Genomic DNA, 144179 nt, shown 5'->3' on the forward strand with positions numbered 1-144179 from the left:
CCTCCTTGGTTTTGCTGACTTTGAGTGAGAGGTTGTTGCATAGTAGCACCATTCAACCAGATTTTCAATCTCCCTACGGTATGCCGATATGTCACCACCTTTGATTCAGCCAACAACAGTGATTTTGTCAGCAAACTTAAATGTGACACTGGAGCTGTATGTACTTAGTCACACATTAAGCGGTATAAAGTGAGTAAAGCAGAGAGCTCAGCTTGCAGCCTTATAGCTGATGGTGATTGTGGAGGAGATGTTGTTGCCAATTCGTACTTACTCCTCATGATTCTTAATAATTTCACCTCCTTACCTAATCACTTTGTTAAAGTGAAATAGACGCCTGCAGCCTCAACAATCTCAAAAAAAAAGAATGCATGGCCTACAATTTGAAATACCCGTGTCAATGGATGTTAAAACCAAGAACGAATCAGAGCACAGAAGTACAGTACATAGTAAGAGTGTATTTCACCGACCCATTCCAAGGCAAAAATGATGGCAACCATCTCAGATGTGAGTACCTGCACCTTGTTTGATAATGTCACCTGAAACTTTGGAACATAAACCTCAACGTGTGTGTGTGTATATACACACATACATACATAGGTAAGAAGCCATGATATAGGCCTTCCATATATTGCTGAACTACCTGCACCACTGAAATACAATCATTCTTCATCTCGATTTTTTTCCCCTTGAAGGCTTACATCGACCCGAGGTAAAGGGAAAAGCCACGGCGGAGCGACAGAATGGTACCGCGGGATATGGCGGCGACCAGGCGGCGAGGCCTCACGCCGCAGTCGTCGCTGCGAACCCTCCCCCGACACGTGATGTGGGCGGCGGGAGCGCGAAGGTGGAGGAGCGCGTTTACCAGAGTTAGGCTGTGAAGCTGCTATCGCTTCAGCACGAACCGCCACCATGTCCTACAACTATGTTGTGACAGCGCAGAAACCGACTGCGGTGAATGCCTGCATTACCGGTAAATATTCTCACCGTGAAAGGAAACTTGGGCTTCTGTTTTACTCATTTACTCTGCCCGGCGAAGAAACGGGGCGGGGGGGTAAGAAATGGTGGGTTTGGGCTGGTAGGATCAGGCCTTTAATAGGGCCTAGCCACAACATCTAATACACTTCAGAAAGAGCCGCCGCGGCAACCTACGAAGCAATCAGGAGATGCACAACTCACCGATAATTGTTTCATTACTTGATATTTACGGAATTAATGTTTAATTGCAAATAAAGTTAATTTGTCACTGCGTTCTAAGGTGATAGGCAAACCAGTTTATAGGGACACAAGAGGCTGCAGATGCTAGAAATGTTGAGTAAGACGCACACACAAACAAAATGCTGGAGGTTTTCAGCATGTCATGCAGCATCTAAGGAAAGAAATAAGCTGTCGACGTTTCAAGCCGAGACCCTTCATCAGGATTGTAAAGAAAGAGCAGTGTTTGGCTTGTACATTTCTCTCCGTAGATGCTGCCTGTCCAGCATTTTGTATATGCTAAGCCAGTTTATGTATTGTTTTATTTGAAATAATGTTTGTTTCCAACTATTTATTTGAAAAAAATCATGGAGTGGGGGACAGCTGTAATTAAAAAGAATCTCGAAGTGAAAATGAAAAAAAGTGGTCAGTTTCCTTGTTCGAAAGGAAATTTAATTAACTAATAAATGGCTGTATTAGTTATGAGATAAATTTCAAAATATATCACAAATATGATGTGTAGAGTTGTAATAATTAACAACAGCAAACAATAATGGTCCAGGAGAATTCAAAACTAACGTTATTGATCTTTAATTAAAAAGTGTAAATGATTAGATATGGTAAATTTGTAGTTACAGTGGCCAGTTTTGTTTTGGTATGGAGAATGGGATAAATGGAATGACCTATACAATAGGAAGATGAAGCAAAAGGAAGTTGAAATGCAACAAGTAAAGCAAGTGGTCCCTGATGAGTATAAGTGGAGGCTGGAGCGTTATCTGAATTTGTTGAACCCAACGGTGAATTTAGAAGGATAATATTTTTGTGGTTATGTGAAGTTAGAAAAAGTGCAAAATTGAACTAATACGGTCGGATGTCCAGTCAACTGTACTAAAGCGATTTCTTGGTTGAGAAGTATTTTTGTCAAGTAATTTATTCAGTCTGTAATAACTATCCTAAACTCCCTGTCACTTTGATATCCTAGCCTCTTCCCTGGCTTTCAACACTTTCACTGTGGATGCCATGGTAGCGTATCCTATTACAACTTGGGGCTTTGGAGTTCAATTCCGACATCATCTGTAAGAAGTCTGTATGCCCTCCCTGTGGAATGTATGGGTTTCCTCCTGGTCCTCAGCTTCTTCCCATGGTACAAAGGCCTATCAGTTAGTAGGTTAATTAGTTATTGTTAACATCCCATGATTAGTTAACGATTAAACTAGGGATTGCTGGGTGATGCGGCTTGAAGTGCTGGAATGGCCTATTCCAGGTTGTATCTCTAAATAAAATAAAGTGAAACTCCATGTAAATCTTGAGAAGCAGCATCTGCTCTTGTGATAAGATGCTCTGGCTCTACACTGAATTCAGAAATTCTGTTATTTTGCTCATATCTGAGCTGTTCTTTTTCAACTTGATCCATTCTATTTTTGTTTTGAACCATCTCCCCTTTTGTTATTTAACCTCTTTTTCTAAATACAGGTTTCCCCCGCTATCCAAAGGTAGAACGTTCCTATGAAACGGTTCGTAAGCCGGAATGTCGTAAAGTGAATAAGCAATTACTATTTATTAATATGGAAAAAAATTTTGTGCATTCCCAGACCCAAAAAATAACCTACAAACTCATGTAACACGTAAAACCAAAAATAACAGTAACATATAGTAAAAGCAGGAATGATATGATAAATACACAGCCTATATAAAGTAGAAATACTCTTCTGCAGCACCGTCTAGCGCAGCGAAAATCTTACGGAAGCGCTCTCGGCAAAAATGGTGCAAGCGCTGTCAGCAGGAACACTCTCTCCAGTAACCTTTAAGCTATGAAGCTGCCAAAACTTACCAAATAATACATAAAAATATACAGCCTATATAAAGTAGAAATAATGTATGTACAGTGTAGTTTCACTTACCAGAATCGGGAAGACTCCAATAAATTGCAGTTTTGTCACAGTTAAACACTTGTTTATACGAATAATCACCTGACGCAATCGGCAATCGCCTCTGATCTGGGCCGACATTTACGTGCCGGGTGGCACCTAATTAATTAGCTTGTTTATTTCGGCTTTTTTCTTAAAGATGTGCTGGGTGTGTTCTGACTACTGCTGCACTACTGCGTCCTCCGCGGCAATGTGTCGGTCGGTGGCCTGGAGGTTGGGGACCACTGCTTAAACTATGAAGCTGCCCTCGCCTCAGAAGCCGATCAAACCACCCATGAATACCTTTAAATTCCACTTTCATCACTATCATCCAGTGCTTTCTGTTTCAGCTTATTAAAAAGACTGACTGATTTCTCCTTAAGTATAAGAAAACTTAACGGAACACCACGCTTTGTACACCCATCAATCCACTCAAGCAATAGACTTTCCATTTTATCCATTATTGGATGCCGACTAAGAGACCACTTTGCTACGAGCAGAACCAACGGTAACATTGGCAACTTTCAAAATTCTTTCTCTCTGCGTATAAATAGTGCGAATGGTGGACGCAGGCAAGTTCAACGTGCGGACAATGTCCTTACTTCGTTCACCATGATCGAAATGCTTAATTATGTCTAGTTTTACGCTGTGTAACACCCTTACGAGCTCTTTTAGGCTTTCCCGATACCTTAGAACTTATCTTGCTAACGGATGCACAAAATAAATCGAGATAAAGCACGTCGGCTAGAATGCAGTTCCGGGGAGGAGCTTGGCTGTTCGGGTGTGTGCTGCCTTTTATCGCACGCTGCCTTTTTTTGTAACAGTGAAAACACCTGTTAGCGAAAAGTGAACGTTTGGAAAATGGGGGTCACCTGTATTCTCCTTCACTCACAACATGCTGGAGGAACTCAGCAGGTCGGGCAGCATCCGTGGAAAAGATCTGTCGACGTTTCGGGCCGGAACCCTTCGTCAGGACACGTCATCAGGAGTCCTGACGAAGGGTTCCAGCCCGAAACGTTGACCGATCTTTTCCACGGATGCTGCCCGACCTGCTGAGATCCTCCAGCGTGTTGTGAGTGTTGCTTTGACCCCAGCATCTGCAGATTATTTTGTGTTTGTATTCTCCTTCACCCTTTAATTTATGTTTCTCTAATATTTTAAGTTCTGACAATTGACCATCATTTGAGTTAAGTCCATTTGTTTTTCTGTGTTTCTAACCTGATGAATAGTTTTAGCATTAAGCTTTTACTTTAGATTCCCAGCATCTTTTGTATTTTGCTTTCATAACAACATATCACGTGTTGATCATAAAAGCAGACACAATTTGGCATCTAGAAAGTTAAAGCATATATCCAAAATCTTGGTCAAAATGGTAGATTTTGAAGAATACCTTAAAATAATAGAGAATTCTAAAGCTTAGGCATTGTTAACTAAAGGCAAAATTCTCCAATAATAAAATTTTAAGTGATTAAGGTCAAAATTGAGTGAGAATAGGCATCAAAGGATTGTCATTTGAGAGATATAGGGAAGGTGTTGAAATTGATGTTTTGCATTGATGTAACTAGGAGCTACTGTATTGCACTAGTGCAAATAAAATTAGGAGCTGGATGTAAGATTTTTAAATAACACCAAGTTTATAAAGGGTATAATATAGATTCTGTCCACAGCTAGGAGTGGATTGGAACAGTCAAGTTTGGGTGGAGCAATACCACTAGTCTCAGCAATGAAGCTACATTATTATACAGCTTTGGGGGAAGGGTAGGTGACAGGGAAAATTAGTGGGGGGGGCATGGTATTGATTGATCTGAGCTGCCTTAGGTTTAATGAGCTGAATGTCTGCCTTTGGTGTTGTAAGGAAGTGTGGAACCTTGAGATACAGCACTCACAAACACAATAAAATCTACAGAAGCTGGAAATCCAAAGCAACCCATCACAAAATGCTGGATGAACTCAGCAGGCCAGGCAGCATCTTTGGAAAAGAGTGGAAAAAAAACGACTGTTTACTCTTTTCCAAAGATGCTGCCTTGCCTACTGGGTACAGTAGTGATGTATGGAAATTCATCATTCATCAAATATGACACTAAGTTCCCAAAAACTGTACATTAGTCTCTAATACTGGAGTTCGGGGGGTGGGGGGCGCAGTTGAATCAGTGACAATGGATTGGAGTTTGTGGCAGGAACTGATATTGGAGGGAATTTGAACCAATGTGGGTAATTTCACTCACAATAACTAAACAAATTCCATAACCTGCAGAGTCACATTCAAGGACTCTACAACTCATGTTCTCAGTACTATTTTTTATTTTCACATTTTATCTTTTGTACTTGAGTTGTTTGCCAGTTTTTCTGTATAACTTTTATAAATTCTGTTGTGTCTGTTTCTTCTTTCCCTGTAAATGTCTGCAGGAAAATGAATGTCGAGGTAGTATTGTATATGGTAATGTACATACTTTAATAATTAACTTTGAACTTGATCTTGGTAAATACTCTTTGGTACTTTGGCAGGGTTGGAAGTCTGTTTGGAAATATTCAAACATGGAGATTTTGGAAGGATGGGCAGAATCCTTGGAGATAACAGTGCAGGAACTTTAGTAAGTAAAGTGAGGTTAGAAATGGGCTGCATGTTTTTAAGAAGTTGTTCTGAAAAGAGGATGCAATGACAGCTGATTTGAAAGATTAAGGGAACCTTCTGCAAAGTGTTAACAGAATTAACCAACGTGAAAGGTTGTGAGGGAAATTGGTATTTTCTCTAGTTTAAATAAATTGAGGAAGCAAGAAGTGGATCTCGTGGACAAAAGTTCAGTGAGGGAAGATGAGAGAGTGTTAAAGAAGTGGAATTATTTACCCTTGAAGGTTAAGATGCAGAGGATTTTAAAACAGTACTAAAGCCAGGAATTATTTTTGCATTGCATGATAAAGCCAACACCTAGCTCTCATCCATGTGATGAGATGGATCATATGGATGAGAACTGGGGAATAGGAAGATTTGAGCAGGGCAAAGATGCGAGAATGTTTGAGCAGTTAGTTGCAGGAATATTGTGAATAGAAAGTTAAAAGTAATTTAGTTGCAGACTAAAAATCTTCAACGAAGTGTTTTTAATTGCAACAAGAGCAATTTTTGTCACTTCTGAATATGCTCACTGTAGGTTTGTTCCATGGATAATAGTGCCTAGTCAATTTCCATTTAGTCCACAGAATAAATGTCGGTAGCCTCCTAGAATGCTATGTTTTGAGATATTCGGGGAAGGGTCATTGGAAGTGTCAAAGAGCAGAGAAGTTGAACCCTGGACTCTTAAGATTTTGCTTTGAGAATTGTCTTTTTATTTATTCCTCCATTGGTTATTTTCATTTCTGTAGGACACTTGGAAATATTTATTCCATTGTAGGTACTCTATATTTATGGGTGGGCAGTATCATAGTATTGATTTAGATTTCCATCATAGTTTGCCTCTAATACTTCGAGTTTTTTATTAAAAATATATTCAGTAAATTTATTTGGGTACTCCCTGGTTATTTATTTCCAGATAGATGAAATAACAATAAACTTTTTGAAGATTATTGAGAAATTTTCACATTTCCCCTGTACTTTATCATAGAGCCATAGAACACTACAGCACAGACCCATCTAGTCTGTGCTGAATTGTTATTCTGCCTAGTCCCATTGAACTGCACCTGGACCATACCCCCTACACCCCTCCCATCCATGTACTTATACAAACTTCTTTCAAATGTTGAGATCAAACCCGCATTCACCACTTCCTCTGGCATCTTGTTCCACACTTTCACCACTCACTGAGTGAAGAAATTCCCCTCATATTCCCCTTAAAACAATTCACTTTTCACCCTTAATCCATGACTTCTAGTTCTAGTCTTACCCAATTTCAGTTGCAGCAATTTACCCTATCTATCCCACTCATAATTTTATATACATCTATGAAATTTTCCCTCATTTTTCTTTGCTCCAGGGAATAAACTCCTAACCTATTCAACCTTTCCCTATAAATCAGGTCCTCAAGTCTTGGCAACATCCTTGTAAATTTTCTCAGTAACCCATTTCTTCAAATTAGGATTCTTTGGAAAAAAAAGAATCTTTAGATGTAGATACATCTTCAAATAATTAATTTTAGCTTGGAAGGGTTAAAAACAAACATATGGTGACTGCTTGGTCAGATTTCGTAGATCTCCCTGTTGAACAGCACTGTGGTTATTCCCTTCACTAAATAAATTTCAGCAGTTCAAGGAGACCAGTTGTCATGACGATTCACAGGGTCCAAACCTATATTGAAATAAAAGATAAAAGTATGTATTTTTTTTGCTGTAGGTCATTTCACCTCAGCCGATGATTTGAATCTGTTGATTGCCAAGAACACAAGGTTGGAGATTTATGTGGTGACTCCAGAAGGTTTGCGCCCTGTTAAAGAAGTAGGCATGTATGGCAAGATAGCTGTAATGGAACTCTTCCGACCAAAGGTATGCTGTGCAGTGATGCATTAGGTATGAACAGTAATTTGCTGATATGTGTAAGATGTATTTCTTTCTATTTTGAAACTGCTGCTTACCCTTTGGTATCTTGCTTATAAGAATTTATTTGAATATTTTGATGTGCTTAGAGTCATAGAATTATACAGCATGGAAATAGGCCGTTTGTCCCAGCTAGTCCACACCAACCCAAGTGCCTTCCTGATTAAGTCTCATTTGCCTATGTTTGGTCCACATCCTTTTAAACCTTTCATACTCCCTCATCATACCTTGTGAATGAGTGGTGTACAATTGTGCTATTGGCTTTTGTAAGTGACTTGGAATAAAGGCACCAAAAGTATATTTGTTAACTTTGACAATGCAAAGGTGAGTTGGAAAACAAGTTGTGAAGAAGATACAAGGCGTTTACAAAGGAAAGTAGATTTTACTAACGTTTAGTAAGTGGACAAAGAACTGGCAGAAATTGTCCATTTTGTCTGAAAAATAAAAGAAGCATATCACCCAAAGGGTGATACCGTAGACAGGGGTAGCGAACCTTTTTAAGAGCATTGTTCCCCAATTGGCAATAATCTTCTAAAAAAATTCTTTCACTTGCCATGGTAATTTTGAGCAGAGATTATCATTGATTAATGAATGGATAGCAATAATAATGGATTTTTTTTAAGGAAAATGGATGAGTTCTGTTGCCTATTTATGTTTATTCATTGCTTTACTATTAATATAATGGAGACACTGAAATAAATGAAGAATTTTAGAAAACCTGTTTAAACTTTTAAACTTCTAATCTTCTAAAAAAAATTGAAAAGTAACATCATTTCTAAACATGTGATTCTGCAGATGTTGGAAATCCAGAGCAACACACATAAAATGCTGAAGGAACTCAGCAGATCAATTAGCTATTTTAGGAAGCCAGATGAATGGGGATGAAGTAAGAAGCTAGGAGGTGATAGGTAGAAAAGGTAAAGGGCTGCAGACCCCCACCCACCCACCCACCTTGCTTCTCCTATCATTTCCAGCTTGCGCTCTTTCCCCTCCTCCACCTTCTTATTCTCGTATCTTCCCCCCCTTTCTTTACAGTGCTAATGAAGGATCTTGGTCTGAAACATTGACTATTTATTCCTTTCCAAAAATGCTGACTGATCTGTTGAGTTTCTTCATTATTGTGTGTGTGTTGCTCATTATTTCTATATAGTATAGTGATTGTAACCTTTTACTATCCAAATACTAACGTGTCCATCAGGTCTTCGAGGATTTCAAAATGTATCATCCAAAGTCGTACATTCTTGCAACCATCTAACTGGTGCTCAGTTGGCATGAGACTTTTTGTGTGAAAATATCTCATTGCTTTCTGGCTGTAAAAAATCATTCCATTCTTCATTTGGCACACATAATTAAGATGTATCTTCTTATTATGGGTGGGATTTAAATAATTAAGATGTGGCATTGCATGCTGAGTGCTAGTAAGATGTTAGTATCTGTTATCTTGGGCATATGTACCATAGGTTCACCACTCTTGTTAGGGTGTCATTGTTGTATTTATAGCAACTAATCGCGAAAGCTAATTTATGAATAAACATTTATGGCTTGGGGAAATTGAATACAAAAGATTGGAAACAGTGTTTTGATTGCATAGGTAATTATTGAGATCTTGTTTTGTGTACTAATATAGGTCTCTTTATTTAGAAAATGATATTAATGCATTGGAAGCAGATCTCAGCATATTTCAAAGACTATTATCTGTGAAGGTGAATGAATAGGCTAGGCTTGTGTCTGCTGGAGTTTAGAAGACTGAGATAGTACTTGAGTGAAATATAAGGTCCTTCTTGATTCTTTTTCTGTTGGACAATCTAGATCTTACAGATACTGCTCAAATAAGTGCACATTCTCGAATGCAATGATGCACATTTTCTTTTACCACATATCTTTGGAACTGTCTTCCACACAATGAGCGAAAGCAAAGATTTCAAACATTTTCAATGTAGAAATTGATTAGTAAGGGGCAAAAGGTTACAGTGGTGGAACGCAGAGTTGGGATTGCAGTCAGAGTAGCCGTGGCCTTACTAAATGTTGGGACGATCTCGAGGGGCCTGTGCCTTATCATAATTCATGTTTGTTTAATAAAAAATGTTGGTAAGCATTACTACCACAACATGGCCCAAAACTGATGGTGAAATACATTTTTTTTAGCTGGAGACAGTGAATAGTGATCAGGAGTGGGAATGCTGGCTGATTTTATTTTTCCTCTCTCTCCCCCATCTCTACCGGTTTTTAGTGATAATGTTGCTTGTAATGTGTCATTTATATCCCTATTGAAGATTACAAACTTGACAAGCAGAGAATGAATCTTGGGATCTTAGATTTGCTAATGGGTACAACCCCCAAATGCTTACAAACATAAGGCACTTGCATTTATGAGTTTTAAAGTGTATAGTTTCCTCTTGTTTATATTTCATAGTGATAGTAATGGAATCTGGGCAGATTTTCTGCTCCCTTAAGTGAAGAATGTCCATATTGTTCATACATTAGTGAAGAGAATATATAATAGGTAGACAATTTTCTTTCTGCCTTGAAACAGGGAGAAGGTAAGGATCTGCTTTTCATCCTGACTGCAAAATACAATGCCTGCATTCTGGAATATAAACAGAATGGAGAAAACATTGATATCATCACAAGGGCCCATGGAAATGTACAGGTAAATTGAATTTTCTGTTCAACAGTCAATTAACATCATGCAGATGTTTCTGTAAAAAGAAGAGCATATATGACGTTTGTAATTGATGACCTTTTAAACTGAATTTTCTGAATCACTGGTGCCAGAAGTTTTAATAATCCACTTTAGCAGCCATTGCACAATTTAACATCTGGTTTTCAGTCTATAAATGATATAAACATACCTTTTGTGTTGTTTTCAGGATCGTATTGGCCGCCCTTCTGAGACAGGAATAATAGGTATTGTGGACCCTGAGTGTCGCATGATAGGTCTCAGACTATATGATGGGCTCTTCAAGGTAATCCCTTTAGACAGAGACAACAAAGAATTGAAGGCATTTAATATCCGTCTGGAAGAGCTCCATGTAATTGATGTGAAGTTTCTGTATGGCTGTCAGGTCCCAACCATTTGCTTTGTCTATCAGGTAAGAAATCAGAATTTGATGTGATGTAGAGATTTGCTAAGTTAGATAGGAACCTGAACACAAAAGGAATGCTGGCATATCTGAGTAAATTTTTGTTATAATGATATGAGAAAGTTGTGAAAACAAAAGCTTGCATGACATATAATTTGGCAATAAATATTCTTTCTTTGTGCCCATTAGTAATGGATTGGCTTTTGTGGTCATCTGCAAAGTAGCTGTTGCTAAAGAAAACTGTCCACAGATCTGGTGTGGGCTTCTCCTTTTAAAAAATCAGTTTTTATTGAGTGTTTTGAGGATCCCTGTCGATCTGTAATCAAGCTTGGTGAGCAGCCTACTACTTCTCATGGAGAGCAAATCAGAAAATATGAAGCATAATTTTCAATCAGCATGTTAAATATTTTATCTAACCTGAAATGAAGAATAGACTGTAGGAGATTAATGCAAATGAGAGAAAAGTAAAAATAGTGTAACTGTCATAATTTCCACATATTTGTTGTTATTACAATCTAAGTGGTTACAGCTAGCTTGTAAGGGCCAAAGAGATTAGTGCACTATTAAAATCCTATTTATCCCTGAAAGTCGAACATTAACATTTTATTGTAATAATAGTTTGTAAATATTCTTGTCTGATCACTGATTTCTGCAAATTTACTAATCTCAGTAATCTGAGAAGCAGGGAGTCATTGAGAGCAACTTCTGGTTTTCCATGGTTAATTGTGAAAGTGAGTACTTCTGTAGTAGCTCTAAATATCCACTGTGAAATTTACAGTTTTCTTATAACTGCAGTTGCAAACTTTACGACAATAAGGGAATCCTCAGCTTGGCCCCAGCACAGACTGCTCCTTAATTTAACTAGTTGACGGATGTCCACTGATGGCTAGATGGGGAAATAATGTCTTGTAGGTCCTGTAAGAGGTGCTGCCCTTGAATTGAGGTGAAGAATATAATTCCCACAGAATATAGTACTTTGCATTCATTCAGTTTGACCTGTATTTAAGGTTTAAAGAAGAAATTCGATGCCAGTATCAGGTGCATTTTATGGCTTCTTCATTTTTTGGTTCAGTATCCCACTGTGTTTCATAAAAGATGAACAATATTCTCATCCATTTGATCCAAATGGTACCCCAGTATTTCATTATGTAACCCCTGAGGTTGCTCCTTGCCAATGTTGTTAAAAATTGTGATGTATAAGAACGAGAATGACCTTGTTCTCAGGCTTTGGAACATAATTATTGGGGACATGCCAACTTGTTGCTGCATTGTAAGCTTCCACTTTAAGTTGTTCTCTTTTTTAGGATCCTCAGGGCCGCCATGTAAAGACATATGAAGTATCTTTGAGAGAAAAGGAATTTAACAAGGGACCCTGGAAGCAGGAAAATGTGGAAGCTGAAGCATCAATGGTCATTGCAGGTGGATATCTCTATTTTTTTAAACAAATCAGTGATGCCTTTAACCACTGCTATCTAGGAGATTTTGAAATAATAATTACTGTGGTTATTTGGTAGTGTGGTGAATCAATTGGGGACAACTGCAAAAAAGGGGTACTTGTCATTTCTCATAGTGTTCTCAGCAAATTGTACAGACAGCCTAGTCAATCACAAATGATATAACAAAGTTGATTTTCAGTTTCAACTAAATTTAATGTTCCTTTGCTTTTTCATAATTGTCACTAATTGTGACCCTATTGAGTGGTACTCCTGGTTGATTTTTTTTCTTGATCAGCTGGTTAGATCAGCTATTTTAGCCAGGCTAAGATGGAGAAATGCAAATGATTGGAATGAAATATAAAATCCTTCTGAATTATAGGCTTATTAAGTTGTAAAGTGTTTTCACCTTCAAAGCTGTTGGCAGCGTTTATAAACAAAAGTAGCTCTTGTTAACACTCTGCCCTTTGATTTGGGTTCATGTTTTACTCTAGAGCAGGGGTTCCCAACCTTGGGTCCATGGACCCCTTTTGTTCAATGGTATTGGGCTATGGCATAAAAAAGGGTTGGGAACTCCAGCTCTAGAGAATCAAGCTCACAAATCAAGGTCAATACCTTAGTTCATGACTGAAGAATCTGCTGTCTATTGAAAGTGATAAGAAACTAAGGCATAGGCTGCTTCCTGAGGTAGATGCAAAAGGTACCCTGGCACTATTTGAGTTCTGCCCAGAGCTCTGACTAGTATTTATCAAGTCTTCAAGGTCATGAATGCTTTTTTTTTGTGAAAGCTAACTGCAATTTGGCTGTTGTGATTCTTGCAATGGAACTGCATTTAAAATGTATCAAGTACAGAAGAAATCCTGAAAGGGATGTGAAAAATATAATATAAATGTATCTTTCTTTCTTTTTTCCAATTTCTTCATTTCAAAGCCAAAGGCTGTTTAATTTTCTTTAAAAGCTGATTATCCTTCATTACTGGGATCCCTCAGAGGTTAAGCTAAACCTGACTATTTTTAACAGAAGTAAAGTGCAAAGTATAGTTGCATAGAGTTATAATCGGCATAGATGTGATTTTTGTTCAGTTCCAGAGCCATTTGGAGGAGCACTGATCATAGGTCAGGAATCCATCACATACCACAATGGAGACAAATATCTGGCAATTGCACCTCCAGCTATCAAGGTAGGAAGTTATAGAAATTTACATGAAGCAGTGAAAGACCCTTGAAAATGTGTTTGGAGTCTTTGATTTCTTAAGCATGGCTTAATTTATCTTATGCACTCTTTTTCCAGTTTTCATTAGAGTTGTACATTTGCTATTTCTTACATTTAAGAAAAACTCAGTGGGCCGGCTGGTGGCGCAATGACATCAGCACCAGACTCTGGAATGGAGGTTCCCGAGTTTGAAACCAGTCGGGTCTGCTCCTGAGTATGCTTTCCATCCGTGCCGGGTTGAGGGTCGAGATCGCAACTTGACCTCGTAAAATAAAGGGAAAAATGCTGCGAAATGTCTTTGTGGGGAGTGGCGCGCCACACAGTCTCTCTCGTTCCGCGCCTTGTAAAGGCATGAAAAAGACATTGTCCCACCAACATCACACACGCATGGACGCACGCACGGATGTACATGCATGCACGCACATGGCAAAAAAAATAACAGAAGTCAGTAGAAAAGAAGATAGTTTTCTGGCTGACTTCATTTTAGCAAAGTTATTTGGCATCAATATTTATTGTTACTTGCATAACATATGTTATTTGGAGATTTGATCATCGTCTCTATTTTTAATTCCTCCATGGCCATGTCTTGAAGAAAGGTGGTATGATTTTCAGTGTTGAACTAAAATGGAACATGATTCGGTGATGGCAGACTTGTCACTTGTTTATTAGCCCACTTCAATCCTGAACAAGTCAACATAGCTTTTATAGTAGTGCATGGTTTATGTTGTGGGGGTATTTTTAACACTAGACCTTTGAGTTTTGAATTGCTAGTTTATTCATAGGTGCAGTTGACTTTGTTAGAACATTATAGTTTCAAGGCTTTCTGAATAGATTTGATTATACCACCTATCTTGACTTTCCATTCACTATTAAATTTTCATTGTTTGACATCCCTTATTTGACATTCTGCCCAAGTGAATGTACGTAGAAGAACCTGTGGTACTAGTGAAAGTAACTATTTGATAATTTATCTGAGTTTCTGATTTTTTTGCTGAGCACACGTTAGCTGTAAAACCAACAAAATAATACGGACATGGTCATTGATTGTAAAGTACTTTGAGGTCGTGGAATGTTTCCAAGAAATTAAAGTTCTATTTTGTTGAAAAGCAGGAGAGTTTTGAGAACAAATGCTGGGTTTGGGGGTAAAATTAAAATAACTGATATCAAAAACATTTCAGAAATCTGATTTTGAGGGACTTCACGTAGCTATTTATGTCACATCCAGTTGTGATAAAGGCACCATGTGTCTTGAGTATTACCGGGGATTAGGAGTATGTATGTAATATGCTCATATGTAATGCTTTGCTAATCTACAGTTGTTTCTTACTTTACCTGAAAAAGAACAATCCACAACACATAGAAGTTTTTATAAATTATGATGTAAGTTTTATGTTTGATGTTAGTTTAATATTTTGACTTTGGATAAGGAACTTGACACTTAAATACTTTATACTTTATTGTCGCCAAACAATTGATACTAGAATGTATAATCATCACAGCGATATTTGATTCTGCGCTTCACGCAGAATGTAAATGTAATAAATTGTAATTGTTGATATGTTTTTCATGTTGTTAAATTATGCAAAACATACCTCTTAAATTCTGCAGGTTGTGTCAGAGAGGATTTTGAACTTCAAGCAACTAGGGTGAAGTACTTGGGTTGCAAATTTCTGTTCAGTGGGACTGTTGAGAACAATTTAAAGTTTTGGGATGAGCAGAAGAAGGGTTGTGCAAGAAAAACCTACAGACCCTGGAAATCAAAAATAAAATCAATCTTAATTTAGATAAATCATTACATTATCAAGACAATAACGTAGCTGTCACTATTTCCCTTTAGTTAAAAGCCAGTTGAATTATAACTGGAAATGAATAGCTGCTAATAAATCTGGTTTCTTAGAAGAAAGTCATGACTTTTGAATGCAAATATATTTAATTATCTTTTTTTCTCTTTCTTGCCAGCAAAGCACAATTGTTTGCCACAATCGTGTGGATCCCAATGGTTCACGATATCTGTTGGGAGATATGGAGGGACGTTTGTTTATGCTGTTATTGGAGAGGGAGGAACAAATGGATGGGAACATCACTGTCAAAGATCTTCGAGTTGAACTCCTGGGAGAGGTTAGCAATGTGGAGCTGCCTTTTTAATGAATATCTGATTTTATCAAATTCTAATTGCTAGTCATAGTCATAGTCATACTTTATTGATCCCGGGGGAAATTGGTTTTCGTTACGGTTGCACCATAAATAATAAATAGTAATAGAACCATAAATAGTTAAATAGTAATATTTAAATTATGCCAGTAAATTATGAAATAAGTCCAGGACCAGCCTATCGGCTCGGGGTGTCTGACCCTCCAAGGGAGGAGTTGTAAAGTTTGATTGCCACAGGCAGGAATGATTTCCTATGACGCTCTGTGCTGCGTCTCGGAGGAATGAGTCTCTGGCTGAATGTACTCCTGTGCCCACCCAGTACATTATGTAGTGGATGGGAGACATTGACCAAGATGGCATGCAACTTAGACAGCATCCTCTTTTCAGACACCACCGTGAGAGAGTCCAGTTCCATCCCCACAACATCACTGGCCTTACGAATGAGTTTGTTGATTCTGTTGGTGTCTGCTACCCTCAGCCTGCTGCCCCAGCACACAACAGCAAACATGATAGCACTGGCCACTACAGACTCGTAGAACATCCTCAGCATCGTCCGGCAGATGTTAAAGGACCTCAGTCTCCTCAGGAAATATAGATGACTCAGTCCCTTCTTGTAGACAGCCTCAATGTTCTTAGACCAGTCCAGTTTATTGTCAGTTCGTATCCCCAGGTATTTGTAATCCTCCACCATGTCCACGCTGACCCCCTGGATGGAAACAGGGGTCACCGGTACCTTAGCTCTCCTCAGGTCTACCACCAGCTCCTTAGTCTTTTTCACATTAAGCTGCAGATAATTCTGCTCACACCATGTGACAAAGTTTCCTACCGTAGCCCTGTACTCAACCTTATCTCCCTTGCTGATGCATCCAACTATGGTAGAGTCATCCGAAAACTTCTGAAGATGACAAGACTCTGTGCAGTAGTTGAAGTCCAAGGTGTGAATGGTGAAGAGAAAGGGAGACAAGACAGTCCCCTGTGGAGCCCCAGTGCTGCTGATCACTCTGTCGGGGACACAGTGTTGCAAGCACACGTACTGTGGTCTACCAGTCAGGTAATCAAGAATCCATGATACCAGGGAAGCATCCACCTGCATCGCACTCAGCTTCTCCCCCAGCAGAGCAGGGCGGATTGTGTTGAACGCACTGAAGAAGTCAAAAAGCATGACACTCACAGTGCTCGCTGGCTTGTCCAGATGGGCATAGACACGGTTCAGCAGGTAGACAATGGCATCCTCAACTCCTAGTTGGGGCTGGTAGGTGAACTGGAAGGGATCTAAGTGTGGCCTGACCATAGGCCAGAGCAGCTCCAGAACAAGTCTCTCCAGGGTCTTCATGATGTGGGAGGTCAATGCCACCGGTCTGTAGTCATTGAGGCCGCTGGGGCACCGCGTCTTCGGCACAGGGACGAGGCAGGACGTCTTCCACAGTACAGGAACCCTCTGGAGCTTCAGGCTCATGTTGACTACGTGGTGAAGTACTCCACATAGCTGAGGGGCACAGGCTTTGAGCACCCTGGTACTGACACCATCCGGTCCTGCAGCCTTGCTTGGGTTGAGACGTTTCAGCTGTCTTCTCACCTGTTCAGTCGTGAAGCCCACCATGGTGGTTTTGTGTGGCGGAGGGTATAGTCATGAGAGCAGGGTGGGGGACTGTGAGTAGGGTTAGGAGGGGAGAGTGGAGTATGTGTTGGTTGGGGGCTGACAACAGATGGCTCGTGTGGGGGATGGGCAGGGGTCACAATGTCAAATCTGTTAAAGAACAGGTTAAGTTCGTTGACTAGTTTGCCGAAACCCAGTGATGGTCCTCATCCCTCTCCAGACCTCTCTCATGTTGTTCTGCTGGAGTTTCCACTCAAGCTTCCTCCTGTACCTGTCTTTAGCCTCCCTGATCCTGGCTTTCAGGTCCCTCTGTATTGCCCTCAGCTCCTCCCTATTTCCATCTCTAAACGCCCTCTTTTTAGCGTTCAGGATGTCCTTAATGTCCTTTGTCACCCATGGCTTGTTATTTGAATAACAAGGGACAGTTCTTGTCTTAACATTGCAGTCTACACAGAAGTTAATGTAATCAGTGATGCACTCTATGAGCCCATCAATATCCTCTCCATGTGGCTCACAGAGTGCCTGCCAGTCTGTCACCTCAAAACAACCCTGGATCGCCTCATAAGCCTCCGACCATTTCCTCACTGTCCTCGAGGTTGCAGGTTTACTCTTCACCAGAGGCACGTAGCAGGGTTTTAGATGCACCAGGTTGTGATCTAACCTTCCCAGTGGGGGGAGGGGAGAGGAGCTGTATGCATCCTTAACGTTAGATTACTTTGCTGGGGGCAGTATTAGCTATTTAGCATATTTGTGTGAGATTGTTCCATTAACAAAGAAAACTATTTCATAATAAATGGGTTAACATTTGTGTTAAGTGTGTTATTTTGGCCCCATTCTTTTAGAATGAATAATTTCAAGTTACTCCACGTTGTACTCTGGCATACCATCTTCTTCCACTTGTTTTACCTATCCATGTTATTTTGGAGATTATTTGGCTCTGTTTTACCGTTTTTCTATCTAGCCATGCCTCATCCAGTAGTTTGATAGGTTGCAGTCTCACCTTTCATCAAGATCACTTATATCAGGGATAGCTGAGAGCTTAGTACTGTTCATTTGGCTCCCCTGTAGCACTTTGGAGAGCTGATAAAAATGTAGCTCTGTGTCATGGTTTGGGTCAGGTTGAGCTTTCATCCACTCGTCAAAACTAATTTCTATCCTAAGTCTGATAGGAAATTGGTATTTTGGTAATGGTATGTGTTTTGTTATAATGTATCTTTGAGGCTACGTAGCAGTAAATCCACCATAACAGCAGTGCGTGAATGTAGAACGTTTTGTGCTGTAGCATTTGTTGTCACAGTGACCAAGTCACTGGAGAAGTAGTAGATAGATATACCACCTATCTTGTGATCAGTGTAATAGTAGAAGCCCATAACAGGCAGGCATTCTCTTGGAGACACTCTCAGTAGAATCCCCCAGAGTCAGATACATCATTCTGTTATACTATTAAGATCAATGATAATGGTAGATGAAACTGGTCCAAAGACACCAATTACTTCAATATTTTATTGTACAAATGGTACCATTGAAGCACACATTAACAGTGGGAACATATTGTAACTGACAAGACACCGCTAAATGTTTAAACACCTTTGCTGGAACAAAGTAAATCACATGGATGGTCTAAAAGTTACTGAGCACTGAAAACCCAGATAATGTTGTGAGGGCAGACTCTCTGGGTGCGTAAGTACTTCAGTTGTTGATGGGTAAATGTCCCTATAACAGTGTTTGAAGTGCTAAATGATAAAATAACTTAGCTGGTGCCTGATGTCTGACTTGATGTAGGTCAGCTCACATAGCCCCATTCTGTGTTATTTGACTGATGACACTGAGTTTGCAGATGACACTAAAATAGGTGGTGTTTAGCAATGAAGATGGTTATCAAGAATTACAGCAAGATCTAGTCTTCGGCATTAGTAATTTGGGATTTTGGTCACCCTCCTATAAGAAAGATACCATGAAGCTGGACAGAGTACAGTGAAGATTTATGAGGAAGCTGCCAGGTGTCGAGGAACTGAGTTGTAGAGAGATTTTGAATAGGCTAGGACTTTATTCATTGGGGCACAGGAGAGTGAAAGGTGCTATTATAGAACTGCATGAGTGACATAAAAAGGTTGAACATAGTCAGTTTTTTCCCCAGGGTTGTGGAACCAGGAATTAGAGACCATAGATTTAAGGTGAGACAGGAAAGATTTAATAGGAGCCTAAGGGGCAACTACTTGAAAATGGAATGAGTTGCGAGACACGGATAAGAAAGGTTTAGAGAGATGTGGGCCAATAGGCAAATGGGATTAGCTTGCATCAGCAACTTGGCCAGCATGGACCAGTTTGTTCGAAGGGCCTGTTTCCATACAGCATGATTTTATGGTGCATCTGAGTACATCTTACATCCTGTCAGTTTACAAACCATATATCTTCCTCTGAGCCAGTGGCCTGCGTTCTGTATTATTTGTTTATCTTACCTGTCCTTTCAATTTAAAGACTCATTAATGCTTGTAGTGTACATTTCAACTTTTTTTTTTGGAAGCTGGAATCTTGTTTGTAGTAATGCTGCTGCCCTATTCCGTAGTCCCTGAAAAATGCCCCATTTTTGACAATTCCGGAACAGAATTTAGGTACCGTATAATGTGAAAATGTTACTAATGTTCTAAATCCCTCTTGTCCTCCACAGACATCGATTGCAGAATGTTTGACATACTTGGATAATGGAGTTGTGTTTGTTGGGTCTCGTCTTGGAGACTCACAACTTGTAAAGGTGAGAACTTTAATCATTATGGCATAGTTAGACTGCCTTAATTGCGAGTATTTTAAACAAATGACACCTTTAACTTGCTTTGTTCCATTGAACCATTTACTGTGGACAATTTCCCATCCCTTGTCCCTCACATGTTATCTCCTTGCCTGCCCATCGCCTCCCTCTGGTGCTCCCCCCACCCCCCACCATTCTTCTTTCTTCCATGGCCTTCTGACTCTATTTCACCAATCAACTTCCTAGCTTATCCCTTTGCCTCCAAGTTTCACCTATCGCCTGGTGTTTCTCTCTCCCCTCCTCCACCTTTCAAATCTACTCCTTAGTTTTTTTTCTCTAGTCCTGCTGAAGGGTTTCATCCGGAAACGTTGTCTGTACTTTTTTCCATACATGCTGCCTGGCCTGCTGAGTTCCTCCAGCATTTTGTGTGTGTTGCTTGGATTTCCAGCATCTGCGGATTCTCTCTTGTTTGTACAGTAGCATTTAGTAGTTTTCTTATTGCATTGAGTTGTGGTCGAGAATCCAAATGGTTTAAGTGACACTATTTCACTTTACAAATGTAACATTGGAAGAATCAAGGTTGAAGTTACCTCCTACTCTCTTGAGATTGATATGGGATGGGGAAGGGAAAATTTTCATAACCGGTAACATGATTATTTGAAGTAAACAATACATAATACAGTTTGTGAATCTATGTTGTAAATGGAGTGTAATACATACAGGTTCTTCTTTTATAATGTTCTTTTCCACTCATTTGTATTTTTATTTCTGTCCTCTTTTGGACCTCTATGCTGGAAATATTAGCACCTGACGTCTGCTGCTAGATATGTTTGCTACTGACTTATGATTGGCCATCTGATAGCACTTTCCTTCTTGTGAATACTCTTTTGGCCTTCTGGTACTTGCTCATTGGAGAGCTGAGACTGTAGGAAAAATGTTAGGATAGAATTATCTATATTGTAACATGTTTCTCATTTTATTTCCGGATGAGAAGATTCAGTGCATTGCATGTTTAAGTGTTTTAGTTAATTTAGAGAAAATGCATAGACTCAGGTTGTGTGAGATGCATCAGAAAATAAAACTGTTTTGTTAGATTATTCATTCTTTTGCTTCACTCTTATCTGAATTCTTGAATACCAACTACTTGGGTAACTACTTAAGGAGAATAATATTAATAAACATTCATTTTTAAATCTTCTGCTTTTGTTTTAGCTAAATGTGGATAGCAATGAACAGGGGTCCTATGTTGCTGGGATGGAAACCTTTACCAACTTGGGTCCTATTGTGGACATGTGTGTAGTAGATCTGGAAAGACAAGGTCAAGGCCAGGTATGTTGAAGGGCTTCTTCCTTCATTTCTTTAATGTTATCCATGGTCTGTAAATATCAGTCTTACGCTATGACGAAGAGATAGCTGATTTTTCTGTTGCTTGTCACTACTTCCAGTAATCCTGTTTCAAACAACACTTGATGGCATTCAGAAACAATGTGTATTAATGTCAAGAGTCTTTCATATAATTATGTCCATTCGTACAGTGATTTTGCAAGCTTGAAGCTCAGGAAGATCTACTCCATGCTCTTGACATTTTGCAGCATTACTGTCACGAAGATCTCATCTTCAGCATCTTGGTGGTTACCATTTACCAGAACTCAGCTGGAGCAACAACATAAATACTGTGGTCACAAAACAAGTTGTGAGCTGAGTATTCTGTCATGTTTGACATAATTTGGAGTATCTGAAGCCTTTGCAAGGCACAAGGTAGAATGGAGTGGGATGCATTTTGTATGCCTATTTGAGCATGGCTCCAACAGTATCTAAGAAGCCCAGGTACAACATTCAGCACCCTAAGTATTCATTCCCTCCACTACTTCTACTACTACACAGTAGCTGTTATGTATAAAACCTAAAATGTTTTTGTTTTGAAACTTGCTGTTTGAAGATTTATTCATTGGTTAAGAGGGTGGCAAAATTTCATCCAGCAAGAATACACCTGAAGTAAACTTTTACTGCTGCCTTTTAAAGCAGATGCACTGTCACAAGGGTTTTGCAGTTTTGAGTTTGTTAATGATTATATCATCTTTCTTTGTTAATGCAGCTGGTTACTTGTTCGGGAGCATTTAAAGAAGGGTCATTAAGAATAATTCGAAATGGAATCGGGATTCATGAACATGCTAGCATTGATCTTCCTGGTATTAAGGGTATGTAGTTCAAAAATTAAAAAGAAAATCTCATAATAAATAAATGTTAGGCAGATTTACTGAGGCTGGGCACCAATTTTTAAATTCTTTATCAATGCTACAATTTTCTGCAGGTGCACGTAATTTGTGAAGTTATTTTAAATCAGTTTTATTCGTTTTGGTACTCTTAGCTTTGCACAAAACAATGCCACAACATAGAGAACATTTGTCCTCAGCCACTGGCAGGTGGTTTTGTTTAACTCTGACCAATTGGTGGTAAGGTTCAAATGGAAATGAACTTCTTAGAGATTTGGTGATGGATAACCTCGAAGTTGCATGTCTTTGTCATAGTTTGTATAAAGCTGTAAGACTCTCACAGTCTTGCACAGAGGAAATCTATTGAAATGACAGAAGACACTGGAACTGTGCAATAGCTAAAGTGAGTAAGCTGAAAGGTTGGGGTGAAAATTAAGGAAAATGAATTTATGCTCTGCATAATTTTGCACCAATATATTTGTGCAATTCATGATGTTGGAATAACATGTATTGCTGCATTATTGAAGGTTTTACCCTTCAGATCAGATACCTGGTCAGTTCTGCCTATAGTATAAAAATTGATCGATGTGTCCTCCCTCTCACCCATTTGTAGGATTTTGGTGTGTTTGTAATGGTACTTAGTTTGCCTTGAATGTTTGTGAGCTGCTTTAAAATGTGAATGAGATATCATAATTATGTCTGTTCTTGTCCTTTCTCAGGTCTGTGGCCATTGCGTTCTGATTCCACTCGTGATACAGATGATATGTTGGTACTCTCATTTGTTGGACAGACGCGGTAAGAAGTTGCTTACTTTGGACATTGAATGCTGCTTTCAGTATTTTTAGTGTTTATCGAGTAACTGAATTTCTGACAATAGTTGAAAAACTGATCTGTATTTTCTGCTCAAGAAATTAAATATTTCAGTGCCATATTAGGTTTGAGCACTTTAACATTTTGTGGTTTCCATTCAGTCAATTATACTTATTCTATTTTCCAAGGCACATCTTCAAGATGGTACACTATTTTTTCCGTATTTTTCAAGTGATATCTACCTGAGATTAGCTTACTGTTCAGGAATCATGAATCAAAGTTTAATGCTGTCTTTTGGTCCATCTGATATGAAACTACAACACATAGTACACATTTTTTGTACGCCTTTGACAATGGATTTGGTATTGATGTCCCCTAACAGTCTTTTCAGTGCAAACTGGTGTCGAACAATTCATTGACTCAGACTTTTCTCGGTATTACTTGCTGCAGTACCTCCCCACACCTTCAGCACATTTCTTGCTGGAATGGACCTTATCAACAGGATGTGGAAAACTATTCAACCTACAGTATGTCATCTCTACTCAAAAAAAACCAAGGTCACATTAACCTTTGTCATTCAAATAGAGTACATGCTCAATATCTGCATTTGTAGTTTCGAAGCTAGGCTCTGACTTACTGTAGATTCATTCACTTCAGTGTGTGTAAGAATGAACCTTGCACAAAACAAAAAAACTTGTACCAACCTGTCCCCATTGATGATGAATGTTCGCAAGAAGCCTTTAGAAAATATAATTCTCTTCCCATATATTGAGGGGCCCTTTCAGTGTTGATGTTGAAATTTATTCTTGCCTTCAGTGTGCCAGTGGAGTCTTTGGCTGTCTGAGAAAAAGTGTGTTTGAAGATCAAATGTTCAAACTTAGAACAAATGTCATGATTGGAGCATAATAAAGCCTATTGTAATTGGCAGAAGGACCACGCCATCTCCCAATCTGCCCGTCAGACATCTCAACCCACAAAGGTGAAGTGTAAGCAAGTCATGAGGAACCACCTGAGAGGAAGAACTGATTAACTATAGAAGTTCTAAGGATCTGGTTTGATTACCACAGGTTGTAGAATTTATCACACACTCATTTGAAGAAGGGGAATTGACACCATTGTGCCATATTCATTGAGTCTATTGAGTACACTCTCCAGTGTATCTTGTGTCCAGGGCAGTAACCTTCCTTAATACTGCTCTCCTCTTCACCTCCTCCAGCAGGCCTGCCTGCTCCAGCTGTTCCAGCTCCGGGATCCTGTCCTCCAGTCGCCACTGCATCTGCTCTGCTACCGCAGCGTGGTAACGGCTTCCTCATCTGGTCAGCATGGAAACAGGCTCTTCTGTAAACCCATTTGCCTATATCCCTCTGAACCTTTCTTATCCGTGTCTTTCTGTCCAAATGTCTTTTAAAATGTTATAATTGTACCTCTCTCTATCATCCCCTCTGGCAGCTTGTTCTTTATGTGAAAAACTGGCCCCTTGGATCTTTAAATCTTTCTCCCTCTTTCCTTAAAGCTATTCCTCCTACTATTTGACTCCTCTACCTTGGAAAATGGCTGTGACTATCTATCCGGTCTATGCCCCTATAAACCCTTAAATGGTCATTCAACCTCCTTTGCTTCAAGGAAAATAGACTTGTCCTATCCAATCTCTCAATTAACACAATCTATTCAACACAAACTCACCTGTCCAGGCAACATTTCTGTGAATCTTTTCTGCACCTTCTAGTGCTTAATTGCATCTTTCCTATAGCGTGGTGACTAGACTGTACTCTTAAGTATAGCCCAATCATCAATTTGTGTAACTGTTAATTGATGTCACACACCTATACTCAGTACCTTGGTTGATGAAAGTGAGTGTAATGTACAACAAGTGTTGCCATCTTATGGGAGCCATGTACTTATATTCCAAGCTTTTGCTGTATAATGTTTCCAGGGCCATGTCATTCACTATGTTTGCCCTTGTCTGGTTTAATTTCCAAAAATACATCATTTAACAGTTGTCTGAGTTAAGTTCTATTAGCCATTCCCTTGCCCACTTTCTCAGTTGATCTAGATCCTGTTGTAACCTTAGACTTCCTTCTTCACTGTCCACTATATCATGGATTTAATGTACACATCAAGATATTCTTAATTGACTATAGCTCAGCATTCATTACTATCATTTCCTCAAAATTAAACAATAAGCTTCAAGATCTAGGCTTCAATCAATACCTCTTGCGTTTTAATCAGTTCCTGCTTGTGCAATTGAATCCTCAGTTTCCTCACTTGCAGACCCCAGTCAGTTCGGAATGGCAACAACATCTTCTCAATGTCCATCAGCGCAATTGCGTCACAAAGCTACGCTCTTAGCCCCCGCTCTTTTTGCTTTACACTTGATTCTGAGACTAACCACAGCTCAGATGCCATATTTAAATTTGCTGACAACACCACTGTCGTTGGCGGAATCAAAGGTGGTGACAAATCAGCATATAAGAGGGATGTTGAAAATCTGGTTGAGTGGTGCTATAACAACAACCACCTCTTACTCAAAGTCAGCAAGATGAAGGAACTGCTTATCGACTTCAGGAGGAGAAAATTGGAGGTCCATGAGCCAGTTCTTATCAGGGGATCAGAGGTGGAGTGGATCAGCAATTTAAAATTCCTCTGTGTTATCATTTCAGAGGATCTGTCCTGGGTCCAGTGTCATTACGAAGAAAGCATGGCAGCGCCTCTACTTTCTTAGAAGTTTGTGAAGATTTGGCAAATCAACTAAAAATTTGACAAACTTCGTATAGCCTTGTGGTGGAGAATATATTGACTGGTTGTATCACAACCTAGTATGGAAACACTGATGCCCTTGAATGGAAAAGCCAACAAAAATGTAGTGGATACAGTCCAGTCCTTTAGGGGTAAAGTCCTCCCCACCGTTGAGCACATCTCGACAAAGTGTTGTCGCAGGAAAGCAGCATCCATTATCAGGGATCCTCACCACCCAGGACATGCTCTCTTGCTGCTGCCATCAGGAAGAAGGTACAGGAGCCTCAGGACCCACATCAGCAGGATCAAGAACAGTTATTACCTCTCAGTCATCAGGCTCTTGAAACAAAGGGGATAACTTTACTCAATGTTTCTTGCCCCATGACTGAACTGTTCCTACAATGTATGGACTCACTTTCAAGGACTCTTCATCTCATGTTCTTGATACTTATTGTTTGTTTGTTTATTTATTGTTGTATTTGCACAGTTTATTGTCTTTTGCATAATGATTGTTTGTTTGCCCTGTTGGGGGCAGTCTTTCTGTTGGGTTTCTTGTAATTAATTGTGAATGCCTGCAAGAAAAATAATCTCAGGATTGTATATGGTGCCATATATGTACTTTGATAATAAACTTACTTTGAACTTTGAATGTTAATTTTGATGTGATCTGCAAACTTGCTCATTATTTCATCTACATATGTTTAATATATATTACCAATATTAAAGGACACAGCACTGATTCCTAAAGCACACCACAGGTAAGCGGGTTTCCAATCTGAAACAAAGCTAATTTTGTATCCATTTTACTATTTCATCCTGGATCCAGATATTCTAATCTTCTGGAGCAGCCGACCATTGGGGAATGTCTGTGGCCCTGACCTTGTCATCTCTCTTGGTCATCACCTCAGAAATAATCATCAAATCTGCAAAACATGATCTCAAATGAACAAAACCATGCTGACTATCCCTAATCAGTCTTTACATTTCCAAATGCAAATAGATCTGGTCCCTTATAATTTCCCCTAATAACTGATGTAAGGTTCATCTCTAGTTTCTGGAATCCTTAAATAAAGGTGCAATATTGGCCATTCTCCAGCCCACAGCAAGAAAATACAAATATCTCTGCCAGAGCCCTAGCAATCTCCTCCCTGGCTCTGTACCTGTATCTCCTCCTGGGATTCATCTGGTGATATCCTGCCGGAATTTTCCATCTTTGTGCTTCAAGACTGCCAATATCACATTAATAATGTTGATATGTTTCAGGATGTCTTTTTCAGTCATTAAATCATAAACAGAAAAGGGTTATTAGCAAGCAATGTTTACTTAAAGCAAAATCTATTTACCCAGCAACACTTAACTAGTGATCTAATCAGATAAAATGTTAAAGAAAAGAATGGTAATTTAAAAAAATGAAATGGGTGAGGATAGTTCCATAATGTTTTATACTGATTACTTTCACTGACAGAATTAATATCTCCTTTCTGGCAGCCTCTAAGAGACCTATTTGTTTTTTTTTATTATTTAGAGATACAGCATAATAACAGGCCCAATGAGCCCGTGCCACTCAATTATACCCATGTGACCAATTACCTACTATCCCGTATGTCTTTGAGAAAACACATGAGTTTATGGGGAGAACATACAAGCTGCTTACAGGTAGCAGCAGGAATTGAACCTGGGTCACTGGCACTGTAAATCGTTGCTCTAACCACTCTTTTCAGACCTTGGAAATGATTTTTTAGTTTAAAATTGAATTTCATTGTTTTCTGGTGATAAGTCAAGTTGCCCTTTTTTACATATAAAACAAGACTGAAATTCGAATTAAATGTTGAGATTGAAACTAAAATTAAAATGCCATAAATATCATGGCTTAGCAGTTTGAGTTTGGAGGATAGATATTAAAACTGATTATACCAAATGCAAAGTTTGATTGGTACATGGAGGCAAACGACTGGAAAATATGAATACGAGGAAATCTGCAGATGCTGGAATTTCAAGCAACACACATGTGTGTTGGAAAATATGATCTCATCTCCTTTTCCTCCAGCTCTTAGAATGGTTACGAACAATAATTTTCTTGTGAAAGTGCAAATAAGATCAGAATGTATAGATAAGTGGAAGTACAGAGCTAGGCAGTGAGTAACTTAAATAATCTCCAACATGACGTTTCATTTTCCTCCTGATACCTTGCATTCTTGTGAAAATGTTTTGGTGATGGTGCAGGGGTGGGATTGGGGTAGTCTGTCTTGTACGCTTAGAATGACCTCCTTTATCAATAAATTGCTGACTAATTTGAAATAGTAATAAACTACAAGAGAATAGCGGCTGACATATTACACAGAAAGGTGGCAGGTGAAATTTAGGTGCATTTTGGTAGAAACAGCAAGCTGGGAAAATGGTTAAATGGCAATCCAAGAGTGCAGGTGTATTATATGTGTATAAATTGTTGAAATTATCAGGCATTTTGAAAGGGCAGTTAGAAAAGCATAGTATACCGAAGCAGAGTTTTATATTTAAAACAAAGATGTCAAGCCTTTAGAAAACATTTTAAGGGCATAAATAGAGTGTTATAGCTCATACTTATCACCACAAGATAGGAAGGACATGAAAGTCCTCAAAAGAATGTTTCAGCAATTTACTAGAAAGGTTCTAGATGAGGTGGAGATTTCTAGCTATAGGCTTTGACCTGAAAAGCCGGTGTTGTCTGTGAAGCAAAGAAAGCTAAGGTGTTTTAATAGAGAGATATGTGATTTGTGTAATATAGAGTGATGAGATCTATACAAAGACATGGACAGAAAATGTGCTGGGAAACTAAAGTTAGGGAGTTATGCAGAAAAACATTTCCAGAGTGATAATGATCTAGAACATGTTGCTTGTGAAAATGGGCAGTCAGTTGTCTCCATTGAAAATTGGATTAAAATTTACATGACTGCACATGGTTAGAAAGAGTGGGAAGAATGGACCGAAAAGGATACAGCTTAGACTAAGTGTTGAATAGTATGAGGTGCCAAAACAGATGTAAAGTATTTGAACAGGGGTCTCCACTTAAATGGCCTTCAGCTTACCCAGGTCCATGGACAGAAACAGTATCAAAAGGAATATCACCCTTCCTGAGGGAGGTGGGAAGAAATTTAATTAAAATCTGCAAAGTGTGTAGTTCTACTTACTTGTTTTGTTATTGCAGTGTGCTGATGCTTAATGGGGAGGAGGTGGAGGAGACTGAAATGCCTGGCTTTGTTGATGACCAACAGACATTTTACTGTGGGAATGTAGCCCATCAGCAACTCATTCAGGTGAGAGCAATTCCAATTATAATATTTTTAAGAGCAAATATATTTATCTTAATTTATTAAAATCTGGGCCCCGCTTAATGTTGGTATGTAGTTTGTGTTGCTTCAAAGAAATAACAACATCATTACAGAATTTCTTATATTTGTATGGTACATGGTAAACAAATACATTCAAACATTGAAATTAAATCTCATGAACTTGTGGAAGTCCAATTTGTGATCCTAAAGGTTTTCTGAACCCAGAATATATTGTATAACGACTACTGCTTGATGTATATTCTTTATATTAATTTATTTGCTGTTAATCTTGTGGTATTAGGTTCATTAAACAATTGATATGTGATACATTTTGTTAACACAAATGCTCTGACCACTAAAAAGCAGGACCAATCTATACCCAAAATAGCTCTTTCCCAATGAGTAGCACAGTGTGAACATGTGACCAAAATTAACTGTTAAAATTTCCTCTTCCTCATCTGATTTCTCCTCTTTTTCTATTAGATTAATTAATTCTCCTGTGCTGAAGAGGGAAAATATTTGTTTAACATCTTGGCCATTTCTGTGTTTCTTTGTCTGTAAGGAATCTACAATTCCTTTGCTACTCTGTTACTCTCTTCATACTCTTAGGAGTTCCTTCCAATCCTCTTTTGTATTTACTCTTATCTTCATGAATTTGTTTGGTGATCCCTTGCCAGATTCCTAAAACTCTGTTCATGCTCATAATTCCTATTTTTGGGAAAAGACGATTAAACCTGAAGTATATAGTGATGTGGCCAATGTTTCCCATATAGATATCTGGTAAAATGTTAATGTCATCAGTAAAAATTAAGTATGTTATTGCTATTACTGCTGGATCCCTAATTTAAATGATATTTGAATCAGCAATTTATTATACAGATCTATTTGCTAACCTGTACTGTATACTATACAGTTCAATATTTTGTCTTTGAACGATTAGGAAGTTAAAATCCCATATTATGCAAACATCACACTTCTTGAATTTTATTGTTTACATCTTTTTTGTCCTTCTAAATATTGTTATTATAACAGGGTTAGTTTGCTTTAGAATAAATAATCGCCTTGTGTACAATCCAAGTGTCCGTTGTAACATACAGTGTAATGTGTTTTAAGTGCTGATATGTGCTATGCTCTGCAGATAACATCTGGTTCAGTGCGATTGGTCAGCCAAGAGCCTAAGTCTCTGGTTAGTGAATGGAAAGAACCAAATGGAAAGAATATCAGTGTTGCATCCTGTAATAACAGCCAGGTAGTAGTGGCAGTGGGTCGTGTATTGTATTACCTGGAAATCCATCCTAAAGAGCTCAAACAAATCAGGTAATGAGTCTTTTAGATTCATGATCATTGACGTTTTTCTTCTTCACTCAAGCAGTGTGCAATTTCTCTGCCATTTAGTTCAGAAGCTTATTTTGGTCCAAGTCCATGTTAAACAATTTGCTGTACGTATTTCCAGATCTCAGGGTGTCCTATACTGTTTTATTGAATGGACTCAGGTAGGAAAATGTGACGCCTGATTTTTTTTCAGTCAGATTCCAAGAATGCTGAGACAACTAGTGACTACCAAATTTGATTTGAGTTCAGTTGAAGGAAAAATCTTTTAACAGGTCTTTTGGAAACTTCCTTTCTCTTCAAAGTGCTACAGGTTCTCTAGCATTTATTTGAGATAGTAAGCTGGGCACTGGTCTCACTTTTCATCTGTTATTGCCATTTCCTCAGTAATTGTGTCCTCTAAATGACCTTGTCTGCAAAACTCAACTTCAGCTCACCTGGCACTATTTTCCCTAAACTACTGCCTCTCATTTTGGTCAATAATTGTTTGTGACTTTCTCCCCAGAGGTTTTTGAAATTTTTAATACATTTGACTACACATTCTCCTACAGTATCCTTTCACCTTCATCTAGTTGGATGGGATTTCATTTCCTCTTTCCATTCATGTACATTAATTTGTATCTAGAATTAGCATAGCATGGCACAGGAAGCAACTACTTGGCCCGTTGGACTTGTGCTAGCTCTCAGCAGAGCAATCCATCTTATATTTTCCTTTTCACTGTTTTCTCCCATGTGGCTATCAGCTCTGCTTTGATTATTTTGCCACTTGTTTTGCTAGTGCAGATAAACAATAACCAATTAATATGCCAGCATGTCTTTAAGATATGGGAGAAGTTTGAAGTATCCAGTAGAAAGCACTTATACTTGCAAACTCTTTGTGGATTATGTCCAGTAATTGCTGTTCACCCACTGTGTTTCCTAAAGTTCTGTTCTTGATTCCCTCATATTTTCTGTTTGCATGCAGTTCCCCTGCACTGACAATACCTCCCAGTAGCTTACCTTAACCCTTTATTTTCTCTATATTATATGACAGAAACTTTCCCCCAGATTATTGAGATGTATGAAATCATGACAGGCAAAGAAAGGGTGATTACACACAATCTTTTTTGGAGGGATAAGGGCCAAATGTGGGCAAATGGTTCTAGTTTGAGTACTATGTTTGGCATGGTCGAGTTGGACTGGAAGGTCTGTCTCCATGTTGAATGACAGCTGTCCTTTGTCCTTGATACATACACTCTTCCTCAGTGATGTGACCCTCTTCTCTGGCAAATATTTGAAACTGAACTAAATTGTTTGCAACATTAATAAAGTCCTGATTTAAAAAAAAGTCATGGCCTTGCATGATTCTTTAACCATATGAGATCTCTGTACTTCAGCAATTCTGGCCTCAAGACCTTCCTCATAATTATATCATTCCTCCTTTGATAGCTAGGCCTTCAGCTGCTGAAGCCTCTATTCTGCACTTTCTTCCTTGTGTTATTTACCTTTTACTTTTACTTTTACCATTACTTTTACCCTTAAAACTACCACTTTGACCATGCTTTAGATTACATCCTAATAACTTCTTAAGTTGCTTTATATCAAATTTTGTTTGGGAGTGCTCTTGGAATTGATTTATTGCTGCATTGAATTGTTTGGTTATTGTTTGGAAGGCAGTTTAATTTTCTGAAGAAGAGGAAACTGTAATCAAATTGTGGTTAAGGAAATGTTTCTTGATCATTTCTCTTATACATCCATTCCATCATTCAAAAATGAGCATACATCCACATCTCAAGAGGATACCCAGTATCTCAATTTCATCTCTAATCATCAGACACAATATCACTAAATGTTTTGAATTCACATGAACATTTGCTTAAACAATTTTAGCATCCACAATAATTTATTAAATTAAAATTTAAAATAAAAAAACCTGGAAATTCTCAGCAATTTTAATGGGAAACAGTTAATTTTTTGGTTTGATAATCTTTCATTAGAATTCAAAGCAGCCATAAATACTAAATATGCAGCACCAAATAAGAAAGAAACTTGCAATCTCCTTAGCAGAGTGTGTGTGGATCAGCAGCTGCAAATAACACTTCTTAAACCTGTGGCTGGGACTTAACAATGTTTAAGAAAATGTGAACAGAGTAGTATTATTACTATTCCTTTTCCAGGATCAGTGTATGTATGTGAAGAAAATGGGTAAATTATGACAAATAAAATGAATACCTGATCCAGTATGCAGTTCTTGGGAAATTTTGAGTGAAGAAGCCTAATAATACTTGATTTTGTTATAGAAAGAGTTCCTAGTAGTCATAGAATTTGACAATCCACATTTTTAAATGCCACTAGTTTTATAGAAATGGAGCATGAAGTAGCCTGTCTGGATATCACTCCACTGACTGAGGGAAGCAGTATATCACCCCTTTGTTCTGTGGGCCTTTGGACAGATATTTCAGCCCAGATCCTCAAATTACCATCGTTTGAAATTCTACATAAGGAGATGCTTGGAGGAGGTAAGAGAGAGGTAACATAATGTTCAACAATGAGGTTATTGAGGGTTTAAAGGGTTTTATTTAAGAACTTGTATCTGAAAAGCTGCTCTTTTTATTATTGTTCAAAAAAAATATAATTTCCTCTACCATGTAATCAAGGGAAAATGTTAATATTCAAAGACCTGCAAATTATTTGCAGTTAACATGCAATGATAACAATGCAAAAATAATGTTAATTTTTAACCCAGATTATTCAAGTACATTAACAGCATGAGATTCATTTTCTTTGAAGTGCAGAGGGTAATAGCTGATGGCTTCCCTGGGTAGTTTCAGAATTAGACCTATTCAGATGGGAAATTGATAGGCAAATCTTTTGTTCCAATGTCTTTGTTCTCTTGGATTGTCCAAGGAAAGATCTTTGTATACTGGCAGCATGGAATAAAGAAATGGCCCTAATACTATTTAAGTCACATTGGTAACCAGCATCTCTACTGGCTTACATCCAGTTCCCACCCAAACCTCCAGTTTATATACAAGCAGCCTTTTTGCAGATCTCACCTCCGTTGTTTCTTGCTTAGCTGGTGCCTCCACCCTTCGCTTGTTTTATTTCTGTTCTGTTCTCCTGGCTCATCCCCCATGGAATGTCTCACTGAAAAACATCTCACTATGCTGAAGTGTAACAATGTTTGATGTTGGACCAGAATGTCACTACTGGTGAGGGGAAAGAATTCAGGGAAGTGCAAGAGGCTGGAATTGAAGGAATGCAATGATCAAGGTGCTGAAGATTAGATGAGTTACAGAGATGAGAAGAACAAGACTGTTGAGAGGTTCTTTGAATTGCATCTTGAGAGTTCTGGAGAACATTTTGTTATAGATTATTGTTCAGATACAAGAAGTAATTAGGAAAGCTATTATTACTGATCACTGTTATGGAGGGACTGAATATAAAATCAGGAGGTTATGTTTCGTTAATATAGAGTCTAGCGACTATCATCTGGAAATAGTTCAAAAGAGGTATACTAGACTGCTACTGGAATGGGTGGATTGTTTTATGAGGAGAGTTTGGATAGAATAAAACTGTATCCGTTTTAGTTTTAAAAAATGAGAGTGGTCTCAGAATAAGATCCAATGGGATTTGAGAGAATGGATGTGGGAATGATGTTTTTAGAAGATTTAGAGAAGTCTCAGCAGTCCCACTCCTCTACAAGATTTTGTGAGAATGCAGTGGTGGAAAGCAGCTGGCAAATTTTGGGAGTCCCAAAGCTTACTGACATTAAAGTTGAGAAATTCCAGTGGTTCTAGGTGAAATATATAATAAACAGAAAAAAATTAAGCCACAATGTTACAATTTTACCATCATAATTTTCTGTTAAGTTTTTTTTACCCCGAAAATGCAAATTCTTATTCTATTTTCTATTTTTTTTATTACAGAGATTATTCCACGGTCCATTTTGATGACAACATTTGAAGGCAGTCATTACCTGCTGTGTGCTCTGGGTGATGGAGCTCTCTTTTACTTTGGACTTGAGATAGAAACAGGTATATTAATGCTCTGTGCTTGAGGAACTCTGGTTGTGGATGATATTTGTGTTGCCTAGCATCAGTAAGGTTATAGTGAACTTGACTATGCAGAAGTCTTAGACACATATATGTAGCTAGGATGGCTAAGACTTTTGCACAGTACTATATTTGTCAACATGGAGCAGAGAGCAAGTTTGTAAATCTGGTGGAAGTAAAGAATGTGGGAATAGCGAGGGTAGAACGCTGTGTGAGGGTTGTGGGACAGGTGGCAGAGAAGGAGTGCTGGGGCAGGGGGTGGTGTGGATGCACCCAGACACACCCAGTCTTGAGACATCAGGTAAGGTCATTTGATTCCAAACAATTGGTTTATTGATCATTGTAGAATGTATCTCTGATGCTTCTGGCTCCCTTCCCTCTCTCTTCCCCTTTTCCCAACCCGTGATTCTCCTCTCCCTGTCCCCTTCCCACTCTCAGTCCACAATAGAGCCCCATATCAGAATCAGGATTATCATCACTCACAAATATCATGAAATTTGTTTTTTTGCAGCCGCAATACAGTGCATAATTTACTTCATAAATTTACATAATACGTAAATTTACTACAGTATTGTTCAAAAGTATTAGGCACCCTAGCTATATATATGTGTCTATAAGAATTTTTCACAGTACTGTATGGTTTGAAGCATTAGCTTAATGCTTGGTGTATTTAAATCAGGATGCAAAAAAGATTGCAAATTGCTGTCTTTATCAACAGTTTTTTTTTCTGAATGTATCTTCACAGAGGGAAAATGGAAGAGCAATACTATAGATGTGTGGACACATATAGATTTGGAACCTGGTTGCAATCTTTTATTTTGAAACCATTTAATTGTTACAAGCTTGGTTCTACATAGGGTAATCAAATCAGAAAATTATATGCTATACTTTTGATGCAGTGGATTATGGCACTTGATATACTGGTAGCTTTTAAAAGAATAACCAGAAGTTATTTATAAGCTTGTATTAGGAGGGGTTGAAACATCTTGCATTTTCTAGCTGTATTTATTATTTGACACTGGAGTAACTTGCAAATATATTGTGATAACCGATAAATATCCCCCTAGCCATATCAAATATAAGCTGGTTAAATCTTTATTTGTACTTTAAACATAAAACGGAGTCACAAAATATAGCTAGTCTATTTAACGTAAGTAATTTTTCTCCTTTTGATTGGTATCCAATAATGCTGGTGGACCTGTGAATAGCGCAGTTATGTGATTCTTGTCCCTTTTCCAATCTTGGGCCTTGCTCACTTCCAAGTACCTTACAAGTGATGTGAGGCCCACTATCACAATTGTTCTCTATCATCCACTTCTCAGAGGACTCATGAACAACTTGCGTCTCAATGCTGTTTTTGTCATGCTACTATATGACTTCCGAATCTGTGGCCACAATCAGAATAATTGTACCTGTCTGTTTTTGTTCCACCACTCCAGAAACCACATGACCCTGGCACAAATGAATATCTATTTTCCAACCTCCCTGGAAACTCCCTCTTCCCTCCCCAACTCCCACCTCTTCTTGCCACATCATAGCTTGCCTCCCCATTATGTGAGATATTTCCTTTCAGACCCAAGAGTCATTTTCCTCACAGATTCTTCAGAAACACTGAAGAGCAACTGGTAATTTTTTTTCCACTCACCATTCCCATTCCTCAAAATCCATGCATTTTTTTGCTGATGACAGAGGTTAAAATGATAATCAGCTGTTTTGTTGGATCTCAATCAGCAAAAAGCTTAAAGTCCACACTGTCAATTGTTAATGAATAAGAGTCATAAAAATGTAAATATATTGCTGCTGCAATCAAGAATGGTCTCGATGTTGTTTTCTAAGATCATTGTTGCAATCGTGTAAGTTAATGACTGGAGTTCTGAGGTTCCTTTACTTCCACCTCCAGTGGGATTAACTATAGGATCTACTAAGAGCCATTGAACTTAGTATAAAGCCATCTAGTTGTCTAGGTATGGGATTGACCAAACTGGACTAGAAGATCCTACTTTCTGACCTGTTGTAATGCCCAAATGGAGCTGGGATAACATTAAAGTTGCTAAATTTGTTTCTGCCTGCAGTTTGTGAAGAATTGTATAGGTTTGAAATTTCTATTCACTTTCCTTTGACCTGTTGTGACCTCTGGAGGCATGGTCAAGCTCAGCTGTGATCTCACTGTGATCGAATAATTTAACAGCATTCGCTCCCTTTTATTGAATTGACTTTGTTTCTTACATCCTTCACATACATGAGGAGTAAAAATCTTTATGTTACGTCTCTGTCTAAATGTGCAATATGCAATTTATAGTCATTTGTAATAAATAGTATGTACAACAGGACAGTCAATATTGCATAGAAGTACAATTGTATCAGCGTGAATAAATCAGTCTGATAGCCTGTTGGAAGAAACTGTCCCAAAGCCTGTTGTTTAATGCTGCGGTACAGTTTCCCGGATGGTAGCAGCTGGAACAGTTTGTGTTTGGGGCGACTCAGGTCCCCAATGATCCTTTGGGCCCTTTTTACGCACCTGTCTCTGTCTCTGTAAATGTCCTGAATAGTGGGAAGCTCACATCTACAGGTATGCTGAGCTGTCCGTACCTCTCTCTGCAGAGTCCTGCGGTTAAGGTAAGTACAGTTCCTAAACCAGGCAGTGATGCAGCCAGTCAGGATACTCTCAGTTGTGCCCCTGTAGAAAGTCTTTAGGATTTAGAGACTCATGCCAAATTTCTTCAACAGTCTGAGGTGAAAGAGGCACTGTTGTGCTTTTTTCACCACCCAGCCGGCATGTACAGATCACGTGAGATCCTCAGTGATGTATATGCCGAGGAACTTAAAGCTGTTCACTCTCTCAACCCCAGATCGATTGATGTCAATAGGGGTTAGCCTGTCTCCATTCCTCTGTAGTCCACAACCAGCTCCTTTGTTTTTGGATTTTGAGGGAGAAGTTGTTTTCTTGACACCACTGTATCAGGGTGATGACTTCTTCTCTGTTGGCTGATTCATTATTTTATGAGATTAGGCCAATCAATGTAGTATCATCAGCAAATTTAATTAGCAGATTGGAGCTGTGGGTTGCGACACGGTCAGGGTTACACAGAGAGTAAAGGAGGAGGCTTAGGACATAGCCCTGAGGGACTCCTGCGTTGAGGATCAGAGGAGTAGAGATGAGGGAGCCCACTCTTACCACCTGCCAGTCAGCTGACACAGGAAGTCCAGGATCCAGCTGCACAAAGCAGGGTGAAGGCCGAGGTCTCTGAGCTGCTTGTCAAGACTGGAGGAAATTATGATGTTGAATGCTGAACTTTAGTCCAAGAACAGTATTCTCAATAAGCATCCTTCTTCTCCAGTGTGTAGAACTGTGGCTGTTGTGTCATCTGTCGATCAGTTGTGTCAGTAGGCGAATTGTACGGGATCCAGTGTGGGTGGTAGCAAGCTGCAGATATAGTCCTTGTTCAGCCTCTCAAAGCATTTGCTTATTATTGAGGTGAGCGCAACAGGACACCAGTCATTTGGAATGCTACCTTGGTGTTTTTAGGTACTAGGAACAATGGTGAATGTTTTGAAGCAGGAGGGACTCTACACTGGCAGTGGGAGAGATTAAAAATGCTGTAAACACACCTGCCAGTTGTGCCGTGTACATCCAGTGTACCCGCCCTGGGATGCCATCTGGTCCTGTAGCCTTGCAACTGTCCACTCGTTGGAAACACCTGTGTACTTCAGCCTCAGAGCTGACCAAGGTGCAGGTCGCTTCAGCAGCCTCTCCTTGGACTCAGTGTTGGCGACATAGAACTGGGTGTAAAAAAGATTTAGCTCATCTGGGAGAGAGGCAGCAATGTTGGCAGCACCACTGCACTTAGCTTTGAAGTCTGCGATGGTGTGCAGACCCTGCCATAAGCTGCATGTGTTGTTGGTGGAAAGTTGTGTATGGATCTTATCTCTGTATTGTCATTTATACAGGAATAATGGTAATTTAAGTGGCAAGTACATTTGAAAGTGCACATATCAGAAAAAATAGCTATGATTGTAACAGTAGAGAAATAAACAGAGTACTTATTAATGATGTTAGTAAGCTAATATTTTTGCATTGTTTATTTTGTAGGCTTGCTGAGTGACCGGAAGAAAGTCACACTGGGGACCCAGCCAACTGTGCTGCGAACGTTCAGATCTTTGTCCACTACAAATGTCTTTGCCTGTTCAGATCGTCCTACAGTCATTTATAGCAGCAATCATAAGCTGGTTTTCTCAAACGTTAACCTTAAGGAAGTAAACTATATGTGTCCTCTTAACTCTGAAGGATATCCTGACAGGTTAGTGATGCATAAAGAGATATTTTAAAACTTTACTGGATTCCATTTCTTAAATTAAATATTGCAGGTCAGCCAACACATTAGTGTTCTCTTAATTCCATGCCGAAAGTGGTTGTTGCGGAACAATCTCAGGAGCAGCAGAGAACAAATCAGGCCAACTCAGAGAATTGCTTCAGACTAAAGGACTTTATTTATACGTGATATCACGGAGATCCTCTTTTCCTAAAAGGTTCAGAGGCTCTGGTTAGCTTTCATTATATCGACACAGCATACATAACTAAAAGCACTTAATAATAACGTTGCTTGACTGTGAACTTAGGCCTAGAATGTAACAAACAATGTGACTTTGAACTTGGCCTAAATTTCAACAAACAACAGCATTACATAAATGTGGCGCCATAATATTTTTCTTTAGACGCTATCAAGGACTTTTAGACAAATTCTTAAGAGCAAGGACTTTAGCTGAATTTTAAGAGCATTCACAAGCTATTAGGTTAACCCCTACATATCCAAAGAGTCTTAAATTCTTCCACAATTCCCTCATTGATTCTTTCAGATCAACACTCCTCATGAGGTATTTCCTCCTCTTCCTCAAAGGGGGGGGGTTCATATCCCTCTGAAAAGGGTCTTTCTTTGGCAGGATATACGTCCTCTCCTCACCAGTTTCACCTACTGTGCATTTCTCTCACTGTCTGGGGTATCATAGGGACATTTTCAGGTCCAAGTAAGGCTCTTTTCATTAACTGGTAACAACACAGTCGTAATGCTCCACATACACAGGCCCTTAAAACACATCCCATTACCACTATAATTATCCCATGGGTAATCCAGCTTTCCCAGCCAGAAAACCATCCCTCCAAATCCCACCATTTTGTTCCTGAACCAAAATTCTTAAATTGTTTCCTTATCTTTCTAATCTCCACAATTTTTCCTCTTATGTGTTGACTAAAGTCAGTTATGTTTTCTAAGGCAGGGGTCCCTAACCTTTTTTTGCACCGCGGACCGGTTTAATATTAACAATATTCTTGCGGACTGACCGACCGGGGTGTTGGGGGGGGAGGGGCAGTGGTGGTGTAGGGTTGCCAACAGAGAAGAGTAGCAGTCAAATACGGGATACTTGTGTTTACCCCGAGAAAGACTACCATGACCATGAAGCCTTGCGCGGGCACCTGTGAGCGCATGCATGATGTGTGCATGCGTGTACGTGCTGATTTTTTTCTACAAGTCGTTTTTGGTGATTCTGTTCAGTGAAACTACACTGTACATACATTATTTCTACTTTATATAGGTTGTGTATTTATCATATTATTCCTGCTTTTACTATATGTTAGTGTTATTTTAGGTTTTATGTGTTATTTGGTATGATTTGCTAGGTTTTTTTTGGGTCTGGGAACGCTCAAAAATTTTTTCCATATAAATTGATGGTAATTGCTTCTTCGCTTTACACCATTTCGGCACGAAAGGTTTCATAGGAACGCTCTACCTTAGCAGGGGAAATATGGGACAAGTGCGGTCCCATATGGGACAAACCAGTTTAGCCCAATATACGGGATGTCCCGGCTAATACGGGACAGTTGGCAACCCTGGGGGGGGGGGGGTGTTAATCACAACCGGAATGTAGGTGATAAGTCAACTATAAGTCACTGATAAGTGGCTAATACACTTGATTTTGTTTCTAAAAGTGTTTATCTAACGAATTTAATATTAAACACACAGCACATATTTTCCTCACATGAATATAGTGATACGTCAGTTATAAGTCACTTATAAGCCAATAACATCATAACATTTTAAGTAACGTTTGGATATTAAACACACAGCCCACATTTTCCTCGTATGAACATATAAAATCACTGCAACACACCAATATCGCTGAATCAGTGGGAGCCCTGAGCTTGTTTCCCTGCAACAAGACGGTGCCATTGAGGGGTGATGGGAGGCAGCGATACTCGAAGGGGGTTCCTTATGTCCAGTCTATTCCGCAATTTAGTTTTCATTGCATTTATTGCAGAAAACCCTGCTTCGCAGAGATATGTTGGAAATGGAAGCAACGTTTTTAGTGCTTTCGTGGCCATCTCAGGATATTTAGCCTTGACTTTGATCCAGAGTGCCATCAGAGATGTTATGTCAAACACACTTTTCAGCCGGCCATAATTTGCAAGCCCAAGGAGTTGATCTTCTTCCCGCACTGACATGGATGACGCGTGCGTAATGACCTCGCATGTGTTCAAGTTCAACAGTGGCCGTGACAGGGAATGAGGAAAGGTGCAGCTGACTCATTTCGGCAAATCATATTGCTTCCTTGTGGCCCGGTAGCACATGCTTTGCAGCCCAGTACCAGTCCGCGGTCCGATGGTTGGGGACCACTGTTCTAGGGCTTCGGGAATATAAGTACAACATTCCAGCCCTACCACGGTGCATGTCCCTCCTTTTTCGGCTAAGGGTAGGTCCAGGGCCATTCTATTTTGCAAGGCTACCATCCTAAGGGCAACTACTTCTGTTGTTAGGTCTTTCATTTGCATCTGCACGTCAGTTAGGGCATCGGCAGTGTCATTGGCCAATTTCTCTAGAGCGGCTGCCATATTAATAATTTCTGGTGAATTTCAGGCCACATCATATGGGGGAAATGCTTCACTTTCACTTTCCGTTATCCCTCGCTTACTTCGCCTTAAATAAGGGTGTTGCGATATATCTTTTATAGGATGCATGGAGGCCACTATATAGGCCAAATAACAGCAGCCCGTCCAATTCCTGGGGACACTTTCCCATTTTTACCTGGCGGAGCTGGAAACCATGGATAAACTCTTTCCCCACATACTCCCTCTGTTCACTACAAGAGCTATGACCCAAAAATGTCCCATTTCCCCCCGCCGTATTACAATAACAAATTCCATTTACAGTGTTCTGTGTATTTACTAACTCAAAGGAGGGCATCCTTTTTCCTTCTGTTGGGTTAGGGAGGTACCATCCTTTGAAACAGGTACATCCACAATCCCCTTCACTGACATCACCGTCCTTTATCATCTTCTGCCAATATCTTGTTCTAAAGTTGGAATAGGATGTGTTAAATTGGTTCATAAGTCGCACAGAAAGCATTTCGCTTCTATTCAGGGGGACCCCTTCCAGGGACATGCCCTGGGTGGCATGTTGAGGTATCTACACACACCCAACAAGAGTCCAACTCTTCACTTTGTTGACTGGCATAAAGACAAAAAGGTATTTTTGAGTAAGGCCATACTAACCTCCCCCCAGTATCAGTCCCCATAAAAGCATCTGTCTTGTCAGCTTCATACTTTCTTGTCTTTCAGCTCCTGGTGCAGTTTGCAACTAGTAGCATGAATCCATTCTCCTTTTCCTTCAACCTTTACTGCGGTTCAGGTTGTTAGCAGCACTGGGTAGGGGTCTTTCCACCTGGGAGAGAAAGAACCTTTATTCATTGATCTCACATATATTCTATCTGCCAGCTTAACGGATGCAGGTTACCTTCAGTTAAAGGTGCCTGGGCTTGCCGGACCCTCTCATACAACTTCCCTGCTTCCTGACACAATGCTTGTGCATATTTCAGTGTCTTCTCATCATTCCATATTAGCACTACCTTTTCTGGGGTCATGGGGGCTTAGTTCCTATTGTCATACGCCACCCCATCAAAATTTCATGAGGGGTAAGTCCTGTATTTTTGCAGAATGTACAGAATCTAAGGGCATTGCCTCTGGCCGTCCGAGACTGTTTTGCTGACAAACTTTTGTCAAAGTCGCTTTTATTTTCCTGTTTGCTCTTTCCACCCGCAAAGCTTCCTTCAGTCCCTGCACTACTTTATTTGTAAAATGGGTTCCCCTGTCGCTGTTTACCTAGGTATAATATCTGGATGGGGCGGGTAATCAAATCTAGCGGGCATCTTTCCTCTATTGTTTTGCTATTAAACTAAACAAGTTCGTGCTACCTTCTTGATAGTTACTGTTATCCCTGGGGCGTACCATTGTTGAATGATGGCATGCTGCATCCCTCCTTTCCCCTTGTGAGCCTGGCCATGTGCCAGGCGAGCCACGGGCAAAAAAAACTATGCGGGCACATTACTAGGCCGTCTGGGTGACGCCATAGCCCAGTATTCTGGTAACATGCAGATTTGCTCCAGGCACATTTCTCTTGCTGTGAGGCAAGATTTTGGGCTTCCTGTAACTGCTGGACGTCCATACACTCCTTCCCTCCCGATTCAGCCCGAGGGGTCTGTAGCACAGGTTCTTGCTGAAGGGCTACCTGATTTGCTACCATGTCTGCAAACCGATTTCCCTTGGAGACCTCATTCTTGGCTGAGGTGTGTGCCTCGCACTTAATTATTACTAAAGTCTGTGGCAACTGTATAACTTCTAAAAGGTTCAGTACGAAGGAGGTGTGTTTAATCGCTTTCCCTGATAAGGTGATAAATCCTCTTTTTTTCCACAATTGCCCATAGTCATGTGCTATCCCAAAGACATAACGTGAGTCGGGTAAACATTGGCAGCTTTTCCTTAGGCCAAAATTGAAGCAAGCTCGGGTAATGGCATAGAGTTCTGCCTCCTGCGCTGATGTTCCTATTGTCAAGACATAAGCTTCTACTATCTCATGGGGAGTTACTATAGCATACCCTGCCAGCAACAGATCATCTCTTGGGCGGTGCAAAGAGCCATCTGTGAAAAGAATTAAATCAGTGTTATCAATAGGTTTGCTTCTCAGATCTGGTGGGGGAGTAGTAGTGGCTTTCATTGCTAGCAGACAGTCATGGTCATCCCCATCCTGCTGTGCAGATGGTAATGGAACAAAAGTAGCTGGATTAATAGCCAGAGATCTTCTGTACGTACAGTTGGATCGAGAGAGAAGAATCACCTCATAACTTGCCCTTCTGGCCGTGGTAAAATGCTGAGTAGCAGCTGAATTCAACAGAAGCAATACGGCATGGGGTACTATCACAGTACACGGGTGATCCAATACAATAGGAATAGATTTTTCTATCGTTACCTTTAGGTCATGGAAGGCTTTCTCCCTTTCGGGTGTCCATTCCATGATGAGGGGCTCCGTTTTCAATGTAGCAGAATGCATTACTGCATCCTTCTCCCGGTATTCGGGAATCCACTGTCGATAGTGCCCTACCATGCCCAGGAAAGAAAGAATGTCATTTTTTGTTTTGGGGACTAGGACCTTTTTTATTGCTTTTATTCCATCCCTTGCCAAACTTCGCCAACCTTTACTGAGCTAGAATCCAAGGTACTGGACAGTCTCTTGGCAAAACTACATTTTCTCCACAGACACCCTTGCCCTCTTCTTGCCAAAAGTTCAAGGAATGTTAAAGAATCAGTCAGACATTGTGGCCCTGTAGCAGAAGCTATCAGGATGTTGTCTGCATACTGAATCAGCATGGAATATTGGGACAGCTAGCATTCGGCCAAATCGTTTTTAACTGCTGCAGCATAAAATGCAGGGCTTTCGGTATATCCCTGGGGCAGACGTGTCCACGTATATTGCTCATTCTTATAAGTAAAGGCAAATAAATACTGGCTATCCTCATGCAAAGGTATGGAGAAAAATGCTGAGCACTGATCGATTACAGTAAAGGTACTAGCTCCCGCAGGTATAAAGTAAACATAATGTTGGTGTTCGGCACCAGTGGAGCAATAGGGATGACTATCTTACTAATGGCTGTTAGGTCCTGCACAAAATGCCATTCATTTCTCCGGCCCGCTTTTGGGATAGGTAATATAGGGGTGTTATACATGCTTTGTGTCTTCATCAGCACCCCTTGCTGCAATGTGTCAATTACTGGAGCGATACCTTCTTCAGCTTCAGTAGCTATATGGTACTGTTTAATATAGGGCAGTGGCACATTCTTTTTAGAGTAACTTTATGCTCTGAGGCTGTTTGAACCTTTCCCATATGATTGCTATGTTGGGCCCATAGGTTCCCTGGTACCCGCGCTAAGGCTCTAGGGGGAAGTAGAGGGTCTTCTGGTGGTGGCTGTTGCGTTTCCAAGGTTGTTTCCCAGCTCTCAGACTTTAACATAATTCTCTCCTCCTTTTTGTTAAAGAATTCTATTCGGGCTTCCTGTCCCAGTACCGGCAGAGTTATAGTGTAGTATAGTTATAGTATAGCCTTTGTTTCTCTTGCCAATCATTTTATCATCGTCCCGATATCTTTAGGTTTTGCTGGTGGATTTATGGCCGCTGTCAAATGAGGCATTGAGGAGTTCCCTAGTTGGAATATTTTTTTTCTGATCTTCCACTAAGTCTACCAGGAGCCCTAGTCCCTCGGGACCAAAATACACATACGGTGTTGCCTTCAGCTTTATCGTTTAAGTAAGGGTGTACAGCCTGATCATAGTGCGGGTCAGTTTGTAAAGTGTAATAGGCTGTGCAATGGAACTGCTTCTTTTCTCGGCTGCTATTAATCAAGTATTGCAGATTTTGCGTGTAGAGGTTGGCTTGTCTTATGAATGTGTCATACAGTCTCTGGACTTGCCAAGCATGGGGATTGCTATCCAGCTGCCAGCAGTCTAGTATGGGTTCTGAACTGTCCTTTTCTCGCCCATTCATTAATTTTAGCATTTGAGGGACCCTAATTTGAGGAAGCTCCATGTATATACCTTCAGCTGTACAGTGCAGTGTTGCCCCTAATTTATAAAGGGTTTGTGGACCCAGCAGGGAAATCAGGGCTGTTTTAGATATAATGAAGGTGTCTGTTAAAAGCTTATCCTCCATTTTTCTTTTCCTGCCTCTTTTTTTTTTTGCCTTTTCGGACGTTGTTTTGTTTTGAATCATCTCTAGTACTGCTAACACTTCGTTCAGCTCCCTCAGCTTCAATTCCTCTTTCCTGAGACCCTTCTCTCGTTACAGTGACGTCTGCTCCCCTGGGGGTGTCAGGTGCCTGAACTTCTGGCATGGAGGGTTGTAAGGAGTGGGTGCAGGTCGTCCCAAGGCAGTCGTCATCATTATTAAATCGTCTACGGGGTACTGGCCGGTATGGGGAGTTGGGGATAAAGTCCCGTGGTAGGTTTCGTTTCAGCCCCAGCTTTCTCTGTTTCAGGGTGTTTAATCTCCTTTTTCCTTGGAGGTTGATGTCTTTTAGCCACCTCCTTCCATCATTTAAAAAGTCTTAACATGTAATCAGCATCCCAATTTGGGTCGCCGTCCCCATTTCGGGTGGTGTCCTCCCAGTGCTGGATTAGTCTCAAATTAAAACTTCCCCTATACGGCCAATCCCCATGTGACCACTCACTACTGAATGTTACCGCATAACGATCATCTCCGGTCTCTCTGATTACCATATCCACCGGGGATCCAGGGACTAAGGGGTCTCCTATTTGCTGGTAGTGCCGATTTATCTTTTAAATCTTTTTTGGCAGTCTTTTTCCTACCTGCAGTTGAATGTTCAAAGTCTTCGTCTTACCTCTGGAACTCTTCGGTTTATTAGCAGGATCAGTGCTAGCCGATCGACTGCTGGCACTTACCATTTTTCCTGTTTAGGATTTTAATTTCAGTTACGACAGCACAAAGTTTCTTTATACACACTATGTACACAATGAGCGTTCACTGGTATGTTCCCTCTGTCTTTCCAGAGGTCTCTGGGTTCAGTCATGGAGTTGACTGGTAGCTACCTTGGTACTCCCATAAGCACCTCCTGCCATCCCCCTTTCAGCTAGGACGCAGGACTCCAGTCTCCCCCTTTCATCTAGGAGACAGGCCACCAGTCTCCCCTTTTCAGCTAGGAGACTGATTTTTCTTCCCAATTTGGAAGGTGTGAACACCCCCTGCTGTCCCCCTTTCAGCTAGGACGCAGGACTCCAGTCTCCCCCTTTCAGCTAGGAGACAGGCCACCAGTCTCCCCTTTTTAGCTAGGAGACTGATTTTCCTTCCCAACTTGGAAGGCACCTTTCTCTCTTGCTTCTCCTTTTCCGCCTAGGGTTCTTTTTCTGGATCTTGCTCTTATTGAGGATCCCATCCTTGTCGCCATTCTGTTGCGGAAAAATCTCAGGAGCACCAGACAGAGCAAATCAGGCCAACTCAGAGAATTGTTTCAGACTGAAGGACTTTATACGTGATATCACAGAGAGCCTCTTTTCCTAAAAGCGGTGTTCAGAGGCTGTGGTTAGCTTTCAAACACGCTTCATTTTATAGACACAACGTACGTAACTAAAAGCACTTAACAATAACATTGCTTGACTGTGAGCTTAGATCTAGAATGTAACAAACAATATGACTTTGAACTTGGGCCTAAATTTCAACAAACAACAGCATTACGTAAATGCGGCGCTATAACATTTTTCTTTAGACGTTATCAAGGACTTTTAGCTAAATTCTAAGAGCAAGGACTTTAACTGAATTTTAAGAGCATTCACAAGCTTTTAGGTTAACCTCTACATATCCAAAGAATCTTAAGTTCTTCCACAGTGGCAATTTACAATTACTTTGTATCCCTGCAGTGCATATGGTTAAGGTGATTGCATGCTGTTACGAAAAGAGTTTCTGGATTTTGATTAAAAAGTACACCAGTAGTGGAGCGAATGCTGGTGTTTTGTCCTGAATTCTATCAAGCTTCTTATTACACGACTTAAAAGCAACTATTCAGCTTTAAAATGTTTTAGAATGTTGTCAGATTAGGAACAGCAAGTTTCTTTCACTAGCTTTTTGTCATGTTCCACTACCTCAGTCTTGACTGTGCCACTTTGTGGATACTTTACTACCGATGGAAAGCGCCTTATAGAATGTAGTCATCACTTCACGATCTTGAGCAATTTTGTTCTACAGGTTATTAATTTGGAAAGTTAATTCCAAAAGTCAGGAAATTTAAATCATTGTCATTAAAAAGAGAGTTTCTGAAAGAAATTAAACCTGTTCTGTAGATGCAGACTTACCACTGAAGTTGGATATCTTAGGTGCAGGTTTTTAACTTTCAAGTCCATTCAATACTTGCTGATTTTCATTGCTACGCATCTGTGTCTATTTTGAACTGAGATGATGAAGTAGTGTCAATCAGTACTTCTCAGGTCACTATTCCCAGAACTGAGTTCTTAATTATATTCATTTGACTTTGATGGTTAAGCTAATTTGTTTGAATGGCTGACCTGAGACTCTTGAAGCAGATATTTGCAGTAATCCGTCAGTGATCATTTGATATTTTAATTTTCTATGGCCCTTTATTATAATTGGATAAGTTTATAAATGATAACAAAATCCAAGAACTTCTTTGGAGATTTCTCGGACAACTCATTACCTAACCTGGTCAGTGAAAAAAAAAGGTGACCCATTTGTTCCCATGCCTGGGATTACCTGAGCTTGATGTTTGTACTTTTATATTTTTTTGACGTTTGAACAGTTTCCCTCAGATTATTTTTCCGCAACAGTGAGTCAGCGCAATTTGAAATGGCCATGCAATCCTATCAAATGAATTTGTGTAAATTGAGTTAAAATGCTTGTGTTTTTCTGGTAATTCCTTGTGAGTAACAGCTGGCCCTCCTTATCCGCGAGTTTCGCATGTGTGAATTCAACCAACCGCGAATCGAGAAAACCCGGAAGTGCTCTTCCAACACTCGTTGTCCAAACATGTACAGACTTTTTTTTCTTGTCTTTATTCCCTAAACAATGCAGTATAGCAACTATTTTACATAGCATTTACATTGTATTAGGTATTATAAATAATCTAGAGATGATTTAAAGTATACAGGAGGATGTGCATAGATTATCGTGGATCGGGATCGGAAAAAAACCGGAAGTTCTCTTACTAAGTTGGTTGGAACAGGTACATCCGGTATTATTTAGCGTTAGTTAGTCAAACGTTTGTCTTAGTATATAGTATATATTTTACCTTTCTATGCATGTAAAACACTTAAGAAACATATGTTTCAGTGCCGCGCTCGGGAACAGAAGTTCCTGAGTTCGATCCAGTGATAGACTGCTCCCGAGCGCTCTCCATCCCTGCCGGGTTGATGTGGAGGATCAAAAACCCAAGACCCCAAAACCCAATAATTAAACCACTGTGTTGCTTAGTAATAATTTTAGCTTTAATCGGGGCACGGCTTTTCTCACTTTATCCTTTAAGATTGTTCCGATCGTTGACTGACTGTAGCCTAACACTTTTCCAATGACCGATGGCGTTTCACCTCTTTCCAATCGCTTTATTTCCACTTTATTTTAAATTGCGATCATGATTATTTTCGTGAAGATCCACTGCATTTAGACAGGTTGAATAAGGGACTTGAGCATCCGTATTTTTTGGAATCTGCGAGGGGTCCCGGAACTAATCCCTCGTGGATAAGGAGTGCTGACTGTACAAGATTTGATGCCTTGCCTTCCTTTCTCAAGGTACCATACCTAATTTCCTTTCATATAGGTTCTTTCCACTTTATTGTTTGTCTCTTATTTCATGTTCTGAATTAACCTTGCTAATCTCACTTTAATATTATTGAATAGCACATTGCAAAAGCAGGCCTTTTGCCCATTGTGTTCTTTTGAATTTATCTAATTAAATTAATTAATCTCTTTTCCATAAGAACACAAAATAAGAAAAAGAGTAGGCCACTTGCCCCAACCCTGCCCCTCCATTCAACATGATAATTGCTGATCTGTGCTGGCCTCAACTCCTCTTCTATTCCAGTTCTCCATAACCTCAATGTCTTCCTGAATATGTAACAACTTTTATTTGCTTAAACCATTATTCGGTTTTCATCTGAATTTTACAATTGAATCTGCTTCCACCTGCTCTTGAGGATTACATCTACAGTACATGTAGTATTTCATATTCTGAAAACAAGTCTTACATGAAGTTTCATGTTTCAAAAATTCAGGATAATAATTTTGGAAAAATCTTTGTTAAAGCTGTTTATGAATGATAACTTATCTTATTTCTAGCTACCTGCCTTCTGAGTGTTGTTTTAACTGCTGTTTTTTTTAAACCTAATTTCATCTTGTTCCTGTCTCACAGTTTAGCCTTGGCCAACAACAGCACTTTAACTATAGGAACCATTGATGAGATTCAGAAACTACACATCCGGACAGTGCCACTTAATGAATCTCCAAAGTAAGTGCTTCTTACCAACTGTACATCACATCAAGTAGTGAAAATTGTTTCAAGGTGTTGCCTGTGTGAGTAGTATTGTTTCAATGCACTGAGCTTTTTTTTAATGCAAACACACTGTTCATTCCATACCTGGTATGTCCTGCCTTTAGGTTCGTAATATTTGGTAAGTTAACAGTTTAAAATTAAGCAGCATTTCTGCTTCAGAAGTTATCTTCATGTGCTTCTATTTGGCCTCAGAGCCTTGGGCTCAGGAGATGAAAAAATTTGTTATTCCTACCAATGGCTTGTACTCTATGCTAGATTAGCTTGTTAATGTATCCACAATCAATGTTTTAAAGAATTATTAAGTTGCTGATTGATAGGCAAGTGCAGCATGTACAATTGTACCAGTTAAAATGTCTGTAGTAATTTATTTCTATGTCATAAACCTTTAAATAAACTTTATGAGAGAGTATTTCTAGAAATAAAATACATTTGATTGTAACTAAGACTGTTGATCATAGCTAACACAAAGGGAACTCAATCGTCTATAAAAAGTCAATTATACTTGCTCTTCTAAAAAAAATTAATTTCTTGGTTCTGTCCTTGATTTTCAGCCCAACATGTAGCCAAGTGCTGGGACTTGTGCGTAAATCATGAAGCTCCTTTGGGTCTTAAAGTCAACAGCTGGTTTTTCTTTAATCAATGCCTCTAAGGATCCTGAACTAAATTGGTTAAACCTATACCTGTCATTTAATTATTATTAATGCATGTGATAAACATATTTAACTTTATCTTTTCACAATTGGATTGGGGAGTTTTATGATAATTGTGGTGACTATTGAAATTTCATTGTCAATCTATATTCTATTATCCCTTTGACTAGAAAGGGAACCTCTACGCCTTGAGCACGGTGAGCATAATGGGAAAAGTAACAGAAGCTAATTAATGTAGGATCAACAGAAAAAAAAATCAATGAAAATGGCATAAGATTATTCAATCTTTTGTTCAGTGAGCAACGTTACCAATGGAATGTTGTTGATTAATGAAGTATTTAATTCAAAGTTCAAAATAAATTTTATTGTTAAAGTACGCCATATACAATCCTGAGCTTCATTTTCCTGCAGGGATACTTAATAAGTCTATAGAATAGTAACTATAACAGGATCAATGAAAGATCAACTAGAGTGTAGAAGTCAGTAAACTGCAAATGCAAATATAAGTAAACAACAATGGATGGGCAAGTAAATGTTGTTATCCCCTTTGTTCAAGACCCTGATGGTTATGGGGTAGTAACTGTTCTTGAGCCTGGTGGTGTGAGTCTTGAGGCTCTTGTACCTTCTACCTGATGGCAGCAACGAGAATAGAGCATGGCATGGATGGTGAGAATCTCTGATGATGGATGGTGCTCTCCTATGACGGCATTTCATGTAGATAAGCTTAATAGTTTGGAGGGCTTTACCTGTAATGTATGGGACTCAATCCACTCCCTTTTGTAGGATTTCTGTTCAAAGGCATTGGTGTTTCTGTACCAGGCTATAATGCAGTCAGTCAGTACATTCTCCACCACATATCTATGGAAGTTTGTCAAAGTTTTAGATTTCATTTTCCACAGACTCCTAAGGAAGTAGAGACAAAGGGTCTAGACCTGAAATGTCAACTTTATATCCAGAGATGTCTGACCTGCTGAGCACTACTGACAACTTGTTATTTTTTTGCTCTAATTAAATGCATCAAGGTCAGTTTGATAATTAAAGTGAAATTTAAACATTTGGGTTAATCTAGATTTCGTTGTGTGCTTTTTCTTCTTTTGTAGGAGAATCTGTTACCAGGAGGCATCACAGTGTTTTGGTCTGGTCAGCAGTAGAGTGGAAGTATTAGATCCCAGTGGAGGCACCTCTGTCCTGAGACCGAGTGCCAGCACTCAGGTAAAAAAAAAAAGTGATTATTTTATTTTTAGTCTAATCTAATCTGGGAAAATATCTCAATATGCAACCCAGAGAAAAAGGAGCAGACATCAAGCCTTCGTGAGAAGGCTTGGAAATGTGAATGGGAGCTTAGACACAGACTTTAAATTTGTAAATTTCAAATGGAGATAAAGGGCGAATGTGTATAAAGAGGAGCGTCCAAGAAAATGGAGCCAAGGTAGCTGAAATTGTTCCGTGACTGAATATATGCCTTTAGTCATTCAGTGTGGTTTCATATCTGAAAAAGGATAAACAGATCTTGTCTATGAAGAGTAAATTTAAAAGGATGATTTGTGCAATGAGGGCCAACTTTATGCTCATTTGACTTAAAAAGGAAAAAGGTAATCTTACTGGGCAATAAATGATCTGGAGAAGGATTGACACTGTAGCTGCTATGAGCAGAGTGTCCAGAACACTGGATGTGGTTTCAGACAAGACTATCAAAGCCTTACTGGAGGGAATGAATTGTGCAATTATAGAATGGTTATAGCACACACGGAGGTCAATCAGAATATCATATCTGTACTGCTTTCTACCAGAGCAGCTCATTAATTCCACCCCTTGCTTCTTCTCCATAATCTAGCAAACTTCTCCTTGCCATATATTTATTCAATTCCAATTTGAAGGTTGCAATGGTATCTGCCTCCACCACACCTGCACACAGTAGATTCCAGGTTGCAGCCAGTGTGTGTAGAAAAAAAACAACTTTTTAAGTCTTTCTTAATTCCTATACTTTATGCATGTAACCTCTGGTGTCAGGCTAAGAGGTTGTCTTTGCATGATCAATGGTACAACAAGATCAAAGTGCTGAAAGGTCTGCTTCTGGCTCTTGTGTATAATCAATAGACCCGAAGACGTAAGTGAACATGAAGGAGAAAGTTGTCGAGATAGAGTCGTGTTAGGATTTTTCTTCAAGTCTAATTGATTTTGATTTTAATCTGTTTGAATGTTAATGTTCAGGGAGTTAATGAAGTTTTGAAGCTGCGGGTAATGAATGAGGAGGTGTGGCTTTGTTCGGGAAAGGATATTGGCAGCCAAGTTTTGGATGATTTGTGGTTTTGTGGAAATGGTCAGGACGCTGAAATATTGCAGTCAGGGGATGCATAATTAACATGCTTAAAAATAAACCCATCAACCAATAACTAACTAACAATCCTAGTTTAACCAGTTTGGTTCAGGTTCTGTTCTATTGGAGAAATGGTGCGAACTATGTTGAATCTGGTAGAAGAGAAATTTTGCAAGGACTACTTTGCATTGGGCCGCAGATGAAGTATGAAAGTGGGTAGTGGATTGCAGTGTTAGTGCTCTGGAGTAGTTGTGGAGAGGAGAATCATTATGGTCATTGTTAAAAGGAGTTCTTGGTGCATTTGACCTAAGTGGTCGTAGGGTTTTGAGTAGATTCAGCCGGGCTGACAGGAATTGTGGCAGAAATTATTTCTTTCTGCTGCTATGTTCAGGACAACCATTATGTGGAGGAATGGGATAGGTTTGAAAGGAAGAGAAAGATTGCATAGATAAGAGTAAACTGATGCCAGGGAAGTTGATCTGAGTATCTAGGAAGTGTGTGATCTAGGACTGTAACAAATAACATTATTCAATATTATTAATTTAAGATGCATTAATATATTAAAAAATTGAAAATGCCCTTACCTGAAAAAGTCAGTATTGCAACATCACACTCATTGTTTACTTCAGTGCTCTTTGTATTCCCTTTTAAGGCTCTTTCCACCAGTGTCAGCTCCAGTAAACTTTTCCCAAGTAGTACCTCGCAGCATGAAAGCTCGTTTGGGGATGAAGTAGAAGTGCACAGTTTACTAATCATAGATCAGCACACATTTGAAGGTAAAGGTTATATCTCCCTTGGAATCTGCTCTTTGTCTGGTATTTCTGTGGTTTCAGCAATCCTCTGAATAATTCCATTTCAACCACCTACAAGTTTTGCATTGCTCTTTTGTCTTTCCAAAGTTGTTTACAAATAACACCCACGTAATTTAAAACGTTGTTCTGTATTATTTATTTGCTATATTATGAATTTTTTCCCCATAAAACCAATTGTTTTTAACAATTTTTGTTACATTGTGCTGCATTCTGGTAAACATAAAGTAGCTGTCAGGATAAAGTAGAGGTATCCACAATTTGATTATATGGATGCTGACAATAAGTAGGAGGTAAAGTATGGGAAATCTCATTCTGTGTTTGTCACTTCAGAGCTTAGCAACAAAGTAAACTTGATTTATACCTAGATGGGTTATCTGACCAAGCACTAAAAAACCTTTGCTGATCAACTGGCTGGAATGTTCAATGAAATCTTTAACCTCTCACTTTGGCAGTCTAATGTACCCACCTGCTTCAAGCAGGCTTCAATTTATACCAGTGTGTAGGAAGAATGTGGTAACCTGTGTCAATGGCTTTCATCCAGTAGCACTTACATTCACAGTGATGAAAGTGTTTTGATAGGTTCGTGATGAAACTTATCAGCTTCTGCCTGAAAAACGACGTGGATTCTCTCCAGTTTGCCTACCACAGCAACAGGTCCACAGCAGATGCCATCTCACTGGCTTTTCACTCAACCCTGGAACATCTGGACAGCAAAGATGCACACAGTTGCAAGAAAAGGTAAGTGAAGACTTTACAATTACCTAGTTTTCTGCATTAATTACTCATAACATGTGGTCTGATCTTTATCCAAGTCACAATAATAGAAAATAACAATCACCCTAAACGAATAACACAGATTATACTTCTCATCAGTACAGAGTACACCAGTTAAACAATCACAGTCTAGGTGCAAAAAAAGTATGTGAACCTCTGGCATACTGTCTTCTACAAAAGCTATTTAGAGTCAGGAGTTCCAGTCAATGAGATGAGATTGGAGGTGCGGGTTGCAGAGGTGCCCTGCTCTATAAAAAAGAAGCACAAAGGTTACTGACTCAGCCTGCTCTGCTCTAGAAAGATCTGTTTACATGCACCGTGCCTCAATCAAAACAACTTTCAAAGGGCCTCAGAAGAAGGATTGTAGAGATACATGAAGCAGTAAAAGGCTACAAAAGCATTTCTAAAGATCTGAATGTTCATCAGTCCACAGTAAGAGAAATTGTCTACAAATGAAGGAAATTCAGTATTGCTCCTGCTCTCCCTAGGAGTTGACATCCTGCAAAGATCACACCAAGAGCACTATGTGCAGTGCTGAAGGAGGTGAAAAAGAACCCGAGGGAAACAACAAAAGACCTGCAGAAATCTCTAGAACTTGCTGAAGCGTCTGTTCATGTGTCCAGTGTAAGAAAAACACTGAACAAGAATGATGTTCATGGAAGGACACCACACAGGAAACCACTACTCTCCAAAAAAAAACATTGCGCATCTCAAATTTGCAAAAGCCCACCTGGGTATTCTAAAATGCTTCTGGGACAATGTTCTGTGGACAGATGAATCAGGATCAGGTTTATTGTTACCGACGTGTGTTGTGAAATTTGTTAACTTCAGCAGCAGCAGCAGTTCAATGCAATACATAATATAGAAGAACCACCCCCCGCACAAAAAAATTACAGTATACATATATTGAATAGGTTAAAAAGCGTGCAAAAAACAAATAATATATTTTTTAAAATGTGAGGTAGCGTTCAAGGGTTCAATGTCCATTTAGGAATCAGGTAGCAGAGGGGAAGAAGCGTTCCTGAATCACTGAGTGTGTGCCTTCAGGCTTCTGTACCTCCTACCTGATGGTAACAGTGAGAAAAGGACACGCCTTGGGTACTGGAGGTCCTTAATAATGGAAGCTGCCTTTCTGAGACACCGCTCCCTGAAGATGTCCTGAGTACTTTGTAGGCTAGTACCCAAGATGGAGCTGACTATATTTACAACCCTCTGCAGCTTCTTTCGGTCCTGTGCAGTAGCTCCCCCCACCCCCATACCAGACAGTGAAGCAGCCTGTCAGAATGCTCTCCACAGTACATTACGGAAGTTTTTGAGTGTACTTGTTGACATACCAAATCACATCAAACTCCTAATAAAGTATAGCCACTGTCTTGCCTTCTTTATAACTGCATCAATATGTTGGGACCAGGTTAGGTTCTCAGAGATCTTGACACCCAGGTACTTGAAACTGCTCACTCTCTTCACATCTTACCCTTCTGGAAATCCACAATCAGCTTTTTCGTCTTACTGATGTTGAGTGCCAGGTTGTTGTTGTGACACCACTCCACTAGTTGGTATACCTTGCTCCTGTACACCCTCTCATCACCTTCTGAGATTCTACCAACAATAATTGTATCATCACCAAATTTATAGATGGTATTTGAGCTGTGCCTAGCCACACAATCATGGGTATAGAGAGAATAGAGCAGTGGGCTAAGCACACACCCGAGGTTCACCAGTGTTGATCGTCAGTGAGGAGGAGATGTTATCACCAGTCCGCTCAGATGTGGTCTTCTGGTTAGGAAGTTGAGGATCTAATTGTGGAGGGAGGTACAGAAGCCCAGGTTCTGTAACTTCTCAATCAGGATTGTGGGAATGATGGAATTAAATGCTAAGCTATAGTCGATGAGCAGCATCCTGACATAGCTGTTTGTGTTATCCAGGTGATCTAAAGCCATGTGAAGAGCCATTGAGATTGCTTCTGCCATTGACCTATTGTGACAATAGGCAAATTGCAATGGGTCCAGGTCCTTGCTGGGGCAGGAGTTCAGTCTAGCCATGACCAACCTCTCAAAGCATTTCATTATTGTAGATATGAGTGCCACCGGGCAATAGTCATTAAGACAGCTCGCATTATTCTTCTTAGGCACTGGTATAACTGTTGCCTTTTTGAAGCAAGTAGGATCTTCCATCTGTAGCAGTGAGGTTGAAAATATCCTTAAATACTCCTGTTAGTTGATTGGCACAGGTTTTCAGAGCCCTACCAGGTACTCCATTGGGACCTTTTGTCTTGCGAGGGTTCACTCTCTTTAAAGACAGCCTAACTGAGACAGAGATCACAGGGTCACTGTGTGCAGCAGGGATCTTCACAGCTGTAGTTATATTCTCCCTTTCAAAGTGGGCATAGAAGACACTGAGTTCATTTGGTAGTGAGGCATCGCTGCCATTCATGCTGTTGGGTTTCGCTTTGTAGGAAGTAACCCTGCCAGAGATGAGTCAAAAGTTGAACTTTTTAGCAGAAATGCACACCGCTGTATTCGGAGGAAATGGGACAGCAAGACCAAAACCTCATCCCAACTGTGAAGCATGGTGGAAGGAGCATCATGACTTGGGGCTGCTTTGCTGCCTCAGGACCTGGTCAGCTTGCAATCATTGAGGAAACAATGAATTCAAAATTGTATAAATACGTTTTACAGGATAATGTCAGAGTAGCATGCTGTCACTTGAGGCTTAATAGAAGTTGGATATTGCAACGAGACAATGATTTGAAACCTCGAGTGTCTGTGGATATGAACTTCTCTCCATTTAGGACGTTTACAGCAGCAGGTGTTGGAAGATCATTGGGGAAACCAGTCACCCCAACCATAAATTGTTTCAGCTGCTTCCATCTGGCAAATGGTACGAACAGGTTACAGGACAGCTTCTTCCTACAAGCCATTAGACTTATAACTTCATACGTCTGTACATTGTGACGGAATGCTAATGCAAAGATTTTTACTCCCTCATGTTGTGGGACAGATGTAAGATTTAAATAAATTCAATAAATCAACAACTGAGCGGTTTAAGAAGAAGAAAAACTGTGTTTTGGAATAATCAAGTCAGAGTCCAGAACTTAACCCAATTGAGATGCTGTGGTATGACTTGAAGAGGGCTCTGTTCATGCAAGGTATCCCTGAAATATTGATCAACTGAAACAGTTTTGTATGGGGGAATGGTGTATAATTCTTTTTTGCCTTTGTGCAAGTCTGATCAGCAGCTACAGGAAACATTTGGTAGAGGTTATTGCTGCTAAAGGAGGTTCTGCCAGTAATTAAATACAAGGGTTCACATACTTTTTCCAGCCTGGACTGTGAATGATTAAACAAAGTGTTCAATAAAGACGTGAAAAGTACAATTATTTGTGTGTTATTAGTTTAAGCTGATTGTATTTGTCTATTATTGTGACTTAGATGAAGATCAGACCACATTTTGTGAGAAATTAATGCAGAAAACCATTAATTACAAAGAGTTCACAAGCTTTTTCTTGCAACTGTACATCAGGATGCTCTTTATCGACTATAGCTCAACATTCAATAACATCATCCCCTCAAAACTAATCAATAAGCTTCAAGACTGTGGCTTCAATACCTCATTGTGCAATTGTATGCTTCACTTTCAGACCCGAGTCAGTTCAGATCGGCAACACCATCTCCACGGTCTCCATCAGCACAGGTACACCACAAGGCTGTGTACTTAGCTCCTGCTCTACTCACTTTACAGTTATGACTGTGGTTAAGTACAGCTCCAATGCTATATTCAAGTTTGTTGAAGACACCACTGACGTTGGCTGAATCAAAGGTAGTGATGATTCAGCACATAGGATGGAAACTGAAAATCTGGCTGAGTGGTGCCATAACAACAGTCTCTTACTCAATGTCAGCAAGACCAAGGAGCTGATTATTGACTTCAGGATAGGAGACCAGAGGTCCATGAGCTAGTCCTCATCGGCGGATCTGAGGTGGAGAGGGTCAACAGCTTTAAATTCCTTGGTGTTATTATTTCAGAGGACCTGTCCTGGTCTCAGCACGCAAGGTCAATTACGAAGAAAGCATGGCAGTGCCTCTACTTCCTTAGGAATTTGTGAAGGTTTGGCATGACATCTCAAACTTTGACAAACTTCTCTAGATGTGTACTGGAAAGTATATTGACTGGCTGCATCATAGCCTGGTATGGAAACACCAATGCCTGTGAACGGAAAGTCCCATATAAAGTAGTAGATACAGTCCTGTCCATCACAGGTAAAGCCCTCCCTACCATTCAGCACATCTCCAGGAAATGTCGCTGGAAAGCAGCATTCATCATCAGGTCACCACCAGGTTCAGGAAGTTATCAGCTCCTCAACTATCAGGCTCTTGAACCAAAGGGGATAACTTCACTCAACCTCACTTCATCATTGAAATATTCCCACAACCTATGGACTCAATTTCTTTTTTTTTTAATTTTATTTTTATTTGGATAAGGAATTCACAATTATCATGTACTTTTTTCACACATATAACCTTTTCCATTTTTCTATATGTATAAAACTACAATTATTTATACATTTTTAAGTACACATTGAGATGATATAAAAGGAAAATAAACATTTAAATAGATAATTATGTACTGTGGTAAATCTAACCTATTAGGCTAAGTAATGAAATTAGTTGTTAAGAAAAATGGTAATAATAGTTTCCATACAACCCTTCTGGACCATTTCCACTGGTCCAAAATGTTGCATACAAGCCTATATACCAACCATTGTAGGTGTTTATATCCCAATTTGTTCGTGCTTGTTCCTGCCCGCAGACATAATTATCCAATCCCTATGTACTTATTTACTTAATTTTTTCTTTTTTTTTTATCCCTTTCCCAAATCTTTCCCTTTACTTGTGCTAATTCTCTATTTTCCAAAAAAAAACCAAACATTTAGACTAGGGGTGCTTACGTTAGCAATATTACTGTGTTGATGAGAAGAGCAATATAAATCATTAGGAGTCTGCTTGCATTGGGGTTATATATTCAATCCATTTATTCCAGATTTGATAAAATGTTTCTTTTTGAGTTCTCAGGGAGTAAGTCAACTTTTCCATTTTAAATATTTCCAAGATAATTTCGTACCAATCTTCTAATGTAGGTGGTATTGGATTTAGCCATTTTCTAGTGATTGATTTCTTACTTGCCGCTAAGAGGGCCTGCAGCAACTTTATATCTTCCTTCTGTTCAAGGAACAATACATGCCCCTGTGGACTCAATTTCAAGGACTCTTTATCTCTTGTTCCTGATATTTATTGCTTATTTATTATGATTGTTATTATCTTCCTTTTTGTATTTCCACGGTTTGTCTTTTACACACTAGTTGAATGCTCAAGTTGTGCAGACTTTCATTGATTCTATTATGGATGTATTGAATATACCCGCAAGAAAATAAATCTCAGGGTTGTATATGGTAATATGTATCTTCTTCAATAATAAATTTACTTGAAGTTCACATTATTCCATAATTCTTTTCAAATGTTTTCACTGTAATATATCAAAATCAGTATTACAGGACCTAAACTGAGAAAATTGAACTTCTCCCAAAATTATTTTGGTGTAAGTGTAAGTCAAGTTACTATATGCAATAAATTTTGGTATATAAATTATTTTCTTTACATATTTGTACTTGGATATAAGAATTATTTATCTACAGTCTCCAGGATTTTGCTCAGAATTCGTTTTGGTAATTTCAAATTTTTGGTAGTTTGGAGGCCAAAAAATGGCTCAAATATGTTTTCTTTTTATTCAGGTGTCTGCTGAAATTATAGTGCCTATAAAATGTATTCGCCCCTCTTGCAAGTTTTCATGTTGTATTGTTTTACAACATTGAATCACAGTGGATTTCATTTGGCTTTCTTGACACTGATCGACAGAAAAGACTTTTTTGTGTCAAAGTGAAAACAAATTTCTACAAATTGGTTGAAATGTATTTCAATTATTAAACACAAAATAATTGATTGCATAATTACTCACCCCCTGCAAGTCAGTATTTAGATGCTGCTTTGGCAGCAATTGCATTCTTGAGTGTATGGATAGGTCTCTTATCAGCTTTGCACATCTGGACACTGCAATTTTTCCCCATTCTTCTTTATAAAACCGCTCAAGATCTGTCAGATTGCATGGAGATTGTGCGTGAACAGCCCTTTTCAAGTCAAGCCACAAATTCTTCTCCCAAGTCTCAGTTCTGTTGTAGACTGCACCTGGTTTTCCTCTGGGACTTTCCTGTATTTTGCTGCATTCATTTTACCCTCTACCTTCACAAGACTGCCAGGGCCTGCTGCAGTGAAGCATCCCCACAGCATGATGCAGCCACTGCCATGCTTCACAGTAGAGACGCTGTGTGGTGTTTGACTTACACCAAACATAGCATTTAGTCTGATGGTCAAAAAGCTCAATTTTGGTTTCATCAGCCCATAGGACCTTCTTCCAGCTGATTTCGGAGTCTCCTACATGCCTTCTGGCAAACTCTAGCTGAGATTTCATGTGTTTTTTTTCAACAGTGGCTTTCTCTTTGCCACTCTCCCATAAAGCTGTAACTGCTGAAGCACCCACCAACAGTAGTTGCATGTGCAGTCTCCCATCTCAGCCACTGAAGTTTGTAACTCCTCCAGAGTTGTCGTGGGTCTCTCGGTGACCTCCATCACTAGTGCCCTTCTTGCTGGGGAACTCAGTTTTGTGCCTTAGGCAGATTTACAGCTGTGCCATTTTCTTTCCACTTCTTGATTGATTTAACTGTATTCCAAAGGATATTCAGTGACTTGAAAATGTTTTAGTATTCATCTCCTGACTTGTGCTTTTCAATAATCTTTTTGCAGAGTTGCTTGGAGTGTTCTTTTGTCTTCATGTTGTAATTTTTGCCAGGATACCAACTCACTAGCAGTTGGACCACTTCTTCTGACTTTTAATAGCAGTTGGCATTACCACCACCAACTGGACGGAATTGGTGTAGAGAGTTGGGAAATAAAACACTTACTCGTTCCTTATCAAATGAAATTACCCCAAGAAGCCCTATAGATTGAAAGTAGTGAAACACAATATTGTGAATTCAGTTAAAGTCACTTTGAATTGGTAAAGTTTTTGAATGTACAAAGTTTGTGAACTATCAACCCCCAAAGATGGTAGTGCAGCCTGCATTTGTTTTCTTTCAACCTTAGTGCATCACTTTGTAAAAAGAATATGTTCAACTGTTAAATAAAGATGACAAAACCAATGCACCCCAGAGTGATGTTTTCCAACAAGATATAAGGAATAATTGAACACGGTACACCCAATTCTAAGTTGTCAATATAATTCCCTCCCTTCTTGTTTTACTCCTTTCTCCCACCAATCCAACAGTTCTAATGTATTCTGTAAAGATATCTCTCTTTATGCCCATTATCCCCCAAGTCTTGCCATAATCCCCTGGTTCTTAGCCCCACCAACCCCAGCAGTTCGATCTTCCACATGCAGGTGTATTTTTACTACATTCATTTGAAACACCTTGACTGCACACAAGTGATCTCCATTTAACTAATTATGTGACTGCTAAAACCAGTTGACTGCACAAGTGATGATTTGGTGTGTTAGATTAAAGGGGTGAATACTGATGCAATCATTTATTTTGTGTTTTATGTTTGTAATTAATTTAGATCACTTTGTAGAGATCTGCTCTCCCTTTGACACGAAAGAGTTTTTCTGTTGGTCAGTGTCCAAAAAAAAAAGCCAAATTAAATCCACTGTGATTCAGTGTTGTAAAACACCAAAACATGAAAACTTCCAAGGAGGGTGAATACTTTTTATAGGTACTGTAATTCAAGTTATGTGATACTTTGCATTTTATCACTCATCAGACTATAGATACTCTATGGTAAAAGCAGTACACTGTCCAGGCTCTATTTTAGAACTCAGGCCAAAGAAATTGAGAAGTGGCGTGCCTCTTGGCTCTCCTCTTCAGAAGATGACAAATTTCAGAACAATTGATTCCAGGAATGTTGGCTAATTTCAAACCTCTCAACTATTTTGGCAAGTACTAATAAGCCAGATGGTCATTACCATTACAAATACCATTACATGTTTCACAAAATCACTGGAATAGTGCAAAGGAGCAAGATCACTGACATTTTCTCTTTTGAGTAGCAATAATGTCAATTGTAGCAGTTGATTTGTACATTTTATTGAAGGTAAAAGCTTGTATGGGTCTTCATTTTTTTATAATAATCTTGTATTTAATAGGATTGTATTTTAGAAATTTTAACAGTAGTTTTCTGTTTTTAGTACTTCATGCTCACCAGTTTCTTCAAAATGAGTATGCACTAAGTATTGTATCCTGCAAGTTGAGCAAAGATCCCAATACATACTTTGTTGTGGGTACAGCAATGGTTTATCCTGAAGAAGCAGAACCAAAACAAGGACGAATTATTGTGTTCCAGTACTCTGATGGTAGGTTAAATTATATTTAATGCTGACTACTTTTTGAATAATCCACTTATCCTTTTGGCTTTCTTCCAGTTTTCAAACCTAATATTCCAGGTCACTCTTTCTTCATTTTGTGAAAACTGGTATTGGTCTCTTTTGTTAGCCACTGGTCCTATATTACAGGCCTGTAGCTCATCTTGCACCAACACTGACCAGTTCTAATCCATTGATTACCACCTCTCATTATTGAGGTTACTGAACCATTCGAATTTGATCTGTGTGACATGAATTATGGATCTGATTATCACCAATTTATTTTTCCAAAGCAGTATTAGCATATAAAGCTTCTGTTTGTTAATGAGCAATGTTGACCTCCTTGTTCCAAGTATAATAATGTATTTCCAAACAGCTGTTACTACCTTCATTTCCCTCTAAAGTATTTATGCAAATTAGGCAACATTGTCACAAGTCTTGATATAGACAGATTGTTTATATACACATTTATTGATTAATTGAACACTTTCCATACTTGTTAATGATTCATTTTGAATACACAAGAAATAGCATCTTTTTTAAATGTTTTATTCAAAAGGTAAACTTCAGACTGTAGCAGAAAAAGAAGTAAAAGGTGCGGTGTATTCCATGGTGGAGTTCAATGGCAAGTTGTTGGCAAGCATCAATAGCACAGTATGTAAATCTTTGTAAAACTTTTAACAGCTTTACTAAGATGGCAGAAAGTATTTCTTTTTAAACTAGTCATAACAGGCTATGTAAATTTTTCTAAGACACAGGCAGTTTTATGTGAAACCTAAAATAAGAGTGCTTGCTGTATGTTTTGCATTTTAAATCTTTGTACCTCTCTCTGGAACTGGATCCTTGACTTCCTCATTGGAAGTCCAGTGTGTGTGGATCGGAAATAATATCTCCTCCTTGCTGATATCAACACTGGCGAACCTCAAGGATGTGTGTTTAGCCCACTGCTTCACTCTGTCTACACCCATGATTGTGTGACAAGGCACAGCTCAAATTTGCCAACCTCACAACTATGGCAAAGTTTCAGATGATGCTGAAGCGGCATATAGGAGTGAGATAGAGCAGCTGGTTGAGTGGTGTCACAGCAGCAACTGCACTCAGTGTCAGTAAGACCAAGGAATTGATTGTGAACTTCAGGAAGGGTAAGTTGAGGGAACAGACACCAGTCCTCAGCAAGTGATCAGAAGTGGAAAGGGTGGCAGTTTCATGTTGTGAGTGTCAACATCTCTGAGGATCTATTCTGGGCCCACTGTATTGATGCAGTTACAAAGAAGACACAACAGTGGCTATATTTCATTGGGAGTTTGAGGAGAATTGGTATGTTGTCAAAAACACTCACAAAGGTACTGTGGAGAGCATTCTAATTGGTCTAACATTGTCTACTTTGGAGGACTGCACAGGATTGGAAAAAGCTGCAGAAAGTTGTAATTACAGCTAGCTCCATCATGCACATTAGCCCCTCTAGCAGCCAGGACATGGCCTCCTCTCATTGCTACCATCAAGGAGGAGGTGTAGGAGCCTGAAGACACATACTCAACAGCTTCTTTTCCTCCAGCATCAGATTTCTGAATGGACAATGAACCCATGAACTCTTACACAGTACTTATTTTTCCCTACTTTCTGTACTATTTACTTAATCCATTTAATTTTTAAAAATATACAATTATTGTAATTTTATACTGTTTATTACTACATATTGCAATGTCCTGGTGCTGCAAAGTAACAAATTTCATGACAGATTAATTCTGATTCTAAAAATTGACAAATCCTTTTTCTGCATATAGTAACCCTTATTGAATACACATCTTGACTTTGGGTTGGCATGTGAGTATTTTATCTTTTTTGCTTCCTTCCACAACATGGAGGAAGAAGATTTTAAAGGCCTTGTTTCACTTGTTTTCGCCAAAGCTGGTCCCACCAAATTCTGAAAATTGTACAATTTTGTCTCTAATTAGGTTTCTCAATGTAAGAATGAAAATTCTGTTTTAGTAATTAAATTTTTTTTTCTAAATATGGCATTTTGTAAAGCACGCAAATTGTTACTTTGCTCTGTGAGATGTGAAAAAATATTTTTGTTATAGGTTCGATTATATGAGTGGACTGCTGAAAAAGAGCTACGCACAGAGTGTAACCACTACAATAATATTATGGCCCTTTACTTGAAAACAAAGGGAGACTTTATTCTTGTGGGAGATTTGATGCGCTCAGTGCTGCTGCTTGCCTACAAACCAATGGAAGGCAATTTTGAAGAGGTACAATGCAAATAGAGTTTGTATCATATTTTTCTTTTATGTTTTATGCTGCTCTGCAAGCCCTAACCATGTTGAGTTTTAATGTGTTGGCTTTTAATTTGTTATATGAATGTTCATCCATAAAAATAATAACACAACTGCCTGCCTTTGATTGCTTTGCAGAGGGAGAACATACTTTCCCTAGTGGGGGTAGAAAGGATCATCAGATGTAATCCTGGAATAAGAGGGCTGTTCTGTATCGAGAGATGGGAGTAAATGGGATTTTTTTTATAGGATTTGGAAGGGAAATTATGTTATAGCGTATAGAACTTGATTGTGTAGCTGAATTCAGGCCATTTCTCTTGATTGGAGAGTTGGGGATTAGGGATCGGAATAAGATATCAGCCATTCTATTTATTTATTTACTTACTTACTTACCCACCATACCTATGTGTCGATCCCTGTCTATTCTCCACAGTTTAGGATGATTATTTGCAATTTTGTTTCTAAGGATTGTGAACGCTCATTCATTAAATATATTTAAGATTGAGATCAATTGATTTTGAGCACTAAAGGGAATCAAGGCACATGAGAATCAGGCAAGAAGAGGAATTAATTTCAATATTTATTTCTGACATTTTGAGCTAGAAAGATATTCATAGTCCATTTTTGATCCAACTGGGTACTTGCAAAAGGGTTGCTGAAAATCTAATATACTGAATCTGCTCTTTCATTTCAAACGAAAACCAGATTCCATGAGTATCTCCAATATATATTTTGATGTTTCTCTTTAGTCAGCAGATGTGACTTTGAAAGCTTTGCCACCACTGAATTTGATCTTGAGAGTTGGGTTGTGCAGCCTTCCCATCCCAGACTTCACTCCCTGATAAGGAGATGAAAGTAGTAATGTAAACAAAAGTCACTTCCATTTCTGACCTTTTGTTTTGCTTAATGTGCTCAATGTATTGGCACTGATACAAATGATAATACTCTTAATTTATCATCTGATATTTCTCCCGCTGCTTGTAATTGATTTATTAATTAACATTGATTAATTTTAGTGTCATACAGCTTAAGCTTAAAATGTCATCTACAGGCACAACATTATCTGGAGGAAGGGAACGTTCAATCAATTACCTTCCCCACCTCCCCTAAAGTATTATATGCAGTGGAAAGATACTTATGTACTGATTATAAAATGGTTTTATTATAAGAATGATATGAGACTTGCAGTATCCATGAGATTTCAAGTTGAAAGTAACTGAAAAAAGCTGTCTTTCTGCTGGTATTCTTTGTTATTGTTAAAGCAGTTGATAGATTATAATGCGATAGCTTCCATCCTGGTTGTGCTACAGATCGAAAGATCCAAAGTAGCTGTGGTGTTCACGTGCCTCCAATGCTGTTGATTGGTGTTTGCTTTCAGTGAAAGTCTTCAGGCAAGCTATGGAGTGATTTTATCATTAACATGATGCAAACTGTTAAATCATCCAGTCCAAAAGTGTGCTTCAACTACTTCAAGTTTCAGTTGACTTGGTTGACGAGTTCAACCTGAAATGTTATTTCTCACAACGTTCTGACTGAATTAAAATAATGGATTTATCATATTTTGAAAAATAGGTGGCTATTCGGGCAATCAGTTCTATATTAAGTCTCTGCAATTTCATCAATCCCATTTTCCCTGCAAACCTCTCCCACCCCTCCCCCTTTCCCACTAATAATTCTATCTTTTGCAAAAAAGACTTCTGTAACTTTTGGCGGAGATTCTGTATTTAAATTAGATCAAAAATATCTGTTCTGTCACACCTCCTTCACTGCATTCTACTCCATGGAGGTGATTGTAACAAATCACCTTCAGGAGGCACCTTCATGAACTCTCACAACCCCCCCGATGACCCTGTGATTCAATTTCTGAGGCTGACATGAGAGTATCCTTCATGAGGGCTGATCAGCTGGCTGGAGTATTCGTCAGTATCGTTAACCTCTTGCTTCAATAGTCTGTGGTACCCACCTGCTTCAAGCAGGCTTCAGTGATACCAATGCCTAAGAAGAGCATGGTAACCTGTCTCAATGACTATGATCTGGTAGCACTTATACCCACTTTGATGAAGTGCTTTGAGAGGTTGGTGATGAAATAAAGTAAAAGTTAAAAAAAGTAAACTTACAAGCTCCTGCCTGAGAGGTGAGCTGGATCTGTTACAATTTGCCAACCGTTACAACAGGTTAACAGGCAGGTGCCATTTCATGAGCTCTTCACTGAACTCTGGAACCTCTGAACAGTGAAGATGCATACACCAGGATGCTCTTCAACAGCAACTACAGATTGCATTCAATACTATCAATACCTCAAAACTAATAAGCTTCAAAACCTTGGCCTCAATACCTCCTTGTGCAATTGCGTCTTCAATTTCCCTCATTTACGTACCCCAGTCAGTTCAGATTCGCAACAATATCCCCTCCACGATCTTTATCAGCACAGTTGCAGCACATGGCTGTGTGCTTAGCCCCTGCTCTACTCACTTTGCACAAAGTGAGGATTCTGAGGCTAAGCACAGCTCCAATGCCATATTTAAATTTGCTGATGACATCACTGTTGGCCGAATCAAAGGTGGTGACTTTGGATGAAACCAGTTGTAGAATTGGGACAATGTATGCCTACTTTGTGCATGTTCCGTAGTCTTTCAATTTCCTCTTTTATTTCAGCATATTTTTCGTATATTTCTCTTATTGATTTCCGTGTGTTTAGAATGGCTGTGACTATTAAGTAAGTTGTTCTTGCTTGTTAATCTGTAACGTTATATCTGGATGGTTATTATAGATTGTCCTATATATAATAATGGTTCAGTCTTGATATAATTTGTAGGACTCTGACTCTAAAATTGGATCTGGCTTGTATTTATAGTAAAGTTTGGTGTCTTTCATGAGTTTGTATTTTATAGCAAGATGTTGGTGAATAATGCTTGCCACTTGATTGTGCCTTTGTAAGTAATCGGATTGAGTTAAACTGCTGTAGGATCCTGAAATGTGTTGGATTGTTTTCGGTTTCTCTTACAATTTTGTGCATTTATCACCTTGAAATTTTTGGTCTTTATTATGATTTTTTGATAGTTTTTTGTGTTAGCTACCTGGTCCTGTTCTGCAACAAGGAACCCCTCTTCTGGGAAGAGGTCTCCAACTCTGAGCTAGGCGTTTGGCGCTTCCTTGTCGACACCTAGTCTGCTCACGTCATGGGGATGTTTTCCATGGAGGGTCATGCTCTTCCATTGGTTAACTTTTTTCTTCTATAATGATAATTTCTTCAATTTACTAGGTCGTGTTTTTATTTAAGTTTAGTAGTGTGTACTTATCAGTATTACATATGCTCATGTGGAGAGTTATCTGTTTTTGTTGATGAAGTTTTATCTGACTGTTATGTAATTTTTTAAAGTCTGTTATTCCTCTTCCTCCTTCTGTCCTCGGTAGTGTTAATCTAAGTGTGTTAGAGTGTACACAGTGTTTTCTAAAATTTGTCATTTCAGTTCTTATTTTCCTTTGTAAATTTTCCAGATCAGTTTTGGACCAAGATATTATGTTAAAAGAATATGTTAATATGGATATAGTGAAAGTGTTTCTTGCATTTGTTATATTTTTATTATTGGCTCTGTTTGTCAGATTTTCATAAGCCTGGTATAAATTCTGTCAAAAGTTTGCTCTTTATCATACTAATCTATTTTCTTTGCTTGTTCATGTCCCACTTACTTTCATGTTCACCCTTAAGTTGTATTATATCCTGCTGCTCTGTTTTATATTCCAGTAGCTCCATTGCACCTTGCTCTACATTTACTATTCTGCACTTATCTAGTCCAAAGTTCATGTTTATATCTTTAGAAAATAGTTCTATTATTTGAATTAATTGCTTTAGCCTTCCTCATGAAGGAGTGTATAATTGTTCATATTTTTTTTGCTCAGTTTGTTGTCTTTTGTATGTTGTTTATTTTTTCTATAGAGGATGGTCATTCATCTATTCCTGGGGTCCCCAACCTTTTTTGCACCGCGGACCGGTTTATTATTGAAAATATTCTTGCGGACCGGCCGACTCAGGGGGGCGGGGAGGGGGGGTTGCCAACGGACAAAAGTAGCAGTCAAATACGTTGTGTTTACCCTGAGAAAGACTACAATGACCATGAAGCCTTGCACGAGCACCAGTGCGCATGCGTGACTTGTGCATGCCTGTACGTGCCAGTTTTTTTTCTACAAATTGTTTTTGGCGATTCTGTTCGGGGTGGGGGGTGTTAATCACGGCCGGAATATAGGTGATAAGTGGCTAATACACTCAATTTTGTTTCTGAAAGGGCTTATCTAATGAATTTAATATTAAGCACACAGTGCATATTTTCCTTGCATGAATATAGTGATAAGTCAATTATCGGGAGGACGGGAGCTTGAAGTAAGTGTCAGTAGAAGTGGTAGAGGCAGGTTCGATATTATAATTTGAAGAAAAATTGGATAGGTATATGGACAGAAAAGGAATGGAGGGTTATGGGCTGAGTGCAGGTCGGTGGGATTAGGTGAGAGTAGCGTTCGGCACGGACTAGAAGGGCTGAGATCGCCTGTTTCCGTGCTGTAATTGTTATATGGTTATGTGAGTCACTTATAAGTCAATAGCATCATAACATTTTAAGTAATGTTTGGATATTAAACACACAGCACATATTTTCCCTGTATGAACATATAAAATCATTGCAACACACCAATATCACTGAATCAGTGGGAGCCCTGGGCTTGTTTCCCTGCAATAAGACGGTGCCATCGAGGAGTGATGGGAGACAGCGATACTCGAAGGGGGGTCCTTATGTCCAGTCTATTCCGCAGTTTAGTTTTCATTGCATTCATTGCAGAGATGTGTTGGAAATGGAAGCAACGTTTTCAGTGCTTTCGTGGCTGTCTCAGGATATTTAGCCTTGACTTTGATCCAGAATGCCGGCAGAGATGTTGTGTCAAACATACTTTTTAGCCCACCGTCATTTGCAAGCTTGAGGAGTTGATCTCCTTCCCACGCTGACATGGATGATGCGTGCGTAATGACCTTGCGTGTGTTCAAGCTCAACAGTGGCCGTGACAGGGAATGAGGAAAGGTGCAGCTGACTCCTATCACCAAATCATATCGTTTCCTCACGGCCCGGTAGCACATGCTTTGCGGCCCAGTACCGGTCCGCGGCCCAGTGGTTGGGGCTGCTGATCTATTCTATTGTGTTTCTTGTATTTACTGTGATTACCCGCAAGGAAATGAATCTCAGGGTTGTATACAGTGACATATATGATCTTTGATAATAAGTTTACTTTGAACTTTGAATACTGCCACAGTTTCTACCTAGCGTATAATTGAAATAGAAACTTGAAAATTAACTTGATTCCTTTATTGTTTTTACAAAAGATTGCCCGAGACTTCAACCCTAACTGGATGAGTGCTGTGGAGATATTGGATGATGATAATTTCTTGGGTGCAGAGAACTCCTTCAACTTATTTGTATGTCAGAAAGACAGGTGAGCAGTTTTAAGAAAGTATTTCCACTCTTATAGATAATCTTTCATTGATTATATGGTATATGTACTCTGGCCTTTGAATGGTGGTGAGATATTTGAAGGAATCCACTAGTAGACTGAATTAAAATTACCTATAGAGATGAATTTTGGCAGGATAGTTCAACTGTGTGCAACGTACGTTCTGAGCTATGCTGGAGGCAATGGAGACGATTACAATATCAAACTTTGATTTCTTGAATTCTGGAATTTTGGGAATATAATATAGAATTATATTCACTGTGGCACATCCATGTGGACGTCATGAAAGGTTGTGGAGGCTAGAATACTGGAAGTATTGAAAGAATATCAGCTGATTTTTGGAAAGATTGAAGAACTGAAAATTGAACTTTGTGGAACTGGATCAAAAGAAGTAGTGTTGCTAGAGCAGATCAGCCATGATAGTTTTAAATAGTGAAATTGCAGTCCTTCTACTTACCAATTGTGATCATTGCTGTTTACACACCCCTTCCCCCCCCCCCCCCCCATGCTAGGGAAGCACTGCAGGAGCTCTATGGCGCCATCAGTGACTTTGAAACCACTCATCCCGGTGGTGTCTTCATTGTTGTTGGTGACTTCAATCATGCCAACTTAAAAGCAGTCCTGCTAAAGTTGTACCAGTATGTCAACTTTGCAACCAGAGGAGGGAATATATTAGACCTGGTTTATACCTACATTTGTAGAGCCTACATGGCTGTTCCCCACCCTCACTTTAGATACTTGAACCAACACATCCATTTTCCTAAGCCCTACGTACAGACCACTGGTTAAATGAGTCAAACCTGTTCATGGGGAGATCAGCACCTGGCTGGAAGGTGCCACCTCAGTGCCACAGGTCTGCTTTGAAAGCATGGACTGGAGCTTATTCAAGGAGGCAGCTACTTTTTTGAACCTAGATTTTGATTGTTTAAATGGTATACTGAGTATTGATGAGAAGTAGTACAATTGTTTATGTGCTGTTAGCTTAGGCAGGTTGTGTTAGTCTATTATTGTGACTTAATTGAAGATCAGACTACATTTTATGACTAATTAATATTGAAAACCAGATAAGTACAAAGGGTTCACAAACTTTTTCTGGCAATTGTACAATCATCACATGAACATTAATGAATATTTGGGATCGGTGACAGGCTGCAGAGGAAAATGCATTGAAAAAGTTACTGTGATTAAATGCTACACTGCCAGGGCAAACCAATAACCATGGCTGACAGCAGAGGTTCATGCACTGCTCTGGGATTAGAACACTGCCTTCAGATCAGTGGACAGGACAACTATATGGTCAACGAGAGCCACACTCTCCAGAGCCATCAGTACACATTTCACTCCCCTTCCTTTTGTCTCACCTCCTTCACCACCACTCCAGATAATACCAAACCCAAGACTTAAACTTGGTACACTGCCCAGTTTCAAAATGAGCTTCCTCTGCCATAACCATTGAGCTACCAAAATCAAGTATTCCATTCCAAACATCACTACTCGCATGCAACTGTCACAACACGCTGGAGGAACTCAGTAGGTTGGGCAGCATCTGTGGAAACGATCAGTCAACGTTTCGGGCCGGAACCCTTCGTCAGGACTGAAGAGGGAAGGGGCAGAGGCCCTATAAAGAAGGTGGGCACGCCTCACACCTTTCCCTCATGATACAGCTGCAGTTCTTAATAGTTACTTCTCCAGAGTTTTAATTTTCATGATCCTTTTCTATTTGATCTTCCCAATAGAGCTATCTTTAAGTTATAGCTCATTTTGAATCTTTATGTGAATATCATAGTTAATATAGCTATGACCTCTTAAAGCAAGTCTCCACAGGCTTCCCATGTTAGTGAGTTGTTCTTTAGATTTCTCAGTAATATTTTCTGTGACTGTTCACAGATACTAGGTTGCACCAACTTCTGTGTGTGTTCCAGCAACAGTGAATGCTGTGCTTCATTAAATTGAAGGAATTTCTTTTTCTTCCAAGATACTGACTTTTTAACATGATCATGTTCTAAATTATCTATAGTGTTTTGAGATTTCTTTCTCAGTGCACTTGCAGCAATGGGTTTGTGTTTTCGTTTTCAGTGCAGCTACTACAGACGAGGAAAGACAGCACCTCCAGGAAGTAGGGCTTTTCCACCTTGGCGAGTTTGTCAATGTGTTTTGTCATGGTTCTCTGGTGATGCAGAATCTTGGTGAGACATCAACACCTACACTGGGTTCAGTGCTGTTTGGTACAGTCAATGGCATGATTGGTAAGTATATATATAGAAAAGTTTGAAGGTACAACAGAAGCTACTGAAGCATGCTTATTACAATGAGCTGCTCTGATTACTCAGGGAGGAACTAGCCTCCTTATAAAATGTGAAGACAAGAAATTTTAAGTTTCTGTCCACAGTTTGTATGAGTTGGTTATCTTATTGAGTGTTAATAGAGCCACAACACAATCCATAGCAGAAAAACAGAATAGCGATCTCTGACACATCTTCCCTCCCCTCTTCTCTCTGCTTTCCATTAGGATTTCTCTCCATGACTTCATTGTCCACTTGTCCCTCCTCACCACTTCCCCTCCGGACACTTATTCTTGTACACAAGAGAATCTGCAGATGCTGAAATCTAGAGCAAAGCACACAATGCTAGAGGAACCGTGAGCTGGTCTGGCAGCTTCTATGGAGAATAATAAACAGTTAACATTTCGGGCTGAGACCCTTCATTGGGATTGAAAAAGAAGGGGAAAGAAGCCAGAATAAGAAGGAGGGGGAAAGGAGGGAAATACAGCCTGACAGGTAATAGGTGAAGCTAGAAGAGAGGAAGGTAGGTGGTTGGGGGAGTGTGGGGGGGATGAAATGAGATGCTGGGAGGTAATAAATGGTAAAGGGCTGAAAAAGGGGAACAAAATCTGATAGGAGAGGAGAATGGACCATGGGAGAAAGGGAAGGAGGAGGAGCACTAGAGGGATGTGATAGGCAGTCGACGAGAAGAGTAGGAGTAGAAGGGGAGCCAGAATGGGGAATTGAGAGAGTGGGGGGGGGGGAAGAGTAGAAAGGACTGAAAGTTAGAGAATTCACTGTCTTGGAGGCTACCCAGATGGAGTATGGGGTGTTGCTTCTACAGCCTGAGAGTGGCCTCACCGTGGCAATAGAGGAAGCCTAGGACAGAAATGTTGGAATGGGAAGTAGGATTAAAATGGACGGCCACCGGCAGATGGAGTGAAGGTGCTTAACGAAGCAGACCCTCGGGAGCATCAGATACAGTAAATGACCCCAACAGGCTTGAATGTGAGGTGTTGCCTTATCCTTGCAATTGCACTAATTGTTATACCTAACCCTTCCTCATCCCGCTTCATCACCACCATTCAGGGCCCCATACTGTCCTTTCAGGTGAGGAAGGACATCACACGTGAATCCATCTTGTCGTTTATTGCTTTTGATGTTCCCCGTACAGCCACTTCTACAACCGTGAGACTCAATTCAGATTAGAGGATCGCTTCATCAAGCACTCTGCTCCATCTGCCTTAACAGTCAGCTTGATGGCCAGCCATTTTAATTCAATTTCTCATTGCTACACCAACATATCTGCCCATAGCCTCCTCTACTGCCATATTGGTACTCGAGGATCAGCACCTCATATTCCATCTTGGTAGTTTCAAACCTGACAGCATTGATTTCAGCAATTTCCAGTAACCATTTTCTTGTTTCCCCCTCTCTTTATTTCTGCTTATCCTTCGGGTCCCTTTACTTCTTCTTTTCCCCCTTCGCTACCCTCATGTTCTGCCCATTACCCACACTTTCCTCCTGCCACCTTCCTTTTATTCTATGGTCTACTGTCCTCTCCTATCAGATTCTGTCTTCATCAACCCTTTGCCTCTTCTGCCTATCACCTCCCAGCTTCCCACATCATTCCCAATCCCCTGTAGCCCCTGCCTCCCATGTACGTACCTTCACTTTCTCACCTGGACTCGCCCATCTGCCAACTCGTACTCTTCCTCTTCCCCCTTCCCCCACCCTTTTATTTTGGCTTCTGCCCTCTTTCCAGCCCTGATGAAGGGTTTCACTCTGAAACGCTGACTGTTCATTTCCTCCGGCTTTTCATATGTCTCTTCCAGAGTTCCAGCATCTGAAGCATCTCTTGTGTGTCCATGGCAATTTAGTGTACTTTTGTCTTTTGAATGGATATATTGCTTTTTGTTGTTCTGCCATTGTTTGATTTGAAAGTTTGTTTATATTGCAAAAATATATTTTGTCCTACTGCTGTCTCTTGCCACTTTGTTCAGATTTTTTATTCCTCCTTGCGAATGACACAGAAGTCCAGTTACAAGTATAGGGGAAATAGAGAGATCATCACCAGCCGTAAATCAGTGTGAGCATTTTCTTTCCAGGAGGAGAATAATACATTATATTCATCACAAAGTCGCAGGGTTTGCAAGTCTAATAGTGTTTCATCGTGGTTTTCAGGAAGAACAGTACACAGGATTTATGCCTTTGTCTGCAGTAAGAATCTTTACAGTTAAGAACTGGTGCAAATAAAATAGTAAAATGTTGAAAAACCCCCAGATTTTCCTGCATTGGGTAATTTATGTGGTCACTCACTTAAAATCCAGATATATGTAATGACAGAACTGGCAAAGCCTTTACAAGCATCAACTTAGAATGACCAGGAACAATTGAAGCAAAGTTGGAGAAAGGAGCAAATGCCTTTTTTTTTTGTTTAGAAAAGATTATAGAGGGTTTAAACCTGAAAGGCAGCTGGTGGCAAGGTCTTTCCATATGGGAAGCAAATGATATGGTTGGCTGAACTGCAAAAGGAGATATTAAAACAGAGGACCAAAACTGGTTGAAAGGGTTGGTAAGTTTTAATAATTGTTTGCAAGGTTGAAAAAAAGGATATATTGAGGGACGGGTTTGTAGAATTGGCAGCTGAAGTCACATTTGCAGGGTCAGTGCTCCAACCTTGTACTACTTAAATTAATTAACATGTTAAATAACATTTTAAAAGAAATTACACTGTCCTATCACTGTTAGTTATTTTACTGATGATTATTTTACAGGTTTGGTTACTTCATTATCTGAGAGCTGGTATAACTTCCTTTTTGAAGTCCAAAATCGACTGAATAAAGTTATCAAAAGCGTGGGCAAGATTGAACATTCATTATATCTTTTCTATGAAGTCATCTACATGGGATTGTGAAGGATTACATATTATGTATATCACAGAAATAGACCATGCCCCAACTTATCTATACTGGCATTATGCTTTATTTGAGCCTCCATCTACATTTGTATTTTTCTCACATCCAAGTCTATCAGTATGACCCTTTATTTTCCTGCCCTTCATACTTAGCCTTAAATGCATCTAAACCATTCACAAGAATTCAATCCCAGAGGTGGTTGGTTCCACACCCACCATTCAAGATATTTTTTTAAAAATCATTTGGATTTCTTTTTGGTTTTGAATTAAGTTATTTCTACATTCAAAAACATTCCTTCTCTGTTTTTCATCATGTTAAGCGCCTGTATCACTTTCTGAAGGAAAAAGATATCCAATTAATTCACTCTTTCCTTATTTGTAGCCACTGATAATTTTGGTATTATCCTTCTAAATTTCTGTTGCTTCTGTATCCTTTTTAGAACAATCAGGACAGTACAAGGTACTCCAGGTGTGATCTAACCAATGTTTGATTGTTTAGCATGACCCTCTCCCCCTACTATTCTCTGAAATGATTTCTAAAAGGCTGAAGGAAATTATTGGAATGTTATTATGAACATTATCTGCATAGCCAAAAACTTATTATTAAACTGGAAGAGTCTATTGGCTGCAAATGTCATTTGAAGTGCTTTTGAATGTTTTTTAAAATCTAAATCCATTCTCAAACGGGACATATTTTTCTTCAAATCTTTTAAACAGAGTTGGAGAATGAAGTTCACATTTTGCTCCACATCAATTCTTTGAATATGAGATCTCCATCACATTCAGTACAATGCTGTCAATTTATGAATGCAACTTCAAATGTTGGTGTCCAATGGGAAAAATAAGTTTTCCGGTGATGTTTGTTAAAACTAATGCTTCATTAACAGTACAATGATTCTGATACCTCTTTGAGTCTCTGAAATTGGGAGCTGGGAATTTTAAGGTCTGAGGGATGTGTTGAGAAGAAAAAGAGAAGTTTTCTTGTTTATCTGGAGAGCAGATTCAACATGAATTTTTTATTCGCTGCATTCTGTGAACAAACTGCTTTTGAAAATCTTTGTTCCTTGACCTTTCTTTACTTGGAGATCATTTCACTCCGAAAGGAAGACTGAACCTGCTGCAGGTTTCATAGATGGAGACCTTATAGAGAGCTTCTTGGATCTTAGCCGACCTAAAATGCAGGAGGTGGCTGCAGGGTTGCAGGTAATGTATGACTATGTAACTAATTAAGTGAAGGAATTGTGTTTTAATAGCGTCGTTAAAAGTAGATTTTCTCTAGGGATTGAATTGAAAAGGGCAAGGGCATTGTACTAGATTGTGCTGACAGCTCCGTTGTATAGCAGCTCCATGGAGCTATTGACTGGATGCATTACAAGTGTGAACACGCTGCAGATTTCGGTACTTGTACACTGTGTAGAAGTAAAAAACGTACCAAATCAATCTCTTGCTACAGCCTAGAATTGCGTCCTGGTATATTCTGTACATTGCACAGAGGCCAGATAGTCTTTGTATGAAGAATCCAGCGTTGCTTATTTAGTCACTTACTTTTTGATTTCAGTGTATATTCATTTTAATTAACAACTTGATATTTAAAATTTTTTTGATTATTTAAATAATTTCAAAAATATTTCAGGAGAAAAGTGAAGGTCCTTCGATAACACAGCCTGTCACTGTGGTCTTATTGGCTCCTTTGGAATGTAATGTATTGTCCAAAGGTCTCATCATCACTCATAGCCTGATCCATGTGACAAACAGTGTGGAACTGAAGCCTAGGTCTTGGGGAGCCACAAGGCCACAAAATGTTACTGTAGCTAAACTGCTAGTTCAGGGAGGTACATGCAGGTTGCTTTATTTCACTTTTTCTGGATGTAACAAGATTATCCCACACAATTTTATCAATACAGTGAGGTAAATGGAAAATACAGAATATGCTAGTTTCTCTTGTGTCATGGCACAAAATATACAAAAATGAAATAAGTAGTAATAATGGAACATGGTTGTTTTCTAATCAGTTTACTGTTCTCCAGACCAACCTTTTTCCATTTCCCTTGGATGAGGAAAGTACTTGTGCATTTATTGCGGATTTCTAATGGAAATTATTCATGTAACTTTGGGAAAATGTTTACAGCCTGGTCATTTTAGATCAGCACAATGAATTATGATTCAAAAGTGTTAAAAATATTTTGACAGTGCATAGATTAAAACAATCTATTTGTTTAATCTCTGTGTAGCAGAATCTTTTCACCATATAATGCATTGGCAGTTTAAATTACTGCAGCTATATGTGACCAAGGACAACAATTTATGATAAAAATGTGATTTAAAATTTGTAATCCAAACTAATGGTTTGTAGTTCAGTTGAAGTGAGTATTAGACTTTGATCAAGACTTGGTGGAAGTAACTTGCAGTATTTGATGATCTTTTAAAGAATATAATATTTTGAAGTTCAGAGTTCAAGGTAAATTTATTATTAAAGTATGTGTATGTCACCAGATGCTACCCTGAAATTCGTTTTTCTTGCATGTCAAAGGCTTTCAATTACTAAGTATTGCCAAACTTACAATGGGATTCAATTCGAACACACACAAAATGCTGGAGGAACTCAGCAGGCCAGGCAGCATCTATTGAAAAAAGTACAGTCGATGTTTCAGGCCAAGACGTTGACTTCCGTAGATGCTGCCCAGCCTGCTGAGTTCCTCCAGCATTTTGTGTGTGTTGCTTTTGATTTCCAGCATCAGCAGATTTTCTCTTGTTTGTGATGGAATTTAACTCCTCTTTTAATTCCTGAGAAGATACTGCATTATTAAACCCGGACTTCCAAAGATAAAGTAATGTCAGTGAATATTTTTATTTTCCACCGCTTCTATTAAAACCCCATGAGTTTTTGTTGGAAGATTTGTTCTGACCTATGGAGCATCTTTTGCTGATTAGAGGTTTGATTTGAAATCAGCAGATAAGTTCCCTGCATTGTAGTTGGCAATTCTTATTACTGTAGCCTCAGCTTGCTAGATCAACAAAATGTTGAGCATGGTGTATTAAAAGATTGTCGTTCTTTTTTCCAGATTGATGATGGAAGTGGGATGAAAAGAGAAGCAACTGTAGATGATCTGATAAAAATTGTTGAAGAATTAACTAGAATACATTAGCCGAACACTGGAGATATGCTGTTTATCAGTGATGATGCTGGTATTATTGGAGGGTTGCAGTGAACCTTAGTACACAATTAAAAGAGCTACAGAATATTTGTGATATGAACCAATAATGTCTGGGACATAAAGTTTCTTCGCTCATAGTTGTGTTTTATTACTTTGTCCTGATCTGCTGTTGGGATGTTATTGTTCATATGGATAGGAACTGCAGGGAAACTGATTTAAAAAATCACATTTCCCATAATGTTGGGCATAAAACAAAACAAAAATTAAATTTAAAATTACCCACAAAAAGTGTGTAATTTTTTATTCTCCACCTGTCATGGCAAGATTAATATGGTACATTACACTTTTTGGAAAGGTGAAAAGACAGAAAAGCCAAGTAATGATTTTGGGACTAGCTGACTTGCTCAATTTTAGTCTAGACTCTAGAGCCAGTTGCATTGAAAATTCCTTCCTTTTTAGGTGCTGCTATCATACCATAATTGAATTTGTCTTTAATGCTGGTTTTGTTGTATCCTGAGCATTCTTTATTACTTAGCTGACAAGCTCAATTGTGTGGCTATTATTAAAATATGAATATAGTAGTACGTATTTTTCTCAAATTAGATGAAAGAACAGCACTAAAGCAGCGTAACTTTAAATTTAACCAGTTTTACCTTGACCTTGGTGTTGATCAAAACTAAAAACAATTACACTCTTATGCATTAACCAACAACATAGTACACAAAATTGTTAATTAAATTATTGCACATTTATGGCACCATATTTGGAAGCTGAACTGTGCCAAATGTGCTTATTGTCACCTCAGTGTTTCCATACTTTGACAATGATCTGGGGATCAGGAAAAGCCGTTTGAAAATTTCAATGTAATATCATATGCTGAATTTTTTTTTGTTAGTGAGATCGTGGGCTGCTTAAGAAACTACATTTGTTGATATTCATATGACTAAAATCAAGTATCAAGCTGTATCAAAGTATTTTGTAAAGAACAGCTGTGAGTGTCACTTAGTATGCTTTAAAATAATGACACATTTACAGGGTTCAAAATTACAAGAATGAAAAGGTAAGAATCTGCTGTATTACAGGCATGTATTGCACATTTAGGCATTGACTACTAATGATGCTAAGCAAGCTATGATGAATACCTGAAAGTAACAGTGACAATAGAATATAAAGTCAGAACTGCCAAATGCATGTTAATTACACAGTGTGGTAATACTAATGGAAACACATTCTGCATGCCATTTGCTTGGAGGTAAAGAATGGCAATTGGTTTACAAAGAATCAATATTACATGGTACACCCTTTCTTAAAAGAAAACCTGAACTTTTATGTTAAAAAGATAACCTAAAATTGAATACTGAAATTAAACTGAATATGCTGGTCAGATTTGTCGGTAACTCAGAATAAAACTCAGCAGAAGCATTAAGAGAAGCACTCCAAAAATGTATTCTTAACATTTTCAGTTTTGATGACCTCCCCATAATCTGGAAGCTGTTTCTATTTCATCATCATTCCAACTCTTCTAAATCAGGAGGATGAATGATGTGGCCTGCTTTGAGGGTTAATTTAATTTTAAATGATCTGATAGCTGCTGTCAATTGCATCTGGTTCTAGATCCTTTTTTGAACTTGGGCCCAAAATCTCAAAAGATAATCACTGTGAAGCCGGTATGCAGAAGAGCATAGTATGATGTTGTATGCCTGTTTCCTTTGATTTTGAGCTCCCTTCATATTACCTGGAGGAAAAAAATTAATTTTTCCCATTGTGGCTGTTTAACAAAAAGCATGTCCTTTTGTAGGTGGAATATAAAACTGCTTTATAAATAATGAACACATGTGCACAGTGCTTGAACATTTTAATGAACTTTGTTATTTTCATCAATAAATTTCTGTTTCAAAGTGTATTGTGTTATTTTTATTTGTGTCTAACGATGATATGAAAGGCTCAGTGTATGAGATATGATATGATTTGATGGCAGTGGGATGAAAGGTACAGTGGATTCTGTTTACTAGGGCCATTCGATAATTGTGGTAGCTTATTTGGGCTAACTCTTGGAACAAAAACTAATCAAGAAAATAGCTGGGATTCCTTTTGTTTATTTGGGACACTATGCCACTTAACAGGGACAGGAAACTGTTGCTGAACAGTTTCTAACTCGCGTCAGTCATATGCACTTGCATGGCCGTTAGACACTACACCGTACTTGGAGCGAACAGTTTTTCAATAGCATCAGTTGTGTGTATTTGTGTTCAAAAAGCAGGGATTTTTGCCACTGATATTTGGCAAGAAATATACAGTAAGACAAGTCAGAACTGTTTTCCTCACCGTGTTTCAAAGCATTCAGACTTGGAGATGCCAGAAACATCCTGGAGTGAAACTGAAATGATTTCTCTACTTCAACAAGTTAGGAACTATGAAGAATTTGAAAGTATCGACAATCATCTTGAATGTTCCAATGAAAATGGAGATTTGGAGGATGTAATCATTGAAAAGATTGTATGAAGGCAGTCCATTAGATATCAGGTATCTGTGCTGATTTTGTCCATTTACAATCAAAAGAACGTGATAGCATACACTGGATTAATTCCTTTGTTGACAACTGTTCAGAACTAATAGTTTCATAGCACTGTAGTGGTAGTATTGATAGCATTTTAATTTGTTCTGTTTTTTTTTATTTAAGTACATAATTTGTTACTCAGTTAAGTGGTAGTTTGTCTTGTTTTATGCCTCTTTAACTATTTCTATGAAGCTTCAGCTAATTGGGACAGCTGCTTAATTGGGCTAAAATGTACTGGTCCTGATATATCCCAGTTAACCGGAATCCACTGTACTTCTCTCTGGCATCAAAGATTGCATGTAAAATTACAGTATCTGATGGACACAGGCCCACGTCATAAGCAATTCTTTAAAAATATGAATAATGTGGGAAATGAAAAGTTGATATGGATGCAAGAATATTGGTTTGGTGCTGAGCTGAAGAACTCTGTGTGTAACCACAGTGAAAATAATGCGCTCATTGCTGAAACTGGCCAGAATGGAAATTACAATCATCCCTTGCCAATGTCGACATTTTTTAAAAAAACATAGTTTGTTTACAGTAAAATATGGAGTGATAACAGTCATTGTATGTAGAGAATTTTACATGCTTCATCATAGTTGATATGTAACTTGTGATTATAAGTATAACCTCATGTTACATGTTAATAACTGATTTTCCATGAATTGTTAACTTCAGGTTTGGCTTGGATAGAAAGAGAGTGTTAATGAATGGGGATTGCTTTGCTTTCCTCATAAGATCCAATGTAATGGATGTTGCTGTCATATCATTTCGCCAAGTTTGGAAAGCTCTTTTGTCATTGATATTTGCAGGTGCTTCATTTCTTGCAGGTACTCAAAATGCATGTAATACTGGCCTGTTGGCAAATAATCTCAAATTCAATTGTAATTTCTCCATAGTTATTATTAGCTTTGAGTTTGTCCTTTATTAACTTTATGAATTTATGAGAAATGTAAGATTTATACTGTCACCATTCAATAATAAATGATACAATTAAAGTATAATTTAAAGGATTTGCTAGAATGTTTAAAATATATTTCTGCTCATAGACGTCCATAACAATTGGATGTAATCTTCTAAATAAAAACAGATGAAATCAAGACCCTGTTTACCAAGTGACGCTGAAAATCAAAACTTGTTCCCACAAAAGTTGTTGATGCTGGGTGAAATCAGACTTCAAATATGGGAGATTAATGTTTGTAAAATAAATGTTATGAAATTGAAGACAAATTATTGTCCTGGCAAGGAATTTGCACCAGAGAGACAAGAGACAGAGTTAGGATAATGGCCAGGTGGTCAAATTGGCAGGATATTAATCTTGCAGTTCCACAAGGATCTGTGTAGTGCCATCATCTTTTCACCATGTATATAAATGGTGTTATTCATTAGTCATTTGTGAGTGTTTCTTATGAAGCACTCAATTACTATTACTGTTTCCTACTACGGTAAGTACACTCACTGGCCATTTTATTAGATATACCAGTAAACCTGCTTATTAATGCAAATATTTAATTCTTCATGTAGTAGCAACTCAATAGATAAAAACATGCAGTCATGATCAAGAGATTCAGTTGTTCAGACCAAATATCAGAATGGGGAAGAAATATGATCTAAGTGACTCTGAACATGGAATGATTGCTGGTGCCAGAAGGGGTGGTTTGAGTATACCAGAAACTGCTGATCATCTTGGATTTTCACACATAACAGCCTCTAGAGTTTGCAGAAAATGGTGTGCATAAAACACAAGGAAACGTCCATCGAGTGGCAGTTCTGTGGGAGAAAACACCTTATTAATGAGAGTTCAGAGGAGAATGGCCAGACTGGTTCAAGTCAAGTGAAATTTATTGTCATTTAGCTGCATACATGTATATAGAAGTGAGATAGTGTTTCTTTGAATCAGGGTGTATAGCACATAACACACAATAATTTATGAAGGTGAGGGTAAAATCTACAGATGAATCACACATAAATAACAAATTAAAGTGTATTAGTATTAAGTATTCTGCTGTACAGAACAGATTAACCAGTGACTCTTGAGTACAATGTGGCCAGGAGTTCAAAAGCCTAATGGCCTGGGGGAAGAAACTTTCTCATCCTGACTGCTGTCGTTGATGGTAGAAAGTCAAAAGACAATGCTGGATGGATGGGTGGGATCCTTAATACAGTACTAAGGGCCCTGCATATGCAGCACTCCTAATAAATGTCCCTAATGGATGGTAGGGAGATCCCTATGATCCTCTCAGCTATTCTCACAGTCCTGTCCTATGACAGGATAGTGACAGTAACTCAAATAACCACATATAACGACGGTGGTGTGTAGAAGAGTATCTCAATGTACAACACATCAAACCTTGAAGCAGATGGGCTACTGCAGCAGAAAACTGAACATGCACTCTGGCCACTTTATTAGGTACAGGAGGTACCTAGTAAAGTGATGATTTATTTAGTACTGGTGAGCTATTGCCTGTTGTAGATTGTAGATGTTTGGACCATGTGAACATAAAAGATGATAAACAGAAGTGATTCTGCAGATGCTGAAAATCCAGAGCAATTCACACAAAGTGCTGGAGGTGCTCAGCTGGCCAGGGAGCATCTGTGGAAGGAAATAAACAGTCAGTGGGTCAGCTGTTCATCAGCCAGCACTCATCAGGAAAGATGATATAGAGGTCAGAGTAGTGATTGACATAGGGATTGCACTTGTTTCATTCTCGTACACCTGCTGTTCTTCTTCTAATTGGTAGAGATAAAAGATTTTGTGTATTGCTATAAGAAAAGACTTGGCAATTGCTCTAGTGAGTCTTTTAAATGGTACAGACTTCCACGTTGTCCTACTGATAGAGAACTGTTTTGCCTTCAATAATGTTCAGATTCATAAGTGTTGGGCAGAACTCATCCAAGCAATTGAGGCATAACCCAGTGAGCTGGATTGCACCTTCTCATTTACAAAAATACTTGGGGAGTCAGTTCCAACAGGATGCCTAGTCTCTGATCTTTTACTTATATGCCCCATCCTGATAAGTTTCTGGTAAGTGGTGACCTACCCCAGGACAGGCATGAAAATTACAGAGGTAATAGGATGAAAGGTTGCTTATCTAGATTTCATGATGAAATAGGAATAGCATGGAAAGCAAAATAAGCGAACATGCTAAATTACAAAGATAATACTTAAAATGAATAGACAAAATCATGGCAAAGATTCCAGTACAGGCAAAGGTACAGGCATGCTTTTAAGCTCTAAACAAGCAAAATCTGATTGTTGTTAGGGTTTAAAATTAAATAGTCCATTGTAGTCTGCAGCTGAAAGTTAGCTTAAACTGGTATCAATTTTTGATTTTCTGGTGCAGGAAATTCATGGACACAAGAGTTCCCCACAATTCTTGAGGGGAAATATCAGCAAATTCCTGTGCAAATGGGATCTGAAATTGCCTTAGCTCAAAGTTCAAAGTAAATTTATTATAAAAGAACATACATGTCACTACATCCAACCTTGAGATTCTTTTTCTGCAGGCATACTTAGCAAATCTATAGAACAATAACTAAACAAGATCTGCAAACAGTAAACAAACTGTGCATATGCAGATAATAAATAATAGCAATAAATAATGAGCATGAAATAACAAAAGTCCTTATATGAGTGTAGTTAACCCCTGATGGTTCAGGGGTAGTAACTGCTCTTGAACCTGCTGGTGCGAGTCCTGAGGATCTTGCACCTTCTACTTGATGGCAGCAGTGAGAAAAGAGTGTGGTCTGTGTGATGAGGATCTTTGATAATGGTTGCTGCTTTTCATGTAAATATGCTCAATGGTTGGGAGGATTTTACCTCTGATGTACTGGGGTGAATCCACTACCTTTGAAGGATTTTCTGCTCAAAGACATTGGTGTCCCCATACAAGGCTGTAATGCAGCCAGTAAGCACATTTTCCAACACGCATCTATAGAAGTTAGCCAAAGTTTTTGATGATATGCCGAATCTCCACAGACTCCTGAGGAAGTAGAGTGTTACTGACCCTCTCCATCTCTGATCCTCCAATGATTACTGGCTCATGGACCTCTGGTTTCCCTCTCCTGCAGTCTACTCCCAGTTCCTCGGTCTTACTGACATTGAGTGAGAGGTTGTTGCTATTATTCCACTCAGCCAAATTTTCAAAACTGTAAATTAGAAGCCCCAGTTGAACACAGATTAGTAGTAGAAGTATATTTAAAAGAAGGAGAAGTAGTAGTTTCATGAGCTGTCTGCAGGATGTTGCCATTAGTTGTGTTGGTCGCTGATGCCATATTGCATGCATGATAAATTTCTATGAGTTCTGTTAGTGTTTCATGTAATAAATTTAAATGATTTAATGCAATTCAGTTTCATTATAATTAGCGTTTAATAATCATGCTAATTTTAATTAGAAATTTTGCAGAGTGTATTCCTGAGTATGTAAAGAGCAATCTTAAATACAAAGTTAAATAAGTCTAAAGGAAAAAGGAAAGTCATCAACTTTGGCTCTCTTTGGAAAAGATTCGTACTTGGTGAATACACAACAAGATGTTTGGTGAGATTGGACAAAATTTGGTTGTTTTCTCTGGAGTGGCGAAGATTGAGGGGAGATTTAATTATGATTATGAGAGGCATCAATTGAGTAAACTTTTTCCTAGTGTTGAAATATCCAATACCAGAGGGCATCCATTTAAGGCAAGAAGGAGTAATTTTAAAGGTGATGTGAGGGCCATGTTTTTTTACACAGAGAGTAATGCGTGCCTGGAATGTGCAGCCTGGAGTGATGGTAGAGGTAGATACATTAGGGACTTTTAAGAGACGTTTAGATAGGCATGTGAATGTGACAAAAATGTAAGGATATGGACAATGTGTAGGCATAAGGAATTAATAAACTCTTAGGATTCCAGCCGGGTACAGGTATCAATCCCTGAAGAAGTTTGTCATTGAAATGTTGGTTATAATTGACACCTGTACCCGGCTGGAAGCCCAAGAAGAGTTTATTCCTCATGTATGCTGGGAAAGCACTAGCTCTTTTTTCACTTAAGGGATTAGTTTAGTTGGTGATTTGATCACAAATCCATTTGGTTCGGCACAAGATTCGGTCAAAAGACCTGTTTCTGTGCTGTACTGTTCTATATTCTAATTAAAACCAAATGAGATAAAAATGTGTATAAACTGAGGGATTTGATTAAAATATTACTATGAAACAAAGCAGCTCCTGTTTTGAGAGAAGTTGCTTTTACAAGGAACAGTAACTTTTACAATTTTGAACTTTGCAGTTAGCCATTGCATTTGAATGTATTTTGGAGAAAGGGAATGTTGAATATTGTTTAATTGACAGTAAAATGTCAAATACATTTGTTTGTTGGCGAATAGCAACACAGTCCAAAATGAAAAAGGAAATTAATCGTACTGCTTGGCAAAAATTCCACAAAGCAACACTATACTTAGAGAATCTGTCTTTTTCCAAACTTTCCATTTATACATACTGGCTAACTTCATGGCTGCTATCAAACTCTAAAATTAATAGCTTATCTGAGCTTTTCGCAAATTAATGTAACAGTAATACACTGGGTCCTGTCCAAGCTCAAGAATGGGATTTCAAAGTCTTCAAACCTGTAAGTAGTAGGTAGAAGTTCTACCTCATAGCATTCAGGGAAATCGGTGATTTAAAATGAGCATCTTAAGTGGTGTGACAGAGTAGATGCAGAGTTGATCTTTCTCCCAGATTAGGGAATTTAGAACCAGGGATCAGTCTCAGAATAACAGACCAGCCATTCAGGACAGAGATAAAAAATAATTATTTTCTCCAAAAGGTTCACAGTCAAGTGCTGAGTATATTGAAGGCAGTAATTAATATCTTTTTTAACATTAAGAGAACTGAAGGATATAAGGACACTGCAGGAAAATAGTGCTGACCTAAAAGATTTATCATAGTCTTACTAAATAGCAGTCGGCATGAGAGGCCAGACAGCATGGAACTCCTATTTCTGTGTTTTTAAATGCCATTTGTTTTGGCATCCTGGTAGTTCTGGTACTTCATTAAATATTCTGGCAAATAGATATTATAGAGCCAATTTTTATTTTCCGCATTTCATCTTCATTTAAAAATTTTAAAAAGCCTTTGTATCATCCTTCCATCTTTGTTTTCACAGCCATTATTGGCTGCTTCCTTTTTATGTTGTTTCTGGAATTGTTTAAATTATCCCCAGCTAAAAATAAGTTATTTAATTTTACTCCCCTGTTTTGACTAATGTTTCTATTGCCAAATAGCTGCTGTGTTTGCTATAAAATATCAAGCAATAATATTTTGTTAAGTTATTTTATACTTTGTGCATTTATTGCAGGTGTTCATTTCACTCCTGATATGGTGTATTATCGGGGGTTGGAGGGGCAGGGAGATACTATTGATAAAGTGGCTCAATAGCTGAAAGTACCTCTTGGGTGTATAACTATTGATATATGAAATGTATTTTATTTGTTCCTGCTAACAAACTTTTTTTTGATAACTATCAGATGTACCTATACTGTACCTTAATTTTAAGAAGAATAGGTCTTCATCTTTCTTGGATGGAAAGAATGATAGTTTTTCTTCTAAAGATGCTCAATTTAATCCAGCGCTGATCACATTTATTCAACAACAGAAATATCACATCAGCATTAATATGTATTGTTCTTAGACTGGTATAGTAAATGGAAAAACTGTATTTCTGTTATACCACATACATCATTTGTGCATCATAAAAGAAACCTGGAGTTCTAAATTCAGAGATGACAGACAAAGATTTTAGTTATTGCACATTTTTATAAAAGCAACTTATTCTATCATCTGGATCACCTTTTGCATGTTACAGTGTACATCTGGGAATCAATACTCTATGACGAGTATGGTAATTTATACTGCTTAGCAACAATTATAAAATAAGGTCAATAGCTTTGTACCCCATTAACATCAGTTGATGTAGCTTGATCCTTTTTAAATGCAAGTGACAAAATATTCACTTGTTTCAACTGATGAGATCCATTTTAAAACAGATTTGATACAAGATCCCATTTGGCTTAATGGATTGGAACTGGTCAGAATTTATAGTTTGTGGATAAAGAAGAGCTCTATAAGCATTTCAGTCTTTTCATGGGAATGTTAATGTCAAAGACATAAACAGCTTCACTGAATGTGCCTACTGGTATAATTGAGCACATCCGTAGGCAAGTAATTTTCCCGCTTAATTGGTTGAAAATTGTGTGCTTATAGTAGGTCACCCAGCAGTGCAAGAGGATGAATTCCGGGGATAATTGGTGCTGCTCAAACTCCTTGTGATGGAAGATGTAAGGCAGTAAATTGTGATTTACTGAGTCTCCAGTGAAATGAAAGTAGGGAGGCAAGGATGAACATAATATGATGCACAAGACACTGAAAACACACTCTAGAAACTGGAAAAAGATCAATTAGCAGGAAGTTGCTATTAACACTTCCTCTACTTCTGTTTCCCAGCCCCTCTCAATACCAGCAATATCTGGCACAAGGAGAAATTTAAAGGATTGTCTCTGATTTCTACACACATTTGGTTAAGCAGGATATAAAGGTATGGCAGGTTTGAAGAAACATGTTCAGGTAAACAAAGTCCTTTCCTTGACAAGGATGGGTCAAACAGACATGAAGGAAATTAATCTCCATCAGACTTATACGTTTGTTATTAAAATATTGAGCAGTGCATTAAGACATATGAGAACTAAATTGATCCCAACTTTTCAAGAATATAAATATTCTTGAGGAATTTAACTATTAACTACATGTCACTGTGTTAAAGCAAGCTATCATAATTGTGCAAAATATTCATTTGACTTGGTTTAATGCTTTTTCAATTCATCTGAAACAGATGCTGAAATTGTATAATTGCATAACTCTAGGTGTTTTAAGAATATTCTCTACTTGAAGGGAAGGATGGCCTTCAATTGTAACAGACTATTTTTTTTTCTGACATGTCTTCAGTTGTTATTTTTAAAGGACTGGTATTAGCAGACAGGGAAAGTAGGAAACACTTGCTTTCTTCCGTTGAGTTAGAGAGAAGTTACATCCCTACCACCCCAAAAAAACAGACTTTCAGTTAAAGTCAAAGTTGTGTAAAATTCACTTTCTACTTCAATGTAAAACAGCCATTTGGTTGACAAAGCATTCTGATTTCACTGAAATCATTGATACTATAATGCTTGAATTTCTCTTGTGAATAACACTCACACAACCTCATATTAAACCAAAGTGCTCCATTCTAGTTGGAAGGTAAATGGTCCCTTGATTAGGCTAGAGTTGCTGGTGGGGCAGCTCAAAGGGCCAGAAAAGCCTTGTTATGCACTATTATCTCAATAAAATTTTAAAAAAGCAACATGATAGAAATTGTCAGAAAATTAAGTTTCAATGGAATTAAAATATACTGAACTTTTACAACATAGAAATTGATCGTTAGGCACAAGCAGTTATACTGATGTTTGTGCACTGTTTCATGAATAAGGAAGCAATTTGACATTTTATGCAGTTCTGCCGGAGTTAGCAAGCAAACTCACACTTCAGTGGATCATGAATTACAGTAATTGTAATCTTTATCCATCGAAGAGATAAGGGTTTTGCAAGCCTATTGAAATATAACCGCTGTCATGCTGCCTTTGTAATTGCGTTGATATGTTGGGTCCGGGTTTAATCTTCAGAGATATTGACACCCAGGAACTTGAAATTGCTCGCTCCTTCCACTTTTGATCCCTCTATGAGGACTGGCATGTGATTCCTTGTCTTACCCTTTCTGAAGTCCACAATCAGTTCTTTGGTCTTACTGATACTGAGTGCAGGGTTATTGCTGCAACACCATACAACTATCTCGCTCCTGTACGCCCTCTCGTCACCATCTGAAATTCCGCCAACAACAGTTGTATCATCAGAATTTCACATTGTTCTAACAATGAAATGTTTTCTCTAATTATAATGTTTCTCTTTCAGTTTTTTTGGGAATCATTTTTCAAAATAGAAATTATACAAATTATATTTGATTTCACACTATCATGAGTTACTGTTGTGAGTCACCTTTCAGTTGTGTATTTATATTCATCTTATATAATTCACTAATTTCAGTTGGCTTTTTCTGGCTCAATGCAACATACAATGGAGTCTCAGGAAACATCGGTCTTCATTTGATGATTTACATTGCTGAATAAATTTTAGCAGGCTGATTTCGAAGGTAAAGTCTTTTCTGTGCATCAGTGTCCTTTATGGCAGTGGTTTTGATAACAAAATAAATAATTCAAACACCCCCAAAGGAAAGTTCAAGATTGTTTAAACAGTTACTATTGGCTGTGATTTTCAAGCAGTGCTGACAAACCAATCTAAACAGTGTCTTTTACATTGTTTAAGATTTCTTGTTACAGTATTTGTACTTCAGGTTCATAGAAGCATGGAACAGCAGCAACAAAGGAGACTATTGAATCCTTTGGAATCTGTGCCTGCTCTTTGCAAGTGCAAAGTATTTCACCTTACTCACCCCCCACCAACCATCTACAAATTTCTATGAAAATCTCTTTTCTACCTATTCCGAAATGCAACAGACTGTACGTTAGCATTGCTGCCCAGCCTTCAAAATGTGGCAGAGATCACTGGTCTATCTAACATCTGCTAGGTAATTGCCGAAGCAAGATAATGTCAGCACTACACGTGGTACTGGGTGAATTTAATTAAAAACTAGATACCAAACAGAATTATGGGCTATAGTGCAAAATCGTTTCTGTACCTTGTTATTAAATAAAATGATGGATCTTATGGTTATCTTAAATGTTTGAATTTATAAATCAAAGTATTTGTTTTATCCAGGCACACATTAAAAATGTTGTTCAATTGCAGCAGTCATTTCTATATTCAGATTCTCAATTCACTTTTCACAGGTATTTTGTTCCTGGATTACAGAGATGGTATAGAAACAAATGACAAGGTTATGTAAGGCCTTTTATTATCAACTTTAAATGTGGATTATAATGGTATGCATAAGAATAGTATACACTGTCACAAATTACATTGGGGCTGGAATTTCCACCAACTAATTTAAAGCTTCATTTTTCACAGCCAGTTGGTAATGGGTTCAGATGTGAGTTATGGAATAATGCATGATTGCCATCACCCCAAAGAAAAGGCTGTAAAAGAGAAAAATTGTTTTGTTAGCACTGCTATGAGATAGAAAGAGTAATCCACAAGTGCAGCATAAACAGTTCTAATTTTGGTTAGGGGCATAAAGATCCTGTGTGAAAATGGTGTGAGACAATCCCTAAACCATCTCTTGTAAGCACTGAGGCTGTCCTTAATCTCCAACACTGGTACAAAATTGGTTATTCAATTTTAAGATGGTAGAGTAAGAAATGGGAAATATTTATCGATAATGAAAGAAAATTACTGTAAAGCTTTTTTATCACAGCTCTAAATTGCTAATGAATACGCTGAAGATTGAATGAATGTCTGTTGTGATACAGACAAATAAGAGCCTATCAGCAACAATTAAAATCTAATGAACAGTAATTAAAGAACTACCCAATAATTTTATTTGATGGTCAGAAATGTTGACCAAAACACACAATATTCTTGGCTTTAGTGTGATTTTTAAGAGAAAGTAAATTACATATTCAAGGACACAAGTGTAGATTTAGTACAAATTTCATTGAATAGAACATGAGGAATATTTGGCTCATAATAAACAGGGGTAGTGGCAGATCATTCAGCCATTCATGAACTCCTTTGTGTTCATTTAATACTGTAAAATATCCAATAAAGTAATGAAATATAATTTGATAGTAAGACATGTAAAATACTAGGACAGATGGTGAAAGTCTTGGTCAAATAAGGTGTGCGTTATGGAGCGTTTCTAGAGGAGGAATGAGAGGTGGAGAGATTCAGGAGGAGCTTTGGCACAGGAAGGCTCAGCTGTCAATCGTAGAGCAGTTACAATTGGTATTGCAGAAAAAGGGAAACAATGGTATCAGTGAAAATTATGAAATTGTGTGACTTCACCAAAATTACTTGTGGAGGAGTCCCAGGTAATAGTTTATTGCTTACGTTCCAGAAGCAGGATATACTACCTCCAGTGAAGGCTAGTGACTGTGTCAATTTATTGAGAAAAAATCTGTTAGATTTCTGTTCAGTTTTTGGAGTAAAATCCATATTCAATCTATGGGCTTTAAAATTGCACATTGGATTTGTTAGCAATGATTTGCTCACTTGAGCAGAGTTCTATGTTCAAATTGTGAAACAGAATCTAACAGAAACCTTACTCTATCCATTTGTCCTGCAGTCAAGATTCAAGACTGTTTAATTTCCAATACACATGTGTAAAGGAGAACAATAAGCTGTTCCTCTGGATCCAAATTAGCAAAAAAGGAAACAGAGTAAGACAAAGAACGCAGTGATAATAAAAACACACAGTACGTATAAATATCATAGCTGGCATTGGTTTCTAGTGACAGGAATGCTTTAAAAAAAGAATATGCTCTGTTTATTGGGATTGTGACCCTTAACATGATAAGATCACAACAGACATATCTTTGACACATAGATTTTATTTCAAGTGACAATGCTTTTGCCTGTGTCTTTACTGAGCTCAGTTCATCTCAACATATAAACACAATCTTGTAGCAGATGTTATTGGATAAAGCTACGAATCTTTTAATTGAACATCTACACAAAATAACTAGAAATAACTGCATCAACCTGATTACAACAGGTAGTATTCTTCTTAGGTAGTTGAATCTTGCTATTCTTCAAAAGGTTGTGAAGAGAATAAACTTAGTAACAGTAGGCTATGGTGACTGCTGAACACTTAATGTTGGTTCTTATTGCTGTAACTTCCACTGCAAATACATAATAAAAATGACTCATCAAATTCATCTATCCTCTCAAGAATAGAAAAAGATATCAGCCATAATTTGGAAAAGAGAATGTTTGGGCTAAATAGTTGTTCTTTGAAGAATGTATACATTATGATAACTGTTGTATAGAAACAACGGACTCAGTTTAATCTCATTGGCAAAGCACTCCTAATCATTTATTTCTATAATTGATATAATTTTGGAAGTTCACAGGCTGTGATTCCTTTATTCTGCTAAAGGTTGATGTGTATACTTTATGAAATATTAAAACCTTCTATGTATTTTTATTTGCAAATTTATTTCAAAAAACAATAAACGACTTTCTGGTTCATACCTTGCTACGGATCCGGAGGTGAGCGTAAGGCACAAATTCTGGAGGTTTGCTAGATTTCTTTAGAAAAGCATTCAACATACAGACACTGACTCCTGGCAGAGCAGTAATAGAGCTCAGTAATTTCCAGACACGAGCTGAAGAATGAAGAAGGAGAGAAAAAGAAACCTGCAAATTGGCAATGTGGAATAGAATCTACCATAGCATATACAAAGTAAATGGCAGGATACTTGGTAGTGTGGAGGAGCAGAGGGATCTGGGGGTACATGTCCACAGATCCCTGAAAGTTGCCTCACAGGTAGATAGGGTAGTTAAGAAAGCTTATGAAGTGTTAGCTTTCATAAGTCGAGGGATAGAGTTTAAGAGTCATGAGGTAATGATGCAGCTCTATAAAACTCTGGTTAGGCCACACTTGAGTACTGTGTCCAGTTCTTGTCGCCTCACTATAGGAAGGATGTGGAAGCATTGGAAAGGGTACAAAGGAGATTTACCAGAATGCTGCCTGGTTCAGAGAGTATGGATTATGATCAGAGATTAAGGGAGCTAGGGCTTTACTCTTTGGAGAGAAGGAGGATGAGAGGAGACATGATAGAGGTATACAAGATATTAAGAGGAATAGATAGAGTGAATAGCCAGCGCCTCTTCCCCAGGGCACCACTGCTCATTACAAGGGGACATGGCCTTAAGGTAAGGGGTGAGAAGTTCAAGGGGGATATTAGAGGAAGGTTTTTTACTCAGAGAGTGGTTGGTGCGTGGAATGCACTGCCTGAGTCAGTGGTGGAGGCAGATACACTAGTGAAATTTAAGAGACTACTAGACAGGTATATGGAGGAATTTAAGGTGGGGGGTTATATGGGAGGCAGGGTTTGAGGGTTGGCACAACAATGTGGGCCGAAGGGCCTGTACTGTGCTGTACTGTTCTATATCTTGCACTTGATGTTGAAATTCTCAGATAATAAATACAAGAATTGTTTAATTTCAAACCACTGGATAATTAGAGAACATTTTTAGCTGACTGGCTGTCATATTCCATTAAATTTCAAGTTTGTTAATGTCATTTCCAGTACTTAAGTATAAAGGAGAGTGAAATAATCGTTATTCCAGATTCGATGCGGCACAAAAAGAAACAAAGAACACAATAACAATAAAAGAACACAATAAATATAAATACAAAAGATAGCTTATATAAGTGATGCTAGGCACAGGAGTGTCTGTACATAAGGTGACTGAATGGAAATGATAAAGTATTGGTGGTTGGGGGGGTGGGTTACTGGGTGGAAGTGTTGATCAGTCTTGCTGATTGAGGGAAGTAACTGGTTTGAATCTGTGGCCCTGGTGTGGAGGCCTCGTAGCCTCCTCCCTGATAGGAGTGGAATAAGCAGTCCATGAGCACAGTGGGTAGGATCCTCCATTATGTTACTGGCTCTTTTCTGTATGTACGTCCTCGATTACGGGTCGGCTGGTGTTGGTGAGGCGTTGGGTAGTTTTGTCTACCCATTTCCGATGCAGTGCAGTTTCTGTTCCAAGCAGTGATGCAGCTTGTTAGGATGCTCTCTATTGCACATCTATAGAATGACGTGTGCACGATCCAACTCTCTTCAACCTTCTCAGAAAGTAGAGGTGCTGGTGAGCTTTCCTGATTGTGTAAAATTTGCTCTAGGACCGTGAGGAGTTTGTGTGAAATGTACACTCATAGGAGTTTGAAACTGCTCACAGTTTCCACTGCTGTGCTGCCGACGTAAAGAGGGGTGTGAGTTGTAGATTTCTCCTGAAGTTGATAACCATCTCCTTTATCTTGTTGACATTGTGGAAGAAGTTCAAAGATAGTATTTAGACCATAAGACTTGGAACCAGAATTAGGCTATTGGCCCATCAAGTCTGCCCTGCCACTTGACCATTGCTGATTTATTCTTCCTCTCAACCCCATTCTCCTGCGTTCTCCCCAGAACATTCGATGCCTTTTACTAATCAAGAACAAATCAACCTCTTGTTTCAAATATACACAAAGACTTGGTCTCCACAGCTGTTTATGGCAAAGAATTCCACAGATTCACTACCCCCTGGCTAAAAAAATCCTCATCGTCTATTCAAAAAGGACCTCCTCCTGTTCTGAGGCTGTGCCCTCTGATCCTTAGCTCTCCCATGACTGGAAAGAACCTCTCCATGTGCACTCTGTTTAGGCATTTCACACCAGGTCTGAAATTCAGATCAATCAGCCAAGACTTTACTGAAAATTGGAGCTGAATGATCTTGATGAAACTGACTAAACATAAATAAACGGATTAATAGTAAATTCTTTAACATGTTCCTTCTACTTGATGATTTGGAGTAGAATGGTAGAGCAGTAATTAAACAAACTGGATTTGCCCTGCATTTTCAGTATAAACATATATGCCTGGATACCCCTGTTTTTACTACTTTTGACCACTTGACTGAAGTACTGAAACGCAAAGGCTTCAGTGGTCAAGGTACATTATTATTGGTGCAGAGTCTATTACTGAACCATCTACTTATTTTTGGTAGGATTGCGGGGATTTGATCTTTCTATTGGTTGTGGGATGACTTAGCAGCTTTGTCAACACACACAAAATGTTAGAGGAACTCAGCAGGTCAGGCAACATCTATGGAGAGAAGGGTCTCGGTCTGAAATGTTGATTGTTTATTCCTCTCCATAGACTGTGTGTGTGGCTGTTGGTACTGTGTTTTTCACCTTGGCCCCTGGGGAAAGCTGTTTTGTTTGGCTGTTTTGTTAATGGTTGAATGACAATTAAACTTAAACCTGAACTTGAAATGCAATGTATTCTCAGAAAACACAATTTACAAAATGACTCATGGGTACCTTCTGAGACTTAATGGTAATTTTGATTTTCCTTTGGGGAGCACAAACTCAGAAAGTTGCTGGTGAACACAGCAGGCCAGGCAGCATCTCAAGGAAGAAGTACAGTCAACGTTTTGGGCTGAGACCCTTCATCAGGACCATCGTCAGCCCAAAACAGCGACTGTACTTCTCCCTATAGATGCTGCCTGGCCTGCTGCGTTCCACCAGTATTTTGTGTGTGTTGCTTGATTTTCTCGTGCTTGCATCAGAAAATAGGTTGAAGTTTTATGTCATGGATGCTGCCTGACCTACTGAGTATGTTTAGCAGTTTCTATTTCAGATGCCACAGTGAAGACCCTTTAGATGCCAAGAAAACATGGGAAGCATAAAACTTAATTAGACACAATTTGCATATGAAAAATGGGCACCAGCAGCTGATCGAAAGTTAATGGTGAGGACCATAAATGGTTCAGGACATGTATGGGCTTACTCTGCCTCATGAGCCTGTTCTTTCATTCATTAGATTAAGGATAATGTGTTAACCCTGACAGCAAGTGCTCTTATCTTGCGTGCTAATGTTTTATGTGACACTTTGTCACACTTCTGCTTTTCCTTTATCAATTCTTGAAATAAACTCAAATAAATTTATCATGTATAATTTCTCTTCACTCTGACATGGTTTTGTTAGATTTTACATATGTGATGCTGTTCTTTCCCTAGCATAGATTTCAATTTTTTCCAGCAATAAATGTGAGGATTAGTGGCTGATTTTTTTCCCTTTCATTTTGAATTGGGGTGACACACAGACAGTTTTCGAATATTCCGATCCTTCTCTCGAATCTAAGGACTTTTGGAAGATCACAGCCATCGTATTCGTCAATTCAGTAGCCACTTCTTTTTCATTTAAGCCACCAGGCAAGGCAATTATATACCTCTAACCTCTCTAGTTTGCCCACTATTCAGGATGCTGTTTATTGATGACAGCTTAGAGTGCAACACAATCATCCCCTCACTTCTAATCAACAAGCTCCAAAACCTGGCCCTCTGTACATCTCTCTGCAACTGGATCTTTGGCTTCCTCACTGGGAGACCGTAGTCTGTGTGGATCAGAAGTAACATCTCCTCCTCAATGACCATCAAAACTGGCACATCTCACAAATGCCACATCTCTACCCTCTCTTCACCCACAACACTGTGGTTAGGCAGAGCTCAAACACCATCTATAAATTTGCAGACAACATAACTATTGTTGGGAGACAGTGACAAGGAGGCGAACAGGAGTGAGATAAATCAGCTGGTTGAGTGGTCTCACAATAACAGCCTTGCACTTAATGTCAGTAAAACCATGGAACTGATTGTGAGCCTCAGGAAGAGTAAGACGAGGGAACACACTCCAGTCCTCATCGAGGGATCAGAAATGGAAAGGGTGAGTAGTTTCAAGTTCCTGCGTGTCAATATCTCTGAAGATCTAAGCTGGGTCCAACATATTGATGCAATTACAAACGCGGCGCAATGGTGGCTAAATGTCATTAGGAGTTTGAGGAGACTAGGTGTGTCAGCGAAGACACTTGCAAGTTTCTGTAGAGGTACTGTAGATAGCACGTATCTCTGTCAGGTACGGAGGAGCCACTGTACAGGATCAGAAAAAGCTGCAGAAAGTTGTAAACTCAGGCAGCTCCATCATGGGCAACAGCCTCTCCAGTATCGAGGACACCTTCAAAAGGTGGTGCCAATCATTAAGGACCCCATCATCCAAGGACATTCCCTCTTCTCATTGCGATCATCCAGAAGTTACTCAATGTTTCAGGAACAACTTTTTTCCTTTTGCCATCAGATTTCGGAATGGGCACTACCTCACTATTTTTCCCTCTTGTTTTGCACTACTTTAATTTTTATATACATATTGTAATTTATATTTATTTTTATGATGAATTGCAATGTACTAATGCCATAAAACAACAAATTTCAGGATATATGCCAGTGACGATGAACCTGATAGTGATTAAAAATGACATTTGCTTCCTCTCTGCAACTGCTCTGTATTGAGTGATGTTCAAAACATCTCCCACCATAAACACTGACGAAAAATATTTAACTTTTTAACTGGATTATGGGTACTCAATCTGCTATTTTTTTGTTCCAAATAACCCCACAGCAATACAACACTCATGCAGATTTTGGATTTTTAAAAGTTCTTATTCCAGAGGTTATTAGTGATCAGTCACTGACGACAGTTCTGGATATTTTTGGGGACAAAGGGATTTCAGGAAAAATGGAATGAAGCTGAATAGTGGAATTGCAGTAGATACTGAATTGTAGATAAAACTCCAGGTTCCAGAAGAAAGGATCTAGTGCTTTCCTGGCGTATATGACAAATAAACTCTTCTTGGGATTCCAGCCGGGTACAGGTATTGATTTTAACTGACGTTTCGATGACAAACTCTTCCATCTTCACTAGAGATGATGCCTGGGCATGTGTAATCCGGTGGTATTTATACCCCTGTCATACGTCCCTCCTGATTGGTTAGTCCTCATCCAATCAGGTTTCCGCTGTCCCAACTTGTTTACAATTGAATTCCAGTTCTTACTTGGAGTAAGATCTTCGTCTTTGTTAAAATTCTTTTCCTCTGGTTTTATTGCAATGGGTTCCTTCACCAGGTGGTCCCGAAAGCCTTGGGCACGGCATGGTAGTTTTGTTCCGTCGAAGTCGATCCTATGGCCATTGCGGATGCAATGTTCCGCAACCGCAGATTTCTCCGGGTAACCCAAATGGATAAACTTCCTGTGCTCCTTGACGCGAGCTCCCACAGTGCGACCCATCTGTCTGACAAATGTTGCTCTGCATTCACAGAGAATCTTGTAAATGCCAGCCGTTCTGAGTCCCAGGTCATCTTTGACCCACATAGCTGGAATTTGAGCTTCCTTACGAGTTTGTGGATCGTATTAATCCAGTGTTTGTTCACGATCCCAGCGGTCCTTCGAGAAACCGTGTAAGTACAGGGAATTCAGGAGGTAGCGATGCACTCCTCCTCGTTGTTAGGTTTCCTGGTTTTTCCGTCGACCCTTTTGAGGGCCTGATTGATTTCCTTCACCTTGTGGCCATTCTGTAGGCATAATCATCTTATTTCCTCGTGGAGACTCTCCGGGTCCAAAGTAGTTTTCGCACTGCTAATTAAAGTAGAAAGAACCTCTCTACGTTAGGAGGCACGATGGTGGCTGTTATTGTTGAGGTATAAGTCCGTGTGAACAGGTTTCTGATCGACATTATGTCTGAGGCGACCGTCCAGTTTCCGCCGCGTTAAGGCTGATTTATATTTCTACGTCAAATCGATGCCGTAGGTACGGTGTTGCCACGAACCCTACGCAGAGCCTACGCGGATCCCTACGCCGTAGCCTGACGCGCACCTCTCCCAAAATGTAACTACGCGTCGCAGCAATGCAGACTGCAACGACTGTGATTGGTCCACTTGGTAGCATCGCATGTCATCCTATGCTGCAATAGCTTCCCATTGGGCGATTGAAGGGCAGGGAAGGAACTCTGGCTGCAATTCTTTCCATAAAGCTTCACAGACCTCTGAAATTATGGAGGACACATTTCGCTTTTACGAAAAAAGACACTTGCTTTAAACTTGTTTACCCTGAGAAAGACCATGAAGCCTTGCACAGGCAGGTGTGTGCGCATGCATGACGTGCACGTAGGCTACGGCGCAAGCTTGACGCACAAGTATAAATCAGCCTTAAGTCCGTGTGAATGGGTTTCCAATCGACGCAACGTCTGAGGCGACCGTCCAGTTTCTGCTACGTTAGAATATCCAGGAACAGGAGGCAACTATTCTTCTCCATCTTCATCGTAAACTGATTGAATGGTTGCCTCCCGTTCTCACCATGGCATCTATCAGAAACCCAGTCATGTGGACTTTTGCCTCAACAATAACAGCCACCATCGCGCCTCCCAACGTAGAGTAGTTATTTCTACTTTGATTAACAGTGTGAAAACTACTTCAGACCTGGACAGTCTCCACAAGGAAATAAGACGATTACGCACGACGTTCATACGGAATGGCTACAAGGTGAAGGAAATCAGGAAACATAACGAGGAGGAACCTATCGCTACCGCCTGTTTTCCCTATATTTCCATGGTTTCTGGAAGGATCACCAGGACCCTGAAGAAATATCGAATTATACCATCCGCAAACCTATAAGGAAGCTCAAATCACAGTTTATGCAGGTCAAAGATGACCTGGCACACAGGACGCTGGCGTTTACAGGATTTCCTGTCGATGTGGAGCAGCGTATATCAGCTAGATGGGATGCACGGTGGAAACCCACATCAAGGAGCACGGGGGGTGTATCTGTCTGGGTTACCCGGAGAAACCGGCGGTAGCAGAACAATGTGTTAGCAATGGCTATAGGATCGACTGATGGAACAAAACTACCGTGCCGTGCCAATAGCTTTTGGGACGGCCTGGTGAAAGAAGCCATTGAAATAAAACTAGAGAAAAAGAATTTTAACAAAGATAAGGTCTTGCTCTAAGTAAGAACTGGAACTCAATTGTAAACAAGGTGAGACAGTGGAAACCTGAGTGGATGAGGTCTAAGCAATCGGGAGGGATGGACATTGGGGTATAAGTACCAACAGACGAGACATGCCCAGGCAGAGCTTGTCATTGAAAAGTCGGTTAAAATCAATACTTGTACCCAGCTGGAAGCCTGAGAAAAGTGTATTCCTCCAGCCACCATATTGCTATCACACTCAAAATGCCAGAGGAACTTTGCAAGACAGGCAGTATTCACAGTGGGAAATAAACAATTGTTTTGGGCCCGGAACCTTCACTGTTTAAGTCCCGATGAATGGTCTCGGCCCAAAACATTGACTGTTTATTGCCTCATGATGCTACCCAACTTGCGGAGTTCTCATGCATTTTGTGTTGCTCTGCATTTCCAGCATCTGCAGAATCTCATCTCAACATACGGCTACGTTCTGCTTTAATCCCCATGTGAAACTAACAGTGATAACGATAGAGCAGCAATAGCTGGAGTTTCTGGAAGCAGTTTGGAAGGTGCAGGATGATAATCCCAAAGAAGTATTCTAAAGGCAGGATGACACAACCGTGACTGACAAGGCTAACACGAGAGGGCACAGTTTTAAGATGCTTGGAAGTAGGTACAGAGGAGATGTCAGGATTAAGTTCTTTACGCAGAGAGAGGTGAGTGCGTGGAATGGGCTGCCAGCGACGGTGGTGGAGGCAGCTACGAAAGGGTCTTTTAAGGGACACCTGGGTAGGTACATGGAGCTTAGAAAAATAGAGGGCTATGGGTAACCCTAGGTAATTTCTAAGTAGGTACATGTTCGGCACAGTATTGTGGGCCAAAGGGCCTGTATTGTGCTGTAGGTTTTCTATATTTCTAAGGGAAGTCAAAGCCAACATAAACACAAGAGAGAGATATATAATAGAGCAAAATTAGTGGGAAATTAGAGGATTAGGAATTTTAAAAAAATGAACAAGGCAATTAAAAAGCCATTAGGCGGGGAAAAATGGAATTTTAAGGTAAGCTAGCCAATAACATCAAAGAAGATACCACAAGTACTCTTTATAAAGAGTAAAAGGTCGGCAGGATTAGATAGTAGACCATTGTGGAGAGGATGTTTCCTATACTGGGTGAGTCTGGGAGCAGAGAGCACAACCTCAGAATAGAGATATGTCCATTTAGAAAAGAGATAGAAACATAGAAAACCTACAGCACAATACTGGCCCTTTGGCCCACAATGCTGTGCCAAACATGTACTTACTTTAGAAATTACCTAGGGTTACCCATAGCTCTCTATTTTTCTAAGCTCCATGTACCTACCCAGGAGTCTCTTAAAAGACCCTATCATATCCACCTCCACCACTGTCACTGGCAGCCCATTCCACGCACTCACCACTCTCTACGTAAAAAAACTTACCCCTGACATCTCCTCTGTACCTACTTCCAAACACCCTAAACCTGTGTCTTCTTGTGGCAACCATTTCAGCCCTGGGAAAAAGCCTCTGACTATCCACATGATCAATGCCTCTCATCATCTTATATACCTCTATCAGGTCACCTCTCATCCTCCGTCGCTCCACGGACAAAAGGCCGAGTTCACTCAACCTATTCTCATAAGACATGCTCCCCAATCCAGGCAACATCCTTGTAAATCTCCTCTGCACCCTTTCTATAGTTTCCACATCCTTCCTGTAGTGAGGCCACCAGAACTGAGCACAGTACTCCAAGCGGGGTCTGACCAGGGTCCTATATAGCTGCAACATTACCTCTTGGCTCTTAACTCGATCCCACGATTGATGAAGGCCAATGCATCGTACACCTTCTTAATCACAGAGTCAACCCGCGCAGCAGCTTTGAGTGTCCTATGGACTCGGACCCCAAGATCCCTCTGATCCTCCACACTGCCAAGAGTCTTACAATTAACCCTATGTTATGCTGTTGAGATGAGGAATTCCTTTAGCCAGAGGGTGGTGAATCTGTGGAATTTAGATTCTTGATAAGTCAGGGCATGAAAGGTTACAGGGAGAAGGCAGGAGAATGGGGGTGAGAGGGAAATGTATTGGCCATGATGAAATAGCAGAGCAGACTTTGGCCCAAATGACCTATTCCTGCTCCTATGTCTTATGGAAATTATGACAAAGTTCAAGTCAAGTCAAGTCGCTTTTATTGTCATTTCAACCATAACTGTTGGTACAGTACACAGTAAAAACGAAACAACAATCCTCCAGAACCATGGTGTAATGTACTCAATTTAAGTGTGGACATGAATCAAGAATTTGTGATGAAATATACACAATGTGATTAATTAATTTGTCTGAATTTATGTTCATTTTCTGCATTTCTATATCACCCCATCTTAACCTGGTGTGTCTGATCATTCTGCCTGGTAACTCCAAGCTCAGACAAAATGTTCAGTTATCTTCGATGACTAGATACACCCCACATTCTCATTCAAACGAAATCAGTGTGTTCATAAGGACTTGCATTGGGCGTGATTTCAAAGCTTCCACTGTGTTCCCGCTCTCCGAAAGCAACGGTTTAATTGACATCTTGGCCTGCCGCTGCAGCACGAACCACCAAAGATAAAGATGTTCAAAGCTTCTCAGCGACTGTTCCTCGTCAAAGTAATTGAAATAATTTCATTTTTACTAACATTGTTGTTCGCTTGCTGCTGCTTGCATTCATTTTACCTGTTCCTTGGTCTTCCCATGCCCGACTAGCTGCCAGCACTGTCCTGCTGATCCTCCAGCCGCATGTTCCAAACGTTTGAGCCATCTTGAACCGAAATAATATCAAAGATGACATTGGTTGGGTCATTGTAGGGAATTATTCTGTGAAGATCAGAAACCAACCAAACCTTCGACCATGGACTTTCTCCAGTCACACTACACAGTAGGGTCAAAGTGCAGTGGCCATGCACGTCATTGAGTTGTGGGAGAAAAACATCGCACCTGGAGCCACAGGGAGCACACATAAGATTCACACACAGCACCTGAGGTCAGGCTCGAACCCAAACAGGAGGTATGGTGATGCAACTAATCAATTGTGCCACCGGCCTGCATTTCAGATTTTATTTCAGAAATGATAGATAGGTAGCTTATAAACAGGTAAAATAAAGAGAAAGCATAGACAGGTAAAGAATGAATTAGAATTCATCAGATTGAGGAGTACTGGGAGAAGAAATCACCGGATATATAAGAGTATCAAGGAAGAGGTGGTGAGTGGAAGTATGCAGATTTGGTATAGATGAAACAGAAAGATGGAAAATGAGAGAATGGAAGAAATTAATTGGGTGGAAGAGGAAAACGGTGATGGGGAAAACTTTAAAAACGTAGTTGGTGGGGCTTCAAAGAACAGCAGATTCAAAAAGTGTTATATAGGAGGGGGGAGAGTAATACCCGGATGCAAAGTCAGAAATATATAAACACAAATATTTTGTGAAGCTCTGCTAAAGCCATGTCATAATATCTAAAATATACAATGTATCTGCATTAATAGTATTTAGTATCAAATTGTATTGCTTTGTCTTTATTCCAGCATATCTATCAAAATGTTGGCAAAGAGGGAAGGGCTTTGCTTTCCTACTTTTAAAATGAAGTGTTATAGCACAGAAAGCATTCCAAGAAGGCTTTCAAGTGCCTGACTGTGGCTTCAGTGCACCATTTCCAATGCCCCAGAATTATAAACTATTGCCTTCTGTTTTGCAACAAGTAATTAGCTAAGAAATCAGTTAAAGTACCCATTGATCATTCATTTGCCTCATGTATTTTTATGTACTGGTTGACACAATGAAAATATCAATGGCAGAAAATAGATACGATTCATTGCCTCTTTTTTTGAGTCTGTGACTCTTTCATATTTCTTGAATTAGCATCTTGCATAACTTTCCACTTGTTTCCCATACTACTGAATAGAAAATATGTGTTTAGGTTGATTGTTTCATCATTCACCAGCTTCTGACATACCAGTTTTTGTTAAATCAACAAGGTTGTCTGGCTCACTGCAGAATCTGCCTTGTGATGGTCCTGAATGAACTGATTATGATATGATTTAATAGCATCTATGACAGCAGATTTGCATACACATCTATTTACTGTATCTTGATTTATTAAAACCATAAGATATGGGAGCAGAATTAGGCCATTTGGCCCATCTAGTCTACTCTGCAATTTCATCGTGGCTGATCCAATTTTCCTCTCAGTCCCAATCTCCTGCCTTTACCCCGTATCCCTTCATGCCCTGACCAATCAAGAATCTGTCAACCTCTACCTTAAATATACATAAAGACTTGGCCTCCACGTCTGCCTGTGGCAACGAATTTCTGGCTAAGGAAATTCATCCTGGAGTTTAAGTCCATTTCATAAGCAATTTGAAAAGTTGATCTTTAGCTGGGAGCCGTATGCAACGGCTTCGATGAAAGTCCGCTCCATGTTTTATGAGTGCCCAGACACGGACTTGGTTGACTCAATTAGATTTGTTGTTGTTTGCTTTAACAGTTAATATAGTTTTGGATTTAATATATATAGATTTACTTATTTTTTTCTTCGATTTGAGTTAATCTTTCGTTGGGAGTTGTTTGTTACGGTTTTGACGAAACTCCACTCCATGTTTTATGAGTGCTTAGACATGGATTTTATTGACTCACTTGGATCTGTTGTTTGCTTTAATAGTTAATGTAGTTTTGAATTTAACATATATATATATTTACTTATTTTTTCTTTGATTTGTAAGTCTTTAATATTAGTTGTAGTATACTGGTTGGCTGGATGTATCCTTTTTGTATGAATACATGCTTGTGTATTTTAAATGGATTTAAGATGGCCGTCGTTAATTCAGTCTTAACTATTCTTAGGCATAATATGAAAGTATTTGGAATCTGTTTACTTTATGTATTCTTTGTTATGTCTTTTTGGTGGTGGTAATGTGTTACTTTGTAAGCAGGGGCTGCTGTTTGGAGACGGGTTAAAGGTTATTAGAATAGCATGCTGTCCGCCTATTGGATGGTTTCTGGGTTTGCAGGGGAGGGAGGTGGATCTATTAGATTAGTTTTTTTTTGACTGGGCATGCCTGAGGGGTTTTTTTTGTCAATCATCTTGCTTTTCTTTCTGATTGAATCATGCTTCGCCCTTTCTTCGGATTTAGTTTGCGCCTGCGCATTGGTTTACTTTATAAAATTTTTAAATTAAATTTTAAATATGGATCTTAATAAAATTAATATAATATCTTGGAATTTAAACGGCATGAACCAACTTACTAAGTGCAGAAAGATTTTTAAGAAATTAAAAACACTTCATGTGGATATTATCTTTGTGCAGGAGACTCATGTCTGCAGGCGGGATGAAAATCGTTTTTTTTAATTTTGGAAGGGACCATTATTTCATTCTTTATCAGTAAATAAAATAAGAGGGGTATCTATTTTTATTAATTCTAAAATCCCTTTTGTTCATTTTAATACTGTTACTGATTTAGTTTAAACCATTTCAAAAAGGGTTGATAGCTATAATCTATAAACGGTTATTGAACTGACGAATGATATCTAATGAGAAAATTTAACGTGCTTGGGAATTGGAATTTCAAGAGTTATTTTCAGATAATCAATGGAGTAATATTTTTCATTTGGTTAATAACTCATCTATTTGTGCTCGTCATTCCTTGATACAGTTCAAGGTAGTGCATCGGGCCCATATGTCAAAGGATAAACTAGCGCTCATATTTTCCAGCATTGATCCTATTTGTGACAGATGTAATATTGAGGTGGCCACTTTAACTCATCTGTATTGGTCTTGTATAAAGCTAGATAACTCTTGGAGAGATGTTTTTAAAATGCTATCAAAAGCCTTGGATTTGGATTTACAACCTAATTTACTTACGGCAATTTTTGGGATTATCCCATCGGAAGCAGGAAATATTCCTGTTTCTGCTCAACGTATGATAGCTTTTTTGACCTTACTGGCTAGGACAGCCGTTTTATTGAAGTGGAAGGATTCTAATCCACCTACTGTCTTTTATTGGCTTTTCTCCATTATGTCCTGTTTAAGTTTAGAGAAAATAAGTCAGACGTTTGATACATCCTTTAAATTTGAGCAAATATGGCGACCTTTTATTTTATATTTTCATTTGATTTGATTTATTACTCTTCCTATTACTTTATATATTTTTTTGAAGTTTTAGATTTGATCAGAAAGTCTTTCCTTTTTTTCTTGGTTGTATTCTCCAAATGGACTGCCCAATCCTTTTTTTTTCTTTTTTTTTAGTGCAGTGGGTCTTTTTCCCTTCATTTTAAATTTAAAATTTTTCCCCTCTCTTTATGAATTGATGAGGAGAATTAGTTGTCATATCTTATATATTGCATATTTGTTTATTACTATGTATGATTATCATATCTATTTCATCTTTTGTTTATACTGTTGTTGATATATATATTTGAGATAATTCTCCCCTTGTCTGTATATATGTTTTCTCCAAATCAATAAAAAGATTATTAAAGAAAGAAATTCCTCCTCTTCTCTGTTCTAAAAGGACATTCCCTCTGTTCTGAGGCTGTGTCCTCTGGTCCTTAGCGCCTCTCCACACACACACTCTATCAAGGCTGTTCACCATTCGATAGGTTTCAATTAGTTAAATTGAGTTAAGTTAAATTGGTTAAATTTCCTGGTATACTTGTTCTTATTTTATTACAGATGTTAGCACTATCTTAAAATGTTGACTCCTACTAAATTGCAGCCTGAAACTAGCTATTTCCAATCTACAAAACTTCCTCACATTCCACTCAAAATAAGATAAGATTTCATATGAAACTGAGGCTTTATACCTTGGATCAGTTCAAAAACATGGATTATTGATAGTCCAGCTTTGTCAATGAAGACATGTTTGTGATTTTTCTGTCTGAAATCTGTGAGCATACTAATTTGGGATGGAATTTTCTTTATGGATATTAAGTCAGGACACCAAAATCTATCATTAATGACAATTTGAATTTCAGGAAGCATTATTAGAAGCCCATAAGACTTCCTGGTATATCACATGGCCTATTAAAATCAAAGAGCTTGAAATATCTAGGTGTCTTAGCATAAGATTTGTGGCTGCCTGCAAGAAGGTGAATCTTAAGGTTGTATATAGTAGACATACTTTAATAATAAATGTACTTTGAACTTAAACTAATATTTAACTCATTCTAAACGTTCAGTGGCCACTTCGTTAGGTACAGAAGGTGAACCCGGTGTAGTCTTCTGCTGCAGGAGCCCATCAGCTTCAATGTTCGACGTGTTGCATGTTCAGAGATGCTTCTTTGCGCAGCAGTGTTGCAATATGTGACCAGCCTAGTCATTCTCCCCTGAGCTCTCTCATTAACAAGGCATTTTAGCCCACAGAACAGCTGCTCACCTGATGTTTTTTGTTTTTTTAACAGAGATATATTGTCATTCAGATTATGAAGCTTGCCTTTTAACCAAATATATTCTATGCTATTCCTGAACAAACTAGCAGAATCAATGTGATTTACCCTTATTTGATTGTTACATTTTTAATACTATTCTAGTCACTTTGATATGTTTATGGCTCTAACTTCTGTTAAAAATTAAATACCTACTGTAATGTAAAATATGCATTGGTATTATTTAGTTTAGTAGGGTATTAGGAAGATAAATATGAAAAATAACTATTTGCTAACTCTTGCAACACACTCAAAAATGCTGGAGGAACTGAGCAGGCTAGGTAACATCTATGGCCCGAAACGTGGACTCTACCTTTTTTCCCCCCCACAGATGCTGCCTGGCCTGCTGAGTTCCTCCAGCATTTTGTATGTGTTGCTTGGATTTCCAGCATCTGCAGATTTTCTCTTGTTTGTGAGTTACTAACTCTTCTTGGGGCTGGAAGTGTGTTCTTGAATCAATGTCATTCGTTACTATTACTTCAGTACTGTTGTTGCACAGCAAGATTTGTGTCATGTGGAAAAAATCCAAAGCTATTCAAAAGTTGCAGTTGCTAATTTTATTTGTCTAGACATTTTCCCAGTGAGGAAACAAAGAATTGCACTAAAAAGTATTGGTATTGAGAGCAAAGCAACAAAAGTAATACAAATTAATATTTCCAAACACCTAATTACAGTTTATCTTAAAGTGTCATGAATAACATTTGATTTGTCCAAGTTGCAGATGTTAATCCAAAGCTGTCACTTTCCAGAAAGTCGGCCCTAATAGATTATGACTGGCCAAGTTCAGATGGAAACAATGATGGCAAGTTGTCAAGCGCACCCATTTCTGAAACAAATAATATGTTCATGGGTCAAGCTCACACAATGGACTAATGTTTGGAAGCTGTGTTTATTGCAGTTACTCCCAAGGGACATACATTGACTTCAGTTCTTTACACTAATTTTTTCCAGCTTTGTTTAAACTCAATTGAGCTGTTCATCACAGAACAATGGAACATTTAAAAATTCTAGTGCCCAGTGTAATTTCAAGTTCAATTACAGGACTTGTGGTAACTTAATTTGTTTTCAGAGTAATGCTCCCTTTACATGTTGCAATATAAAAAAATCCCTTCAGCATCATCCAAACCAGATATTACTTTCTTCTGACCGAAATAAATAAATTATTCTCTCCTCTGTTGAACTGAGATTTTTATTAAGCTGCTCATCTTTAACTAAAGTAGCTGGTTTGAGTGTAACTAATCAATTGTGCAGAAGAATCCAATAACAAGAGACCAGGCTAATATTTTTCTTTTGCCACTGAATCAAATTCAGCCTCTTGTTTTTACTCAGCTGATATCCTAAATCAGTCCTCCATTTTTTTTTAAAGTCACAAACAAGTGCTTTTATCAGTTTGTTTTTCAATTTTGGAGCTGATTGGTCTCAACAAAACTCAAATTGTCATCCGTAGGCAGACAGGTAATAATGCTTGATAGTACCATTGATAACATTTTCCATTTTTCAGGGGGATTGAGAGGTGATTGGGTAATTAATTGGTCTCAGTTTTTCCTTTTTAAACAGAACATACTTAAGACAATTTCCCACATTGTTCATCAGATGATCATGTTATAACAATAGTGGAATAGCTTCATTATTGGTGTGGCTAATTCTGGAAAATGTCTTCAGTACTATCGCCCGGAATCTGTATGATTTCATGGCCTTCTAAATACCTAGTGTTTTTTTTTGGTAATTTCTTGACATCACTGACAGGAGCTGACTTGGCTGAATAGTGCTCCTCAGATGGAAGTATCAGGAGGGACGATGGATCATCCACTCAGCACTTCTGGCTCAACATACAATCAGTGGCCACTTTATTAGGTACACCCGTTCACCTGCTTGATACAGAATCATATGCTAGCTAATCAGCCAATCACATGGCAGCAACTAAATATGTATAAGCGTTCAGACATCGTCAAGAGGTTCAGTTGTTGTTCAGACGAAATATCAGAATGGTGAAGAAATGGGATCTAAACGTCTTTTACCGTGGTATGATGTTGGTGCCAGACAGGGTAGTTTGAGTATCTTAGAAATTGCTATTTTGCTGGGATTTTCATGCATAACAATCTCTAGTATTTGCAGAGAATGGTGCAAATAAATAAATAAATAAATAAATAAATAAATCCAGAGAGCAGCAGTTCCGTGGACAAAACCTGTTGTTAACGAGAGAGGTCACAGGAGAACGGCCAGACTGGTTTAAGTTGATAGGAAGGTGACAGTAACTCAAATAACCATGCATTACAACAGGGGTGTGCAGAAGAGCATTTCTGAATGCACATGTTGAACCTTAAAGTGGATGGGCTACAGCAGCAAACACCACACTGGGTTCCACTCTCACAATTGATAAAGTAGCTACTGCGTATTGTTAAAAATGCTTTAGCAACTGCACGTCGGGCCCTTCCATTTTTTTTGAGGACGGGAATGCTTTTAAATAATGTGTGCTATTCAGCTTCTAGTAGTTTGCATTAATTCAAGTAGTAAGAAATATGAACCTCAATGACTTTTGACATAAATAAGCATGATAAGCTTCTGATCTGAAACCTGGCTCATTTGCTTATACACCTATAATCAATGAGATTCACAGTTATCAATTCCAGTTAGTTCTACTTAAGATCCATGTGTTTATCTGCAATTCTTCCCCAGAAATTATCCAAACACTGTATTCACCAATGGTGAAGTAACTCTTCACTTTAACTGATTTCTAATTCATTACCTAATAATTCATCTTGCTTGAACAGTTCATGGAATTGGAAATCGTGTTCATCATCTTTTGATTCAGATATTTTCTGCAACACGTTTATGTTCACTTTTGCTGAATTGCTTTTTTAAAATGTGATTAAATATAATTAAATAATTTGCCAGGAGAAAACTACAGAAATCTAGGAAGTATCTAAGAAGAGTTAACTAGGAATTTCTTTTTATTCTATACAGTAATTGTATATCACCCAAAGGGTCAACTGGTTTGATCTGTTGTGGCACTATCTCTGAATAAGGTGGTGACAATTCACCAAACAGTTTCTTCAGTCAATGAAATCATGTCATATTGTTTCCCCTACCTTTGTTCTATATCCTTCTAAATTAACTATATTTCCAATGTAAAATATCTTACCTTTTAGGTGCAAGTACACGAGAAATTCAGTGACTATATCAGCAGCAGTTTCATCAGTGACAGTTTCTACTAAGTTACCTAGAAAACGTTTGTGAAGATTTGTTTAGTCTATAAATATTCTTTCATAATTTTTTCAGCAAAATGAGAAATAGAACATACAATAATTAAAAACATGAGTGTGCTGAGTAAGGACACGTTTTTCCTGATATTTATCCACTTTTGTCTACAATCCCCATAATCTCTTGATATTTCTTATCTTCCGAAAGGCTACCAATCTCACCTTGAATACATTCAACCACAGAGTATTCAAAACTCTTGTCAGAAAATTTAAAAGATTGACCATCTTTGTGGAGAATCAAGGAACTTGACCCCTGTTCCAATAACAAATAAAGAAACAGCCTCTCAAAATTTACTGTTAATCTTACCCAGAATTTATGTCACAGAAAGTACCTCATACTTCTCAATGAGTGAGCACAGGTCAATTTTATTCATTCCCCCATAAAAGGACAATTCCCTTTTCTCAGGATCCAATCTTTTAAACCTAAGGTGTACTGATTCCAAGATTAACATTAAATATGAAGGCTGAAATTGCAAACAGTCTTCCAGATATGAAGCATATTTCATCAGAACAAATGATCCTAGATTAGAATAATGAGTCAGCTGCAATGTAGATAACCCCAATATATCCAGTATTAAAGCAACGACATTGGCACATCGTTATTGATTATCAATTTAATACTCAATCATCAACTGTGTGTTTGGCACTTTAACACTTTAAATGCAGTCTTTTCCACTGGTGGAAAAAAAATTTGTTTGCTAAAGGTCATGATTCAAAAACAAATATTGTAATAGATTAACTTCAGTTTAATAAAAATGTTAGAAATTGCTGAAATATTGAAAATACTGCTTCTATTTCAGACAATTTACCTGCTACCATTTATTCCATTACCTCCACCAGGTATAGACTATGAACATATTAAGATGATGAGTAAGATCAATTAAGAAATTTAACTTTGTACCAGATTTAATGTTGTCTTCGAATCGCAGGTCACGTTTACCAGCAAGGCCGGACTTTTCATTTAAGAGTCGATAATTAGCCAAGGCCTCTGTGAGCAAAAAAATTTACCATGTGAAATAGAAAAAATATATTCACTCAAATTGTCCCTCTACAACAAAAAAATAGCAATAAAGTTCAAGTCTAAATTGTTATAGCAATTGAATTTTCCAAAATTATGGTGCTTATTTTCTAAACTGTAAGCAAGCCACATTAAACCGGCTAATTGCTCACAAGGACATTCTACCATACAGCTTCCCACTCTCTTTCATTTACTTGTGTATTTTTAAGTAATGCTCAGGATTTTATGTGGAAGTGAATTTTATCCAAAATCCAATCGCCAAAATGTGACTGAGTATTTGGTACGTGCAAAGTGTACTTCCAGATATTCAGTCTGGAAGAAAGGATATGTATGGAGGCCATCAAACATATCTGAAATCACTCAGTATATGGTACAGCCTTTCATTTGTTGAGACAGAACTTAATCTCTAGTTGAGCTTTCTTTAAAAGTTGGTTCATGGTCCCAGACCTGCCTGCTAACTGTAGTTAATAGCAAGTCTAACTAAATCACCAATCTTCCTCAAAGTACAGTTATTTTCCTCTTATATTAGTAATCACCCAGCCCCTTCATACCAAAATCCTCAATCTCATGGATCTCTCCCCGACTCTTCTCAACCCCAGCCAGTCCTTTCTTGAAACTGTACCACCCACTTCCATAAAACCTGACTCCAATCCTCTGTCCACACACAACCCCTTAATCCTCTGCCAGCACTCTGCTCTTCCCCAAACTCTAGTTTCGATAGTTTGTGAAAGCTTCCAGGTTTTTAAAACTTTGGACTGATGTGAGCATTATTTTTTTCTTGATGTTCACATCAGACCAAAAAATAATTGCTCACAACACAGATCTGTTTTAAGTAGATTAACTGTCTCTTTCCACAGATGTTGCTTGACCAACTAAGTGTGTCTAGAATTTCCTGTTTTTATATCTACAGTAAGTGTCTGTACCCTATGGAACTTCAGCTCAGAGTTGCTAACTGGAGACAGATTTGCGGATTAAGCAGGATGCTGAAAAAGTCATTTGCAAATATGATTAGGAGGAGGAAAAATGGTTTCATAAAAGAGAAAGTAGTGTTTGACAAATCTGGTTAAGATTTTGAGATGTAACTAACATGTTTAAGGTGAACTTGTGGACAGAATAGCTCCAGATTAGTTGACAAGGTACAACAAAATGGAAAACAAATAAAATTGCAGATTCTGGAACGTGAACCGAAATGCTGGAAGAACTCAGCCAGACAAGCAGTGTCTGCAGAAGAGGAAATCAGTCAATGTGTAGTATCAGCAACCCAACCACAGGTGAAAGCAGAAGGCTTACAACTTTCAAAACAGTTGAGGGTGAAGGTGAGGATGGCAAGAGTGAGGTACAAGATAAAAACCTAGAGAAATTAAGGCAGATCAAATTATAAGGAACATGACGACTAACCATTAGCAAGATCAAAAGAAATAAGGCAAGAAAGTGATAGAAAGGTGACGATGGGAAGAGATGAGAAAGGAGTCTCATTCAACTGTTAGAAGTTGGAACAATCAGTGCTCATTCCAGAGGGTTGCAAAGTGCAAACACAACATGTTGATGTTCTCAGTTATGTTGAGTTGGAATCGGACTGGAATTGAGAATTAAGGTGGCATGTAACAGCAAGCTCAGGATGTTGCTTGTCTGGCTCAGTTCTTCCCGGATTTCTATTTTTGCAAGAGGTACCACAATAGGTTGCTACATTAGGGTTCGCGGGGTCAGGGATGAAGAACAGAAAACAACGCATGAACAAATAAGTCGTTTTCAGTTTGGCAGATCATAAATACGAGATTTTTGCAGATGTTGGAAATCCAGAGCAACGCACATAAAATGTTGGAGGAACTCAGCGAAATCAGACAGCATCGATGGAAATAGTTGACATTTTGAGCCGAGACCCTTCATCAGGACTGGATAGGAAGTGCAAAGAAGTCAGAATAAGAAGGTGGGGGGGGGGAGGAGTACAAGTTAGAAGGTGATAGGTGAAGCTAGTTGGGTGGGGGGGGGGCAGAGGAATGAAGTAAGAAGCTAGAAGATGATAGGTGGAAAAGGTAAAGAGCTTGAGTAGAAGGAATCTGACAGGAGAGGAGAGTGTACGGGGGGGGGAAGGGTGTTGATGGGATGAAATAGGTAAGTAAGGAGAAAAGGGGCACAGAGTGGAAAATTGAGGAAGAGGGGGAAAAATACCAGAAATTGGAGACAACAATGTTCATGCCAACAGGTTGGAGGCTACCCAGATGGAATATGAGATATTACTCCAATCTGCAAGTGGCTTCATCACAGCAGCAGAGGAGCCCATGGGTCAATATGTTGAAATGAGATTGGAATTAAAATGGTTGGCCACTGAGAAATCCTGCCTTTTGCAGCTGGAGTGAAGGTTGCTCAGCAAAGCAGTCCCACAATCTACATTAGGTCTCATCAGTGCAGAGGAGGGGGCATCAGGAGCATTAGACATAGTAGATGACCCCAACAAATTCGCAGATGAAATGTTGCCTCACCTGGAAGGACTTCCTGGGTCCTGAATGGAGGTGAGGGAGGATGTGAATGGGCAGTTGTAGCAATGTTTATGCTTGCAGGGCTAAGTACCAGGAGGAAGATTGCTGGACAGGGACGAATGTACAAGGGAATCACAGAGGGAGCAATCTCCGCAGAAAGCAGAGTGTGGTGGAGAGGTAAAGATGTGTTTGGGGGTAGGTTTCTATTGAAGATTTATGGTGAATTGGTCCTAGATTTAGTTGAGGGGTACAGAGGTAGGTGTGAATGTAAGGTGCAAGGAGAAAACAAGAAAAACATGAGAAATGTGAGATTTTGATTTTGTGGGAAGAATGGATAAAGTATTTCTTAAATAATGGGAAACAGTAGATATTGGTGTGCTGGTTTAGAAAGTAAGCATGGAGGGACACCAAAATATCAGGAAGCCAAGTGGTGTGTTCATTTTCACTACAAGGCGATTGGCACAAAAACCAAGGAAACAAACTTCATTTGAAGTTTTGGTCTCTGTGCCCAAGGACAGATATTCTTGTTCTGGAAACAGGTTCACAGCAAATATGGTGCAGAAGGAAACTGTATCCACCCTAGTGATTAAGGTATTAGAACTCTTTGCCTGAAAGAGCTTATATTAAGTTTCATCACATATAAATGTACTTGGATGTGTACTTGAAAATGGTTGATCCCCATATAATATAGCACAAGTTATAAACAGCTAAAGACTGGGGTTTATGAAACCTGATTGGCAGCAGCCTTCCAGGCACAAAACACTCATCAGTATCCATAATCATTGCTTCAACGCACTAAGCTACTTCCTTGACTCCCTTTTGACCAACTTGTTCATGTGTAACCATGACAGAAGACTTGCTAATATCCATGCAGATTACTTGAAATAAACTGCCATCATCAACCTGCCTTAGTCAGCTTCTCCAGAAATTCAGGTAGGTAGAACTGTAGTTTGCAAGAATTAGCTGAAGGTAAAATTACCAAGTTGTTTCATTGACAGAGTACATTACTACTCAAGAGAGAGTACAACTACTGACATTTCTCAAGCAAGTAGTAATTGATGAGTGTTTGTACTATTTGCATAAAATACTCACCTGGTCCTAGTAGGTATCCTGCACTGTTTATTGTCCAACCCCTTTTTTCTTTTGCCTGTTGAAGAAATATTTAGATATTATCTTCAGTGGTTTTCAGTGCACCTAAATAATAAATACCAAATATACTGCTATTTACAAAATTAAGCATCAGCCATTGAAAACAGGAAAGCTAATAATGCTTTAAAAACTGAAGGCAAAGTCCGATACAGAATCAAACTTCCTGCAGAGGAAGAATAGAAGGCCGAATTCTTGGGATCAACCCCCCATTTCTGAACTAGCAGCCACCATTCTCACCTAACCTCGCCTGCAGATAATTGCTGAGAACCAACAGAGCTAACTCACTGCCTCCAGAAAAGATAGCAAGGAGAACCATTAGGTGGTGTAGGGCAAAGCTCTTGGCCCCAGAAATCACTAACAAGCTTTGTAATTTAAATGTTTTTAAATGTTTCTGATACTTGCAGGATAAATATCCCACCTAAAGCAAATGAAATTGCTTTACTCAAAAACGTTAGCTCTTTTCTCTTTGCACAGAATCTGCTTGACCTGAGTGCCTTCAGAATTTCATGCTGATTTACCCAGTTACTTAGACAAATCCTGATTTGATCCATTTTTTTGATCAGATGATTAGAAATAAATAGACATAACGGTTTGATGATGTTGGTGCTATTTTAATGAAAATAAAGAAGATTCTTGACTTTTCTTGCCAAATGAATACATTGAGGATTTGAAAACAGAAATATTTTATGATTAATTTTTACTACTACATTATGGTAGAAGGAGCAAGAGTGCTTCTCCAGATGCTGAAATGTGCTTTGAACATCCTTGTTCATGTCTGTTCCAATACTTTACCAGAAACAACCATATTGCCGGTGAGCCATCTTTTAATGTTTGAATGTGGCTCACACTTACCTGAACCTCAGTTCCAGGTTACTGGCCCACTGGCAATTTCACCTGTTTGGGAGACTATCACATAGGTTTTATCTTTATTCCACCAACAGTTTAAATTGGTGGTGGTGGTGGTGGGGGAAGAGTCCTCAAGAAGGGCCTTGGTTAAAACACCAACTATTTATTCCTCTCCATAGATACTGCCTGACCTGCTGAAGTCCTCCAGCATTTTATATGCGTTACTCTGGATTTCCAGCACCCGCAGAATCTCTCGTGCTAACAATTAAAATTGTCAGGTTTTCATGTTGGGTGCATTGCAATGCTTTCCAGTCACTACCTTCCTCAATCCCAGTTTCAATGAAGATACTCACATTACCTATGTAAAGTGATGTACCAAAAATGTTGGAGTAAAAAGAATATTGTTTTGTACACCATATTTATAGTCATAATAGTGAAATTTAGGAATAATTGTGGAGTCAAATTAGAAAGAGATCATTGATATTTTAATTCTGAATTTCAATATACCCTTAATAAACCAACCAATTTTACAATAACTCTTTTGTTACATTTCTCATAGAAAGGTGACATTTGAGTTAGCCTTTCTTCCCCGAGATCTTGAGAAGTCTGTTTCATTCCACCACAGCAGATCCAAAGCTTCCACTCCAACATTATAATATTTCAAACAATTGTCCCTTGGAGTTCGTTAGTCATAGGTTTCTTGTTTTTTTTCCCCCGTAACCTTACATATTATGGGGAGACGCTTTTAAATAGGCAGCTTTACGTTGATTCACGTAAACCCTGACGAAATGCACTGAAATAGGGGAGCACTGAAAATAGAAACTAGGAATGTAAAGAACTCACGGAGAGAACAAGCCCAAATGAATGAGAGACGGCGACGCACAGAACGAGGGACGCGCACAGAAGGCTGGCGGAGCTCGGCATCTGAAAGCGGAGAGTGGATTAAAACATCAAGATTCCTCAGAAAAAATTCGGGAGAGATAACAGAAACCGAACTAAACGGAAAATGATTATCTTTTGACTGTTGTCATCTTACCTTCATTTGGTCGTCGTATGTTTTCCTTCCGGACTCAGTGACTTGAATCCGTTTAGTGACTGAACCCCGAGAGTTACCAAACTAGCACAGCTGGCTTTCGATTGCAATAGGAACTACCCTAACACCGAAGTTCTCCGAAAGATTGGAGTAAGCGACGTACTTTATACGGGAAGCAAAAAGCATCATCAAGCCCTCGTCCGCGTCACGAGTTGTATTTACTCTGTATGTCACCCCATTAGACCCAAAATTACACCTATTAAATTAAGTATACTTTTAGGTAATTTTCTGCAGATGGGCACGAATCACATAATTACATTTGATGAGTACACTGTCTCGAAGGCTGATTGCACAAAGCGCAAATTGCCTACCCTGCATTGACAACGAACTACGGGTCAAATCAAACAGAAGGACATGTATTTAGATATTTTTTGGTTTCCCGAAGTTTTATGTTTTTCGTGCCTGACAGGATTACTTTCTAAATTACAAGTTAATAAATTGCGAACACATACCTATATCAGGATTAGGTATCAAAATATGTCTTTACTTCCCACCCCCGGACTAATAAAACAGTAAAACAGATCAAACCCCTTTCGACTTCAGGCAAAAAGAACAATTTAAAACCAGATGGATTTTTGTTGCAAATCATTTTCAAAGAGGAAACGCTAGCCGCCAGATTAAATGGATTACAGTGCGCTGATCCACATAAGGTTTTTTGAATTTGGAATATTTTCATTTGATGGCAGGTTGCACTTTAAAAACAACGTATCGAGTCCAAGATTACACATTATGAACTTAATAATATTGGTTTGATAGAAAGACGTGAGGGAACTAAATTCTTGGAAGGCCCAGGTCATTGTCACCAGTCCTTTCCTTTCTCATAACAGTATTCTGCTTAGGTAGTCCACGACCCAATGGCGTTACTGTTGAATTTTCCAGTTTTAGGTAACCATCCCCTCCGGTGGATTGTCTGCCCCTTTTATATCACGCTTCCTTTTACTAAAATGCAAAGGATGCAAAAAATTTGGAGGGATCCCTCTTGCACTTCCATCCATAGAGATGAAGTGTTTAGCGAGGCTGGTGATGGAACAGATCAGCTCCTGCCTGAGAGGCAACTTGGGTTTGCTCCAATTTGCCCACCGGAGGAACAGATGCATAGCAGATGCCATCTCATTGGCTCTATACTCAATCCCGAAACACCTGGACAGCAAAGATGCATACAACAGGATGCTCTTCATTGACTACAGCTCAGCATTCAGTACCATCATCCCCTCAAAACTACTCAATAAGCTCCAAACCCTTGGCCTCAATACCTCCTTGTGTTATTGGATCCTGGATTTTTCCTCAGTCAGACCCCAGTCAGTTTGGATAGGCAACAACATCTCCACAATCTCCATCAGCGCAGGTGCACCACAAAGCTGTGTGCTTAGCCCCCTGCTCTACTTATTCCCCATTTATGACCGTGTGGCTAAGCACAGCTCCAATGCCATGTTCAAGTTTGCTGATGACAGGACTATTGTGGGCTGAATCAAATGTGGCAATGAATCAACATACAGGAGGGAGAGTGAAACTTTGGCTGAGTGCTATCATAACAATAATCTCTCAGTCAATTCCAGCAAGACCAAGGAACTGATTGCAGACTTCAGGAGAGAGAAACCAGACGTCCTTGAACTAGGTCGCATTGGAAGATCACAGGTGGAGAGGGTTAGCAACTTTAAATTCCTGAGTGTTACTATTTCAGAGGACCTGTCCTGCACCCAGCACATAAGTGCAATTATGAAGAAAGCATGGAGGTGCCTCTACTTCCTTAGGAGTCTGTGGAGATTAGCCATGACAGCTCAGACATCGACAAACTTGTATAGATGTGTAGTGGAGAGTATATTGGCTGGCTGCATCATGGCCTGGTATGGAAACACCGATGCCGGTGACTGGAAAATCCTACATAGGGCAACGGATTCAGCTCAGTACATCACAGGTAAAGCCCTCCCAACCATTGAGCACATCTACATGAAATGCTACCGTAGGAAAGCAGCATCCATTATCAGATATCCCCACCACCCAGCTCCTGCTCTTTTCTCACTGCTGCCACCAGGCAAAGGCACAAGAGCCTCAGGACTCTCACCAGCAGGTTCAACAACAGTTACTACCACTCAGCCATCAGGCTCTTCAACAAAAGAGGATAACTACCCTCACTTGTCCATCCATTGAGATGTTCCACAACCAATAATCTCACTTTAAGGAATTTTTATCTTGTTATCTCATGTTCTTGTTATTTATTGCTATTTATTTATATTTGCATTTGCACAGCTTGTTGTCTTCTGCTCCCTGGCTGATTTGTCATTGATCCTGTTGTAGTCACTATTCTGTAGATCTGTTAAGTATGCCCACAGGAAAATTAATCTTAGGGTTGTATATAGTGTCATATTTGTACTTCGATAATAGAAACTTACTTTGAACTTTGAATCCTCCTATTTTGCCCCCTTTCCCTCATACCTCTTCCCCAGCTTTGTTGCAATGAGCGACTGAAGCAAACCCAAGTGCAGGACACAGGCACAGAGATTGAGTTAGGATGCTTACACGGACGTGAACGTTGAACAGCAAACAGGAGGGATCTTGATATGGAGCCTTGACACAGAGAGACGGAGTTTCATAGGTAAACCTTGAAACTGGAGCAAAACTTAGAACACACAGTCCTAAGCGGCTGGGAACCATTAATTACCACACAGGCAAAACCAACAATCTGGCAACTAGTGGCTGTAATGTCAGGGTTCTTATGCTGCAGGTCTTGATGGAAACCAGGTGTGTTGTCATCAAAGAGAATTAGAAGCAAATGGGAAATTAATGGTCGGAACCATGGCACAATCAAAGGAAATTAGGAGAAAGATAGGGAATTAATGATCGGAATTGTGACAGTACCCCTTTCCCCCAACAGGAGCCTCCAGGCGAACCACCAGGCTTGTAAGGATTGTCTCGATGGAAATCATGGATGAGGGAAGGGTCCAGGATGAAGGAGCAGGGAATCCAGAAGCGTTCCTCCAGGCTGTATCCCTCCCAATTGACCAGGTACTGGAGACCCCTGCCTCAGCGGCGCACATCCAGTATTCACCGGACGGTGTACGCTGGGTAGTCGTCAATGATCTAGGCGGGTGGAGGGGGTTCGGCAGGAGGGCACAAAAAAGGGCCGACAGACACAGGCTTCAGTTGGGAGACGTGGAACGTGGGATGAATGTGCATGGATCCGGGCAGTTTGAGTCTGACCACCGAGGGGTTGATGGCACTCTCAATCTCAAATGGTCCCAGGTAGCGAGGGGTGAGTCTCTCTTGGGTTCATTCTTGAGGGGGATGTCTTTAGAAGAGAGCCAAACTTTCTGCCCAGGCTGATAATTTGGTGCCAGAATTTGATGGCGATCGGCAATCCTCTGGTTGCAGTCGGCTGAGCAGAGCAGATCCGCTCGTGCATCCTTTCAGATCTTGCTGCACCGGCGGAGATGGGCCTGAACAGAAGGCACAGCAATGTCATCTTCATGTGCAGGAAACAGAGGGGGTTGGTAACTGAGGGAGCATTCGAAGGGAGACATTCCAGTGGCGGTGCTGACAGGGAGTTGTGGGCGTACTCGACCCAATCAAGATGGGTGTTCCAAGATGACGGTTTGTTGGCAGTTATGCAGCGCAGTGCTGCTTCCAAATCCTGGTTTGCTCATTCTGTTTGACCATTAGTCTGTGGATGGAAGCAGGAAGACAGGTTTACTGAGGCTCCAAGGGCTTGACAAAAGGATCTCCAGACCTGAGAGATGAATTGGGGGCCCCAGCCAGAAATAATGTCAGAGGGAATTCCATGAAGGTGGAAGATGTGATGAACAAGGAGGTCGGCTGTCTCACAGGCTGCAGGGAGTTTGGGGAGGGCTATGAAGTGCACAGATTTGGAGAAGCCGTCCACCATGGTGAGTACGGCAGTGTTCACATGTGAAGGGGGCAGTCCAGTAATGAAATCCAGCACAATGTGAGACCAAGGGCAGCTAGGGACAGGTAGGGGATGGGGCAACCCAGCAGGTGGTTGATGGGAGGCTTTTCCGTGGGCACAAACAGAACAGGCAGAGATGAAGGAATGGGTGTCAGCGTCCATGGAGGGCCACCAGAAATATCTCTTCAGATGGGACAGAATTCAATCGATTCCGAGATGGCAGGCGAAACGAGAAGTGTGCCCCCACTGGAGAACATGAGACCGAACCGAGTCAGGCACGAACAGGCGATTGGAGGGTCCATTGCCTGGGTCAGGTTGAGTCCGTTGAGCCTCCTTGACTATAGATTCGATCTCCCAGGTGAGGGCAGCCACTACGCAGGATGGTGGAAGGATGGTCTCGGGGTTGGGAAGCTATGTTCCCTCTAAGCTGTGCGCATGTGCACGTGCACACACGTTTTTCAAACAGCACACAAAGGAAGTTAATGTGTACACAAAAGGTTAGTTACCTAAAATAATATAGTAATTAATAATTATACTTATTAAAAATAATCTTTTAGCTATCTGTTTCTGTTAACTAGTTAGTTGGTTTTACAAATACCACAATGCACGTCACTAATTTATGTCACCTCACCTTTCCTGTTCTCGTTTGTACAGCTGCATCACGGCGGCAGCCATCTTTGGCGGACAGTGTTCATATCATAAAGTTTACAAAGATCACTTTCAAATCCTGTAGATAGCTTACTAAGATTTTATTGTAAAAAATATTCATTCACTATGTCGAATTCAAAAGAAGCGAAGGGCATGAAGTGCAAAAGAACTGCAAATTTGTTTAAAGTTGAATGGCTGATAGCCGAAACTGCTACACCAAAAGCTCATGAGGTCATGAACATTCAGCTACGAGAAATATTTATGTATGGTTCGGAAACTGGAGTTATCTGTTTGTATTTTCGTGATGCAAAAGTTGCTGGAGAATTTGCTAGTGGAAAGAAGTGGGATGATATTTGGAAACTTGACTTTTTGAAGTGTCATTTGGCAAGTAAATCGCATTTGAAAGGTGTACAAAAGCTCAGGCAAAAGAACCCGTCATTACCCGTTACAGGAGTGCTACGCATGTTATGGTTGAGTGCAGATGAGCGAGAGCGAAAACGATCAAACCCAGAGGAGATCAAAGTTCTTATCGACAGTGTGTTGTTAGCTGTTAAAATGAATAACCCTTTACATTCACTTCAACACATTAATGAATATATGGAAAAGTATGTTCAACTCCCAGACAGCTGGCGAAGCAAAAATTATGCATTCAAATTTCTGGAGATTATCAACTATATTGTTCAGAAAGACATGTTTGAAGAAGTAGCATCAGCAGATTTTCACACATTAGCAGTTGATGAAACCACAGACATATCCGTCAACAAATGTCTCATTCTGTGCTTCAAATTCAGATCTGAAGATTGTACTGTTTATAAAACATTTTTTGGCAGAATAGTTCAGCTGCAGGCGTGTGATGCTACTTCTATTGTTTCAGCGATCAAGCAGTTTTATGAAGAGAAGAAACTTGACCTCCATAAAATGGTGATGTTTACGTCTGATGGAGCATCAGTAACGTTGGGCAGAGTTAATGGTGTTGCAGCAAGACTGAAACAGGACACTCCACACTTAGTGCAGCAACGCTGTGTAGCACACCGTGAGGATCTGGGGATTTGTGATGCATGGAAAGAAGTCAAGTTAATCAGAGACATTGAAACTTTGATGAGAACAATCTATACAATGTTTTCTCGATCTGCAGTTAAAAGATGCAAATTTAAAGAAATTGCAGAGGCCTCTGAAAATGAAGCTGTTGCTTTCAGACCACTTAATGAAGTCAGATGGTTATCTAGACACTTTGCATTGCAGGCAATAATAAAAAATTATGAGGCACTGATCACATACTTCGAAGAAGATCAGTCAAATGACCCTGTGACTAAATACTGTCACAAGAAATTGATAAAACATCACATACAAAGTAGCTTTACAGGTTTTAAGTGATGTCTTTGATGAACTGGCTGCACTGTGTAAGATTCTGCAAAAGCGTGGCCTGACACCGATTGATTCACTTCATTTTGTGCAAGGCAAAATTAACAAGATAGGAAAGCGGTATCTGGGAGACAATGTTTCGTGGAGTGACAAAGTTAAAGTTTTGCTAAGCCAACAACATGAAGAAAACATCACAGTAGATACAAGTTCGCTGATGACTTTTATAAATAGTCCTTGTGTTCATATAGAAGACAGGTTTCCTGAAGATAAGGTACAAGAATGGTCAGTTTTTGATTTCTCCGCAATTGCAGATTGTGACTTCACATTTGGTGATAAACAAATTAATGCCTTATGTCTAAAATATCATGATTTTCTAGCTGAAAATACTGTAATAGTTAGACAGTTTAATGAGTTAAAATTTTCCATGCAAGGAGAAATTAAATCCAAACTGATTTCAAACTTTGCTCAAATGGTGGCATTTATACTTCAAAATGAACAGTTTTGCGACCCGGCACAGTTGATGGACATTGAGGGAACCTTTCTTGCGTCTACTGCGGACTGTGAGCGAGGTTTTAGCCTAATGAATCAACTCAAAAACAAGCTGAGAAACCGTTTAGGTGAATGTCATTTGAATATGTTAATGAGAATCAAAAGTTATTAATTGGATGGAAGTTCTATTAGTCTAGATAGAGTTCACAAAGAATGGGGAAAAGCCAAAGACAGGAGAGAGAAAAAAAATAACAGTTATTTTGTTATTATTCTGTGCAGTTTCATGTCAAATATTTTGTAAACCTACATAATCTGTGCCATGTGTGCATTCAGTGCACACATACTTTTGTCACAGGAAAAAATTTGTGCAACATAAGATTTTTTCACACATTGACTACTAAAAATGAGGGGGAACGTTGTTGGGAAGGCCCTCCTCGGAGACGTATTGACAGGAGAGAGCATTGGGCTTCCCGTCCTTGGACCCTGGACGATAGGTGAGTGTGAATCTGAAACGGCCAAAAAATAATGCCCAACGTGCTTGGCGGGAATTCAGGCGTTTGGCGGTTTGGATGTATGTGAAATTCTTGTGATCTGTCCAGATGATGAATGGATGTTCCACTCCCTCCAGCCAGTGCCTCCACTCCTCCAAAGGGAGTTTGACGGCCAGTAACTCCCGGTTCCCTATGTCGTAGTACTGTTCAGTGCGGATAGCTAGTGAGAAAAGAAGGTGCAGGGATGGAGTTTTTGGTCTGGGCCGGAGCATTGGGAGAGGACCGCTCCCACCCTGGAGTCGGAGGCATTGACTTCCACAATGCATTGGCGAGAGGGGTCTGGTTGGACCAGGATGGGAGTGGAGGTGAAACGCCTCTTCAGCTCCGAGAAGGCTGAGTCCGCTTTGGAGTCCCAGTGAAAAGGGGTCGTAGGAGAGGTGAGTCGAGTAAGGGGCGCTGCCAACCAGCTGTAATCCCTGATGAAGTGACGACAAAAGTTTGCGAATCCCAGAAATCTCTGGAGTTGCAATGAGCAACTGAAGTGAACCCAAGTGCAGGACACAGGCATGGAGATTGAGTTTGGATACTTACGCAGACGTGTTCTTGAACAGCAAACAGGAGGGATCTTGATACGGAGCCTTGACACAGAGAGATGGAGTTTCATAGGTAAACCTTGAAACTGGAGCAAAACATAGAAAACACACGATCCTAAGTGGCCAGGAAATGTTAATCACCACACAGGCAAAACCAACGATCTGGCGACCAGCTGTTGTAATGCCAGGGTTCTTATGCTGCAGGTCTTGATGGAAACCAGGTGTGCCGTCATCAGAGAGAATTAGAAGCAAATGAGAAATTAATGGTCGGAACCGTGGCACAATCAAAGGATGTTAGGAGAAAGATAGGAAATTAATGATCGGGACTGTGACAAGCTTTCAATTACTCATCTTCATCCCTCTCTCCTACTTGGTTCTACCACCCACTGCATACACACAGTTCACCCACAGGTTTCTCACCTCCCTACCCCCAACCTTTCTAGTTCTGGTTTCAACTGCCTTTCATCTCTCCTCTAATGGTTCCCATTATCACTAGCTTTACTTATCCAAGTCCAACATGGTAGCCCTTTGTGTTTCTGGTTAGCTCCCTTGAGCAACTGTTTCTAAAGGGAGGAGAAGATGGTGGCGCGAGGCAGCACGCGTGGTCATTCCGAATGAATATCTTATCTGTTAACTAGGGGGGCCGTGCACAATCCGGATTTGATGGAGACAGCCATGAGAAGCACAGAGGAACACCTGGAGTAACTTCTGAAATGCCCGCTTCGCTACCGCTGCTACTGTGTGATCGAGAATCTCCAGAGGGGAAGGCCCCAAATCCTCGGCTTTGCCCATTGCCTGTTGTCGGGGCCGGGGTCGAAGTGCTTGGCAGAGATGGTGCTCGGTGCTCAGTGTCGGAGAGCTGGTCGGGGGCTCGGAGGTTTCGGACAGACTCGGAGTTGGACTGTGGTCGGATGCTTCCAGGATGCTGCATCGGCAAGTTTGCGGTGCTGGAGGTTCACCGTCTGCGTGAGATGATGGGACTTTCGAGAGACTTTGAGATTTTTTTCCATGCCCATGGTCTGTTCTTATCAAATTACGGTATTGCTTTGCACTGTTGTAACTATATGTTATAATTATGTTGTTTTGTTAGTTTTTAAGTCGGTTTGTCATGTATTTCTGTGATATCATTCTGGAAAAAGATTGTATCATTTCTTAATGCAGACATTATGAAATGACAATAAAAGAGGACTGCGTGTCCTCATAATCTAATCTCATCTAAAAGTTCACACTCCTGTCCATTCATCTTGCTCCATCTGCCTCCCTATTTTTTTCCCTCTGTTTGTCTGCCTCTATGAGCAGAATTAGGCCATTTGGTCCATCGAGTCTGCGCCATCATTTCATCATGACTGATTCATTTTCCCTTTTGACCCATTCTTTTGCCTTCTCCCCATAACCATTCATGCCCTGATTAATCAAGAACCTATCAACCTCTGCCTTAAATACACCTGGCCACCACAGCCGCTTGTGGCAATGAATTCCACAGATTCATCACCGACTCAACCTGCAAGATATCCTTTACGGAATCCTGTCCGAGGCCATCCAACTCCTTTTACACCTTGGGTTTTCAAAAAATCGTGTATGAGGTATCAACACTGTATTACATCAGCCACTCCTTTTGTCCATTCTCTTTATCTATCTAAGTCCTTCTTCAGCCTCCCTGCTTTCTCAACACCACCCGCCTGTTGCAAAGAACGGGGTGAACTCAAATGCAGGACACTGGCACGGAGATTGAGTTAGGATGCAGACGAGGGTGTGAGAGTGGCTGGAGCTGAACGGCGAACAGGAGGGTGAACAGGAAAGCAGGAGGCAGGCAGAACTTATCTTGACACGGAGCGTAGAAGGGCAAGCAGTAGACAATACTTTTCTTGACACGGAGCAACGGAGTTACAACAGGTAAACCTCGGTGCTGAATTAAAACTTAGAATCCTTATCTTGACCCGGAGAGACAGAGTTACCCAGGTAAACTTCGGTACTGAAGTAAAACTTAGAATACACAATCTTAACCAGCCAGGAACGTTAATTACCACACTGGCTAAAACAATGATCTGGCAACGAGTGGATGCAAAGCCGGGGTTTTTATGCTGCAGGTCTTGATGAGAACCAGGTGTGCCGCCATCAAAGGGAATTAGGAGAAAATGGGGAATTAATGGTCAGGACTGTGACACTGCCTTGCCACCTATCTTCATATGGTCTGCAAAGTTGGCCACAAAGCTATCAATTCTATCATCGAAATCATTGACTTGAAACATAAAAAGAATTGGTCACAACATCGACCCCTGTGGAACACCACTAGTCACTGGCAGCCAACCAGAAAAGGCTTTTATTCCCACTCTTTGCCTCCTGCCAATTAGCCAATTCTCTATCCATGCAAGTATTTTTCCTGTGATACCATGGGATCTTATCTTGTGTGTGTGGGGCACCTTGTCAAAGGCCTTCTGAAAATCCAAGTACACAACATCCACCGATTCTCCTTTGTTTATTCTGCTTGTTATTTCTTCAAAGAATCTAACAGATTTGTCAGGCACGATTTTCTCTTAAGGAAACCATGCTGAATTTGGCCTCTTTTATAATGTGCCTCCAAGTACCCTGAGACCTCATCCGTAATAATCGACTCCAACATCTTCCCAACCACTGAGATCAGGCTAACTGGCCTATAATTTACGTTCTTCTGCAATCCACCCTTCTTGAAGAGTGCAGTTTCAACCACTTTGACAACATATCTTGTCATCTTTAAAGAATTATCTACGTATGCACCTTGAAATCTTTGTTGCTGCATCCCCTTTAGAACTTGATCTACAGTCTTCTTGCTGCCAAATATATCAATTCATATTGTTCTGCGTTAAAATTCTCTACCACTTGACTTCCTATTCCACTTACTGAATGTATTGATGTTCCCTTGAAATCCACTTTATCCTCTATACTACTTAATGCACCAAAGTATTACATCTATTGACCTGAATTGATTTCTACTCTGTGTTATCCTTCAGCAATTCTTTCAGTTATGCTAATATGTAAACCCCAGCCGTATGACTAAGTCCTAATTTAATGTAACAGGTTTCCATATGTTACTTTATTATGTCCTTTGAAATTCACAAATAGTATATTCACTGGTTCTTCTGTCTTTACTTTGCAAATTGCATCATGATAAAGCTATTAGACTTGTCAAATGAGATTTTTACTTCATAAAGCCATGTTGACTCTACCTAATCAAATTGAGACAGATCTTCAGTTGTCCCGAAATCAATGCTTGCCTGCCCCTGTTCCAGTTTGGCGCCTGGAGCAGTCTTCTGTTAGGAGCCAGGCTCCTAGCACTTTGGCATGACATGAGGGCTGTCTGAATGCAGCTCACAGCCACATTCACAGAAGTCCAAGTAAATATCTCACATCTTTGGCACTGATATTGCATCATTACCAATATCAGTATTTTTCTTTAGATTTATAAAGCCCAAAAGCAAACCTACAAGTTCATTAAAATAATTAAAGCTAGCTTTAATAAATAATAAAATCATAACCACTTGACGCAACCTTGCAAACGAATGTGTCCCACTGATAACCACTTAACTCACTCCTGCGACCACTGTGTTCCACTGATTTCAATTGGGAGTAGGGAAATCTGTGGAAGAGTCCACTGGAGCACTGTGAAGACCAGCAACAGTTCAGGGGTAGAACAAAAACTACCATCGTTGATTTAGATGGGTATCAGTGCTGGAACCTGGAACTTCCTTAGGAATATATGGCATATATCTAAAATTGGTAAGTTGGTTTATTGTGTACCAAGTACAGAAAAAAATAACTTGTCTTGTATACCATCCATACAGATCAATTTGTCTTGATGCTGCATTGAGGTAGTACAAAGTAAAACAATAACAGCGTGGAGAATGAATTGTTACACTACCGAGGAAGTTCAGTGGTAGACAGTACAGTGTTAAGCCACAGCTAGATAGATTGAGGTCAAATGTCCATCTTAGAATACAATAGAAACATTCAAAAGTCTAGACAACAGAGGGACAGAAGTTGTCCTTGAGCCTGGTGGTACATGCTTACATTCTTTTGTATCTTCTGCCCAATGGTAGGGAGGAGAAGAGAGAATGTCCAGAGCGGGTGGGATCTTTCTCTGCTTCACTATGGCAGCAAGAAGTGCCGACAGAATCAATGAGGGGAGAGTGATTGCCATGATGTGTTGAGTTCTGTCCACAACTTTCTGCAATTTCTTGTGGCGTTGGGCAGAGCAGTTGGCATACCAAGCCATGACACATCCAGATGAGATGCTCTCTCTGGTGTAGTGAGGGTCAAAGGGAATATGCCAAGTTTTTTTTAGCCTCCTAAGGAAGTAGAAATACTGGTAAGCTTTCCTGGCCATGACATCAATGTGGTTGGACGAGGGCAGGCTATTGGCAATGTTCACTCTGAGAAACTTGAATCTTTCAACCTTCTCAACATCAGCACATGTGCACCACCCCCTCTTCTTGAAGCCAATGACCAGCTTTTTTTTTTGTTTAGCTGACATTGAGGGAAAAGCTGTTGTCACTATACCATGTTACAGGCTCTCTATCCCCTTCCTGTACTCCAACTCATCAATATTAAGATATAGATGGAGTCAGACTAGAGCTGAGGGCTGAGGACTCAGCCTTATGGGGTACCAACTTTGAGAATAATTGCGGCAGAGGTTTTGCTGCCTATTCTTACTGATTGCAATATTTTGATCAGGAAGTCAAGGATCCAGTTTCAAGTGGAGTTGTTAAATTTCATGTTTAGGAGTTTGGAGATGAGTTTGCTTGGAATTATAGTATTGAAGGCAGAGCTGTGGTCAACAGACAATAGTGCAACATAGGTATCTTTACTGTCCACATGCTCCAGAGATGAGTGTAGGGTGAGGAAAATAGTGGTAGACCGACTGCAGCGGGTCGAAATTGCCAGTAGGCCAGAGTAAGTGCATGCCATGGCTAACTTCTCAAGGCATTTCATGATGGTGGATCTCACAGTTATGAGGCAATAATCATTAAGACCTGGTTTATCTCAGTTACTGGGATGATCGTGGTCTTCTTCAAACAGGTGGAAACATCAGACTGAAGCAGTTAGAGGTTAAAAAAGTCTGCAAATACCATGTCTAACATTAGCGCTGGAGTAGGGGCATAAGATCTAACTCATTATAATATTGTAATAACAGGCTATTGGTTGTTTCAGACCTCTTCACAAACTTCATTCAAACAAGGACAAAAGAAATGAATTCCAAAAGTGATTTGAGAATGGGCTTTCTTGACATCAAGGCATCTTTTAACCAATTATGACATTAAGGAGCACTGGTAAACTAAGGTCAATGGGTATCAAGTGAAAATACCCTAGTGGTTGGAGTTGATGCTCAAACAAAGGAAGATGGTTGCAGTCACTGGAGATCAATCAACTCGCCCCTATTTCTGGTCAATGAAATCTCAAAGGATGTTGATGGGAGAGCTGGCAATGGTAATAGAATTGAGCACCATGGGTAGTTGTTTAGAGTTTGTCAGTGGACATTTTCTGGCATTTCTGTGACATGATTGTTAACGGCCATTTAACATTCTAGGTTCATTCACCTTCATGAATCATATTCCTTCATTCTGATTGAAGTGAAGATAATTGCTGGTAAATGCATAAAATTCAGTTTTCAACTCTTTGCAATACAAAGCAATCCATGCTTGCTTGCAGAAATATAATTAGGTGTTGGCTGATAACTGGCAAGTAACATTAATTCCACAAATGCCAGGTATTGTCCAACAAGAAACAATAACCAAATGCCCATGATATTTAATGCTATTACCATTGCTTGGTCTTCTATCAAACTCCTGGAAGTTTGCATTGGCCAGAAGCTCAAATAAACCAGCCAATAAATCCTTGTCCACAAGAGTAGAGCAACACTATCCTGTGGCTAGTGACTCTGATATCCAGGGGCTTTCTCCAACCTAGCAAGCACAAGTTAGGATCATGATGGGTGCATTCCAATAACAACAAAAGATTTAAGCCTATTTAGGACAAAGCAGCCACTTGGACTATATCCCAGGCATTCCCCTCCCACCATCGGCACACCATGGCTGCAGCGTACAATCTACAAAATGCACAGTTGTTACTTCCTTCAGGTACTTTGACATTACTTTCCAAAAATTACCCCCAAAACCTATAACAGAGACAACTTGAAACAACTCCACTTGCAGGTTTATCTCTGAGCCATCCATGCAACATATTTTGGCCTCTAAACAATTGAACTTTTGTCCAATAGAATTATGGGAATACAAGGGATGGGTAAAAATGCTGGCATTGCCAGTGATGTCCATATCCTGGGAAAAGATTAAAAATCCAGTATTTTGTTAACTGGTCTACAGCACTTCTTTACTCCATCCGTTCTTAAATATGAGAGGACTTAGTGAATTTTGAAAGATCCTTTGCTCTTGTATCCACAGTCTCTGATACCATTTTTTGTTTTTGAAATACTCCTACTTTTGTTTCCCTTAGATTTGACCAAGTCAATGCATTCACAGGTTGTCTTCCTTAATCAGCTCTACATAATTTGAGATCTTGCACAAATGCTGCTTGTGTCAAATTCTCCAAAAAAGAAGTCCCACTGATGGTGTAGCAATTAAGCTTAGGAATGGCCAAGATGCCAGAATTTTAGGAATGCACATTTCTGGAAAGTTATAGAGCTCCTGGTTAATTAACATGACAATTTAAATATAACATCTGACTTCAAATCCTACAATGCTTTCTCACATTTGTATCTCTGTAATTTCCTCCAGCTCTATTTTCTCTAAAGTCTGCACTTCTTAAACTTCAGCCTCTTGAGCATCTTTAAGCTTAGTTGCTACTTCATCATTGGGCCTTGATTTTATTGTCAAGAGTGTAATAACTAGAATCTCCTGCATAAATCTACTCATGGCTTCGACCCGCTTCCTTCTTTAAACTTCTTCTTCATGTACCTTGCACGTTACATGCTTAGGCGATCATGGCTTTCCACATCGAGTGATTCCACGCAGCGTCAATGATATCTCGCACACTTAGATCTGTTAGTTCTTTCACAGTGTTCATATATTTTCCTCTTTGCCTTCCTCTTCCACATTTCCCAGGCATACAGCCTTGTAATGTAAGGCATTCTATTTCTCCCTTTCTGATGACATGGCCCAGGAATTTAAATTTCCTCTCATTTAATGTTCTCATTAAGGATCTTCTTGTATGGGCACATTGGAGTACTGTCTCATTAGTTACCCTATCTCTATATGGTATTTTCAATATTCTTCTAAGAAGCCACATGTCTTTTACTTCTAAGTTTCTTTGGAGTTCTGGTGTTATAGTCCATGTTTCAGAAGCATACAGCCAGATTGACCAGATGTAACATTTTAATAGCCTAAGCCTTATTGTTATAGAAATGTGTCTGTCGGTAAAAATGGGTTTCAGTTTTTGGAAGTTGGCTTTGGCAATGGCATCTCTTTAATCACATTCCTCTGCGTTGGCACGTGGCCAAGTGGTTAAGGCATCGGTCTAGTTTTCTGAAGGTCGCTAGTTCGAGCCTCAGCTGAGGCAGTGTGTGGTGTCCTTGAGCAAGGCACTTAACCACACATTGCTCTGCGATGACACTAGTGCCAAGCTGTAACGGCCCTGGTGCCCTTCCCTTGGACAACATCGGTGGCATAGAGAGGGGAGACTTGCAGCATGGGCAACGGCCGGTCTTCCATACAACCTTGCCCAGGCCTGCACCCTGGAAACCTTCCAAGGCGCAAATCCATGGTCTCATGAGACTAACGGATGCCTATTTAAACACATTCCCTAAAAATTACTTTGACCAGGGCTTCAGTCATCTGTCCTTGTCTTCTTATGCAGTTCACCATCAATATATGTTTGACAATTTTTCTCGCAAGTAACTTGGGATATAGTTGCAATGTTAAAAGTAAAGAAACAAAAACGGTAGTATTTCAATGAGGTACAGAACAACATCTCCAAAAGAGAATACCTACACAGAAACAAGACACGTATAAACGTTCCTGGAAAATTGATGGTGTAAAGCAGAACGATGGATTCGATTCAACATAGTAGTGCTATGACCTTATTTACGATGAAATATTTTTGAAGGAGCCGCTTTTCCCCTTCAGGGTTGAAAAGGGTGCAGAAAGAAGGACGAATAGAGAAAATAACATAGCGGGATTTTCAAGGAGGGAACTGACATAACAAAGCTGAGTGAAGATACAACAACAGTACCAAGGGCTTTGGGAATCACATGCCCTGAGTCCCATCCCTATTCGCTGATTAAGTGAGCGCGTTCTGTACTGAGATATGCCTGGATAGTGGAGAGCACATCTGCGGCTGTTCCCCTCAGCAACAAATATCTTGTTCTGGCTGCTGTTGAGGGGGATGACCTGACAGGGGACGCCCATGGTGACCGGGTCTCTGGCACTGAGCCTGGTGCTGTTGTGCAGGAGTGAAGGAGGGAGAAGAGGAATGCGGTAGTCGTAGGGGATTCTATAGTCAGGGGAACGGACAGGAGATTCTGTGAGCCTGATAGAGATACCCGCATGGTGTGTTGCCTCCCAGGTGCCAGGGTACGGGTGTCTCGGATCGGGTCCTGAATATTCTGAAGGGGGAGGGTGAGCAGTCAGTTGTCTTGGTACATGTTGGTACCAATGACATAGATAGGACAAAGGAGGAGGTCCTGAAGAGAGTTTTCCAGGAGTTAGGAAGGAAGCTGAGAAGCAGGACCTCCAGGGTAGTAATCTTGGGATTGCTACCTGTGCCACATGCTAGCGAGGGCAAGAATAGTAGGATCAGGCAGATGAATGCGTGGCTGAGAGACTGGTGCAGGGGGCAGGGCTTCAGATTCTTGGATCATTGGGATCTCTTCTGGGGGAAGTATGACCTGTTCAAAAAGGACGGTTTACACCTGAACCCAAAGGGGACCAATATCCTGGTGGGAAAGTTTAATAGAGCTGTTAGGGAGGACTTAAACTAATTTGGCAGGGGGATGGGAACCAGAATGACAGAGCGGAGGAAGGAGAAAACAGAAATAAATCTAAGATAGTGAGCAGTAAAGATGTCAGGAAAGACAGGCAGGTGATGGGGCAAATTTGTAGCCATTGGGATGAGTTTCAGTGCAATAAAGTTGCAGTGAAATCAAAGCGAGAAGTACCAAATACTGGTCTTAAGGTGTTATACTTAAAAGCACGCAGCATAAGGAATAAGGTGGATGATCTTGTCGTACAGCTACAGATTGGCAGGTATGATATTGTGGCCATCACTGAGACATGGCTAAAGGATGCATGTCTCTGGGAGCTGAACGTCCAAGGATACACGGTGTGTCGAAAGGATAGGAAGGTAGGCAGAGGGGGAGGCGTGGCTTTATTGGTAAGAAATAATATTAAATCATTAGAAAGAGGTGATATAGGATCGGAAGGTGCAGAATCTTTATGGGTTGAGCTAAGAAATTGCAAGGGTAAAAGGACCCTGATGGCAGTTATTTATAGGCCTCCAAACAGCTGCAGTGATGTGGACTACAAATTGCAACAGGAAATAGAAAAGGCTTGTCAGAAGGGCAGTGTTATGATAATTGTGGGGGATTTTAACATGCGAGTGGATTGGGAAAATCAGGTCGGCACTGGATCTCAAGAGAGAGAATTTGTAGAATGTCTGCGAGATGGCTTTTTAGAACAGCTTGTTGTTGAGCCCACTGGGGGATCGGCTGTACTGGATTGGGTATTGTGTAATGAACCGGAGGTGATAAGAGAGATTGAGGTGAAGGAACCCTTAGGAGGAAGTGATCATAACATGATTGAGTTCACTGTGACATTTGAAAAAGAGAAGCCGAAATCTGATGTGTCGGTATTTCAGTGGAGTAAAGGAAATAGTCATAGTCATAGTCATAGTCATACTTTATTGACCCCAGGGGGAAATTGGTTTTTGTTACAGTTGCACCATAAATAATAAATAGTCATAGAACCATAAATAGTTAAATAGTAATATGTAAATTATGCCAGTAAATTATGAAATAAGTCCAGGACCAGCCTATCGGCACAGGGTGTCTGACCCTCCAAGGGAGGAGATGTAAAGTTTGATGGCCACAGGCAGGAATGACTTCCTATGACGCTCTGTGCTGCATCTTGGAGGAATGAGTCTCTGGCTGAATGTACTCCTGTGCCCACCCAGTACATTATGTAGTGGATGGGAGACATTGACCAAGATGGCATGCAACTTAGACAGCATCCTCTTTTCAGACACCACCGTGAGAGAGTCTGCATACCTCGACACTGTTTTATCACCCCTTGTTCAATCCCTTCTGACCTATGTTCGTGACACTTCTCACGCTCTTAAACTTTTCGATGATTTTAAGTTCCCTGGCCCCCACCGCTTTATTTTCACCATGGATGTCCAGTCCTTATATACTTCCATCCCCCATCAGGAAGGTCTCAAAGCTCTACGCTTCTTTTTGGATTCCAGACCTAATCAGTTCCCCTCTACCACCACTCTGCTCCGTCTAGCGGAATTAGTCCTTACTCTTAATAATTTCTCCTTTTGCTCCTCCCATTTCCTCCAAACTAAAGGTGTAGCTATGGGCACCCGTATGGGTCCTAGCTATGCCTGCCTTTTTGTTGGGTTTGTGGAACAATCTATGTTCCGTGCCTATTCTGGTATCTGTCCCCCACTTTTCCTTTGCTACATCGACGACTGCATTGGCGCTGCTTCCTGCACGCATGCAGAACTCGTTGACTTTATTAACTTTGCCTCCAACTTTCACCCTGCCCTCAAGTTTACCTGGTCCATTTTCGACACCTCCCTCCCCTTTCTAGATCTTTCTGTCTCTGTCTCTGGAGACAGCTTATCCACTGATGTCTACTATAAGCCTACTGACTCTCACAGCTATTTGGACTATTCCTCTTCTCACCCTGCCTCTTGCAAAAACGCCATACCCTTCTCGCAATTCCTCCGTCTCCGCCGCATCTGCTCTCAGGATGAGGCTTTTCATTCTAGGACGAGGGAGATGTCTTCATTTTTTAAAGAAAGGGGCTTCCCTTCCTCCACTATCAACTCTGCTCTTAAATGCATCTCCCCCATTTCACGTACATCTGCTCTCACTCCATCCTCCCACCACCCCACTAGGAATAGGGTTCCCCTGGTCCTCACCTACCACCCCACCAGCCTCCGGGTCCAACATATTATTCTCCATAACTTCTGCCACCTTCAACGGGATCCCACCACTAAGCACATCTTTCCCTCCCCCCCTCTCTCTGCATTCCGCAGGGATCGCTCCCTACACAACTCCCTTGTCCATTCGTCCCCCCCATCCCTCCCCACTGATCTCCCTCCTGGCACTTATCCGTGTAAGCGGAACAAGTGCTACACATGCCCTTACACTTCCTCCCTTACCACCATTCAGGGCCCCAAACAGTCCTTCCAGGTGAGGCATCACTTCACCTGTGAGTCGACTGGGGTGATATACTGCGTCCGGTGCTCCCGATGTGGCCTTTTATATATTGGTGAGACCCGACGCAGACTGGGAGACCGCTTTGCTGAACATCTACACTCTGTCCGCCAGAGAAAGCAGGATCTCCCAGTGGCCACACATTTTAATTCCACATCCCATTCACATTCTGACGTGTCTATCCACGGCCTCCTCTACTGTAGAGATGAAGCCACACTCAGGTTGGAGGAACAACACCTTATATTCCGTCTGGGTAGCCTCCAGTCTGATGGCATGAACATCGACTTCTCTAACTTCCGCTAAGGCCCCACCTCCCCCTCGTACCCCATCTGTTACTCATTTTTATGCACACATTCTTTCTCTCACTCTCCTTTTTCTCCCTCTGTCCCTCTGAATATACCTCTTGCCCATCCTCTGGGTCACCCCCCCCGTCTTTCTTCTCGGACCTCCTGTCCCATGATCCTCTCGTATCCCCTTTTGCCTATCACCTGTCCAGCTCTCAGCTCTATCCCTCCCCCTCCTGTCTTCTCCTATCATTTTGCATCTCCCCCTCCCCCTCCAGCTTTCAAATCCCTTACTCACTCTTCCTTCAGTTAGTCCTGACGAAGGGTCTCGGCCTGAAACGTCGACTGCGCCTCTTCCTATAGATGCTGCTTGGCCTGCTGCATTCACCAGCAACTTTGATGTATGTTGCGTGAGAGAGTCCAGTTCCATCCCCACAACATCACTGGCCTTACGAATAAGTTTGTTGATTCTGTTGGTGTCTGCTACCCTCAGCCTGCTGCCCCAGCACACAACAGCAAACATGATAGCACTGGCCACCACAGACTCATAGAACATCCTCAGCATCGTCTGGCAGATATTAAAGGACAGATGTTAAATTACAGTTGCATGAGAGAGGAACTGGCCAAAGTTGACTGGAAAGGGACACTGGCGGGAAAGATGGCAAAGCAGCAGTGGCTGGAGTTTATGCGAGAAGTGAGGAAGGTGCAAGACAGGTATATTCCAGAAAAGAAGAAATTTTCGAATGGAAAAAGGATGCAACCATGGTTGACAAGAGAAGTCAAAGCCAAAGTTAAAGCAAAGGAGAGGGCATACAAGGAAACAAAAATTAGTGGGAAGACAAGAGGATTGGGAAGTTTTTAAAACCTTACAAAAGGAAACTAAGAAGGTCATTAAGAGAGAAAAGATTAACTATGAAAGGAAGCTAGCAAATAATATCAAAGAGGATACTAAAAGCTTTTTCAAGTATATAAAGAGTAAAAGACAGGTGAGAGTAGATATAGGACCAATAGAAAATGATGCTGGAGAAATTGTAATGGGAGATAAGGAGATGGCAGAGGAACTGAACGAGTATTTTGCGTCAGTCTTCACCGAGGAAGACATCGGCAGTATACTGGACACTCAAGGGTGGCAGGGAAGAGAAGTGTGCGCAGTCACAATTATGACAGAGAGAGTACTCAGGAAGCTGAATAGTCTAAAGGTAGATAAGTCACCCGTACCAGATGGAATACATCCACGTGTTCTGAAGGAAGTAGCTGTGGAGATTGCGGAGGCATTAGTGATGATCTTTCAAAAGTCAATAGATTCTGGCTTGGTTCCAGAGGACTGGAAGATTGCAAATGTCACTCCGCTATTTAAGAAGGGGGCAAGGAAGCAAAAAGGAAATTATAGACCTGTTACCTTGACATCGATGGTTGGGAAGTTGTTGGAGTCGATTGTCAAGGATGAGGTTACAGAGTACCTGGAGGCATATGACAAGATAGGCAGCATGGATTCCTTAAAGGAAAATCCTGCCTGACAAACCTATTACAATTTTTTGAGGGAATTACTGGTAGGCTAGACAAGGGAGATGCAGTGGATGTTGTATATTTGGATTTTCAGAAGGCCTTTGACAAGGTGCCACACATGAGGCTACTTAACAAGATAAGAGCGCATGGAATTACGGGAAAGTTACATACGTGGATAGAGTGTTGGCTGATTGGCAGGAAACAGAGAGTGTGAATAAAGGGATCCTATTCTGGTTGGCTGCCGGTTGCCAGTGGTGTTCCACAGGGGTCCGTGTTGGGGCCGCTTCTTTTTACATTGTACATCAACGATTTGGATTATGGAATAGATGGCTTTGTGGCTAAGTTTGCTGAGGATACAAAGATAGGTGGAGGGGCCGGTAGTGCTGAGGAAACGGAGAGTCTGCAGACAGACTTGGATAGATTGGAAGAATGGGCAAAGAAGTGACAAATGAAGTACAATGTTGGAAAGTGTATGGTTATGCACTTTGGCAGAAGTAATAAACGGGCATACTATTATTTAAATAGGGAAAGGATTCAAAGTTCTGAGATGCAACGGGACTTGGGAGTCCTTGTACAGGATACCCTTAAGGTTAACCTCCAGATTGAGTCGGTAGTGAAGAAGGCGAATGCAATGTTGGCATTCATTTCTAGAGGAATAGAGTATAGGAGCAGGGATGTGATGTTGAGGCTCTATAAGGCGCTGGTGAGACCTCACTTGGAGTACTGTGGGCAGTTTTGGACTCTTTATTTAAGAAAGGATGTGCTGATGTTGGAGAGGGTACAGAGAAGTTTCACTAGAATGATTCTGGGAACGAGAGGGTTAACATATGAGGAACGTTTGTACGCTCTTGGACTGTATTCCTTGGAGTTTCGAAGAATGAGGGGAGATCTTATAGAAACATTTCGAATGTTGAAAGGCATGGACAGAGTGGATGTGGCAAAGTTGTTTCCCATGATGGGGGAGTCTAGTACGAGAGGGCATGACTTAAGATTGAAGGGCGCCCATTCAGAACAGAAATGCAAAGAAATTTTTTTAGCCAGAGGGTGGTGAATCTATGGAATTTGTTGCCATGGGCAGCAGTGGAGGCCAAGTCATTGGGTGTATTTAAGGCAGAGATTGATAGGTATCTGAGTAGCCAGGGCATCAAAGGTTATGGTGAAAAGGCGGGGGAGTGGGACTAAACGGGAGAATGGATCAGCTCATGATAAAATGGTGGAGCAGACTCGATGGCTGAATGGCCGACTTCTGCTCCTTTGTCTTATGGTCTTATTTAAACGTATGCAGCATTCGGAGCACGTGGCTATTGAGGAACTGTCGGTTAGGCCACCGTTACAAGAGTGTTGCTCAATTTTGCACTTGTCGTGGCGTACTCTGGGTGTAGATATTGATCAAGTGAATATAGCCGACTTGGTCTTTGAGGCAACTGAAAGGAATAAAAGAATGACACATTTGGGGTTTAAAGGTACCAACTTCAGAATCATCGCTCAAGATCTGCCACACGTCATTCTCTTCATCTTTGGAACTTTTCTATTTGGAGGTAAAATCTCTTTGATAATGTAAGGACTGTAAATAGGGTGGACAAAGTAGAGTAAGAGATAAACTCGTGTGTACAGTTCGAGCTGCCTTGGTAAACAAGGTATGCCCTTGCTACGGTTTCATTCAGATGTATACTGCAATATGTTTCGGTTGGAAGCCCAGTTAGGATCAGACGGGAGGCAGTGGTCAGGAATGGAACAATTGAATATGTAGACTAGAGTCTGTGCGAGAGCTTGGACATAGAGGTGACCTCTAAGTAGATTGGCAGTGATGAGGCACTAGAGGCATAGAACTGGATGTTAATTTATGTTTGATACCTGATACAGTGTCAAATTATGATGCTGAAAAATAGCATATTGATAAAGACAATGAAAAACTCTAGTATAAAAACAGCAGAGGCAGAAAGCCCATGCTAGAGATATTTGAATAGTTCAGAATGAACCAAATAAGTACTGTACTAGTCATCATGATAGTTGAGGAAGTGCCTAAAGGAGGATTGTACATTTAACTGTTAAGGGCTGTATGAGAGCAAGAAGATTGAAGTGGGGTAGTGTAAAATGGTTATAATCAAAGTTATTGCAAATATGTTTTTGATGTATATCTCAGTGTGGTATGGCAATTGTCCCATATCGAACTGCAAAGCACTCCAGCATGTGGTGAAAACTGCCCAGCGGATTATCAGCACTCAATTGCCCACCATTGAGAACATCTACCATAAACATTGCCTGGGCAGGGCGAAAAGCATTATCAGGGATGCATCTCACCCTAACCATGGACTTTTTACTCTCCTCCCATCCAGTAGGCACTACAGGAGCCTCCGCTCCCACACCAGCAGGCACAGGAAGAGCTTCTTCCCTGAGGCTGTGACTCTGCTGAACCTCTCATCACAACGCTAAGCAGTATTGCATCCGTATTGTACTGTCCCAGTACTTTTATATTTATGTGCTGTAGCACTTACTTTTTATTCACAGTTATTTTGTAAATAACACCATTCTTTGCATTTCAGGTAAGATGCTAACAGCATTTCATTGGCTTTGTATCTGTACTCATCACAATGACAATAAAGTTGAATCTAATCTAAAACTTCAAAGGTGCCATGAAAAATTTGTAAAGTGTTTAAAATTGCTTTTTGCTTGCTTTATAATGAAAAGGAATGGAATTTGTCAGTGGAGATTGTTGGAGAACTTTTTGATTCACTGATTAAGCCTCATTTAGAGTATTGTTCATAATTGGCACCAACCTTTAGCAAAATTTTGAAAAAGGTAATGGAGCTTATCATGAATGTTAAACAGGAACAAAAGACTTCAGCTATGAGAAGTAGTTGTAAGAGTTAAACATACACAGCTTGGAACTCTTGAAGATCAAGTTATCTAATGGAAGTTTTAAAGATAGTTGGTTTTGACTGAGGGAAAAACTTTCTTTTGGCAAGTGGGCTAAGAACAAAGCCCATAAATTCTCAGCTGATTGGAACTGGAACCAGATGAGTACAAGTAGTTCTGGGGCTTTGTTCTTGAGAACTGTCTGTAAAATTATTTTTTTTTCCTCAAAAGTCTGACACTCGGGTACTTGGAGCCGCCGGGGCCAGGACTCTTCTGATTCACACGGTAGACACAGACAGAAAAGCATAAAACATAGAGCCGGGAATCCTCCTTAGACACAGGATGGAGTCGGGACTCTTCTTGACACAGGGTCAGGACCCTTCCAGGGTACAGGGCCAGGACCCCTTTTAGACGCACAACATGGATACGGAGACCACACAACGATGGACAGAACTATAACTGGGCTCAAGTACGCTCCAAGTCGCGGCGAGCTCTTGACCCACCCCCAGCGGGTTAACTTTAACGGACCCATACTGACAAGGGAAGGCGGCTTGCTGGCACTTGCTTCGGGAGGAGACTAGACTTACTCCAGCCAGATGACATTAGCTCACAATACTTACGGTGACTTTGTTAACACTCTCGCACCGAATGGCTGAAAGCCGGAGACTATAAACTGCCGGTTCAGCCGAGAGTAAATTGCCTCTAATCACCAAGCCCGAGGGTCACGGGAAAACAGGGAACCAAAAGGAAACAGGGAGTCAACGGTCCAGATGGTCCCGAGGTGACTGAATTGCTGGGCCAGTTGTAGCTCTTGGCTGGCTGGTTAGGTGGATTGAGTAGGTGGGGACTTGGAGCCTAGTAGTTTGGAAAGAGTTAGCTTGTAGCTTATGGCTGTAAAAGGTAAGGTAGGTGGGGGGGGGGTTGAGATTGAAGGGGGAGGGTGGAAGACTGTGGAATACTCTAGAAGTAAGGGTAGCCAAAAAAGGAGTGCATCAAGTGAAAGACCTGAAGTAATAGGGGACAACAAATTGAGGAAAATGGGTGAATTGGAGGAATTTATAGTTCTGTATAAAATTAAAGGTCAGAAGGAAGGAGCAGGAGGATCTAGAGCCCTTAATCCTTTGAAAGTGGTAGCAGCATTAGAGAACCAAATAGGTAAAGGATTCCAGGCCAAGATTTTGTCTAGATTGCTGAAAATTTGTTGCAAAGACATTGACCAATATAACAGTGCTAAAATGGTGGGAAAATTGGTTGTGAAAGTGGAGTGTATTACTCTGAAAGGAAGGAAGGGAGTTAAGGGGGTAGTGTATGGTATTAGGTCTGGCATAACTAAAAAGGAAATTTTGGACAATATTGAAGGTGGTTGAGTGATTGAAGCCAAATGATTAAAATTGTGAGAAGGTGGTAATTGGGATTCCCCTGTTCTTCTGGTTTTTGCAGGTGATGTTCTTCCAACTAGAGTCTATCTTGGGTGCATTTCTTATCAAGTTAAAGAATACATTAGGCCTCCCTTGTGCTGTAATAATTGCCAGAGATTTGGACATGTTGCTGGTTCATGTCGAGGTAAAAGAAGATGTATGAAATGTGGAGAGGATCATGATATTAAAGCATTTAAGGCAGCAGTGCCTAAGTGCAGGAACTGTGGAGGGGACCATATAGCGGCGTTCAGAGGATGTGAGTATTTTAGTAAGGCAAAGCAGATTCAGGATGTTAGTGTCCAACAAAAAATACCGTATGCTGAAGCAGTAAAGAAAGTTGATAGAGAGCAAAGGATAAGTAAAGAAAAGATTGGAATGATGGGGAGTCAGTTCATTCCAAGTTTTCCAACTATGGTTCCTTCAGGCATGTTGTTGATGACTAAAGAGTCTTTTTTGGTGTTTGTTATTGATGTACTGGTTGGGGCTAAAACTACAGTGAAGAGGTCGGATATGATAAAAGTAGTTGTTGGAGCTTCAGAGAGATTCCTTGATATAAAACAGATTTTGCCAGAAAAATTACATGAGTATATGACAGACAAACAATCTCTGTAATACTTCCCAGTTGTTGGGATCAGAGAGTATGGAGGAGCTTTATGTGGATGAAGAGGCCAATAATTAGTATTTCGATGTTTTTAATATTACAGTGGAACGCAAGAAGTTCATCTGCAGATGGTCAAGAATTAAAAAGATTTGTTGGAACTTTTAAAGACAAGCCTGATTTGATCTGTATACAGGAGACATGGTTAAAGCCTCATTTAGATTTTGTGATCCCTGGATATGATAGTTTGAGAGCTGACAGAACAGGTAAATCTGGTGGAGGGTGTGCAACTTTCATAAAAACAGGACTTCAGTTTAGAAGACTTGATATTAAATCTAACCTTGAAATTGTGGCTGTGGAGGTTTGGAGCTCTTGTGGTCAAATAACTTTGATTAACTTTTATAATCCAGGTAATATGATGTTATCAGATTTGGATGAAATTATGAA

At 39.7% G+C, this 144179-nt stretch overlaps 3 protein-coding genes across 7 annotated transcripts; 1 reads left to right on the forward strand and 2 right to left on the reverse strand.

Moving 5' to 3' along the window:
- The first annotated feature begins 814 nt into the window (after positions 1-814).
- Positions 815-78819, forward strand: ddb1 (damage-specific DNA binding protein 1). The gene is made up of 27 exons (XM_063062085.1): positions 815-970; positions 7420-7568; positions 10153-10269; positions 10490-10711; positions 12007-12121; positions 13218-13315; positions 15307-15465; positions 19764-19847; positions 21054-21170; positions 21937-22039; positions 22774-22849; positions 28785-28893; positions 30047-30225; positions 32572-32735; positions 34146-34253; positions 38362-38569; positions 49514-49609; positions 51405-51516; positions 53274-53397; positions 62500-62664; positions 63233-63327; positions 64755-64925; positions 70315-70424; positions 72519-72688; positions 75481-75583; positions 76700-76823; positions 78683-78819. The coding sequence occupies exons 1-27, from the start codon at positions 910-912 to the stop codon at positions 78764-78766; spliced, it is 3423 nt and encodes a 1140-aa protein (XP_062918155.1). The 5' UTR covers positions 815-909; the 3' UTR covers positions 78767-78819.
- LOC134353752 (uncharacterized) lies at positions 38579-49500 on the reverse strand. 2 transcript variants are annotated; one of them, XR_010019670.1, is made up of 3 exons: positions 46465-49500; positions 41812-43689; positions 38579-41612 (listed from the first exon to the last, which is right to left on the reverse strand). XR_010019670.1 is itself a non-coding variant. In XM_063062086.1 (2 exons), exons 1-2 carry the CDS (start codon positions 46544-46546, stop codon positions 42527-42529), a joined length of 1245 nt encoding a protein of 414 aa, XP_062918156.1. In that variant the 5' UTR covers positions 46547-49500; the 3' UTR covers positions 38579-42526. The 2 variants fall into 2 exon arrangements, 1 of the variants encoding a protein (XP_062918156.1); XM_063062086.1 differs by having other exon boundaries at positions 38579-43689.
- Positions 78700-118479, reverse strand: LOC134353753 (galanin peptides-like). 4 transcript variants are annotated; one of them, XM_063062088.1, is made up of 7 exons: positions 118102-118479; positions 117909-117989; positions 116163-116217; positions 112477-112563; positions 111458-111535; positions 93539-93672; positions 91273-91482 (listed from the first exon to the last, which is right to left on the reverse strand). In XM_063062088.1, the coding sequence occupies exons 1-7, from the start codon at positions 118105-118107 to the stop codon at positions 91402-91404; spliced, it is 522 nt and encodes a 173-aa protein (XP_062918158.1). In that variant the 5' UTR covers positions 118108-118479; the 3' UTR covers positions 91273-91401. The 4 variants fall into 4 exon arrangements, with proteins under 4 accessions (XP_062918159.1, XP_062918158.1, XP_062918161.1 ...); XM_063062089.1 differs by lacking the exons at positions 91273-91482; positions 93539-93672 and adding an exon at positions 78700-83102 and having other exon boundaries at positions 118102-118472; XM_063062091.1 differs by lacking the exon at positions 93539-93672 and having other exon boundaries at positions 91324-91482; positions 118102-118458.
- Positions 118480-144179: the final 25700 nt, after the last annotated feature.

The sequence above is a fragment of the Mobula hypostoma genome, chromosome 11 (genome assembly GCF_963921235.1).
Source record: "Mobula hypostoma chromosome 11, sMobHyp1.1, whole genome shotgun sequence".
Taxonomy (NCBI): Eukaryota; Metazoa; Chordata; class Chondrichthyes; order Myliobatiformes; family Myliobatidae; genus Mobula; species Mobula hypostoma.

Excerpts from the sequence above, each read along its gene's own strand:
- LOC134353753 (XM_063062088.1), bottom strand. Across the intron at positions 116,218-117,908 it reads CATTTGGGCTTGTTCTCTCC|GCAAAAGAAAAAAGGGGTTG; the intron begins GTGAGTTCTTTA and ends TTTCTTCAACAG. Across the intron at positions 91,483-93,538 it reads ACCTCCGGATCCGTAGCAAG|CCTTTTCTTTGGGGTGATGG; the intron begins GTATGAACCAGA and ends TCTCTTTTACAG.
- LOC134353752 (XM_063062086.1), bottom strand. The coding sequence starts at position 46,546 with ATGGCGACAAGGATGGGATCCTCAATAAGAGCAAGATCCAGAAAAAGA. Across the intron at positions 43,690-46,464 it reads AGGAGAAGCAAGAGAGAAAG|GGCACTATCGACAGTGGATT; the intron begins GTGCCTTCCAAG and ends TGGGCATGGTAG.
- ddb1 (XM_063062085.1), top strand. The coding sequence starts at position 910 with ATGTCCTACAACTATGTTGTGACAGCGCAGAAACCGACTGCGGTGAAT. Across the intron at positions 13,316-15,306 it reads TTGCACCTCCAGCTATCAAG|CAAAGCACAATTGTTTGCCA; the intron begins GTAGGAAGTTAT and ends CTTTCTTGCCAG. Across the intron at positions 28,894-30,046 it reads CCCATCAGCAACTCATTCAG|ATAACATCTGGTTCAGTGCG; the intron begins GTGAGAGCAATT and ends TATGCTCTGCAG.